This window comes from Triplophysa dalaica, chromosome 4 (assembly GCF_015846415.1).
Source record: "Triplophysa dalaica isolate WHDGS20190420 chromosome 4, ASM1584641v1, whole genome shotgun sequence".
NCBI lineage: Eukaryota > Metazoa > Chordata > Actinopteri > Cypriniformes > Nemacheilidae > Triplophysa > Triplophysa dalaica.
In genome coordinates, this window is record NC_079545.1 from 2,038,249 (window position 1) to 2,162,098 (window position 123,850).

Sequence of the window (123,850 nt, forward strand, 5' to 3'; positions counted from 1 at the left end):
CAAATCAGATTTAAGTGCTATTTGAACAAAGATTAGGACTTTGTTGGGGACAAGATTAGGAGAAAAACGTTTCAGAACAGTAAACAGGTATAGACATTATTTGACTCTTCATTTATGAAAAATCATATCAATTTTTTGAGTTCAAGTTAATGCCATCTAAATGTTTGACATGGGTTTTAGATAGAAATTGTCCCGAGACCAGTTTTTTAAGAGATGAAGGTTTAATGGTCAAACTGGGCCACTTTTACAAGGGGTAACATAAATCCCTTTATACTTTACTTGTAATGCCAATTTATCAGTCTGTATTCTCTCTAATGTGTCTTTGTGTTTATATTCCTCGATGACTTATGTAAGTATTGTACCTGAGTTGGTTATGGAAAATTTTTGGCATCTATGTTAGAAAGAAAAGGCTTTTTTTAAAAGACGTGCATAACCATTAGCAAGACTGAACTATCATTAGTTTACAGAACTAATACATTTAGTGCACTCCCTCATATGGTGATTTTGCCTGAATATGTTAAAATTTACTGTCATGCAACAAGAAAAAAAAAACGTGAAAAAGAAAAAACTAACAAGAACAAGCCCTGTACTGAATGTATCTTGCTTGCCTTTAAAATGTGTGGAGAAAACTGTTGTCACAGGTGTCATTTATATCTACGGCTACAGCATTTGCATGGTTAACATACCCCACACACACACACAAACACACACTTGAAAGTCAGCATTGTTTTAAAAAAGACAAGTCTATGTGGCTGTATAGGACTAAACGAGCACATTTGCAGACGTCCTCAGAGTATGGGGTGTGTAGTTGGACTGCATTAAACAGTTGGAAGTTTAACACACCAGTGACCAAAAATAAATGTTACACTAAACTACTTGAACTTCTAACACATTACAAAGATAGCTGAATGTTATTATTCAGATAAGTGTATTTTGTTTGAATGTGATCTTGTGACATCAGCCCTTGGGGGACATGACTGGCCCAGTTCTTTCGCAAAGGCTTGAAAATGACAGAGAGTGGGTGGATAAACGTTTTTGGGGTGTGTTGATCTTCTGTGAGATCTTCTGCACAACACTCACAGACACATTCACACAAACTCACTTTAGAGACAGTGAATCAATTACAGATGAATGTGCTGATATTTACGTCTTAATGTTTTTGTTGATGTGGAGGAAGTTTTTATAAAGTGACATGCGCCTAAATAATGACTAAATAGCCCATCCATTTCATTCATTTATTTATTTTTATTTTAGAATCTTCAAGGGGAGATCTACATACAAATAGTTAATAACAGATGGATTATTTACAAATAAATGTGCCTGACCAAATGAAGTCACGAATGAATGGAATGAGACACGCACATTAAGTTTGTGCTTTCACATTAGTTAAAAAAATTAATTCACAAATACAAAATGTAAAAATGAATATGTATATAGGATAGGCTACTAATACAGTATGTTTATGTCTACAATCGCTGTGGATCACATCCAGTGTATGCCGTCCTTACTGAACTGACCAATCATAACACGTTCTAATTTCAATCAATCAAATGTTACTTTACAATCAAGGTGATTGCATTTTAAAACAATGACGAGGCAAAACTAAAATAAACGCCACAAACGAATACCAAAACAAGTCAAAAGTATTTATATTTACATTGTTCCCTTCAGACAACCAAATAAATCTCTTGCTGTTGCTTTATTCACAAAAACCCCAAATGAAGGATGATTCTTATAGTTTTTCTCGATTGCTTAAACACATTTCTTGAAATTATGCCTTGTATTCTCAAAACAGTAAACACAAATCCATAACGTCTCCCCCAACACCCTATTTTCAGGTCAAAATGAAGCTCTCTTCTCAAAACCATTCAACCAACCTCACTGAAAAAACTAACTTTTTCCCAAGATATAACTCACAAGGCCTCAAAAAACACCCAAACTGCAACATAGTCTTAGACACTGGTGAGATCAATTCACTGTTACTAAAATCTCTTACTGGGATTCAAGAATATTTGACAGGTTAGTGTTTATCAGAATTTACAATATAAAAGTGCATATAGAGCTAAATGCAAGAATGAAACTTTAGAAGAAAAAAGGAAAAATACAGAACAGGTAAAAAGAGTGTGCTTCAGAATAAAACATTTCTCTCATATAAAGTGTGTACTGTAATTGTACTGTATGTTTACAGTAAATAGTGTAAAGCCATGTAGATGATTGCACAATGATGTGCTCCTATTAATATGATCCTGAAATTCAGTGTCATAAGTTTTGCCACTGAATGTTTACTGATGGATAAATGTGTGCTATTTGAGTTTGCATCTTGATGCTCCTGTATATTGTGTTTCCTGAATAAGAACACGGTTAAACCTTTGCAAAATGAGGCTGTTTTTGTGTGGGGTTTGTACAAGTTGGTGTATTGTTTTGAGAATGTGTTGAGAGAAAATTGTGAATTGTTTTATGAACTATGTGTTAGCAGTCCAGAAAACCTGTTATAATCTATCACTATCCATAAAATCCTAAATATATAAACACAGCATAAGATGCGTCACACACGCGTCACTTACGTGCTCGTCCCCGCGAGTGACAGGTTACAGCTTATTGGTCGAAAGGCGTCGCGTCTAACGTGCGCGGCCCCCTCGAGTCACCTTGCTGTACAGATCTGCAGCTGTGTCGCGTCGCAGCGGAACGGGGCGAAGAAGCGAAGGTGTCCTACAGAAAGCCCGACAAACCCCGCAGCCATGGCAGCCGCAGCGGACAAGAGGAAGCCCAAGACTTCACCCAAATCTGTTAAATTCCTCTTCGGCGGTTTGGCGGGGTACGTATGCAGCTGCGCGTTTAGCCATGCAGAGGCTTCTAATGCATTGGTTTGATTTAACGTTAAACGCATTAACTGTTGTTGATAAGGGGTCGTTTATTGTTGTTATTGATGGTTGAACTGTGTTGTTAACGTTGCTTGTCGGATCGTTTTACCTCGCGGTTGATGTAAATGAAGCTACAGGCCCGGAGGAAGCTTCGCGTCCATCTGAACTTCTCCGTTAAATGTCACGGACGCGCGCGGCCGTCCTGAGAAAATCGCTGTCATCGTTTATAACAAACCTTCTTTTTAATTATTAAATCACTAAAACACAAAACAAATACTTAAACCTTTATAACCAGAATCATAGAAATGTTCTTAATATGAGGGTATAATGTCAAAGGTATAATATTACACAAACTGCCATAAGAGCTAAAAACTCAAGAGATTGTTCTTAACTGTAATGTCACAGATGTTCATTTTATACATTTTATGTTGCCCTTTATGAAGGTCACATAAAAAGATTGGATTTTGGCTGGCTGAATCCATTTAACACACCAACATTCTTATAGATATGCACAAAGTTAGACAAAAAAGATAACATATTCGTCACGCTATTACAAAATATTAGTTAAATTGACATTTTTCATGCTACAACCGACATTCTGAAGGGTTTCGATCAAAAATCGATTGATAAATATTGCAAGTCAATGCAAAGACGCGCACATGAAACGTTGAAAATATTTGAAATTTTGTCTCACTATTAATTAAAACTTTAATAAAGATTGCGGTACACGATCATTCACGTGTGGTGTGAAATGAACCCAGCATAAGTCATTTGAGATGGATCGTCATTGCAGGGCGGAAGTGCATTTTCAGATTTTATCTAAAGATTATGAGGGTACATGAATTTGAAAAAAGAAAATGACCCACATTGATACGCTATTTACTATAGACGCTGCAATATTTCATGAAAAAATAAGAAACGTCATTATTAATTTCACTGGGACTTTAAATGTGTTATGGACACAAGTGCTGGTTATGAATGTAGTATAAGTGAGACAAAACAATTTTACTCGTATGACTTGACCTAATAATGTGCACATTCCTTGTAGGTGTTTGGAATAGGATATCCAGATGTATTTGACAGGCTGTATTTACACTTAATTACAGAAAAAATTTAAATGTGAAAGGATTTGGGCATGTTTAGACAAACATGAAACTGCAGACACAAGGCCCTTGAATCACAAGAGTGCAACTCATAACATGAGCTTAAAATGAGCCAAAGTCTAAGCACACAAGAATGAGGCTTCAGTGAAAGGCTTTTATTAAAGAAACAGCCCTCCTATTGGATATTCTGTCAGCTTTATCAGAACTTGGATTGAGATTTTATACTAAAATTGTATCACAAGATTTTGTGTTCTGAACAGTCGGCCACTGTAATGCAGGATTTCAACTTTTATGTACCAATCCACATTGTTTCTGATTCTCAGGATGGGGGCGACCGTGTTTGTGCAGCCTTTAGATCTGGTGAAAAACCGGATGCAGCTCAGCGGTCAGGGCTCCAAGGCCCGCGAGTACAAGACGAGTCTGCATGCCGTGGCCAGCATCCTTCGCAACGAAGGTGTCGGTGGCATCTACACCGGGTAAGAAACCGAGACGTGCTTCAGAGGTGTGATGAGGAAAAACAGATGTCTTGAAGATCTCTAGCCACTAATTAGTAATAAAGAATTAAATGTATACCAACTTTTAACAACAGAAAAGGTCTCTTCATTCCCATCTCGTCCATTGTAGACTTTCTGCCGGTCTGTTGAGACAGGCCACCTACACCACGACACGCTTGGGAATCTACACAGTCCTGTTCGAGCGCATGTCTAAAGCAGATGGAACGCCTCCCAACTTCTTAATGAAGGCTTTGATAGGCATGACCGCTGGGGCGACAGGTGCGTTTGTCGGGACCCCGGCTGAGGTGGCGCTTATCCGAATGACGTCTGATGGACGGTATGGATGAAACTGCCCTATTGAGCAGCTTTTGCAGTTTTTGAGTGAAAGAAAATTCAAGTTTTGGTGAAATGTAGAGATGAAACGTCAGTCATTAATATGAAAAAATCTTCTCCAGGTTGCCTCCAGAACATAAGAGGGGTTATACAAATGTCTTTAATGCCCTCATCAGGATCACAAGGGAAGAAGGAATTACTACACTTTGGAGGGTAAGTGTGTGTTTGTGTTTGAGGGTGTGATTCTAAACAAATGCACTTTTGGGGAACATCCAAAACAGTGTGTATAGTATGCGAAAACATAAACATAGACAATTCAAAGAGTTCTGACGTTACATATACATTATGTTTTGGTTTACGTGTGATGTTTTCTACTTATATATTTGCAGACAGTTTTGTTTGTATACATGCTGTGTGTATTCTGTAGTATTGTGAAACTGTATACTGTAGTATGACGTGTGTGTGTTTGCGATTTAGGGCTGCATACCCACCATGACCAGAGCCGTTGTAGTGAACGCAGCACAACTTGCCTCATACTCTCAATCCAAACAAGCTCTCCTGGACTCTGGTACGAACGTTTTACGTCTTTTATCTTATCAGTTACAGTTTTGTGGTATCAGCCCTGCTGTAAAATCCAACTCACCTGTCCAGTCCTATAGATGTGTATTAATGATTAAATCCGTCAAGTTTCACTTTATATTGTATTTTTATTTGCTATCTGCGGTTTATCTACATTCAGTGTATGTACATTTTGTTCTGATTGAACTCTGTTTCTCCGCAGGATATTTAAAAGATAATATTCTGTGTCATTTCTGTGCCAGTATGATCAGTGGACTGGTCACCACAGCAGCCTCCATGCCAGTCGACATTGTGAAGACCAGGTACCATCAACATCCTTGTTCCAAATCCTGCCTTTTATCTAAAGTGATTGGCAGTTTATCCAAGGCCTAGAAAAGAATAGTAACACTAAAGAATAAATATGAATACATCACCTAAATGTATAATCAAGTGTATAAATGGTAACGTATTGCTTTCTGTTTTGAAAAGAATTCAGAATATGAGAATGATTGACGGCAAACCCGAGTACAAGAATGGATTGGTATGTTCTTTTTATCCCTCTCGTCATTCCCGTTACTGACTGTTTAAGAAACTGATCTCAGACAGCTGGAGTTGTGACCTTTCAGTAACTTCGCGCTAACGTAGAGAGACTGAGAAATTAATAGGGTTCGAGTTTCAGGAGAACCAAAGACATAAGTATTTAATTTGTAGGTTTTGTAACAAAAGGGACATTTATACTAAAAGTGTTCAGTTAAAAAATACTTGTAAATATGCTAATACAATAGTTTTATGAAAGATTATTTTTATTATGCAAACATAACTATTCATGTTGCTCTTACTGACATTGGGGGATGTGGCTTTGCTTTTTTCCAAGTAGATAAGACAAGTTAGTTCTACAAAAGTTTGAAGAAAGTCCCTTAGCTCTCGTACACTTATAATGACTTGAGTCATAATAATGGGGCCAGAATAACAAAGAATCACATTTTAATCTAGACAAGCCCCACTTTCTATAAGCAAAGTTATTGCTGTAACTCTTTGGTGTTTTTCCTTGTCTTTCTCTGTAGGATGTGTTGGCGAAGGTCATTAGGAACGAGGGATTCTTTAGTCTGTGGAAGGGTTTTACTCCGTATTATGCTCGCCTGGGGCCACACACAGTCCTGACCTTCATCTTCCTGGAGCAGATGAACAAGTTTTACAAGATCTATTTTCTTGATTCATAGATGGAACATTTGAGCCAGCAATGGACAGCACGAGTGCAAACCATTTCTAATGGGCCAGTGTGTATGATCGTCTGCAAACGCCATTTCTCAACATGCTGTTTTTCCCTCACATCTCTAGAATAGTTGTTGGTTTTGAAGGCTGGTGATACACACTGGCTCAAGGGCGCTGCTGTAGTGGTAACTGCGATGGACTCCTATTTTACAGACTGTAGCTGACCAACTTAAATCCTAAACTGGCCCTTTCTGTCTTCATGGTGTGAGGGGGGAACATTCACACCAGTTGTAAACCTCATTTTCTTTTTAAAGAATTATATTTATATAATTCCACTCCACAACCTTCACTCTTAAAGTTTTACAGTTCTCTAGCTTTACTGATGTGTTAACAGCCGCTGCACAACAATTTATAAAACATCTCTTTAATTCCTTGAATTTTTTTTCATAATGTGTTTTTATTCATTTTCAGATGAACATTTGGTAAAATATTCACAAATAACGCGGTAGTACAACAATGGTGGTCTACCATAAAATACATTGTCATATAGCGGTGACCGCCTGTGAACACTCGTTAAGACCCACCAAAACTCCTTCCAAATAAGACAAAGGCTTCCTTAATAATTGTTATTTTTTTCTAATGTTGAGCATAATTAACTGGTCATTGCGGTATGATGAAGAACACAAAGTATGAAAAGGCCAAGGCCTTACCCAATCTATTAAAGACTGAGTCTAAGAACTTTGATCTCTGGTGCTTATGATAAGAACTGGACATGAGAATATTATTACTACACATTGATACACCTTAGTTTAGTATTACGGATTCATTTTAAAATCGTGAAAACATTAAAGAGTTTACAGCTATAAGACTTATTAACTAGACAGTGTGTAGGGAAGATGAAAGATTTCACAATATTTTTACTCTTAGATTAATTATTGTATTGATGAGTTCTCTTTTTAAGTTTTAATGGTTTACTTAGCTATTTATGAATTAGAAATGTCTCTAAAGTGGCTAAATTTCAGTGATATTTGGAAATATTGTGTTGTTAATATAAACATTTACATTCATGCCTATTGAGCTTTTCAAAAGAAACTTGACAGTAATAACATAATAGTAAAAGTTTGATATCACTGCTATTTTTAGTTTGTATTTTTACAGAACACTCTGCTCTAAAATACGATTATGTTAAGGTTATATAATTCTGAGCACAGTAATCAAAAATATTCATTTACATTTGGCGTTTGGCAGACGCTTTTAACCAAAGCGACTTGCATTGCTTTATCCTATAGATTTTACAAAGGTATTTGCAATCCCCTGGAATCGAACCCACAACCTTGCTATTACAACTGAGCTACAGGAAATATTCATAGTAAAGAATCATTTTATAAGCCACAATGCTTCAATTGGGGAAGGATAGTTTATTATGGAAAAAACAAAACCTGTTAAGTGAACATTTACGAATCTATTCAAAGAGGTTTTATGTAGTAGTTAAAGTTATATTCCTCCATATCTATAAAACAAACCCTTCACATTAACCCTACTAACTTCACAACACATTTAGAATGGAACCAGATACTTTATTCGTCTTTTGCTTTTATATATATTTTCTTTACTAATGCTCAAACAAAATTACAAACTACATTTTTAATTACAGACAATAGCATATCTGCATTCATGAATGTAACTTTTTTTACACAAATCAGACTAGCGTGGAAGCGCTGACGTCATTTTGAAAGCTAGCGATCTGACGACATTACCCACAATGCATTTTTAGGAGCGAGTTTCCGGTCAGATTTACACAGTCCAAAGATGGCGGACCTCTTGGGCTCGATCTTGAGCTCGATGGAGAAACCTCCAACCGTTCACAACCAGGAAAGCCGGCGGAAAGCTAGAGGTAGAGAAATTCTAACTTTAAACCCAACAAGTACAACGCATCGTGGCTTAGAAGACGAAACCGAGCAGGCGTGTTGGTTTACGAGTAAAACTTGACAATTATCCGGACGCCCTCTGCGGCACGATCAGTAATAAAAACAACCAATCGCCGTGTCGGAAGTTAAATGTGCACGCTCATTCGTCATCTCTGAGTCCATTTACTGTTGTTTAAAATCCCCATGACGTCACAGCTGGTTTGTTGATAGCTGAAAACGAAATAAAAATCAGGGATGTTTTAGATACATGTGTAGACTGTATTTTATTAGCTTTTTATTCTCAGAATGATAATTATACAGCTATTTTGAATAGTACATTAACCCTTTGAAACCAACAAAAAAGTGCCGAAATGTATGTTGTAGGATAATGCAATTCTGTATTTTTTTGGAGGAGATGTTAATCATGTAAATAAACTAATTATAGCAACTGAAAACGCAGTTCAATGTTTCTTTTGAAGAGAACATATTAATTTATTACATATTAATATTAATTAATTTAGAACAAATGTTATTCTTATCCAATTACAAAATGAACATTAACACCAAATGTATAAACATAAGCTATATAACCTTAATATAGAACTCATAAATCATATGTAGCATATTTTTACAGAGGCTATTAACATCCAGTCAGATTTAAGATTTTTAAGAACTTTTGAGTTGGATAGTGTTTATTGTGATCATTTATTCTCAACCGTACCTTTACAATACAGAACAAGAAGCCAGGCTGAAGAAGATGGAGGAGGATGAGAAGAGGAAAAAAGCAGAGTTTCGAAAAAAGGTTTGTCTGCCGTTCTCCTTTTGTCTAACACTCTTGAATGGTGGTTTAAATCTGAAAGAATATTTTTTTTATTTCACTCATGTTTGCATGTGATAATGATAGAACACACCATACCATACATGTAGTGTCATTCTGACATCATGTGCGGGATAATGTACAGGCAGCCGGTTGTTATCGCAGAAATAAGGCCGATCAGGACCAGATACTGAAGGGGCTTGCTGGCTGCTGTTTGTACATTATCCTTCTTATAACACGATTGCTAGTCATATGAGAAAAAAACTGGACAGGAAATGTAAATTTTTTATATTTTATTATTTCATTTGACCAAAAGCAGACCTTAGGCGTGGAATTTCTTTTTACTTTGGGTTTTATGGTAAGAACAATGTTCAAATGTCACGAACAGGCAATTTGGTTTAATCATTTGTAAATATAATGTCGTATATGTTATTAAAATGCATATTTATATTTCATTATCAAAAAAACCTGTCAAAATGATTTGCTGCATCCGGGTCACAATGTGTTATTAGTGTTTGATTCCAACAAGCGGTGTTATAATAAAGGATAAAATATTATAGCCTGTCCTATTTTTTTTTCAGATGGAGAAGGAGGTGTCACACTTCATTCAGGACAGCACGCAAAAGAAGAAGAAGTATAAGCCAATGGGCAAGATTGAGCGAAGCATATTGTGAGTTTCAAATTTCATCTCTATCTATTCCCCAAACCCCTCCTCTTAAAGACTTTTGTTAGGCTCAGTTTTCCAGGTTCTGCATTTTATCACCTTCATCTGTTCTAGGCATGACGTGGCAGAGGTGGCAGGCCTGACCTCTTTTTCCTTTGGCGAGGATGAAGAAAGCAGATATGTCATGCTGTTTAAAAAGGTAAGCAGGTCTAGCAGTCAATTGTTTTTTTTACAAACATTTAAGCATGCTGTATTTCCCCTCTGTATTGCTGTTTATTGTTCTTTTGATTGGTTGGCTGTGAAGGAATTTGCACCGTTAGATGAGGAACTGGAGGCGTATCGTAATGGTGAGGAATGGGATCCACAGAAAGCCGAGGAGAGACGCAAGCTAAAGGTAAGAGGACATCTATACTTTCTTAGAAAAGAGACAGACGGACAGACAGACACTCGACTACTGTAATTATCCAGAAACAAAATATAAACAGATCTATGAAAACATGTATTTTACAATCGGATGTCATCTATTGTTTTCAATTGCCTTCCTGAGCATGTTGTTTTTGGCACCTTCCACAGGAGCAAGCCGCATTGGAGATGGAAGCGTCCAGTCATGCTCAGAAGAGGCCTGTTTCACCCAATTCAAACTACAGAGACAAATACAGCCATCTGATTGGGACATCTGCAGCTAAAGACGCTGCCCACACTCTAGAAGCCAACCAGTCATACGGCTGTGGTGAGTATTCAAACAACTGGCCTTCACTTCTGCTGGTGTGCGATGTATGTTTACCCACCTTCGGATCGCATCTCCTTTTCCTACAGTCCCTGTGGCCAATAAGAGGGACACGCGCTCCATCGAGGAAGCTATGAATGAGATAAGAGCCAAAAAACGGCTGAAGAAGGGTGAAGAAGAGGCAGCTAGCAGTGGAAGTAATGTGTGAGAAAGATGTGTGTGTGTGTACATGAACAAGAATTGTTATGCATAGTAGAAGGGTTACTGGATGGTGTTTTACTCTATAACAATGTTTTACATAAACTAAACTTTACCTGTCAGATTTAGTAAAGGTGAAATATTATGCACATAATGGCAGTCCAGAACTGCAACTGTACCGTTCAAGGCTTTTGACTCTGTACCCTTCCCAAATTATGTGTTTTAGAGCTTAAAATGAGCATTGTTAGAAATATTTGGTGTTTAAATGTATGAATTCCTTTTTCATTTTGGCCTGGTCATTTCTACTTGCTCTATGTAAAAGAAACTTCTTTAGAATGTTTTAAGTTTCATTGGTAGTTGTGTTTCAGTGGCACAGTCAGGATATTTATTGCCTTTTTGTATCTGTGATAGTCATAATCTAACCCCATTGCCATTTTAATCATTTTGTCTTGCGCATTTTAAATCATGAGATGTTTTTTCAATAAAGAAGCTGTTGTTTCTCTTAACTTTTGTTTATATTATTTTTACTTATTTTGTTTCCCTTATTTAGATCTTTAGAATTTTTCAGATTTTGCAGAAGGCTTATAAAAGGCTTATAATACTATATTGCTTGATAGTTTTCTCTGCTGTTAATTTAGGTCACAGAATTATTGATGAATTAAGCCATAGATCCGAATCGTTTTAGATGCTTTTAAAAAACAACCTTTTCATTGCAAATTAAATATATTTCGATTTTTTATTATATTAAGCATGTATAAATATCGTTTTCATCACATGAATACTTGTTTACATTTGTCCATCCCCGGCAGTTTCACCGTAGGCCACCAGGTGGCCCACGAGCCTCAGTTTTAGCAGCTCTCGCGAGATTCGCAACTTCGCATTTCTCATTGGCCTAACAGAACCGTAAACAAACCGGCGGTCATTATTCCAGGAAGGGACGAATCGCCGAGAACTGTCCCATCGGATCGATGAGTTACAGGGTTCGAGAAGGAACATTTTGAGAAAACAATCGCCGTGTAACAACGAGTCCGTGTATAATAAAGGAAGGAGGCGGGCGCGAGACGTTAGCATTACGAGTGCTAATCCAGCTACCCGACATACAGTAAGTGAAGACAATCACAACACATGACAACGAACTCTACGTTACATAACAGACGACACTTTGGTGTTTAAAACTACTCGTATTAAATTTCAGAAACATTGTGGTGTAGTTGAGAACGGAAGGTAGTTGTCTTCATGTGGAAATGGACGCTTTTCGCTCTTTAAATGTTTGACTTTCCGTGTGTCAGGTGACGTACGAAATCGCGATGACATCTGAACATAATCAATAATCATGAAAATGCAGTGAATGTTGAATGTGCAGTTTTTGTACTGTTGATAACGTGACACAGATTGCTAGATAACACTCGTTTAGCTGGTTTATGAGGTGATATGCATTTGCTTAACAGAACGCATGTGTCAGCACGAGAACACACATGTAAAGCACGAGAGTGCCATAAACAATGCTTTTATTTTCAATAAAGTTATAAAAGTACTCAGAGTTAATAATGAAAATTTCAACTAGAAATCTTCACGTTTTTTACAAAAACATTGCACATCATCAATGCACTCATAGATCATAAATGAATTTGCTTTATGTTGTCAACGTTTGCTGGCTGATGTTTATTGTTGCGAAACAAATGTAGGTCGGAAATGTTATGACCTTTTGAAAAGCATATTCTAGGTTTTGATCGATAGCCATCATTGTTAGACAGTTTGACATGATAATAACATCAGACATGTTCGGTGGATGAAAATCTCTTACTTGCCCTCCACCCACAATACTCTTAATGGAATACAGGTCACCCAATAATGAATCATTTACTCATCCTTATGTTGTTCAAAACCTGTATGAAGTTCCTCTGCTGAGCACAAAAGAAGATATTTTGTACAACGTTGACCATCAAGTAACGTTGACCTTAATTTTATGGACACAAAACCACAGTGACACAATATCTTCTTTTGTGTTCGTATGCGGAATTCGTATTTCTGGGTAAACAGTCCCTTTAAAACATGTCGGATCATCAGACACACCCAACAGGCATGGGCATGTCTTATGTATTGCCATTTTGACGTAGATCATTGACCAAATCATTGAATTGAATGAACATACATTAAGTTTCACATCCCACATTTGTTAGGCGACATTTTTGGAGTTACACCCGTTTGGTTGAACAAGATGGGAATGGGGACAAACAATCTTTTGCTTTTGAAAGGGACTTGATCACTCTGTGAATGTGCCAATTCTTCGTCTGTTTGGTTTCACTTCCTTGAGGGTTAATGACTCATCAAAATACCAGTTTCCTCTCAGTTTAACAACAGCTAAAATCAGTTAAGTGCTTTTAAGAGTCCCGGTTGGTTAATTATTTCTTGGTAAGATGAGCTTGATGACCTTCTTAAATCAGCACTTGGATTTGACGCATTTATTAGGACAGGGTTTGTGTTTTAGAAATGCTTTGAGATATGAAATTAACCAGGATGTAAACTAAACGCCCCTTTTTTTTATTAAAGGTAAATCAAGGGATTATTAAAAGATTCTACATTTAGACCATTACAGCCACTCAAAATGTGTATTTTAAGTTTACGTGTTACAATAGAAATATTTAAAAATGAAAATGAATAAACTAAAACTGCTATTTGAGGGATCAACAATAGGGTTTCTTCTTACCTATTGCCTTGTATATATTCTCACAAATTTTAGATTTATGTATGTCAGAGGAAATATTTTTGTATTTAACAAGCCCATTGGTCTTGATCCTCAGCTGTGCAGCTACTCAAACTAAATCTTGTGAGCCATCTCGAATAATTTTTTATCCATTAAATTGTGTTTATATGAGATAATGAGATAGACAGTGGTGACTTTACTAGTATGAATTCCCTCATGCTTTCTGTTTTCATGCTATTGATGTTCCAGTTATATAGACAGTTATAACTCAGTTATCACGGATCAGTTCTTAAAGTGTTGTTTGTCTCTGTAGGTCTTCAGTATAATTCAGGATGGTGTATGTGGGGACTGGACTGGGCGTATTAGGCATTTTGGTCTTTTGCTGCACTTTGGCTCCCTCTCCTGGACATGCTTACATCTACGCTGTGAGTGCTTGCTTTATAGGACACTAGTGTTGCTTTTTTTAAATAATGTTTAGCTTTTTATTGTGGCAAAAGTTTGTTTATTAGATTGAGATTTCCATGCATTTATGTCTGAGGATATGTTATTAAACCAGGCGAATTCTAAGCCCGTGGGTGATGTTTGTGGTTTTGCGATGAATGCATATTGTCAGCGTCGCTGATGGCTTTTTTTGTTCAATGCAGCATTATAGTAACATGACCTCCATGCTGTTTGAAGATCTTCCTGCTCTCTTTGGCTCTTCTCTGCCAAAAGATGGACTCACGGTAATGATCACTTTTCAGGTCAAATGATCAAATATCGTGCAATGTGTCTGACTGCATTTGAGTGACTCTTTCTCTGTCTCTCTCTGCCTCAGGGCATCCTTGTTGAAGCTCGTCCTCAGAACGCATGCATGCCGATAGATCCTGCCCCTGTGTCACCCACACCCTCAGATCCCAACAGCACTACCAAATACATCGTCCTCATTCGGCGCTATGACTGTAACTTTGATATCAAGGTTGACGTTGTATTTAATTCAATAAATATAACTTGAAGAAAGAAAAATTAAACTTTATACATCTTTCCTCCATTTGAAATGGAAAAAATGAAGACAAAAAAGGCCAGCATTTCTAAATTATGGCCAATACTATGTTTGTTCATTGTGTAATGATTTTTAGAAGTGAATGATGTTAGTATTTGTGTCGTAGGTACTACATGCACAGCAGGCCGGTTTCAGTGCAGCTATAGTACACAACATGTACTCAAATTCACTCCTCAGTATGGGCTACAGCAACGGTAAGAGACACACGGAGAGAGATCCTGTTGAGCACCGATATTGTTTCATTAATGTTGCTCATAGTAAAATCATACTTTGAGGTGTTAATTATAAGAAACTGATGTTGAGACTGTCTGTTTGATGGGCTGTCTTTATGTTTAGACACACTTGCTAATGAGATCGAGATTCCCTCTGTGTTCACAAGTTTCTACGCCTCTCAAATACTGCGCACCTTTATCATACCAGAGAAAGGGTGAGAGTATCATGCATAGCCTACATTTGTTTTGTACAAAAACGTATATTATTTGATTAGTTTGTGTAAACACCTGTCAAAACATTCCTTAGAAAATCATCATTAGCATCTTCAGGAATGTTTGTGTGAGTAACTTGAATTCTCTCTGCTACAGGGCTTTTGTGATTCTCAAACCAGAGTTCTCCTTCCCTCTCTCATATTATCTCATCCCTTTCACTGGAGTGGTGGCCATAATCATCCTCGTCATGGTCATCATAATGGTCAGTACATGTCTTATATGCTTTGAATATTATTTTGCATTAATATTCGAACAATAAAATAATATATTGTCTTTATGTGTGTAAATGAGTAAGTTTAAATCTGTATGACCTGTGTAGGCTGTTCTTTCTTATTTCACTGAAGCGTGTTGTGGATGTTTGTGTCCACGGAACATTGCTGGAAACTTGGAGCCCTCACTAGAATTGCTGAGTTGACCAGAATCATCTGTCATTGTCTGTAAATTCAGAGCGGCTGATGATGTTTTTATTTGTGTCGTTCAGATCGTCCGGTGCGTTCAGCACAGGAAGAGACTCCGGAAAAACCGACTGTCCAAAGAACAGCTGAAAAAGATCCCCACGCACAAGTTTGTCAAAGGTGAGCCACATGCGACAGCTTGAAGTTTTACTTTTTGGTCAAACATTGGTGTATCATAAAACTGAGGTGCATTTGTGTGGTTAGACCTAGAAACCAATGTAGATTTTAAAAAAGGTGAGTCAATTCAGTTCTTCTGTTTTTTTATTATTTTAGGCGATAAGTATGACGTCTGTGCCATTTGCCTGGATGAATATGAAGAAGGAGATAAATTGAGAGTTCTGCCATGTTCGCACGGTAATTGAGCCGCTCGACCTTCTGTGTGTTTGCATGTATTTGCATTTAATGATGAAAAGTACAGCAGCAAAAAGTATGTGGAGGTTTGGTGTGTTCAAAGAAACTTCTGACAAGCGAGTGACCTTTGAATTGGAAATGTCATTAATTAGAATTTATAACACTTACAACTGATTTGAAATGCACAAGGAACTTGTCAAATCATTTTCCACAATTATTGAATGTCATCGGCTCTTATGCTTCGGACCCTTTTCTCTTGCCGTATCTTTTTATAGTGTTGTGTTCTTTTGCCATGTTAAAGTGAAGTTCCGCATGCTTTGGGACACTAACCTAATGAATCAATAATGACAATTTTATGTTTAATTTCTAAAGTATCATTCATTTGTACTCTACTTTGTACTTTGGTCCCATCCTTTAGCCTACCACTGCAGGTGCGTGGACCCCTGGCTCACCAAAACCAAGAAAACCTGTCCCGTGTGTAAGCAAAGGGTTACCCGTTCCAACCCGGAAAATTCAGAATCTTCCGATTCCGACGAAGAGGCGGCGCCACGTGAAGCCAATGAGGAAGAGGGAGGAACAAGCGATGCGGACTCCGAGCGCACCCCTCTGCTTCGTCCCTCCAACCCTGCATCCCCCTTATCCTCCAGCCCGTCTACAACTTACTCCGCCACGGTGACAACCTCAGCTCAGTGCCTGCAGCATGACGTCCCCCTCCTGGGCTGCGAGGAATACTACTCGCCTGTAGAGGACATAGACGAAGGTGATGAGAATGAGGAGGGTCAGGCCTCAGATAATGACACCACAGAGCTGATTGGAAGTGGCACTGTAGGAGTCTGAGAGGTGTTTAGTAAAAGCAACCCTTGTCGTTTAGGGTGTTACTAGGTTGTGTTTTCTCAAAACAACAAATCTTTACTTTCACAGCGGTGGGAGCTGAATGGGTGAAAATAACACCCTTTACTCATTTTGACACTCAGCTCCAGTCTCACTGTGACACACACCCGCACCACTTTTAGGTAGCTAGTGTGATCGACACTACACTTCAGATGTGCGACAAATTTATAGATTCTCACACAAAGTTGTTTCCACCTTTTCACTTCGGTGTGGTTTAATAAAGTTTTCCAAATTTGGGCCCATGTTCTGATTTAGGGTAATGTAAAACTACTTGGGTTAGTTTCGTTTGCTCACTCTTGTGTCGTTCCAAAGCTGTATCATTTTGCTATCTTCTGTGGAACACGAAGGGAGTTTATTTTGCCAAAGCTCTCAAATCTCATTGACACTTTTGTTTTTCAAACGTACATCATCTCCATCCATTATGGTTACATGTTTGTAAAATATGCAGAAGTGCTGCTGTCATTTTGAGAGCTGTAGCGAATGGGAAGATAATCACAGAGTCTATTTCATGTTCCACCACTGAAAAACAAGTCATACAGGTTCAGAACAATATGAGGGTAAGGATCTTTTTTTTTTTGGTGAGCCATTCCTTTAAGTTGGTGGATCGTTCCTAGCCACCATTAATGTGCAATACGGACAGGCTGCCAGTTTGTAAATTAAGAGTTGTATTTTCTTCACGTATTCAGAGGCCACACAAACACCAATGCAGGCTTCTGAGTTTGCGTCTTTAATAACCAACTTATTTTAATGATCTTTTTTTATTGAGAAAACTTCAGACCGACAGACTGTCACTCTATGTTTAATACTGACATATTTACCATACTAGCTGCTTTTTCAGTTTGCTCTCTTTGTGGCTGACAGTAAATAGACTTCATGGCGATGTGTATACTTGTTTTCATCCTTTAACTGTCTTGTTAGATTTTATGTTTCATCATTAATGAATAAGAAATGTTTTGTAAACTAAAGGAACCTGTGCCTGTTTTCCCCCAATCATCATTTAGATCATAGTGTATGTAAACATTGAGTCCTTTATTCTAAATGGCTTTGTTGATGATTGATTTAAGACTGTACTATTGCTGCCATAAAGTCAATTTTCGCTCTATACAGTGTCGAGTTGTCATATTTTAGCCGGTTTCAATGCTCTCTTTGCATTTGGAAAAACATTTAAACTTTTGTATATTACAAAGGTATAAACAGGAACAAACTTTGTGCATGTATCAAAGCTGCCCTACATCTGAATGACATTGAGATATTGATCTGAGCTTCTGTGTTTAAGGGGAACACATTAGTTACGGTTAAACGGTTATGAACAGTGGGAATCAAACATGCAGTAGAGAAAATATACTGGGTAGATTAACAATTTTATTTTTATAGTATCTGTAATAAAACATTTGTGTATTCCATGATATTTAGGAAAGAAGTAAAGAAACTTTTATATCCACCACTTTTAAACTCCATAAAATTCTTGTATTCATAGTAGCTTATTAAAGACAAAAATATTTGGATAAACAGATAATGTAACGTATATGTAACATATTGTAACAAATCGAACATACTCTGACCTGGCATGAATGAACAAAAGCACAGTTTTGTTTAAAGTTTATATAATAGTTGCCTTTGCAATTTTAGTAACTTCCATTTTTTAGGTTTAGTTTGGTGGACCGAATAGTTTGAAACTATTATACAAAAATACATCCAGAGAAACCATATTGTTTGGGATTTATAACCGTTTGTAGTTATATGAAGAGTTAATTTGCATAAACAAACTTATTGCGCATTCCAAATAATATCCATCAAACTGCAGTTGGTTTGCTGTGGTTAATATGAATAAAAAAAATACAGTTTACAAACACAATAAAAACATGCTTTTTAAGCAGTTTATCTGCTTTTGCGAAGAAACTCTTCATATAGGCTACTTTTCATTTTATAATATTTTTATTAATGTTAATGTGCCATTAAAACCCTGGATATCTTCTTTTAAAGCCACACATGCATTTCAAATACACAAATCTCATTGGTTCTCACTGTTAAATCCCAAAATAAAACCTCGGCTCCTGCAATCTGATTGGTGCACTGGTCTGTCCATTAAACCTCTAATCCCGCCCAAACACACAGCAAGAAGATCAGCAGAACAGTCCCGACGCTCCGTTTCATCTGCTTAAAAGCGACTTTTGGTAAGCGAAAGTTTTGTTTAACTCTACGAAAGCTGTTTTTCTAAGATAAATATTTATTTCCAATGTTTTCATGTCTGTTTAAATAGTTTAAATCCGAGGTCGCGAGATTAACAGTGCTTTATAATAAACTCTCGTGCAGTTGCGTGCGTCACTCCTACGTTACAGCTCGTCATTAATGCAAAATTGATTTCTGTAGATTTTAAATAGCATATGTTTTCCTTTGTCCCCCAACAAAAAAAAATGATGTTGGTACTTAAAGATGGAGATTACATATTAATTTACATTAGTACTAACTGTTAGTAATATGTATGGTCCAAGTTATTTGCATCATACTGTGATGTACTTAAAATATTATAGTATCACAGGAATGACTATGTAGGTGTGTAGTGAAATAAAACGTTGTGAACGTCATTGATTTCTATTTGCATTAATGGACCATTCCACAGCCCTTCCTGTCTCCTGATTCGTTGCTGATGAGAGATGCTGACTTGCTCTCATCTTCTCTTGAAACTTGAAACGCATCCTAACCGTTCTGAGACAGAAAGCCTGACCTCAACACTGCGTTACATATCCAATAACTGTAACCACAGCCTAAAAAAGCTTACATTCCTCCACTGAACATTACAGTAGGTCATATGTAGCAGTGTAGGGAGGTCATGTGACAGAGTGCAGTGCTCTGTGTGTCTAAGAACTTAATCCTAAAAGAAACTCCGCCCCCTCTATAATCTTCTGATGACAGATAGTTACAGAGCTGCGTAGTAAAGGATTAATCCATCATAACATGTGGAAGCTCTGACATTATCACAGAAAGTGCCAGTGCTCGAATTGAAGGGGGCCTGGGGGGATCTGGGACCCCCCATAAGGCATTAGGGACCCCTTTAAGAAGTAAAAAATGGACTTTGGGGGTCCCTCAGATATTTTTATTTGAGTAAAAACTATAATGACAAATGTGATTAAATTCATGCAATGGATGTGGTAAATTTTGTGAATTAATGGGCTAGTTGTCATGTCTCTTTAAATTTGAAACGCCCTGCCCCACGTCTAAAGACCGCTAAGCGCAGGACAGTGAAAGAAGCCTGCTCTTCTATGTAAGCCTGTTTTAAATATAATAGTATATAGTTATGCATATTATAATTTAAATATATTGTGTATTTTGCATCAATTGTATTTTGCGAGACTAACCCCCTCCAAAAGAAGAAAGTGCTATTTTTCTATAAAACCTCAGTGATGACCTCAACATGTCTTCAGCACTCCCTCTGACTCCAGATGAATGAATGTACAATGTTGGGTGCACTGTAAACCCAAATGTTCAAAATAATCAAACAGATTAAGTAATGTCAACTTAATTTTATAAAAAAGTTCTATTTACTCTCTTACTTCTTTACTTTTGAGTAAAGTATAATGATTTGTTTTTGATTAACTTGAAGTTTTGACTAAAACTCAACAAATTTATTTGCTCCTTGTTCAATTGACTTAATTTAAACATGTTAATTCGACACAATTGGTCAAGAAGGATTTCCAATTCCCAGCATGCTTTGCTTCAGACTGCATTAGGAGAGTAAATAAAACATATGAATCTTTTATTAAGTGAAAAACTTTTTGGTGTTTATTGTTCACTTCTATTAGATATTTAGAAGAGTTTGACATATTTTTCAGTTTTGTGGTTACCATTGTTTGGAAGACTGGTGCATGTGCTTAGTGTCTGCGAAGCTGTATTTCCCCCTGTAACATGTGTTATGATAACAGTGAGCAATAACAGTGAGCCAGTTCTGAGATTAGTCTCTTCTTGCTCATTTTTGATTGCATGAGGCCAGGTGTTTGATTTATATATATTAAGATTAAGAAATATCTATATAATATCTAATATCTCATATCTATAATATCTAATAAGTACATAACATAGTATATATAAAGATTTTAGTTTAGTTATCTTAAAAATGCAATTTTGGTCTACTTATTTAAGTTCTGTCTACTTAATTTCATAATATGGATCAATTAAATATTTAAGTCGCACTTACTAAGATTTGGTAAGAACTTTAACTTACCGGTAATCAAAATTTGAAAGTTCTGCTTGCTTAAACCAAGAGTTATTTCTTACTGTAATTTAATTGCTTTCTCCTTGAAAAAGTAAAGAATTAGTCTTATTGTTTCTGTAATTAAACTACATAATATATTACGAAATATATTAACTCGTAGACATGACATCAAAATGATAAGTCTAACTTTAAAATGTATGCTTTAATGTATCCTTCTCACATTTGTATACTTTGGTCAGTTGATAAGAATAATTTATATAGTTATAATAATTATTTAGTAAATAAACTATTACATGTCTATCCTTGAATCAATTCTAATCATGGTTGATGTAGGATATAGAAAGTAATTACTAATAAGCAATTAAATACTTACTGCAGGGAGTCATTTGTGCAGTAATCTAATTACATCATTGAATATGTAATTAGTAATTAATTCATCACTTTTTCAGAGTAACTTGCCCAAAACTGGTATGGAACATGTATAATTGTAACGCACAATTCTGGGTTCACAATATGATAGCCAACACAACAATCACTAAATAAAAAATTTTAGACTGAATTTCAAATAACACGGTTGTTTCCAAAACATTAACCATTTTCAATTACATTTTTCTTGCACACACAGCTTGTTATACAATCTACGAGATTCAAGATTTAATTGACGTTTTGTGTAAATAAAAATAATACACTGGATTTTTACATTTAAAAAAGGAAAAAACGTAAGTTAAATATCTGTTAATGTAGGCGAGCCAGTAGAATTAAAAGTCGTATTGCAAAAAATTGTCACGACCCCTCATTATACATAACCCCTAGCTGTCAAACATGCCTTGGGCTCATTTATTTACAACAAAAAATAATCTGATTGAGTTCTAATGATTAGGTCAGGCCTACAATTGAACTAGACATAAGTCAACAAAACCACCCGCTGTCAACTAAAGAGGTACAGTCAAGTCATGGATTGTTTTACATTCTGCATCTTTCTGGTTTTCCGGTTACAATTTTGGGGAATATTAGTAGTTAATTTTGTTTATACATTAGTAAAAAGAGAAAGAATATGCAACAAAAAGAAAAGAAGAAAAGACAATCTAAAAATGAGATTTTACCCTCATTCTATAGTTTTCCAAATAGTTCAGTTCATTTACAAAGTGTTTAAAGCTATTGATGTCACCACACAAACAAAAGTAACATCATACACATACACAAAAACAACAGGCAAAAGCCAAGTGTAATGACTTCAGACTTTCAGAAAAGAGTGATGACCATTAAACATGTGCTGGTGTGTGTGTTTACAGGTGCTCGTGAGTGTTGAGGTGGAGACATGCCGATGATAAAGAGAAACATCGAACCGCGGCATCTGTGCAGAGGAGCTTTACCTGAAAACATCAGCAATGAGCTGGAGTGTGTGAACAACAACACTCTCTCTGCAATAATACGCCAACTCAGCAGCCTCAGTAATACCTCTTTTCTATTCTGTTATTCTATTGTTTAATATTGTTTATTGTCATAATAAAATCCTAATAACAAATCTCATACAGAAACCAGATATGGCCATTTTAACAACATATATATATATATCCACTGGAAATCTGACTTTTATGGGTAGTTCGCTCTCATGTGGTGGTAAACCTGTATGTGACTCGTTCCTCAGTGGAGCACAAAAGAAGATATTTTGAGAAACGTCGCAGTTGTTTTGTGTTCATACAATGGAAGTCAATGGGGTTCAGTGTTGATCAAAGTTCTTTCAATATATCTTCTTTTGTGTTTTTTACAGATTTGAAACAACATAATAGGGAATAAATTATGTCAGAATTTCACTTAACATTTAGCCTTCTCTTCCTGCTCAAAGCTGCCTTTATAATACAGGTGCACCTGTGCATCTTGTCAGTAGTTGGTTCTACATCAGATTTAATAAGATGTGACAACAATGCTTTTCTGTTCACTGCCTTCCCAGCAAAAGCTTTAAAGCTTAATCCTGCGACGAGCACAGAGAGACAGACAGATGTGCGTGTGAGTGTGTGAGTGAATGTGTGTCTGTGTGAGTGTGTGTGTGCGTCTGTGCGTGCGTGCGTGTGTGTGTCTGTGTGTGTGTGTATGTGTGTGTACGTCTGTGTTGTTGTGTGAGTGTGTGTGAGTGATTTTTTGTGAATATTTTGAACATTCCTGTATGTATGTGTGTTTGTTGAAGTCACAGGGGATCGGAGGCTGTACTGGGCTTAGTGTCTCTAAAGAAGATAGAAGCATGAATGTGTAATAGCTGAAGATTTCACAAGAAAAGTCTGGTGAATGAACCTAACCTTACCCTACAAGTTAATGTGTTAAAGGGTTAGTTCACCCAAAATTACATTTCTTTCATCATTTATTCATGCTCATGCCATCCCAAACCTGTATGACTTTGTATCTCCTGTAGAACACAAAAGAAGCTATTTTGAAGAATGTTGACTACCAAACAAAACAAATTGACCTCTGTTGACTTCCATGATATGAACACAAAACCACTAAAACATTTCCCAAAATATATTCTGTTCTGTTCCACAGGTGTTCCATCATATACAAGTTTATGATGACATGAGGGTGAAAAAATGATGAAAGTATTTGTATTTTGGGTGAACCATCCCTTTAATATGACAAGCAAAGACACTAAAACAAGTCTTTGGCAATTAAGATAAATAAGTATTCCAAAAAATCAAAAATCTGTTTTTTTTATGGTAAATTCCAAATAATATCAATCAAACTGCAGATGGTTTGTTTTTATTTAAGCCACAATAACAAAAAAAGAAGCTAACTAACGTTTTTGATTAAAAAAAACCTGATTTTTGAAAATTATTAGAAACGCAGTTTTCTCATTTTGGAACCAAACTCCTCAAATGTTATTTATTGAGTTTATAGCCAAAACATCCCAAAGGAATTTTTGCCATTTTCTTACATGTAACCATTCAACACAATCATCTAAAAACTTTTCACATGTTTTTTTTTTGTGGCAGATGTTTCATAGTTACAATCAGCAATGTTTTCATTGCGGCATGTTTCCCTACACACACACGTTACAAAACAGCTACAAAAGAATACTTTGTGTTCCACAAAGTCATTTGGTGATTGAATCGCAAATTTCAGTGAGTGACCTCACCTCTTGAAAACATGATATCTATTGTCAAGTATAGGGGTTGAGGCCTGTGAGGATGCTGAGCTTCTGACACTTTACTTCAAGGTGTTATCTCTGTAATAAAATTACTGTCAGACACTTTGAACAGAAGTATTTGCTTCATCTTTTTCTCACATAAGGTAAACATGCAGAGGACGTGTTCAGCGAGCTTTTTAATGAAGCCAACACCTTCTACCTGCGAGCAAACTCTCTACAGGACCGCATAGATCGCCTTGCAATCAAGGTCACCCAACTGGACTCTAATGTGGAGGAAGGTCAGTCAAAGGTCAAACGTTATGTAACAGTATGTATGGGATAAAAGAAACACGCATCATGCTCTGTTGAATAAAACACTATCACTTTTAACTGAACTGTTTCTATAAACTCTCAATCTCTGGCATGCCCCACATTTTCAGATTGAATAAAACATTTTAACAGAAGTTTTCACGAATGTGTTTATAAGTAATTGATAGTTACATGGAATATTGTAGGTAGGGCCACAGGGGTCAGTTTTAGGCCCTTTCCTTTTCTCGCTGTACATACACTTAGTATTGCTATAGATTTTTCCTATAAATTTGATACACGTATTTGCTTAAAAGCACCATAAGAATAACTGTCTGAACACAAACATGCTGTTATTTTACCAGTTAGAAATATCAGTAGTTCAGATAGTTCACCAAACCACAGTATCCTTCAATACCACTAAATATTCTTTCTGTAAAATGTTACTTCCTGAGAGATGTGTACTGATCTTTGTGTGTTCTTCACTGCCACAGTTTCACTCCATGACATTAACATGTGTAAAGCGTTCAAGAGCTCTACTGTTCAGGACCAACAGGTGGTGACAAAGAGCAGCTTTCAACAGCCCATGGCTGAGATGTACAATACCTGTGACAGACCACCACCCCTCAGCATACTCTCTGCCTACAGGTGTGTGCTTCTCTGTTTTCATGACATTGACATTTTATTATAAAGCTACAGAACTGAACATTAGGGTGCGATTTGTTCTGTGCAGGGATGACCATGTCGATGGGATGAAGTTCTACACAGATCCCTCGTATTTCTTTGACTTGTGGAAGGAAAAAATGCTTCAGGACACAGAGGACAAGAGAAAGGAGAAGCGAAAACAGAGGGTATGTGCTGTGAAGGTACATTTAGAGTATATGGTCATTTTGAGATAAAAGCGCGTGGGCTAAACGTTAGATTTTTTTCTTTGTGGGCGAAAAAACACTAACAGCATGTCAAGAATAGCCTATGTCATATTTCACCGAAAACGTATTTTTGTCTTTGCCATAAGAAAAGTTTCTGTAAGATCAGTTATTTCTCAGAAGAGATGTCGACAATGTGTCAAACTGAGCTCAAATTTGTCAAATCTGCAATCAAAAGTCAATATTATTGAAGATCTCAATAAGAACATCAAATTTACCCAAATCAAGATTTTTGTACCTCTACAATCTACGCTCATTCGACAGTTTACACTGACCCTGTATGTCTCTTGCTGTCTTTTATTGATATACACACACAGGAGCAGAAGCGTTGTGTTGATGGTACGCTGCCACGTGAGGTTAAAAAAGTGCGTAAAGCTCATAACCGCAGACAGGAGTGGAATGTGATGGCGTTTGATAAGGAGCTGCGCCCGGACCACCGTCATCATCATCATCATCCACTACACAGGGGTCTATCCTCTGATTGTGTGCTGTCTATGGAGGGCAGGTTTGTTAACTGCACTTAAAGGGACAGTTCAGCCAAAATAAAAATTTGCATTCCTTTATGAAACTCCAGTATTTAGACCACTTATAAACCTGTTTAATTTTGTAAAGTTAGTGTTTACAAATACAATTGCATATATTTTTATATATATTTTATAATGCTTAGCATTAAGGGAACAGTTAATCCAAATACCTGTCTGAAAATTTCTCTCCTAACTTTATGCCATCCCAGATAACTTTTTTTCTTTAGGTGAACACAACAATTTGTATATATGAATTGTATATATACTGTGTATTCAGTAATATATCACTGCTGTCCTTCTCTAACCTCGTATCTACATATTCCGTGATTTTTATTTTTTGCAATAAATCATTATTATTTGCGAATTTGTACGTCCCAGGTTTTGGAAGGACAGCAAATTTATATGAAATAATTTATTAATATCAATAACTTTAATATAGTGTAGTGTAGTGTTGTGTTGTATTTTTTATATTTTATTTTATTTTATTTTATTATTAAATGACATTGTGTTCACACATTCCTTTGCTTTTTTTATTTTATTTTATTTATTTATAAATATATAATATTTGTGTTTCACATTTTCATTTCAATTTTCATTTTTGGTTGAACTATTCTTTTAATCTCCTTCTTAATAGGCAGCACGGTCCAAACATATCTGACCATCCAGTTCCATCATGTCACGCTGGGGCACGGGCCGGCCAGGCAAACACACTGGTGGACGCATCATCTGGCGCAAACGGAGGGATGGAGCACGAGTACCACAGCATCGGAGGACCTGTAGGAGTGGGTGTAGGTGCTGCTGTGGGTTACAGAGTAACACATCCAAATCCTCAACAATATCTGCCTCCCGAAGGTGGAGTCAATGGAAACATCACTCTCCCACCGGCGGATTACAGGTCACTGTGTGTCTCTGCTAGAGAATCATTTCCTTTTTTAATCCCTGTTTCTCACTGTCTCTCTCTCTTTCTCTGCTTTAGTCTGATGGAGTATTACGCCAGTTCAGGGCCACTGTCTCCTTCTGTCGGTCCCATCATTCCATCTCCACCTCCAGCAGGTCCAGCCCCTCTTCCTCCTGGACCAATCGCCTCATCCGCACGGTATCCTCTTCCGCCTGTTCCGCCCCCAGGATCAGTTTTAGCCCCTACTACTGATGGTCCGCCTCCGGCTCCTCCTGTACCTTCACATCCAAAAGCATCTGTTGAAGGACTGAGACCAAACCTGCAGCCTGTTACAGACGTCCGCAGCGACCTGCTGTCCGCGATACGAATGGGTGAGGGGTCGAAATAGCCTTAAAAAGACATCAGTCTGTGAGATAGAGGTGTGTGCTGGTGTTCATCAGTGTTGTTTTGTGTTTAGGTATCCAGCTGAAGAAAGTTCAGGAACAGCAGAAACATCATGCAGAAAGAGAGCCGGTGGGGAACGACGTGGCCATGATTTTGTCTCGCCGCATCGCCGTGGACTACAGCGACTCTGAAGACGACTCGGACATCGATGTGAACGACTGGTCTGACTGATAACATCAAACTGAACACACAAAGAACTCACTAGTGCAAACTGTGCATAGCTGACTGAAATGCTTTATCAATAGAATTAAAGGGGCTTTGAATAAACTAAAGGGCCAAACATCTGTTTTGTGGGAAGCTAATCTCTAAAAGATCTTCAAAGGTACTTAACTGAAGTCTCCAAACCAAAAATACATTATTCAAGATGATCGTTCAAGAGCTGCTGTCCTTTCTCCTTTAATCCCTGATAGCACTATCATTATGTAATAATCTGTTCAAGTCATTTATATTACCTTTAGTTTCATCTATTTTTGCCCTTCATCTTGCCACAAGAAAATGTGTTTTCGTATTTCCTGAGCCCAAGAACCTTGTGGTGTTTGACTTTTTGTTAAATTGTAGCTTCAGTCTAATAAATTCCTGAAAACAACGGAAATTTATGGAGTAATATTTTCAATAGGATCAGGCTGATATCAGACTGGCAGTCTTGAATATTGCGATGTGTTTTGAAAACAATACAACAAGACAAATTATGATACCCGTTTATTGAAATAAAACAGGTAAGAAGAGAAGGGATATCCTTTGAATTATCAGAATTGTACAATATGAACAAGCCTAAATACATGATAAAAATGTATTCAAAGGATTTAATGTACGGTCTAAATTTATATAAGCGAGTTATCGAACATTGTAGAGCATTAAGCGCTCTTAAAACATATAGATGGAATGTTCTGAAAGACGTCAAGGATGAGAACATCTGACCAATGCATGAACGTAAATAGAACGTTTATTTTTAATTAGTCTTCTTCCTACGAGTCAATGAACTTTGAACTTTACATTTTTTCAAACATGTGCTAAATAAGTAGGCAGCGATTTAGAAGTCAGATTTTAAATTGATTCATTGATGGACCATTCCAGAAGCCATTACTTCTTATTATTTGCCATATGCTTTCACAGGAAAATGATTCCTCACCTATAATGGAGATTTCTGATGGAGTCCTCTCTGGGGTAAACGCATCAATTAAATAAAGAGCACAGGGGTAAATGTAACAGCTAGTTTTTGGTTTGTACTCGGAAACCTGTGACTGTCACATCTGTGTGTCAATGAAATGCATGACATTTATAGCATTAAAATGCAAAAGATACAAAGATGGTAATCATTTGTGACACTCTGTGTCAAGCACAATGCACATGGACAGGTTAATACACAACACGCAAGAGAAACAAGTGACAAATATATTTTAATGTTGCTCTCGGGAGGAAAACAATGATTAAGAATGTGCTGTTAAAGCTGATGTCATTTTTACTTCCCCAATAAGAGATATGACTACATTTATGCATTTGGCAGATGTTTTTCTCCAACTTACATTGCTTTGTACAATACGTTTGTTTCTGACTATGGACAATCCCCTGGGATCAAACACATGAGCATGAGCGTTTATCACTCCTGCTCTTACCACTGAGACACAGGAAAGCTAAAGTTAGGTCATTAAACAACATAAAAACATGAGCACTTTATACATTATATAAATATTGAAGTACATAATACTATAATATCGTATTGTTGTGTTATGTTCCATAAATCAAACTTACGAACTTTATCATTGTCTCTATAACATTGATGTTTTTAGGACTGTTGTTTGTGTTGTTCTTCGTGATACAATGAGACAAAACATAGGCCTACGTGGGTCAAATAAATGTTAACATCTCCCGATCAAAATAAATTGACAAAGGTGATTTTATGTCCATAGAAAGCACATTAAATGTTAGTAAAATGTCTGCTTTAGTTTTTGAAGATCAAAATCTGTTTGAAATAATGTTACATTATCATTCAGTGTAACACAACATGTACAAGTTCAAGCATCATGCTTATTCTGACTTGTACATATTAAAGTATATAAAATAATAAGGGAGCATATTACATTTTATTGTTTAAATGAGTAAAAAAAATCTTATTGACAAATGGGCACAACCTAGGATTGTGGCAAATTTTTGAGTGTAAAATTACAACTACATTTTGGGGTGAAAGTTATTAGTATTTTAATGTCATAATTAGATTTTTATTGTAAATATGTCTGACAAGATTGTTCCACCAAATTACATTTTAGTGGGCGTCTCCTGTAAAATCAAGGAAATTGTATGATATGTATTGCACGAAAACACAAAAATGCAATTTAATCAGTATTATACTTATTGTTTTATGCTTTAACCCTTTTTCGTCTTTGACCTAAATACAGTGCATACATTATTTTACCAAATACAAAGACATTTTTGCTGAAGTTGATTTGTCAAATGCGATTTTACATGTGCATACAATTTAGTTTCTCATTAGATTCTTTATTTGTTTATTGTGGTCATTTCACATGAACAACAGAAAAGTATTTGTTCTTTAGGCTCAAAGGAAAGTATGTTAATCCTTCAGTATAGCTAGAGAATTAAATCTAAATTGAAAACAACAAACACTAACACAAACCATTCAAACCAAGTTTAGTGGTTTAGATGCAGTTGTCTGAAATATAATGAACGAAAAGTTATCGCACACATTTAAGGCGCTGTTGTGATGAAAGCAGCCTCATACACAAATAATAAAAAAGGTCCTGTGAGCGGATGCATTTCTTTCTTGTGTTGTTTTGTTTACTGTCTGTCACATGTTGGCAGCACCTGGTGGTCCATCTGTTTTTCCTGAATTTTTTTCTCACACTCCGACTTGTTTTTTTAGTGGAATTAAGAACCCATAACCCGTTTCCACACGGCTCAGAAACGTTCCCAGAGATCTCCCACCGTCCCGGCTTGTTTGCAATAGCGGTTTAAGTGTGACATGCTGCACCGCAAAGTTCATTAAATCACTGTTTTACCACTCGGCTTAATCCCCATACTACACTCCAGAAAGACAAGAGACATGCAATTAACTAAAGGGCTTAAAGACTTGACTGATCAGATCTGACATTCTGTTTTCCCACCGTTGCCAGGGAGAGCCAGGAATCTTGATCCCAGCCACTTGAGGTGCTCGTGAGGACAACATCTCACCCCGCCGACCCTTGAAATGCCGCCTCAATGTTGAACTGTCCCTGATGGTGGCCATCTTCCAGTATGTACAGAAAGACATTGGTTTATAAAATGCATCCTATTGTCCCGTGCTTACTTTGTTTTTATGTTGAACTCGGGTGCAGAAACAATAAACAGATAAAGCTGGCCCTTTGTTTTTGGCAATTATGCCCTTCCCCTTTCCACATAAAACAGACAGCAGGTCCTCCTGCGGGGGACGTCTTCACCAGCAGGGAGTTAAAGAGGATCTCATGGAATGTCTTTTGTTTTGTTTCGTTGTGTTTTTTCTTTCTGCATCGACAAATGGTGCCCAGCCATGGGGGAGTTGGCGACGGAGGGAGGGTGGCACGATGAGATGTTGCCAAGTGCCAAGTGCCAATTGTCCCCTCGAAACAGGCATCAAAAGACCAACTTTTCTGTGTTACCATACAGGTGAACTCACTCCTGGGAAACTAGAGTTTTTCTCAGCCTCTGCGGAGAACCAGCGTCGCTCTTTTCTCTCCCGGCAGTAACTGGATTAGTCTTGCCATTGCTCTCCCGGCTTTCACGCCACTGTCTATTTCCCATCTTCAGCTAATGTGATTATCCCAGCCCCTGTGGTCCCAGCAGAGCGACGAGGGACTCACAGCCGAGCCCCCAACAATCCCCCCAAATTCTCTAGCACCTTTGTAAACTGGAGCTGATGTCGGGGATCTGGGATGCATGAGGGTGGCAAAGTTAAGGACGGAGACATGCTGGGCATTTTAGTTACCAAGACGTGGTAGTTTGAAAAGAATCCCATAGGATGCCGCTGCATTAAGAGAACCGAGGTGAGAGTTGCTTCTTTTCAACAACAATCTACATTTTCAACACTACTGATGAGGATAACGTTTATAGAAATTATACATTTTCTAATTATTTTTAAAGTATACTGCAATAAAGGGATAATTTAAATGTTGGGGGTGCATCTTGATGTGCGTATTTTTGTGCCAATCCTCAAAGCTGAACTTTAGTTAACACTCCAAAACACAACAACACAACATGCATGAAAAATCTTCAATAATGTATACGTATAAACGCTAATTTCCCAATTTGGACATTACTTTTGTCCACCATTACTTACCACTGAGCTTTCCTGTAGCTCTGGTAAGAGCAAGGTTGTGGGATCTCAGGGGATTGCAAATACCTTCGTATAATGTATAGGATAAAGCAATGCAAGTCGCTTTGGATAAAAGCGTCTGCCAAATGCCTAAATGTAAATGTAGTTTTGTCCGCTTCGTTTAAACGTAGCTTTTGGTCTCGCTGGCGTTCCGTAACTGCATGGATGGAGTGACGTGCGTTTGACGTCACCGGGCATCCATTGCAGTTGCGGCGCACATGTGAGCTTTAGCTGAAATCTTTACATTTGACAATGCCCGAAACTAACAACAAACCTAGCGGAACGTTTATATGTTCGTTTCCCGACTGTCAAGCGTCGTACAACAAGGCGTGGAAACTAGAAGCGCATCTGTGTAAACACACAGGAGAGGTGAGTTACAGGCAAAACCACACGCGGGTGCGTCACAAACTAAAACAAGAGCACATGCAGAAAAACAGAATCGAAAAGTGTTAATGCAGGGACATTATTAAACAAAATACAGTCTTATGTCACATAACTGTTTTGTCAGCTCGTTTGACGCATGACGTGATTATGTTGCAGCTTGACACGTTGTAACATATTTTCCTTTTTAGAGGCCCTTTAAATGCGAGTATGATGACTGCAGCAAATCATTCTGCACGAAGTATCATCTCGCTCGTCATACGCTGACACATACCGGCGACAGACCGTACAGGTAAGAGTCTAAACGTGTAATGTTAAACACGTGAACTATGAGACGAAATAATATTTACGTTCCGTCACCAGATGCACGGAGGACAGGTGCAATGCAGGATTCACCACAAACGCCAACCTGAAGAAACACGTTTCACGTATTCACAGACAGGAGACTAAACAGTACACTGTGAGTTCATGTTAACACGTGCCGCCAATCACAAGACTCATTGTGCCCTACACAAATTCTGCTTTCTAGAATGAGGATGACACGCCCCCAAAACTACCTGTAATTGAGCAACAAGCAGTCAAACATGGGCTGTTTTTTGTTTACCTGTTCACCCGGAAGTAACAATTATTTTATGAATTACCCATTGACTTCTTTTATATGGGCATAAACCACCAACTGGGACATTTCTCGAAATATCTTTCTTTTGTATTCTACAGATGCAAATAATATAAACATGGCTGTGAATAAATGATGACAGAATTGCTATTTTTGGGCGAACTCTCCCTATAAGTAATTCTACTTGCCATATATTATACATCAATCAGTAAGTAACCCAGGTATTAAGATCTGAAAATGATTCTTTCAGTGTACGTTTGAAGGATGCAGCAGGGCGTTCAAGAAAAATAGCCAGCTGAAGACTCACGAGTGTACACACACCCTCCTCCTGCCGTACCTGTGAGACGCTTTTCTGTCGTTTTCGTTCGTTTTTACTCAAATGTAAGCACACTTTAAATAAGAACTGTCTGTTCCCTTTCATCTGATGGACTGTATATACTGAAGATGTTCTTATGAAGGCTGCGAGAGACGATTCTCACAACAGGCTAAACTGAAACGGCATGAGAAAGTACACCAAGGTAAGTCCGTTGCCTGTCGTGTGCTGCTTGAATATCTCAGCTCACAATCTACACTAACTCTCACTTCTGTGTGCAACTTTGCAGGGTATTCCTGTACGGCAGAGGGCTGCACGTTTGTGGCGAAGAACTGGACCGAGATGACGAAGCACAAGAAACTTCATAAGGGTAAATCGGTGGATTTACAAACATGCAAGCAACACACTGTAATTCACTGTAATTGTAACTGTAATTCAGTTCGGAGTATTAATGCGAGTGTTTTGTGTGTTTAGTCAAAGTACAGTGCGACGAGTGTAAGAAAATGTTCAGAGATGCCTGGTTCCTGCGGCACCATCAGCGCGTTCATTCTGAAGAACGTGTGGTGTTCCACTGTCCCAGAGATGGATGTACACGCTCGTACACGACCGCCTTTAACCTACAAAGCCACATTCTGTCCTTCCATGAAGATCAGCGCTTATTCATCTGCTCTCATCCCGTCTGCGGCAAATCCTTTTCCATGAAGGTAAAAGTTAATGCTGCTAACTGAAGAATAAACTTTTATTATAGCTGAATATGAAAATGCTCTTATAATAGACACCTCCTGATGCCACTGCAGATGAACACAAACAAACAATTCATCTGAATTGTGACTAGTTGTAAAGTGAACAAATTAGTTTCGTCTTATTTGATTAAATGAGTTTAGGTCAATGCAGTATTTTATTTTGGTTGAGAAAAAAGTCTCTGTTTTAAACTTCCAACTTTTTTCAACTCAGCAAAGTTTAGAACGCCATACCGTGGTTCATGACCCTCAAAAGAAGAAACAGGTAAATACTCACAATTACTCACAATTTACCGAGCCTACAATAAGCAATTTTATTAAGTATACTTAAGTTAAGGTGCATTTTTAAGCACACTGTATGTAGTATGTACTGGTACTAGTATACTTAAGAGTATTTCAATACTTCTTGGGACTTAATTGGCCCACTCAGTTTATAAAAGTATACTTGTAGCGTAACGGTAGTAAATGATCATTTTCTCTTAAGTAACCGAAAGTGTACTTTCTTGGGGGTTTTTTGTTTAAAAGAAGGATACTAATACCATATTTCAATACATTTTCAGTGAAAAGGGATCAGAAGCGGAAATTTGTGTATTAATTCAATTGTAATTGGAAGCTTGATGAAATGTTAGAAGATGATTTAAAATTGAAATAAGCTGCGTTTATTGTGTTTCAGAAAAAGCCCTGCCCAAAACGCTCTCTGGCATCTCGTCTGAGCGGCCACAAACCAAACAAGAAGCGTCAAACCCAAACATCATCATCAAATGAAGCATCAGTGCCACAGGTTGGCCAGTCAGAGACCAGTACAAAACTTAAACAAGTTAATGAAACAGATTCCGGAAGTCAGGCGACCGGAAAATCAGACGTCACAGAATCAAAGAGTTTAACAAGTTTACTAACCATTCCATCGAAATCTAACTGTTCTGAACTCACTGTACATCCGGTGGTTCACCTTTTAGAGCCCCTCTTGTTGTAGTCCATTGTTTAATTATCGTATTCCAGTACAAGCGTCACCTTGATAAAATAAACTTTTGCATTGAATAGAATGTCACTGTTACTTCGAGTCTTTTGGTTTCTCTGTGGCTGTGGTAGATGTTGAGGTGTCCGGGTGACCCTGTACAGTCTCATTTAAAGGGTCTGTCGCCTTCTGCCGTAGTTCTTTAGCAGAAGGGAGACGGAGGACACACATGGCACCACGACCCCCACGCACCACTGTGGGTTTTGATACAAACCCAACAGGCATTGTTATCCTCTCCACCATCTGAGTCAAGACTTCATCCTGTTGAAGAAAATAAAAGCCAGGCTGTCTGTTGTATATTATAGTATTAATGTACCGTTGTTCAGCAAATCCATGAAATCTGTATGTGTTTGGTTTCAAAGACCTATTAAAAAGTATTTATTATGTTTCTAAACTTGTGTCATGTTTTGTACACTGGTATTACCAGAAGGGAAGTGCTGAGTTTTAAGATGCAATTTGTTAAAAATAAAAATAGTCATTGAGCAACAATGTAAAAAATAATGTTAAAAACTGTCCTTACCCAAATTTACTATGAAAATCTTAAAATAATGTTATAGTTTGAGCTGTCGGGAACAATGTTAATTTGACATAGTTTGATTTAATCCACATAAATATGTTTTTTAAACTGGCAATAGAGAGACAAAAGTTAAGGATCGTAGATTTAACACACCTTACTCTTACAGCAACTGTGATGCGGATGTAAAAAGTGTGGATTAAGTAAAGCAGATTCATTATAAAGTAAACAAACTCACATTAAAAACACAACCCGTGTGCGCGGACCACAAAATAACCATATGTGTCATACCAACGGTGTGCTTCTGTCCGCTCCAGCTTTGATCGTGAGTCTGACGTGATTTTTCTTCTCCAGCCAGCTGACAATTTGGCGCAGTTTAGTCTCCAAATCATGAAGAGAAATATCAGAAGAGAAATTCAACTCCTTTGACTGCACAGGGCCTGCAAGCACAACAAACACATTAAAATTGCGTTAAGTCTATTATTATTTCTTTAGCAAACCACCGATACTTTCGAAAACTACCAGACAATAGTTTTTTTGTACGCAACACTATTTAACAACCTTGTGTATTAAATCTATGTAAAGATAACACAAATAAAATAAAAATTGCAATAGCATATCAAATGATGTAAACGCACCTGTCTTGGCTTTCTGTGTCTCCCTGAGTCTCATCTGCTCTTCATGTATTTGTTTGCCTTTCATCAGTTTGTATAATGGAGGATCAGAATTTTCATTCATGGCAACAAGCTTTAGTCCCGTTTGGTCCATCATTCGAACCACTTCAGCGCGGTGCACCGTGCCCAACTCCTCACCATCCACACCCAGTAATTGTATGTGCCGCTGGCCGATCTTTCTACCCACGCTGCTAAAAGTGACTCGTCCTCTTGGGTCCAGCTTTTTAGTCTCCTTTGGGTGATCGGCCACATCGACACTCTCAGTGTCTGTGCAGAAGGAAACACGCTGGTAGGGTGAGATGGTGTGGTGACCCCATGCAGGTCTGAGAGCTGATGAAGTTACGCTGATGTGGCTGACGGGTCGACGAGGACACCGGCTCAGTGCCTTACTCAAAACAAACCTCAGGAATGGTAGAGACATCCTAAAAGACAGTGTCAGAAACAGTTGATTTTAAATTACACTTTTATTTTTGAAAACCCCACATGGTTGACATTACAATTAGTTTTAATAAGTGGTGTCTGACAATCACAATTGTATAGCCTACAATTAAATAGTACATTTTTGTTGGAGAAAATTTGATTTTCTATTTATTATAACTATTTTCTGTTTTTTCTTATTTTGGTTACTAATGTGTTTTTAAACAGAAAATGAATTTCACACAAAAAAAACTTTAACACCCCCTGTTTTTTTACAAATATCTGTTTTATTAAATGTTGTTAACATTCTTAAGCAAATGTTATTAAGACAAATAAAAAACAAACCAAACCCTCTTGGGTCCAGAACACAACCGTAAGTAATGTCAAATAGCAAGTTTATTGATGTAGAATTTGCTTATTTCTCTTTTGATCTCTGTGGTTCAGTATAAAGGCACGTGAACCTCCATACAATGTATCAACATAAATAAATAACTTCTAATCATACGATTACAATACTTTTCATTTGCCATCTGGACTTAAATCAAACACTGACGTTACATTTTAGGTCATTCACGTAACAGCAAACTGAGTGCAGTTGTTACTTACACTGGAGAGCTAGAGAAGCGACTTCAAAGACGAAATAAAAGAATCAGATCACTATCAGTGAGGAGAAGATTTCAACTATCACAGTCATGAAAATAAATTAATGTCTCGAAATAAATGAACAATCCTTGAACGTGAAGTGAAAAATGCTTTTCAAAGAACGTCCCTGACGCATGAGAGTGACGTCATTAAACGCGCGACACATTTTAAAAAAAAATGTTTACTTATTTATTTTTCAACGCTCTTACGTGAGTATAAGAGATACAAAGCATCAATATAAAATTTTGTTAAAAATGTGTTTTATGTACGAAATAACATTAACAATATAGACATATCATTTAACTAAATAATTAATAAACACAAATAAATTTCATAGTTAAAATCGATTCATTTAATTGAACCAGGATCTTTGGTGATGTTTTTGCTCTTTCTTATTAGAATTCGATTATAAGTAGAAGTGTGTGTAATTGTGTATTACGTCAATATATTATATTGATAAATGTGTGTTTGTAAAATATTAAAATTAGAAAAATGAAATATGAACATTAATTTCATTTTAGTGGAAAATGTCAATAAATTGGAATCTAACGTAATAGTCCTTTCAAATCGCATGGTATATTTTCAAAAGAGTGATTTCAGAGAGCACGTGGGTCAGTTTCCGTGCAGTCGTCTGTGCTTAACTCGAGTTGACACAATTTGACCCCGACCATAAAGCTCAGTGGATTTCTTTATAGTCTTTCTCTTAGCTATATAAAGCTTGCTGCTTTCACAAACCTCTTTATTGATAAAAAGAACAATTCACAAAGAAATTATATTTTATTTCAAAGTGTTGTTTCTTTTTCACCCTGGAGTTATGCAGCAATTGCATAACATAAAATAATAAAATACAAAAAAACGAAATAAATAAAACAAAACAAAAGTAAAATAAAGTAAAGTAAATTAGATTATATTAAATTAAATTAAAATTGAATGCTCAAGAGAAATAATACAGGAAATATGCATTTTGGAAATGTGTCTTCCTTAAAAACCCACACACTGAAGCTCTTTTTATTTACTTAATCCTAAAAAGCAGACAAAAACTTTGTAAAGGCTTTCTAATATGTGTTTTAGACATTGTGGGAAAGGCAGCGTGGGTCGAGCGGGCCATGGCTTCATAGAAACAGTAAATCTAGAGATTTTACAGTCAGCTGAACAGCAATAGATTAATTTGTTTAACGCTGATGGGTACAAAGAGCCTCTAATCTTTGCTGTTCTCAATGGCTTTAAACTTTGTGTCAGAGTAAAGCTTCTACATTTCTAAGACTCCGTTTCTCCCAGAATTCCTCTGTCACCTGCCCATCCGCAGGTGCATCCCTCCATCAGAGCGCTCGGCACAGGAAGTGTAAAGAAGCTGAGGTCACAGGTCACACCGGAGGCTGTGGGTACGGCATGATCAGCATGGTTTGAGTTTCAAAGAGACTAGAGAGAAAGGATAAATGAGAAAAACTGTTTTAATTTAAAGGAGAACAGTAGAATGAAAGAATCTTTTTTGGTGGGGGCTGGGCTGTTGAAAAGACCGGACGATCTCATTCTTGTTTCATTTCATCCGGTAACCCAGAGGAAAAAGTTATTGCTCAGAGTTTACTCTCTCATCACTCAGGAGATTTGAACTTAGTTTCAGATGTTTCTGCCAAAATTGCTTTATCTCAGAAGAAATATCACAGAAGACCCATGTTTCCATTTGAACTCTATTCAATCACATTGGTGTCACAGACAAATTGAGATTAAAGAAATCTCATCTGTGATTTCTCTTTCTTATGGGAATGTTTCATTCCGGCTACACGTTTGTAGTGTAACTTTCTACTTTCTCTTAAGATGTGCAACTAAATGTCTAATTAAGACTAAAAGAAACGCAAAAGTTGGGAGGCCTATGCTGGGACCGAACTGAACAATGCTGCCCTTAGAACTAAAGTGCATAATGATGAACTTCCAGTCCATTCAGCATGCGAGACCTTAGAGTAAGGAAGCCGCAAGGCCACGAACCGCAAACGTTTGGAGAAAGAACGTCGCCGCAAAGGAGATGGCTGACAAAAAAGCATGCTGTCTGCAAGCAGCAGGTGGATAATTGTATACGGTTGACTGCGCCCGAAGAAAGATGTGTTTGCAGAAAGAGCGTTTATAAACGGCCTCCTAGTTTGCTCATTAGTGTGTGGATACTGTTTCTTCTAATGGACACCCTGCGTGGTGGCACACCTTCTCAAAGAACAAGCTGACTGCTCTGAACACTGTGTCCTTTTCAGTGGTTCTCCTATTTATTTTGAAGTTTATATTTGTGGGTTCCGTGTAAAGAAGTATTTTCATGGAACACGGCTTTGTTGGAGTATTTGTTGGAGTTTTGAGTGACACGTCGAAAGCTTGAGATTCACTTTTAAGCTATAATATTTCCCCGGATAACCAACACTGATAAAAAAATCATATATTTTTAGTTTTTGTCAGCTGGAGCAGCAGATATATACCGTAGTAGGAAATAACTTAACTTTTACTTAATAACTTAACTTAACTTTTTATTTCCTGTACAATTATAGGTTATAAGGCTATATAATAAATGGTTTTCCCCTTTTCTTGTAAATTTGCTGTCTTCCCTTGTAATTTTGAAAAAAATTGTGTATTTCCAAAATTACATGGTTTTCCTGTTTTTAATGTAAATTTGTGCCCTTTGTTCTGTGCTAACAAGGCTCACAATTTTCACAATTAGAAGTGCAAAAACGTTTTGCTAACATTCCCAGTAAGTTATGAAAACGTTATTTATGACTGTTCTTAAAATGTAACAAAGACATTTCTGTAAAGTTTAAGCAAACGTTGAGCAATGCCATACTGTTGATAAAAAGCTCTTTTTACGTTATCGCAAGAACAATTTTTTTACTTTGAGTGAACATTCCCTGTTAACTGCGACGATTACAGTCTGCACACAGGTTTTGATATTTCACAAATTTATGTTCAGATCTATGTTTAGAATTGAGGTTGTTTTTAATCTGACATGATATAGGCTAAATATAAATCACACATCCCTTTGACTCCTTTAGACACCGCTTTCTCTTTTTACAGCTTCGCAACAATGCAAAATTGTGAAAAGCACTATATAAATAAAATTGAAATTAAACTCTCACGGTCGTTTAATAACCTGAAATTCAAAAGAAATGGAAAACTAATTCTTGCTCTGCCCACCGTCGCAGCACTTTCAACACACTACCTCATCTCTTCATTGTGCCTCTAACTGTTTTAATACAAATAAAATCAAAGGTAACATTTCATTAGCTGTTATTTCTACATAATGATACTTGTTCAGTGGGAGGCAATGATTTTTTTTGTATTAACATAATTAGCCGGCTCTCAGCGGCTGTTTGGTCCGCAAGGTCTAATTGGCCCTGTGGCATGATGGGAAATAGCGCCATCGAGGTGTCGCATGGGCAGGTGGTGATGGCGGAGGTGAGTGGCAAACGCGGGGCAACGCAGAGGCGGGTAATTACAGGATGAATTTCACTTTAATAAATGTGGCACTGTGTGTGGAGATGCAGATAGCGGGGCTTTCTATCTAATGGCTCCTGCCTCTGGAGCCACTTTAGACAGAGAATGATCTGAAAGAGCGTTTAATTAACACCCGCTCTCTGATCCAGAGAGAGAGACAGAGAGAGAGTGAGAGGATGCGAGAACATGTGAATCGAGTAAATAGAAAAAAATCATTCTGTGAATAAAACATGAACAGAATGAGTGACAGAAGATGAGATGATATAGAGACGGCGGGTGCTTGTTGTGGGCGGTTGTTTAACTGTTTGGGACCAGCTGGATGCTGCAGTTTAATACTTGAGTTTGTTCAAATCTTAAAGCATGTTTAACAGTAAAAAATATGTTTTTTCTTGTAAGAAACAACTACATGTCTCTATATTCTATAGAACTCCCAAAGGAATTATATAACACTTCATTTTCTTTACTGCACCAATAAAGTGTAACTGTACACAAGGCAACCATATGCATTACATGTTTTTATGTCCATAGTTTATAAACAAGCTTTCTGGTTCTCAATACATGTGACTCAGAGCCTACTTAACATATAAGTATTTCATATAAAATGACCCCATCTCAAAAGCTAATGTTGGTCTGCCATTAAAAATATGTGCTGAATGATGTCATAAAAGAACCATTTGCTATATGGTTCCATGAAGGACCTTAACGCACAAAAGTAAATGGGAAAAGGTTTTTCAGACTAAGGAAGAACAAATTATTTTAAGAACTTTTGACTTAAATGGTTCCAAAAATGGTTCACCAATGACATTGCTGTAATATAACTCCTCTAGAACCCTTTGCGATTTTTATTTAGTGTCTAGAACATACCAGAAATGTTCTTCATGTGACCACATGTAAATGAATCTGTTTGTTTAAGACATAATTTGTATTTCGTATGGCGGAATCAACCTGACTGTGTTATGGTCAGTTGAGTGAAAATTAATTTAATTGTTTTCACAAATATAATTATGTAAATGTTTTCTTTCTTATAAAAAATTCTTTTTATTTAAAGGCCACTTCATCAGGGAGACATAAAGAAGCTGCTTGAGATGGCAAGTGAACATTTGTGCCAATTTGAATGATACAGTATAATATATAGTAATATAGTTTTATTTATTTTAGTTTTATTTAGTCACAACATCATCATTCCCATAGTTACATTTGTGTCATTCCCCAGTTTTAAAGAGTTTACTATCATTCTAAAATCTGAGGGTAATTGACCCTAAACTTTCGTGTATACGTCGAGTAATGTGCTTTCCAACAATACACACGGTTGTTACAAAACAGTGAAAATGAAAAGTTCACTTTGACACGGGTCACAGTGCGTGCGCGTCTGCGTCCCATGCAGAGATTGACGTGGGTGTGCTTATGATGGCGAGTCTTTGGTCTTCGAGCGCGCATCTAACCGCGGGCATCGGTGTGTGCGAGAGTCAGAGCGCTCGTGTGTGTGTTTGTATCCGCGCGCGTGGAGAGCTCCGGGCCCCGCGCTCGCTCTCCCCACTCAGCGCGAGCTAAAAGCCCTGGAACGGGACGGTAATTGGCCAATTAGGCCTCTCCCGCGCCGCGCTCTCCGCGCCTCCGCGCCACCGCGCGCACCGATAATTGAGCTGAAAGCAAACGAGCGGCCGGCAGACAAACAAGCTACTAGAAAATAATTACTTGGAGTGTTTCTTTTCAGCAGCCGTACAGCGGATTTCATTATGGTGAATGGCCACTAAAGCTGCTCGAAACGCAGGTAGTTGTCATTTTCATAGGGACTTGATAATGACATTAATTTGTCTTAATGGCTGCTTCTATTGTTATAAATAGGAAAATGAGGCGAAATTGTCTCGCTGTGGCGAGGCGAAGAGGAGCTCCCGGCGGACATAAGGAGTTAAATTGGTGTGCTTGTCAAATTTCCAATAATTTGTTATATGGAACAGGAGTAATGCCAGTGCCATTACGCTTCATTTTCCCTAAATTCATTACTGCCCTTGTTTCCCTTTCATGTTTCTAATGCCCAATCACATTTCTCTCTTCTTCAAGTGCTTGTGCAAGGATTGGACTGACTGACAGACATAAACACATACACGCGCGAGCGCACATGCGCCTTCTTGTGCAGTTATGCGCTCACATACACACTCGCATACTTACACACACACACACACACACACACACACTCTACTCTCAAAACTATGATGTTCACTCCAGCATCTTTGGTACACGTGGATGAGAATTGTCAAGTGTTTATTTCAGAGCTGTTAGCACTCTGATTCGGGGGATTATGGAACATTTTCCCCCAATAATTTAAAATGACATTAGAGCAAAGGATACCTTATAGTGCATCAGGTACATTAGACCCAATATGGACTTGCTATGAGGCTTTATTGCTGTTGCATTGATGCATCAACAGGGGGCGACGTGGCAACATTCAGCGGTTTTTCAATTCAATCAGGCTTTATACATTCGTTGAAAGCTTGCAGACATTTATGAGAACATAGGCATCAAAATTGTTCTCTTAAATATGCTGCGATCTGTGTGTGTGCGCATTACATAACTTTGATTATGCAGTTTTTCCCCCCCAAAAAATGCTGGATTGTTTTAATCCATGGTTGGGTCAAACATTCATTTAAACTGGCAATTGGTTTTGTCCATTCTTTACTCGAAATTTTACTCAATTAAGGATAGAAACAACCCAGTATTTTAGGGTGGTGTATCAGTTTGTATTGTAATTAACAAGGTATTTTCTGTTTATAGTTAAAAAAAGGTAGATATGAATTGTATCCGATGTAAATTTTCCAATCATTTTTGTCACTTTCTGTGTTTTTTCTTTGACTGCAATTTAAAAAATGTGTTTAATCAAGCACAAAATGCAAAAACATAAGGGCTTAATTAATCCATTTCCCTAATAATTAAATCCGTATGCAATAGTGATAATATTGTTGCTTATTCTGCATTCAAAATATTAATAAAATGCACCATCCAATATTTCTTCACCCATTTTTTATGCATTTAAATGCATTCCCATTCTTTATATTGAATTAAACACGCCACAATTAAAAAATATATATAATATTAGTTCACTTTAATTTGTTAAAAGTTTGATAATATTACAATAATAATGGCAGAGAACATCCTGGACAGGAGGCCAGTCCTTAACAATTTATATAGACTTCTGAAATTAAGAATTATTTAAGTTATCTTTTAATGTTTTCGTTTTATTTATATAATCAACATGTTTCAAATAAACATGATTGTTTTCAATATTATTAATGGATAATATTATTGTTAATTAATATTTGTAATATCCATTTAACAAAAGAAGGATTACAGGGATTACAAATGGATTTAGTTAATTATGTTTTGTGGTTTTGTCACTCTGAAACATTTTATTTACAGATTTGCAGAAACCAGTAACATCAACATAATCATTTTTCATATATAAATAATACGATTAAGTGCCTGATTTGTGAAAATCTGACATATACATCCTTAAAATAAACACACACTAAATAAAACATATTACTTTTGAAACCTGTAGAGTGCTGCAATCTCTTTACAATGCAAATAAATGTAATCTCTCAATACAATGTATAGAAAAAGATTATGTATACTTAAAAGTAACTTTACAGGCTACACTCAAGTATACATCAGAGTTGGATTTACGTCAGACAATATAAAATAAATGTGCTATGTGACATCAAGCGAAAGGAAAGTCATTTCAGTTTCATATCTCATTCTGTGTTCAGATTGTGAAGATGTTGTCTTTAATAGAACATGCCCCAATGATTCCAGGATATCTAATTAAATTTTTTATCCACGCGATGTTTTTCGGATTTTAACAGTGCTGAATTTGTGCAGTATTGTTCTGTCCTGAACATGTCACATTCTGTGTTCGTCTGTCTGTATATTTTCGTGTGTTCTTATGTGAGCGTAGTCACTGTTCATACATTATGACTCACGGATACAAGTGCTTTGTGTTGTGTAACCACTCTCTAATAATACTTTTTAAACAACTCTCTTAAAAACTTCCCAGTGAAACTCTCAGCCAACAGAAGTGACCTGCTACTCAACAAAACAGCTTTTTATAACCAAAGGGCTGCTCCAGTGTCACGTTAAAAGCAGAACAAAGCTGAAACCAGCATATTAATCGCCCACTGGGCCAAAGCATTACATTTCAATGTTATTATGATGATTTTACGTAAACCGTTTCAAATCTAGTGAATTTAACTTTTGACCCTGTTTTTAATCGCATGGAACAATTAGGCTTTAAATGAATCTTGTCAAACCAAGCCAATGATGTCTGATCTGATTTCAGTCATCTGAACCTTTCCATGTTTGTAGAGCTAAAAAATATAGATATAGCTACATTTGAAAACGTTGAATAATTTGGAAATTTTGATTGTAGAGCTCTTCTGAAAATCTTTTACAGACACATTTGTGATATTTTTGGGTACGCTTTACTCAAAGCACTTATGTATAATGCATTATAAAGGGTTCTTAGAGGATGCATTTTAATTGTTCATAATGTGTGTTGTGATACATTAAATGTTGTTGTAAAAAATTATAACCAAATTAAAAATGCAAAGTGTGACAATGGATTGATAAGTATTATAATGTATTACCTATAGTTATAATGATCCAAAATGCATTATAAGGTGCATTAAAAGTCATAATTAATACATTAAAACTACTTTTGTAAAGCATTTAAAAAAGCATTTTTTCTCAAGGGAAATATCTAAGACGCAGATGAGACTCCATTCGATGTTTATTTTTTACAAGATCTTTGGTCTCAAGGGGTGAAGAAATGTTGCGTCATCGGGGAAATGTTGCTCTTTCTGAACAGCAGCTTTGGCTGCTAGCTGTCGTGTGAACCCATTACGTCAGCGTCTGTAGAACAGCTCCAGTTCATCCCGCCGAGCACAATTTAAACACAAGTCTCCGACATGAGAACTAGGACCATTTTGGTGAGAAAGATGGAGCTACCACAGGTCATCCTCATAAATATGGACCACTACAGCAGCTTACATCCGAACGTCTTTCTTCCTTTTGAACGGCATGCAAACTATTTATGTGTGCTAGTCCTATCTCCTGTTTTACATTGAAGTCGATGACATTCATCCATTTTTTGGGTGCCTTTTTCAACGTTTGAGTGTTCGTTTGACTTTCCATGATTGTTTGTATGCACGTGATGACACACTCTCTCATACAGCCCTCATCTCCAAGACACAACACACATTGAAATAGTGAAAAAGTGAAGGATGGGTGACTTTTATTGGTGCCGCCATAAAAGAGTCAAATGAAAGGATGGAGAGTCCAAAAGAGAGAAAGAGGCATTCAGAGGGAGGGGCAGAGGAGTGTGAAACAAGGTCTCATCCATCAGTGGTGTAGAGGAGCGACATTCCAGCACTGTTAAACGGGAGGACACACTCACTCACTGCCACAATGGAGGGGGGGCAGCTGGGCTGCAGCTGGGAGGAGCGAGGAGTCAATACACAACCTCCCTCGCCTCCTTCTTCAGCTTTCTGTTCTCTCACAGCCGATTCAGCTAACTCTATGGCCATGACCAATGTAAATTTCAGACGCTCAAAGCGTGCATACCAGCGACGGGCTCTTTGAAATTTGCCTTTTTGCTGTTTTTGGAGAAGGCTCTCAGTGTCGGTCAATGCTTTTTTGGATGCCAAATCTCCCGTCGGTTGCATCGTTATGACATTTGACAAAAACATCTTTTGGTCTTTCCATCCAAATTTTCTCTTCGTGCCTCTGTTTGCTCGCTACTATATACATCAACTGGTGAACTCAGATAGGCCAATGAGCGATGTCAGTTCTCATCTGATGCTAAAACTGGTCATTGCTTTTGATGAGGAGTTTGTGGTGTCGTGGAATACTGGTTAGATGGGCACAGTTGGAAATCTAACATGTATTTGGCAGACACTTTTATCAAAAGTGACTTCCATTGCATTCTCCAATACATTTATACATAGGTAGGTGCAATCCCATGCTCTAACGACTGAGCTACAGGAAAGCTTAATCTTAAACATGACGTCTTGTAGAGCCACAAAGAAATTTAAGAGACCATTCCGGTTTTGTATTCATTCAGTATTTCTGCATGTACTGTGGTGATTTCAGTCAAGTGTCTGTTGAATTTCAACAAAACAAACCTTAGGAATGACAAAGTCACCCAACAGCAATGCAAACGACTGACAGCATCACGTGACACAAAATCAGGCTTATTCCATCACATATCATTTTTGTGTTATACAAATATAATTAAAATGCATATAAAAATGGGTTAAGAAATGATGAATGGCACTTTTTTTCCATTTTTAATACAGAATTAACAACATTATTGCCGTCTGTATTAGGATTTAATTATTAGGTATATGGATAAATTAAGCCCTTGCATCCGTTTTGTTGCTTTGACTAGTTTGTCCAAAGTTAGCATGTTAACATTGTTAATAACAAGATGCGTCACTCCCGTTACAATGAATGGCGAGGAATGAAACGCTCAATATGGCGGCTCTAGGAAGGAAGTCCCGCCCTCCAGTAAAACGAGCCAATCGCTCGCAGAAAAATCTAACGATTCTCTGGGGCGGGGCTCTTGTAAGGCACGTGCCAGCCCGTGCTCATTCGCTTTAGATGAGGTGACCTCGAAAAGGTTATTTTTAGCGCAATTTAAGATTCACAAACCGAAGCTATGATACAGTTCATATCATGTTTAATTAGTTAATTTTGGCCACCTATTTAAAAATATCTGGTTTCGCCCATTTACGTAGATAATACTAACCGTCTATGACGTAAATAGCTGTCCGGGGCGTCGAAAACATGGCCGCCGAGTGGCGCGACTTCCGTTAATGGACTTGTTTTGTCCCATCTTAATTTTCTAAAAAATACAGAAAATGTAAATAAAAACAATGTTTTAATACGACATTTGGAAGAAAGGTAAAACTTCTGTGAACTACATAAAAATTATTATTTTATAAATGGTAAATTCAGAAAAACTGAGAATCAATTTGTAATGGTCGCTATGGCTGTATTTCAGGCTTTGTTATTTGACATTCTTGATCTTACGGAAACAATTTTACAAGGTGGCAAGTATGATTTGAATCATACAAAAACTAAATAAATAACACGTCCCTTACCATTCCTGTATGAAAGCAGATTGTACGAAAACATCACAAACCAACCACCTTGTAAAATTGCTGTTAAATTGTGTTGGCTACTGTGCTTCGAATGTTACGGAAGCATGTGCGTTTGAGTTATTTATATTAAGACTTGAATACTGGGTTACTGTTCAGGTTCTGTTAGAAAACTAAATCAATTCAACACTCTAATCGAAATAATTTTACAGAGTTTCACGTTTTGTTGCTTCAAGTATTTTATACAACAGTCTTTAAACTACTTCTGAGACCAAGATACCTCTTGTTTGTCTTCGTCCATCACGTGCGGGTCGTCGGTCTGAGGTCCAGAGACTGATGGTTGTTGTTCTGATGGGAGGGAGTGTCTGGACAGACTGGAGCAGGTGATGGCTTTTTGGAGTGCTCCCTTTCACACCCCTCTTATTTTGCGCTTGAGCAGCATGAAGAGGTGGGAGAGGCGAAGGGCCTCCGTTTCTCTCTCGCACAAGCTGCACCTGCCCAAAAAGACAGTGACAGAGAGAGAGAGAGAGAGAGAGAGAGAGAGTTTGGAGTGACGGGAGAGAAATGGTGAACTCTGACCAGCTGACCTCATGGTCACCTGCCCCGCACTCATTATGAAACGTACTACTGCATGAAACTTTAATGACGGCCCTGGTATTGTGATAATTCACCATTGTGCAAAAAATATAACATAAATCACAATAAACCTTTAATTTTGCCGTTTTGTAAAGTCATATAACTTGCTAAAATCTGATATTTTGGCTTATTGTATATTTCTAGGTCATTCACATAGCCGGTGTCCTAAAAAATTTAAGTAATGCCTTTTACGTTTGTACAAGTTCTGCTCGATTTAAACAAACACAATATCTTTGTTTATTTTACCCATCGATTCAATTCCATACTGATCCAATAAGGTTTAGAAGTGGCGATGATATTGTCATTGTGGGCGGGGCTTTGTTTCAGGAAACACCCTGAGCCGCCTACTTATATGTTTTGTTGTTCTCGAAAATCAGTATGCAAAATGAGTATGTCTGAAACCTCAGTATGCGAAACACAATATGTGAAGAATACCCCGATGATCTAGATATTTAAGAATGTGTCAGATTGACACTTTTGTGTCCCATAAGATTTAGTGAGCCGAGGAGCTGCCAGACTACAAAAAGTAACCTATTCCTTGTAGTTTAACTGTACTAGTTTAACAACACCGGAGTTTAATGTTTTCAGTTCTGTTGGTTGCAGGTTTTGGTAAAAAAGGCTGTTGTGTTGCTCAGGGTAACGGTGTGCAGTCAGGCAGTTATGCGTTAGAGAATTGTCTAATATTAAATCTTGACCTGTTTAATTCACCAGCACAATCACATTTAATATAACATGTTTGTGTAGTTTTAAATCGGGTTTCCAACATTTTTTGTTTTACGTAGCCCCACAAAATTCTCTTTTATCCCTTTATCCACACCGAACAACTCTTTTTTTATCCTAGTCAACTCAATTTAATTTACTGTGGTAATCCAAATGATTTGTCCAATCATTTGATTCGAGAAAATGATAAGTTATCTCAAATTTTGGGAGTCAGTATAACTCAAAAATAAAAGCAGTGCGAAAAATTTTGTTGGGATTTTGTACAGTCTAGAAACCTGTCCCCTTTAACTCATATTGTATTAGATGGCAACATATCTTTTTACATTCCTGTAACAAAATGAGAAAATTAAAATAAAAAAGAATTGTTACAGCAACTCAACACTACTCAATATTCAAAATAATGGAAAAATAATGGATTACTCGTGTTTAAGGCAGCAACAGCTTTTTCCACAATGCAGTCTTTTTTAACAATACATTCTTAAATAATAAATGATAACATATTTTTGTCTTTAAAAGCAGTTAACAAAGTAAAACAAATCAAGATAACTTGCTTCATTAAACATGTAAATCATGAATATGTTAAAGCGAAAATTAGGTACATACGCGTGGCATGGGATCGCTATTTGAAATGATATTGTAACCTTTAGACACTTTCAACTTGTCTCACACAGAACATGTCCACAGTCCAACCTTGAAATTCTGTGTTTTCATGGAAGTGTTTATAAATTGAACGTCTCTGTCTGTATATTGTGTCTCTGGTGTGGTCTGTGCATGAGAACGCCAGCCACGGGATACAATGCTCATTTATAATGTCCGTCGCTCTCATGACGGGCTGTCATGCCGATGCCGGCGGCTCTTGTTATGTCAGACAAACTGGGTACAAATGGGGCATTATTTAGAGCATGGAGGTCCGTTCGGGTTTCATCTGGATCCGGGTCTATGTCATAGCACCCCTGGCCTGCTCCGGTCCGCTGAAAGCAGGTTTCCTGGGAGATAGGGAGGGGGCGGGGGTCGTCAGCGGCCCCTCCCGGGACTGCGTCCCGCCGCGTGTCGACCCCTAAATTGAGCGCATCTGCAGAAAGGCAGGGAGCCTCCGCTCCTGCCCACTGACCCGTTCACACTTCAGCCACACAAAAACACACCCAACAAATTTTATACCCTGAGCACAGGCTTTCTCTGCACCCCTCCCCGACGTCATAACTCAACACAGGCAAACACATATATACAAAAACGGCAGAGAGAGAGAGAGAGAGAGAGAGAGAGAGAGAGGGAGACAGGGAGAAAGAGAGAGACAGTGCAAAGAGAGAGACAGAGAGTGAGTAAGAGCGCTGTGTGTGTGTGAGAGAGAGAGAGAAAGAGAGAGCGGTTGCTCTGGTCATTAGTAAAGGGGTAAAAGTCAAATGCAAGAATGAAAGAAAGCAGAGAGAAAAAAATCAAAGGGAAAGGCAAACACAAAGGCGACTCTAAAACACAAAACAGCTCATGGAGGTTTGGGAAGAAAAGGGGATATTGGGTTATGAAAATGAATCAGGGGGCTTTTATTGCACATGCAAATGGGCCTTTCTCATTTATTACCCTGAGAGCGTAACTATGCCGCAGAAGCATCTTTACATCTCCTCTATAAAGCACTATCAGTTTTTCATTATCAGTCTTTAATCCTCATAATTGAATTATAATTCACAGTCAAGCAAAGAACGACAAAGCATGAGCCATCATTGAAGCATTCTCATTGTGAATTTTGGGGATTGACTATATATTGAAAAACTAAATGGTCTCCTTGATGTTTAGCAAAATTTTAACCACTAGGCTGCTAAATACTGGCAGTGACCATATGTGTCATTTTCATCAATGGATAATAAACATTTGAGGAGTTCATTTGAAAAAACATGCAGATCATTTTTGTGCGCTCAAATTATCAAACTGCAGTTTGGTTGTTTTGATTAAGTAATAATAACTTAAAAATACAGCTAGCTACCACAACACAAAAAACATTATTTTTTTAGCAAATTAAAAAAGTGAATTACGAAAAAAAGACCACATATAAGATATCAAATAATTGCTTGACAAAATGTCACTTATAAGAAGCTGTGAAAAAATGTATCTGCTAAAAGCTTAAATGTCATTATAGCACCTCACACAGGCCAATGTTCTCGCAATATACAAAGGAATAAATTTAAAAACAAAATGTTCACCTGGTGGTGAGAGAGAAAAAAATCACAGATGAGGTCTCTGTCATACCACAGTTAATTCTCTTAGACATCACTGAGATGTAAACCTGCTTAGGTCTCATCTGCATCGCAAATGTCCCATTAGAGTTACAGAAGAGATGTCAATGTCTCAAACTGATCTTATAGTAGTCAAATCTGCAATCAAAAGTCAAGATTATTGACCCAAATCCAGATTATTTTCCCTCTGCAATCTACATTCATTTTAAATCTCTGTTACTGTTTCTGTTTTGTTTTCTCCTAAGGAAATTTGAAGTTAATACTTTAATCAAACACAACAGAGAGCTCCATTAAATCTGATTTACGAAAGAGAAATCTCTGCCCAACAGTCTTTTAAAGACTATTTGATCATAGTCATCCTCTTGTCATTCCAAACCTGTATGACTTTCTTTTTTCTACAAAACACACAAGAAGATATTTTGAAGAATGCTGATAATCATGCAATACTGAACCCCATTGACTTCCATTGTATGAAAACAAAAGACATTTCTCAAAATATCTTTCAAAACGTTTGTTCGAAAAACGAAAAATTTACGCAATGAAACGACATGAATCCATTTTAATTCGAGTCAAACGTATTTGTTAATAAGATTAAACAATGGTTCACGTTTAAAAAAACAGCTTATTCTAGTAACAAAGGCACATCTTCACTTGTTTCAGTGCAAGAAGGGTGAAATCAATTGATTTAAGCACGCACAGACAGCAGGTGATTCAATTTAAACTCCTTCCCATCCATCATCCTTTCAGATCCTCTACCTCTCTCTCTGTCTGTCTCCTCTTCCCTTCATCTCCTACCAGAGAAACAAACAAGAGGGGACGAGAAAAGCATAAGTCAGACTTGTGCATGCTACAAGCATCTGAAGATCTTCCCAAACTCATTCTGGAGTTGGAAAATGCAGTTCGCATTCCTGGACTTTTGTTGTGCGGGAGCGCCGTGGCCAGTGAAAGAGGAACTGGCTCAAATCGAGAGAACAATGGAGAAACCTCCGATGACAGGACCATCACTGCAGCCCTCAACACTTTGAACATCTTGTCAATGGGGACACTGAAGAGGTCTGCATTCTAAACATTGTCACATTTGTGTACAAACCTCTTGAAAGAACTTTGCTGACCTGCCTATCCGCCTTTATGGAAGTTCAAATGGCAAAACACTTTCTTTGTGTCGGCCAGTTCATTAAATTCATTGCTTTGACCCACCACTTTTTAAAGACCAAATGTCCACTGAATTGGAAACTAACTTCCATGGATAAAGACAAACCCCTTTTGAAGCACATGTCAGTGCTTTTAACGCAAAACGGGGGAAAAAAGATGACTTCTCAATCGTCGCTGTACCGTAACCAATGGATTTACATCAAAAGACAATTCAGATTCACAAAGAGATATTAAGAATCCTTCGCTTGATCTATCAGTCCGTCAAAGTAATAACCCTGGATCTCAACACTGGTGCGGTTGTCCACACGCACATGAGGACTTTTTCAAAAAAAATTCTCATCATACAGGCTTTCTCATGACAACCACTTTGACTAAACAGCAACAATGATTTCACATATCCACAGTCTCGTTTTCATCAAAACAATAGATGATTCCGAGAAAATCACACACAACTCAAACCTTTTTTTTGTCTTGAAAACTGTATTTTGAAAGAGATACTATTAGTAGTGTAACAATATATTATAAAACACATAATAGACTAAAATCATGATGAATTTGACTAATTGGATTCAAATAAATTAAAAACATTATGATACCGCGAAAATATCGTTACCTTGCAGTATTTTGGCGATGATAATTGAAGTTAAAATCTGAGATTGTGACAGCCCTTGATTCTATCATATGAATATTTTATCAGAGCTGGCTTCATATTTACAAAATATTACAAAGTAGCTGAAAAAATATTTGGCCACTTCTGCCTCACTTTATATGTATGATTGCGTTTGATGCATATAAATATAAACACAAATAAGACACTTTAGCAAAGCTACACTGTAAAAAATTACACAGATATTTACGGTAACAATATTACAGTACTTTTTTAGTAGTTTAGCTTATTTCAACGTAATATATACTAATAATATACTAGCATTGGAGTTGACCCCTTGTTCAGTTCAACATTATTGTTTACCACATATATAATGTACAAGCTGAGAGTCATTTCAGTAATGGCATTAACAGCATTTCTTTTGAACTAACACACATCATAAGCTCTCCCAAAAACTAAGTACAAGCACAGCTCTTCTGAACGATTGTAAGCACGAAACTCAACGTACAAAACAGAATCTCTTCTAAATTTCAAAGACAACTGAACACTATCAAGTCTTTCATTTTATTGTAAAGCCCATAAAATAGCAAAAAATTGCATGAAATGCAAAGCATGCTGGGAATTCAAAATTCAATGTCAGCTAGTGAAAACAACTAAATAATGAATGTAGTCTCACCACAAATAATTAAGTAAAGATCTTTTATTCAAGTTTAAGTGGGTTGAAGCAGAATTCATTCAATAATTTATGCATTTAGAATTCAAATTCGATAATTTTAACACAATTGTATTAGTAATTGTAGTAAGTTTACTCAATTAATTTAATGAAATCTATGACCCTAAATCATTATTTACATTGTAACATTTTTTAGAAATATTACGCAAGTAATTTTAACCAGCTCTTAATCGTGTGTATAAAGTCAGTTCAAGTTCACAGTTGTAGAATCAACAGAGAGGTAGTTATATCCATTGATGTCATTTACTTAATTTAATTAATATACTTAGTTTATATATAAGTCTTTTAAAAAGTAATTTCATTTGGTGTTTCTTCATCGTACAAAATGTTTTAGAGATATTTCAAAGTACCATAATGCAGATGAAAATGTTATTGCTCTTTCATAGCTCAGGAGATTTGAGTTCTCAGTTGTGCTTCATTTAAGCATTGATTTATTTTGTGCTGAGAAATAAAAACAGAAACAAATGAGAGTGTAATTGTTGAAACGCATGAAGAGTATAGTGGTGTTAAAATGAATGGATGAGAAATGTTTGAGTTCATATTGAGATCTTCAATAATGTTGACTTTTGATTGCAGACTTGACAAATCGGAGCTCAGTTTGACACATTGTTGACATCTCTTATCAAATTCTAACGACAGAGATATTTGTGAGATTTCTGACTCTTTTTCTCAGGAGAAATGTCTGAGAAACAGATGAGACTTAGCAACAGTTTCCATTTGCTCTCAATTTCAACTCAATTATGTATAACATAAATAATTGACATTTTACAGAGATCTCATCTGTGATTTTTCTTATGCCCAAACACTTTCTGGGTTCATTGTATGCCTCATATATCACTTAACTGATGAGATAGGATTTCAAAGGCCTGGTTCAGACATCTATATATTATTATTATTATTATTAAGGGGACACTGTATCTAATCATTATTAATTTAATCAATTTAGTTTCATAACAAATAAATTTAATTTAGTTCCACAGCACCTTTCTTAAAGAACACTGCAAAACTGCTTTACAGAGAAAACAATACAATTCATACTCCATATACTTATATACTTTTAGTTATATTTTATCATCAACGCTAGGCAACGTAAATAAAACATCTGCTTGGATAAAAGTGTTTGAGAAAATGAATAAATGTGAATACAGTACAAAAGCTTTCACACAATATTTTGGAAATATTGTTTTATCGTGACTCCTTAACACACACACGCACATCAATGAATTCATCACTAGTCTTTCAGTTTGATATAAAGACCTGCGACTGCGGCTGGTGGCTGAACAGCATGTGAAAGATACTGAGAGCCATTCAGCATCCATCATTTATAAAAGCAGGGGAATCTGCGGTCTGTGTCACATACAGCCCCGGGGCAAATCCAGGAGGGGGACCAGCAGACAGCCACAGCGCCCCGTCCAACTCTGGCAAATCCCAGTGGGACTTTAAATCCCGTTTCACTGTTAGCCCTCCACGCAGACAAGCGGGGGCGACAGGACCAGCACGCACTTCAACCTGTCTCTAACCAATACAGTCTCCGACCATGAATAATTCACACCATACGGAAGCCATTGACCCCCAAACCCAATGAACTTAATGCTCACTTAATTTTATTTTATTACTCACAATTGAGAGCAGGGAAAACAAATGCTGTGAAAGAGGAGCCTGCTGAATATAGCAGCTGCAGGCCAGCAGAACAAAACAACATCCCGGGACATGCCTCAGGCTCGACTCCAACAGCTAAACGGCTTTTATTATTGATTTCTGGACTTTTGTTGAGGATCAGATAAAAATTCATAAGGACCAGATATAAAAAAGCTCCTGCTTTTTCCGTTTAACCTACTCATTTAATATTTATTAGTAGAGCGGAAGCTTCACTTGGGATACTTTTTTTTACTTGGACATTGCTCTTTTATTTATAAATTATTTTTGCTCAGACTTTTATGCTATGTATATACATGACACAATTTGTGAAGCTTTTGTTTAATTTTTTTATTTAAATTCAACAATATATGTTTATAAGGTATAATCAAGCGTGCAATATATCTTAATATTAATATTTTTACAATGAACTTATATTACACAAAGTATCTGTAAATCCTTTAAAAATGTGTATTAATTGTAGGCTCAACTATTTATTCTGTACAACTCTTTTTTATTTTATTCCCATTTTATTCCTAATTTAATTTTTATATCTTTCTATTGTTTTTAAATGTCTGAAGTACTGAAAGCTTCACGCGCTTCTTGCAATAAAGCTCTTTGTAAACAAACATGAACATTGTTTCATAAACAAATGTTGGTTATGTATACATAATTCCAGAATATAAATTCGCAATAATGTTTGAGTTAAATGAATATTTGCAACGATGGAGAGATCAAGCCACCAGTCGCTGTTGACTGCGTTTAAAGGAGACACCTCTGGAGGGCAGTCTGCGCCTCCTGCGCGGAGGTCAAACTTATTTGTCGGTCTCCAGTTGAGTGTACAAATGAGGATGAGCTTCCCTGAGAAGAAGCTCTCACTCTCTGATGAAGAGATCACAGGTGCTTCACCATGGCCACCACAGAGACGATAGTTAAAACAAATATATTCTATTCATAAAAGATTATATATATGTACCCGAATTTGCATAGTGAAAATCCAAAACCATGCGCAGCATACTTATTCAAATGTGAAACGAACGAGACCCCTTTTGCAGTTAAATTTAACTGAGAGGAAACTTAGAAGAACTGTGCGTGTACATGTTTTATTTTCAAATCTTCGTTTGTACTAAATAATTTTAAGAGAAAAATCTGTCCTATTATATCTCATCAAAGCAATAAAAATGTTCTGTGGTGGCTTTAGATGACTAATTCTCAAGGAGACTCTAATGGCTGTTGCCAAAACAAGGGTAAAATGTCTTGATATTAAGTCTGCGTTATATTATAATACCATAATCAAGTAATTTGGTAATTATGGACTTGGAATAAAACCGGGTCTGGTAAGAGAACGGGTGGTACTCTCCGGTTCGTTAATGGCGAGCGCCTGGCATGCGGTGTCGAGGGAAATGAAAGGCTTTATCCACCCTCTCACACCATCCCTCTTTCACTCCCTATCGGATAACAGGCCCTTGTCCGTGTGACTCTGTACCTGCCGCTTGTTTAAGGGTTTAATTGCTCCTAATTTGTCCGGCAAAGACCCACTATTAGGCGCTGCAAAGTTGCGACCAAATTATACCCTTTATGCGCGTCGAGTGGTGATTCCAGTGGAGTGAAATGTGGTGGGAGGGAGAGGGGAATGGACGAGGGTCCCTTGTCATTTTCCAGCAAATAAAACAAATGGCTGGAGTCTATACAGTCCATTACCGACTCAAGGCTCGGTTCTGAGCACAAGAGCTTCCTATTAAACGAGTCTGCTCGCTTCAGGGCATGTACAGTATAAGAGGGTAGGAATAATTGTTACGGTTGTCAAGGACCATCAGTGTTGTACACGGGTGGTTTTTAGATGGACGTATGTGCAGGTCACGCGCAGACCTGCTGATGCGCGTAAACATGGCCGCGTAACGGGCAGACGCACGGGCGCGTTTTCGTCGCCTCCATCATGTACCCACCACCGTAGCTCGCATTTAGCGCAAATCCAAAAAGCTTTCACTGTGTTTTAGAGCTGGAAAAATAAACAATGCATTACGCATAAGAGGATGCCGGTCGGGTGTCCGTGTGAATGTAGTTAAATGCACTAATCTGAACAAACATAACCTGTAACCAAGATGCGTTAATGTGGCTGAACATAAAAATCTCTGCTCGTTCATATCTTACAATGCAGGATGATAAGGATGTCGTTCGTTAATTATATGTTATGTTACGCGCTTCTTCGTGATGAAACAACTGAATTTCCAACTTTAAATGCTTTCAAAATACAACATTAAAGACACATTTTGCTGTTTACTCACACATTAGTAGTCTATTTTCCCTTTGAACGTCTTGTTTAGCAAACGTAAAGTGAAAGAAAATGTTTTCCTATTACTTAATTCAATCAGGGCGCGGCGGGCAGGGCCTTTCACTCGCGCGCATTCGGGCTCTCGCTGACAGAGTCGGCTTTGTGCCACTTTGTCCACCGCTGTCACACACTTTAATTCGAGCCTTTCTCTCTCGCATTGAAAACTCTCCACAATGACATTCAATAAGGGCTGGGAGAGTGAAAACCTGGTTATTTTTATATATTCCTTCCCGGACTCGGCGGGGGCCCGCAAGCAGGAATTAATCACTGTTCTTTAACCTCATCGCTTTGAGGTTGTGACGCGTCTTTTTTCTCAAAATAGACAAGTCCTCATAGAGCTCATTTTAAAGCATCATATTGTTGTAAAAAGCACAAATGTTCAGGTATTTTCTAGACGTTTGTATGCGTTTTTAGATTTAAGGGAAACAAAGTTAAAACATTTAATCCAATTGTCATCGAAACCTTCAAGTTTTGGTTTGTAAAAGAAATATTCATGTGATAAACGTAGGCCTACATCTAATCAAAAACAGAACAAATATAAATGACACATTCCCAAAACGTGTGAATCACGCTATCAGTATGCCTTGTAATAATTAGGATAGTTAATAATATGGGCTGAGCTGCAGGTGGACGGAGTCCCGGTGACATCAGTCAGATGCACTGCATGTCTAATAAGTCTCCATGTCTGGGTAAATATGCGCCTCACTGAATGAAATAATTAAAAGAGTAATAGTCTCCGTGCGATCGGGTGAGAAAGAAAATAAAGTTTAAAACGACACTAAAGAGAAATAGTATAAAAGGAGGGGAAATTTTAAAAGGGAGAAGGGGCAGTACCGCCTCTTGCAGTGTGGGTGGGGCTGACAAGAATAGACTACATTATGCAGTTCATTTAGTTAACAAGTGAAATAATAGGGAAGCGTGCAGAGTGAATGCCAAGAGAAAAGGCACAAAACCCTATTGAGGGCTCTCAGCCGCTAGTAGCGTAACCGTCACATGGACAAACTGGCTCTCCAACTATTTAAGCAGGAACATTTTCTGCCCAGCATCACTCCGCTGTCCAACCTTGGCTACAGAACAGACAAGACTAAGAAACTTTTCGAAGCTCTCAGACTTTTTTGGTGAGGACACGCTGTGCTGTCAACATGCCAAGATCTTTTCTTGTGGATTCCTTGATTTTAAGGGAGAGCGGCGAGAAGGGGAGCGAGAGCAGCCCTCCGTTATTCCCGTACGCCGTGCATCCGTCGCATCCTCTCCACAGCCTCTCCGCTGGCACCTGCCACTCACGGAAAGCGGGTTTGTTGTGCTTTTGCCCGCTGTGCGTCACCGCGTCTCACCTACACCCGTCTCCTCCGGCTCTCCCACTCCTCAAGGCTTCTTTTCCTGCATTCGGTTCTCAGTACTGTCACTCCGCGCTATCCAGACATCACACCACCTCCAGCGGTATAAATCTCAACAGCGCCTCGGGGTTATACCAAGCCACGTATCCGGTGCCAGATCCGCGCCAATTCCACTGCATATCCATAGGTGAGTTGTCTGTCTCTTCCACAACAACGTGTCAATAATCCTAAAATGCATTACGCAAAACTCCTCTGATCTTAGTTATAATATACGTAGCTAAATGTTTCAATTCTCTCCAACAGAAAACAACAACAGCCAACTTCAGAGCAGCAAGCGCATGCGCACCGCCTTCACCAGTACGCAACTCCTGGAGTTGGAAAGGGAATTCACTTCCAACATGTACCTGTCAAGACTTCGACGCATCGAGATCGCAACTTACCTCAACCTGTCCGAGAAGCAAGTCAAGATCTGGTTCCAGAACCGCCGCGTCAAGCACAAAAAAGAAGGCAAAAGCGGTTCCCACAGGACGGGTTCGCATAACTGCAAGTGTTCGTCGTCTCTATCTTCCGTCCGGTGCTCCGAGGAAGAGGATGACCTGCCCATGTCACCACCGACATCGGAGAAAGAGGACGGAGATCTGTCCGTAAGCCCATGAACTCTTATCCACCTCAACAGACTCTGTGCGCCACACACCTGTGGAATCTTGAATGCAGCCAAAAAGCGACGGTACCTGCGCGCTGTCATCTGTAAATAGCGAGAAAGAAGAAACCTTTATATATGTTCGGGGTCTGCGCATCCCTTTAATGTTGTACATTTGTATACATGTTCTATGTTTGTATTTTCTCCCGAAAACGATTTAAAGCCCAGAGTTCAGCATCCATATTCCAACACAATCCGAAATGAACAGAGCTTATTCTTTGGTTTTACTTTGGATATTTCATTTGAGTGCAGGTTAGCTTCAAGCACATCCTTTGGGACGGAATATGGGATGTATACGGAACGGCGAAAATGAAATAGCGTCACTTTAGTGACAGAATTTGTTATTGTACTTTTATTGTAATGAGAATATTTATTTATTTAAAAATCTTAATACTGAAAATAAAGAATATTTCTTAGAGACAAAATGTTGCCTCATAGTTTGTTTTACAAGCACATCACCCAATATAACGCAACGCAAATAACTTTCATTGAAATCTCCAAGGTTGGATTTTGCTGATGTTTTGCTTTCTCTAATATTTTGGTTACACATTTGAAAGCAATATGCAATAATTCACATTCTTAGATGTTATAAATTTCTTGTTTTAACGTCTGAAAGAAAACATTGTTCTGCACCTCTCATTTGGAAAAATATGCGTAATTCTAAAAATGTATCAAACATCAAATACACAGATAAACAGGAGAACATAGCCTAACATATGTTTTAACATGACTGCATGGCACTAGGAATAAGGAATTAGCTGGATTTTTCGATATATATTCCATATAATAAAATACATTCAAAAGGAATTTAAGAGTATTTAAGAGTAAACCTGTCTATAAGGTACCGCAATTGGTAATTGGACGCTTACCAGGACAAGGCTCGCGTGTGGTGCGCACGCCAACTACTTTTATTAAACATTTAGAAGGTCTTTAACCCGGTATAGGGAATCAGTTACCTTCTTGTCCAGGCGGACTAGAAACTTATTTTTTTTAATCATCTAGAGTTTAAATAAAATGTTGACTTTTATAACGCACTCTACTCTAATCTAGTCGTCGTGAGAGTTTGGGTGCGTTGAGAGTATATATGCTTATCTAAATCAAAGCGTCTCCATACTCCTCTATTCACAACTCAAGTACATCGGGATCGATCTCCGTCAAGAAGTCCAAAGAGACCAGTATTCATCTGGTTTCCCTGGCGTTCCCTGGGGACGCAGCTGAAAGCGCCTGGTGTCCCCCATGCATGGGGCCTCCCGTTAAACACTGAACCCTTTAGCTCACGGTTCTTAACAGTCTCGTGAGAGCGGGTTAATAAAATCCCAAGTAGTGTATTAATGCACAGACAATAATACGCAAATGAATAAAATATGCGAATCAACGCGACAGATTCATCGATGTTTGTATTTTAATTTATTTAAAGGGGTCGAGGCGCGCACTTGGCGATTACGGTGATTATTATCTTTTGGCTTTTCCGCTGGTGATCGCCGATATAACGAAAGCTTATGGATTTAAATAACTGGATACATAAAAGGACATGTACGATATGAATACGTCGTTCAAAAATAATTATAACTCCTTAAATGTATCCAAAATAAGTGGTGATGGGAAAGGACTTCGCATCGAAAAAGAAATATTTTTAATATTATGAGAAAACACAGGCGTGTGTTAAATGAAAAAGTACACGTTAAACATAAACATTCATATTTTGTCATGTTTTTCATTTTATTTTTATTCTTTTTTCCAAGCGCACCCGAACTGCACCTCAGGCTGCAACTCATGCTGCGTTGCGCGTCCCCATGCGCCCACATAACCCTCACGACGCTTTAAATGTTAAATGATTAAACATGTTTTTAAATGTTATTTATGTCAATTTATTTTCAAGTTATGGGTTTCAACAAAGGCTCTTGTGATTTACTAAATAGCCATCGAGAATCGGGGACGGGCTGCGCCGCTCGCGCAAACTCTCCTTTAATTGTTCACTTAAACATTTTAACCAAACTCTACTATTTGCATTTGTTAAGATATGGGATCAGACCATTTTGTTAATTGCACCATACAGTCCTATTTTGCACCGTGCGTCCTCTGCAAAGCGTCCTTTATCCATTCAATAGCCCGGGGGTATGCGCCCTGGGGGAGTTCTAAGCCTGCACGGTGCTCAAATTTTTCAATTTATTTATTCTTAATTTTGCGCAGATCAATTCATTGAAGCAAAAAGGGCTACAGTGTCTTTTTAGGGGAAGAAAGGCGAATTGTTGACGTGACCCTGACAAGGGGCTGCTGAGAGGGCTTGCCTGACGCTCGAGGGCCGCTTGAGTCAACAGACCCCCATCTAGCAGACTCGCCCTTGTCTTTCTTCTAACTAATTTTTCATTTACGGCTTTTCTTAGACTTGTCTCTTATCTATCAGATTAAAAGAGCAGCTTGTAACAAATCAGTCTGCCCGATTTACAAGAGCATTAAAAGCGGACAAAAGAGGCAGGCCGTCAGTACCTGAGTCTGGTAGACGGTGAGGCGCTGCAGCTGATTCGATGAGTTGAAAATGCGCACGAAACAAAATACTTGAATCCTGAAAAAGAGCCTTTGTATGTTTCTTTAGAAATCAAGCAATTCTGCATGACAAAGGACAATTAATAAGCCGTCTTTTCACGACCAGCAGCTGGTTTCCCTGTCAAGGAAAGTTGGAAAAAAATTCGGACTGAATGCGCGTAAAAGCCCTTTGCGCGCAGACAGCTACCCAAGGTGACCCATTTGGCACAGTTAAAATAAGCGGGCCGAGGCGAAAGCGAGGGAACTGTCAAAAACATTTAAGCTGGAATATCTTGAAATTGCAAATCCCTTTATGTGGAGGGACGCTGCCGATCTGGGTTAGACGTACAATGGAGGTGGTTAAGTTGGAGAGGCTTTGGAAACGGACACGTGGCCTCTCAATGAGAGCTTCTTGGGAATCGCGTGGCTCGCAGCGCGTCAACAAACTTTAAACGAGGTTTAAACTCGATACGTTCTCCGATAAAACCATAAAAGCACAATTTAGCTACACTTAAAGTTAATGACACTCTGTAACATGTTTTAAAATAAAAATAAAATACCCCGATAAGTGCACACTTTAGGGTTCATGTTCGTGTGGCGGTGGCTCACTGCAGAATTCCCATTTTCGACAAAAAATATATGTGTGTTTACATATATTTTTTTAAATTCAAATCTCACAAAAATCGCTTACGTTAAATATCAAACGGTGATTTTCTTTAAACATATGTTAAATGACCACATAATGCGGAAAAAGATACGCTTGGATGCTTTGCTTATGCAAATACATATAGTCTATCATTGGACAGTTTTTGGATAAGTTTATTGCAACTCGTTTAGAGCCAAAAAAAATACACGAAATTAATTCATTATAACTAAAATAAGATGTAGGTAGTTTGAGGTATAATAAACCATTTTTTTTCTCTTGTTCAGCTTGGTAACTTAACAAAAGTTTTGTGTGTTTTACAAAAACCTTTTTCAAATTGGCACGCAAACAACTCTTTGGATCAGACACTGGAGCAGCAGGAGTGAACTTTAAAGGCACCCCATGGATGTCCACCGACAGAGCAGACATCGACCATGACCTTGTATGAGCATCTCTGTTTATGAAATAGATTTTGCCAATCTGATAATAACGAATCTCAGATATCACCGACAACATCCAAGAAAACACGAGCATTGCAAACTTAAACTTCAGTCGCCTGCCGCGATCTTTTAACTCGGTATCACGCAGTTTGATGTTGTTCACGCAGAATTGAATCACTCCATAAAGAGACAATGAGAAAGGCTGCCAATGGGATCTGCACCTGCAATGTCAAGAGGTCGTGAAATAATGAACAGGGCTGACTCAGAACTGCGCTTTCAAGTGTTAACTCTTGTAAACTGATATAAAGAGACAAGACGCACAATAATGCGCAAAAACGCTCGCGTATCCGCCTGCGTGCTTCCAAACGTTCAGAGCTGGCTACATTCTCTTTTGCATCGAGTTTTGCACAGTTAAACAGTTCCAGCCACCTCCTACCCCCGGTGCTATTGATGTCTTTCTGACCTGATAAAATGCGCTTGGCTGCCGTCAAATGGGCCAGCTTTGCCTGTTCACATTTAAATATGGGAATTAGTCATCAGCTCTGTCGCAAGCAACAGAAACGAAGCAGCTAAACTGTTGGCCTCTTTTCAGCAGCCAGAGGGCCGGGGTCTGCATTCATTACATTGAATTTAGCGCGGAGGTGAGAGACCCCTGTGGCTGCCTTTTACCGGGATGTCATAACAAGGAATCGTTCTGGAAATGAGGGGGCGTGTGCACGAGGGAAAGAAGGGGGGGAGATGCGAACCAGCATCATATCGGTTTAAATCGCATTCTGTCATAAAGTTAAACAAATTAACACACAACCATTTGACGGTGGACATCGTTAAAATATGTCACTTTCGAGAGGTTTTCATAGCAGAAAACATCACTCACTAATTCGTGGAAGTTACATTTTAATGACAAAAAGTATCATCAAAATTATACTTGTCGTGCTTATCCACATTAATTCTCTAGTTTCTGTCTTTCTTTTGACTTATACACCTTTACATATACATATACATGTTTAGTGTCAGAAGACTTAAAAAAACTAAGTTCGGTGGTTTCCATAACCATAGGAATCATCAACTTTAAGTTAACCATCCCTACAATCATTACAGAATTTATTCTTGCAGTTTGCATCATTGGTTGTTTCAACACATTGTTGGGTAAAATGTTGGTTTAAAATAACCAAGAAAATGTATTTTACTGTACCATGAGTTACAACCCATCATTTCTAAAAGTGTAGAATTTTGGTTATCATCCCACCAATAGAACCCAACACAATACCAGTATTACAATTTTATTAAAACAAATAAAATTGCATTAATAACCATTAAATCATTTCAAATGTCTGGGTTGTTTTCTATTATGTTTTTAGTTCAGCAGGATCCTATCTCTTTTTTTTTCATTTGATTTTTTTTTATTGATAACAACAAGTGTCCAATTTCCAAGGTATGACTGTTGTATTGCAGAAACAGCAACCATACCTCCATACCCCAAATGTAACTTAATCTACTGTAAAGCAATTAAAATATATATATAAATATTCAGGTACAAAAAAACGTAAAACTAACTAGACTTGCGTCCTTCACTTCAGTGCTTTGGGTATGTATGTGTTTACGCAATCTGAAACAAAGAAATGAAGACTGAAGTCATTACCTGCAGTAAGTCTGTTAACAGGCTGCTGTCGTTCTCTCAGTCTCCTCCGAGAGCGTTTTCAGGAGATTGTGTAGTGGAGCTGCAGCGCCATCTGATGGAGAAAACCAAAACTACATCTTAGATGTACAACTTGTGCGCATCATATTACAAGCAAGTTCTCATTCTTTTTAACAAAGTGCAAATGGATTTGGCACAATTACACAATTGATTTTGTTATAAACTTGAATATGTAAAAAAAATGTAACTGTGTCTTAATTTGAATAATTGTTCTATGGTGATTCCTGACATTCACTCAATGAAGATGAAAGACTGCAATGTCTCCCCATATAGCCCCACATGTACAGTTCTGTCTAAAGGGCTTTACTTGTTTATGTTCATATTTTTCTTTGTAAAATAGTTTTGAAGTGTTTTGTTTTTGTTGTATTGCAACGAAATTGCACTGGCATCTATCGACAGACTAACACTAAATACGTAAACGTGAATCATGTCCAGCCTCTTTGCAATACTCCACAAACGGTAACAACTTTGTACTGCTGGTATATATCCCATTTGGAGAAAGTGTGAATCATTGACATCAAAACTTTATCCATGACACAAGGGCTTGCCATTATGATGCTTATTATGACATATATACTTTCGAGAGATGGATTTAGGATTGTAAACAAGCTTTTGTTACAGATGTTGGCAAGGAATCGAATTTAATGTGCTATTTGTACTTACTGGTTTGTTAATGTTAAGTTTGATTGAAGACATGTGCCAAAAGGATTGAGAAAACGTGTGTTGTCGTTTGTACTCCACGCCAGCAGGTGGCAGTGATGGCGCTCAGAGCTCTGTTGCCTGCAGGACTTTACTAGGAGTAGAGTGATCTGCAAACCTCTGTTCTCCGCTGATCGCGGGGCAGCACGGCATTAAAATGCTCAGAAATTATTGCAAACTTCTTCAAATACCTGTCCGAAAATGTGCCGTCCCCCATCACGCTGCTGCAGGTAAGCGAATCATTTAAAGACAGCGTTATACAAAGGGGCGTAAATGTGGAGGCGTGGCCAACAAAGCTAGAGTGAACTAGTACGTACTGGCGTAACACAAGGATGTTTGTCTACTAGTTTCAGTTTGTTTGTTGATTATCATTTGATTATTTTCACCGTGAATATTCAAGTCATAGCAATATTATTGCAAATCTGCATTTTCGATTTGGTGACTTCAGTGCGCCGGAGATAAGAAAATCAATCTGTACAGCGAAGATGACGGATGGGGAGAAATCATTTGTGTTTGACCTCCTATCCAAACGCCGTCAACTACAATTAACAAGTTAAATTAGATTACTATTTTCATCATAATCAAACAATGCTATGTGACATTAAGTGTTTTCCATAAATTTGTTTTGTATTTCAAGACATGCAAAGACAATTATTATTTATTAATATTTCAACATTAATAATCATGTCTGTTTACACCATCAGCATAAATTAATTGAGGCCTTTGTAAAGTGACATGCGTTAAAAATCAACAATTGTGGGAATAAATATTGCGCTTATTTGATCTATTGGGAAATTTCCTCCTGAAGAATTTTTAAACCTGTTGAGACAGATCTCCCTGAGTTCATCAATTGCACGTTCGCCCCTTCAAGCAAACATTAAGCATTTTAAATTAAAGTAAAAAAACGTACTTATTAGAGGAAAAACACGAATAACATCAACACACATCCAAATCTAGTGGTTGTGTTCCTAAAGACAGGCAACATCGGTTTCTTTGCTGCTACGTGTATCCCACAATCCTGTGGGTGGCCTTTAGCCAATAAAATTCTGATGGGTGAAGCGGTTTGTTACTGTATGTATATAAATATTCAGTTTTGCTTATACAGATAAGCTGTTAGCTAGCTCTGTTCCAGTTTTCACGTTTAAAACCAGAAAGTAAACAAAACATGAGTGCAAATAGTAAATCTTAAACTCTAAAGGATTCAGACACAAAAAGTGTTAACTCATACAATGCTATGTATGGGATAATGTACAGCCAGCTGGTTGTTATCGCAGAAATAAGGCCGACAGTGTGATATGGGCCCTCACACTGAAGGGCCTTATTGCAGCCAGTGTTGTATCGAATTTTGACTCCCCTACTTCTGATTGGTTCATTCACTTAGGATGTGGCTTTTTGATTGCCTCTAAAGCCCCCCCCCACACCTAATCCTAACCCTATCCTTCGTAGGGGATACAGGGGAGACATAATCTAATGGGGAGTCAGATTTTGATACTGCTGGCTACTAGTACATTATCCTTCTTATTACACGGCTACCTGCCGCATGAGGAAAAAAATGGACATGAAATGTGAATTTGAAATATTTTATTAGCTAATTTTTACCGAATGCTGACCTTCCGCAAGGAAAAAGCGTTTACTTTCGGTTTTAAGGTAAGAAACAACGTTCAAATGTCACGAACAGGCAATTTGATTTAATCCTTTGGAAATATAATGTCGTATATGTTTTTAAAATACATTTATATTTAAATTGTCAAACAACCCTTTCAAAATGATTTGCTGCATCCAGGTTACCGTGTTTTATTAGTTTTGAGAGGTCGTTATGTGGAAATAACGAACCTGCAAATGTCATGTCTGGCCAATCGGACTCAAGCATTCAAACGAGCCGTGTAATAATACAAAATAACAAAGAATAAAGATATCTACAAAAGCAATCCAATTCAAGTTAATTGCAGAATAGTATGAAGAATGGAAAGTTAAATTTTTTGCTGTATTGTGTACAGTGCTGTGTTGCAGATATCCACCACTGAATATGATATCATCACATCATAAATTGTCTTTGCTTTGTTTAGGTGTTCGACACAAGACGACGATACAGTACGCGGCACGGCCTGACATGCCAAAGCTGGCGTACAGAAAGGTGACAGGGAAGAGTCCAGGAGTGGTGTTCCTGCCTGGTTATGCCTCAAACATGGGCGGTCTGAAAGCAGAAGCTTTAGAAGAGTTCTGCAAGTCTTTAGGGCATTCGTATCTCAGGTAAACACCCTGTATATTTGGTCATGCGTTTTATTAGTCTATTCAAGAACAAATGCAATGAGAAAAAAATATGCAGTAATAATATTTTGGTCATATGCTTGGGCATGGAGTTCATTATGTTTATCCACCTTGACATCTGTCTTGTGTTCAATAAACTGTCTTCAGGTTTGACTATTCTGGCTGTGGGTCCTCTGAGGGGGAAATAAAAAACTTCAACATCGGTGCTTGGAAGAAAGATGTCCTCTATGTACTGGATGAACTAGTGGAAGGACCACAGGTTAGTGCATGAACACAATTCTAGACTGAATTTCACTCTTACCAGGTCTCACTCATTTCAATGCAAATGGATTGATGATGTACTCAGAGATGCATGACTCATTTATTTGAACATTTTGGTCAGATTCTGGTAGGTTCCAGTATGGGCGGCTGGCTGATGCTGTTGGCTGCTCTTTCACGGCCGGAGAGGATCGCCGCTTTAGTGGGCATCTCCACAGCTGCCGATCACTTCGTCACAGCCTTCCACACGCTGCCAATAGAGGTGCCATGAGTCCGCTTGTCTGCTTTAAATAACCAGGTTGTTTTGTTGCGGTTTGCTATGCTCGGTTTATTACAGAGAAATCTGCTTATGTAAATGTCATTTTAGAGGGGTCAGGTCACACTTGCGGTTATATTACAGTCATGTAAAAATAAATGACAACATCTGGTTTATCAGTAGGATGATAATTGAGACATCTCCTGTTATCCTCTAGACGAAGAAGGAGGTTGAAGAACAGGGCTTGTGGAAGTTCCCTACCAAGCACAATGAAGAAGGTTTCTATAATCTGAGCGTGGACTTTCTGAAGGAGGCGGAGAATCACTGCATACTCCACAGCCCCATCCCTATGACCTGTCCCGTACGTCTCATCCACGGCCTCAAGGACTCCGACGTCCCCTGGCACGTCTCCATGCAGGTCGCCGAGCGAGTGCTTTCCAACGACATAGACGTTATTCTTCGCAAACACGGGCTCCACCGCATGTCCGAGAAAGATGACATTAAGTTGATGGTGTACACTATAGATGATCTTATCGATAAACTGACCACGCTGGGGTAACAGAGTGATGAGATAATGCAGGGGGAGGGGGGATTCAAACATGCTTGACTTTTAGAAATTTTGAAGAATTTTCATTCTGTGACCAATGACCAGAATGAACATTTTTCTGATTTTTTTTGCTTTCCACCAAACAAACACTTTAGGACATCAAAAGTAAACAGTATATCTTTTTTAGAGTGAAGTGTTCCTTGAAGCTTTCTGAGCGATTCAGTTGTGAAATGTTGCATGTTATTCTTTTTTTTTTTTTCATGACACAGATTGCATCTGTTTAACACTAGTAAATACAATTAAGTCTGAAAAGGACGTATTCGTGCAGGTTTTTTCAACCCAAATCAAAATGCCAAACTGTTGTAGACATGTATCGTATCATGAACCTCATATTATTCTTGTTTATATTTTTTCTTGTTCAACTCTTATGTGATCATTTTTGGAACGCTTAAACCTGTAGCATTATAAACTTTTCATTTTTACGAGTAGCATGGCACAGTGTTTCAGATGTGAAGACACCTTAACGTCTTCAGTTTGTGCACTTCAGATTTCACACTTGAGATACAGTCATGTAAACCCGTGTTAAAGGTTCTCGTGTAAAATGTCTTTTTTGTCTGAAAGGTGTGTAATGAGCTGTTTTCTTGGACAAAGTGTAGAATAAGAAATGACATGTATTCACTTGGTTTAAACTTTACTCTCATTATTTCAGAGCATCACTGTTTTTCGGTGAACTGGAAAAGAAAGATCATGCATATAGAATGGACCCAGAGGTTCCGTTTTAATCGTATGCAAGCTTTCTGTATTTTGGGGACAGATGATGGAAAATAGAAAATGTGTTTTTGTTTTGTTTTTCAATTTAGATATCTTTATATATATATATATATATATTTACTTTACACTATGCAATATTTTTTATCAGTTTTTTTACCACCAGCTGCCTTCTGTGTTACATGTCGTACTTTCCTTTACAGTAGTATCCACAGATTTAAAAAGCCATTTTTCCTCCAGTGACAACGTTTTTCTTTTTGCGTAGTGCATGTTTTTTCAGATTGTTAACTGAAAGTATTATCACATTTTCCTTCTTTTTTTTGGTGAACAGTATAAAAGCTTTTTCAAATTTATGTCTTGTTTTATGTCATTATAGACCTTCCATGGACCTTCTTTTTTCGTATTTAATGGATAGTTCACCCAAATCTGAAAATGTATTTACTCCCCCCTCAGATTGTTCCAAACCTGTATACATGTCTTTGTTCTCCTTAACACAAAAGAAGATATTTGGAAGAATGTCGGTAACCAACCAAATCTCTTCTCCATTGACTCCCATAGTATTTATTTTCCCTACTATGGCTGCAAATGGGGGGTGAGATTTGAGTGGTTACCGACATTCTTCCAAATATCTCCCTTTGTTTTTAGCAGAACTAAGAAATTCATACAGGTTTGGAACAACCAGGGGGTGGTAATATAAAGACAGAATATTCATTTTTGGTGAACTATCCCTTTAAACATTTCCAAAAGTATGTTTTAAAATTATGTATGTTCTGTTGTCAAATATGTATAAGTCTATGCTATAAATCTTTCTCTTATTAAAGATCTATGATGGTTAGAGAATGTGGCACTATTTCATTTATATACTGTAGCTTATCCTGCATGTTGTAACGTCTCATTTTAATCTCAGTATGTTTAGCAAATATATCTGGGCAAATATTATTTTGTCTACCAGAAGCAGTGCATTCTGGGTAAGCACCACTTTACGTATGGTATATACATACATACTGTAATCCAATCATGCATTTTTAAATATGGGTCATGCGTGATTCATTTTGGCCCACTTTATACTGTTAATGCATGTTCTGAGATTTATTGAGAAAAGATTTTCAATGGATAACTCAGTTTTGTGGTTATGAAGTATCAGTGCTGTGTGTTCAGGGATGTTGTGAAAGAGTCCTTCAGCGTCTCGCAACACTGCTTCACATTCTGCACACGGACTCTCCTCATCACAGCTCCTTCACATCCAACAGCACAGGTAAACTCACAACTCACATCAACCTGACAAATCAAAACTTTTATAGAGCAATTTGTGTTTATTGCTGTTAATTGATAAATGAGAATGTTATATAAAAGTGTCTTGAATTTTTTGTCTCAGGATCAGTTTTGTCATGCAGTGTTCATAAGGCTTTTCAGTTTGCTTTTTTCTCTTTTCTTATGATTTTATTGTTTAATTCACATATATAAAGTGGCGGCTCATTTGTTCTGTAAAGGTTAAAAATTAAGTTTTGAATGATGCGATGTTGTTATGCAATATGACACTCTTTATGATATTTTCTTTAATGCAACTTGTGTTATGGATATTTTTTATTATTTAATTTCTTAATCTTGATCCTTACTTTTTTATATATATTTGTTTATTTACTTTGTGTTTGATAACAAAACATCTGTTGAATCTGTTTTTAGTCAAAGTCAGACTGAACATTAAAACTCTACTAAGATTATTAAATATACCATTTTTATTTAATTCTTTCCACACTTATTCGCCTGCCTGTCTGATGTTTTCCCCTTTCATTAAAATGTATGCCTTTTTGTGGTATAGTTTGACATTTTTTCATATAGTGCACTTTGTTTTTGGGAACTACTTAACCATGTGGATAAAGATACAGATGGTGACATACTTTAATATAACAGAACTTAGGTTGTGACATTCAGAACACGTTTTCTTCATTTAAAATGACATGTATACAGATAATTATGAAACATATGGAAGTTCTACATAAATAAATGAAAAAGCCGCTATTACATTTAAAATATGGAGTACCATTATTAGTTTATATGTTTAATTCAAAAAATGATTCTTGGCATTAAATGTGCACTCTTGTTTTTTTTTACAGAACATTATCACACTGAAGAGCATGAGGTTATGGCCCTGATAGGTGGCGAGTTCAATTTTGTTTGGGTAATACTTCTCAATAATATTTATAAGGAAACAAGAACAAACACATTCAGATGTAGTAAATAATAACATGATCAACATTAACCGAGACTCAATCATGTCAATGCACAAGTTTTAGTTTGTGAATGACTCATTCTTGGTTTATATTTCTTTGACTGTGAGGTTGGGGCAAGTTGTCACATATTTAAAATTTCAAACATTCATATAAATGTCCTGAACAAAATTTGAGTTTAAAGAGACTCAGGATACTAGTACACCAACCATTCTCACAACCTATGGGGACACACCACCAGAGCAGGTAAACCATTTGTAAAAGTACTCAAACTAAACTTTCACTGTTCATGTAACTTTTTGTAAAGAGTTTTAAATGTTTTCAAGAGAACTAAATATGTTAATATCGTCTGTATTTGACAGGCAAATGAATATTGGACTGCACTGAGCAGATGTTCAGTATAATGGACATGGAAATCCTGCTGTTTGACCCTTATATGGCTAAGTGAGTATTTGTCATTCGCTGCTATGAATCATTATAAACCCTAAACAGCAAATGCAAGTCTTTATTTAGTTTGCCGGTGAGAACAGCAGCTTGTACATGGACATGTTGAGGACTGTGAGAGCACAGCTGAATGCACACACAAGGCCGACAGTGATTGATGTGGACTGAGTGATGGATTGATGGATTGAAGACAATAGAGAATGCTGAGGCAGCTTTGCTGATGTCAGGGCTGAACACAAAGGAACAGCTAATGTTTTCTTTTCTTAAAGATCAGAGATATCTGCTAGAACGTCCAGTTTAAAGTGCTTTATTTACAAAATGCTTTAGATGAATTGGAAAATCAAAAATCAGTTTTTGCTTCACAAGAAACAAAAGCGACTTAAAGATCACAGATTTATGAGCATTTTTAAAGTTGCTTTTTTGACATTTAATGATTATTGAATATGAAGGTGCAATTCGCAACCTTGCCGCTAGATGCCGCTTCATACACTATGTTAACTCTGATCTTCATTATGTTTCAGCAGTAGGCTATCATTTACTATAATATTTTAGTGTGTATAATGTGTCATTCTGCTATAACAAGACAGCTCAATATTTATGTAGTTATATTGCAACAAGACAACAAACTGTTGTGGGCACGTCGTTTTGAAAATGCTCTTTTTTGTAGCAATAACTTGAACGTGCAATACAAAACTGACTTTCGAGAGCTTTGTTTTTTCTGGATAAATGTTAACGTCGCATCCATTCAATATCTTGCAATCTATGTGGAACAAAAAATCATTTATTCTCTTTTATGGTCATTTTTCGCCATAAGCAATATTGTACTTCCCGTGGGAGGTCTTGCCCTGACCAATATGGCGGCGCCGTTGACACACAGCAATGGCTTCAATGAAGCGTTTTTCTATTATAGTTCCGACCTCTTAACCCTCTCCATCAGTGCATTTAGGAAAATGAACCTTAGTTTTATTAATAAATTAAGTATGGAAGCCGATTTTTGGTAGATTCATTATTTCACATTTGCTTTACGAGCTACAAATATGGATATTGTAGTGTAGTGAGTTAATTAGCCTTCTGCATATATTACAAATGGTTAGTGAAGTAAAATCACGATTAATTTCGATATGTGAGAGCCCTCCCCCTCTCCTCTCCATCACTGTACATGCGCGAGGCTTCGGTGTAGATGACGGATGCTGCGCTGCGTCCCACACGCTGGTCCATACTGATGCCCAACAGACGGACATTACACGAGAAAAACAACAAACAGCCTCCATCACTGGTGAGTAGAAAAGATTTGTCTCACTGTCAGTCAAATATAATACGTGTCTAATTTTATGTAAAAATGCGTATTTGTCTCCTGACATTTTTCGTTAGGGAGAGGAGTGCAGTTTGCGTTTTAATGACATCGATAGTGCATTCGTGATAAAATGCAAATGCAGGTCATTAACAGCTTATATCATATGATGGCATCGCACTTTCATGTTTCGATGCGCGTTGCATGCCAACCAAGAGACGAAAAGATGAAACGCGCATTGTTTTTTTTCTCTCTCTCTTTGTAAGGTTATTCAGAACAATGCGATGCATTACAGAAAAAATGTATTATGGACTGTGTTTTTTCCAATACAATATATGATGGAGACATAAACGTGAATGCATTTTCAATTCAATTCTCAATTTGATTCAAATATAATCTTGTGCTGTTTATGTTCTGCATGAGCTCAGATATTCAGCCCTGTTGGTCGGTGTTGATGTCTGAGCACTGCATGGCTAACAGAGGACCGAGCTACGGGCTCAGCCGTGAGGTCCAGGAGAAGATCGACCAGAAGTATGATGCTGAGCTGGAGCCTCGCCTGGTGGACTGGATCCTGTCGCAGTGTGGAGACGACCTGGAGAGACCGGAGCCTGGCAAACAGAACATCCAGAAATGGCTCATGAGTGGAACAGTATGTGCGGATTATATGAGTGCAGAATGATGGATGCGTGGAGAAGGAACATTTAATTATTGAGTGTTTTTCACAAGCCCTTCATGCAGCATTTTGTGATATATAAAGTCATTGGCAGGATGATGTGGCATTATTGAGAATGTGACTGAAATGGGTTCCTGGCCTGTGATGCTTGTTGTGAGTGTGTGTTGTGGATTCACGTTGAGTGGTGTGTCTGTGTTCTGTCTCCGTCACAGATTCTGTGCCGTCTCATCAACAGTCTGTACCCGAGTGGTATGGAGCCCATTAAGAAAATTACAGAAACTAAAATGGTCTTTAAACAAATGGAGAAGATTTCGCAGTTCCTGAAGGCCGCTGAGGAATACGGAGTCAATAGAGGAGACATATTTCAGACAGTTGATCTTTGGGAAGGTAAAAACAAAAAGAGAATTGTGCCAACGTGCTAATTTATTTCATTAGACGGCTAACATTTATTTAATAAAAATATATGATTTGGCTCATTCTCAAAAGTAAAATCAGCCAATTAGAACTTTTTAAATGCTGTTTGAAAAGCATCTCTTGGTATGACTTATAACATATATTTCAACATAATTCCTAAAGTTACATTTGTGTTATGGCATATAATACATAGTATAGAGTAATAATACCATGCACGTAGTGTATGTTCAGACAATGAGAAAATGTTAACGTATAAAAAACAAATATCTCTGGAAACTTATTTTTTTTGTAATATTCATTGGCTCAGTGAAGAGTGTGAAAGATGCTTTGGTGTTTATTTTGGAATCATGTTTAAAGCGTTTGGTTGGGTGTTGAAGGGAAGGACATGGCGGCGGTCCAGAGGACACTTGTGGCACTGGGAAGTGAAGCTGTCACGAAAGACGACGGTCATTTCCATGGAAACAAAGACTGGTTTCATAGGTGAGCTACATAGGAGGGTGTTACTTTGAGAAGGTTCCAGACTGCCCGAATGCTACATTTGATGCATTTCGTATCACAGAATCAGAAGAGATTATCAGAAAGTGCATTTTTAATCCCAACCATGTTGTTTCTCTGTATTGTTGCAGACCTCAAACAGTGCAAAGAAAACACGTTCAGATTTACTTTTCATGCAGTACAAAAGTCATATTTCTACATGTATTTAGGAAAAGTTCAACGATTGGTCATTCACCAATAATTAAAATGGTTTCTACATAAGACAACTCCAAAGTGAATGCCACTATAACAACACAAGGCATCTTTTCTGTTATTTTCACCTGTTTCATTTTATGCAAAAAAATGCAAATAGAAACCATAAGTTTATTTGAAATTTGGTAGAAATATTGATAGTAGTTCACAGAACAAAAGAAGCATGATCATTTTACCGAAACATACCTTGAAATTGTGAAATGGTCTCTTATATTTTCCCCGTGGCTGTGATTTTTGTGTTTAAATCTCTGTTATTGTGTTTCAGGAAAGCTAAAGTACAGAAGAGGGAGTTTTCCGAGGAGCAGTTGCGTCAGGGCAGGCGTTTGATTGGTATGCAGATGGGAAGCAATCGCGGAGCGTCTCAGTCCGGAATGGTGGGTTACGGCACCCCGCGACAGATCATGCGCCACGACTCTCCCCGACACAACGGAACTGAGTCTGACAGCAATCCCTAAACACTCCAGTCTGGTAGGATCGAAAAGCTCTGATGGAGTGTTACAGTCAGAGTCGTGTATGTGTGTACAGTATATATACAGATACAATAGACATCAGATTTGAGTTTACACACATTAGTGTTAGTCCTTTACCCACAATCCACCAGAAACGCTATTAAAATAAAATTCAATCGTGAAACTTTGAATGTGTTGCCCTTTGAGAAGCTGACAGACAGGCTTTTGGGGACGGTCAGATGTTTAGTCGTGCATGCCGCGAAATAGAAACATTCAAAACAGAGAAGTCTTCTTTTGGGGCGTCATAGTATATGTTTGTGGTTGATGTGATGCTGTAATACACAAATACGAACGCATGTGGCTGCAAAAAAATCATTTTCTTACTAAGTACTTTAATCTTGTTTTGCAGTATAAGTAACTCAACATTCTAAATACATTTCTTTGAGAAGTAAAATGATGTAAGAGATGGTAAACCATGTTTTCTTGAAAAAAAAAAATTGCATTTTTGTTTAAAAGGAGACCATATATCTGCCAATTGTATGAATGAATGATTTTTTTTACTTAATATTTTGGCAAATTTGAATTGTGAGCATTACCTCACTAAATTTAGAAACAGGCTTAACATCTTAAATCATTTTACTTCTTTAATAAATGCATCTTTAGGAATGGTACATATTTGTTCTAGAATACATCTACAAAAATGCCAAAGAAAATATTTTTTTGCAGTCTCACAGGTTCTGATAAGATGTGCAGAACTGACAGATTTGTGCTGTTTTCACACACAAAAAAAGAATGTTCACATTGTCCTGCTTATTTTTCAGACGTCACAGAAGCAAAATGAAGCTTGAGGGTGCAGTTTTGTCATCAAAAAGTGTATTTAAGTTGCTCTGTATTCACTGTACAGAATCAATTGTGGTATTTATGAAATATATCTGGTATTTATGAAAATGTCTTCAAAACATTTCATTGGATTTACTAACATGTATGTAAGTCCTTTAAATGTGCTCCTGGTTGTATTATAGATTATAAAACCATTATTTTTTGTGAGGTTTCATGTTTCATACACATATTTTTGACAATCACACACCTTTTTATGACTTGGAGAAGTCAAAATGTTTTGGTACATTTAACAGTTTCAGTATCGTTCATTTCATGTTGTTATTGCTGTGATGGTTTGATTTTAAATGTACCTCATTTATTTATTTGAAAAATACATGATCTGTAACGTAATATATAATCATCTATAACTTGATTTGTTTCAGTCGATTTCTTTTGAGAAGTGTAACGTAAATGTATCCTTTTATTTTGACACTGGTTGCATAAAAACCAATAAGCAAATTTGAACAGAAAGGCAGTCGACAATCCTACAAAGTGGCTTACAGCAAATATAATCAGGTTTATCCATTTAAAGTCGACGGGATCCAGACATTCTTTACACCTTGATTAAAGAATACAAGCTCAAACGTGTTTTGAAAAAAGGATGGGACATTTTACAAAGCCAAAAATGTATTGAAAGGAAATAGGTTCTCATTTTATGTCTATTTTAAAATGATAATCAGTGATATGATGTCACACACACACGCGTCATCTTCACACACAATGACATCAACAGTCTTGCATCACTTCTGATGCTCACATGTTCATATTAATGTGATAAAAGCAAATGTGCACACTGTGATACACAGGTGACAGTAAACATACCTGACCATCACACAAACTGTAGCATTTGTGGTTTTTGTTGTTTTACAAACTAATTTGTTTCAAGAGCTTACTGTAACTGTCATTTAGATACACGGTTTCATCCAGTCACATCCAAACATCATGTTGTTTTATGTCAAGATGCGTCAAAAACAAACATTTGAACAGTAAATCTAGGAAACTAACAAGAATGAAACAAGAAAAAAAAAGAATCCAAGTACATCGTCTTGCTTCTGTTTACATGGTGGTTTGGTCTGGTTGTCCATCACTCTGCTCCACCGCTTCACCACGTTTGACCTGGAAATTAAAACAAGATGTGAGAGATTTTGTGAAGAAAACTGCTGATTTATGACAACTGTTGAAGATAATAATATACTCGGGGTTAAAGCAAAAAAAATCCTGAGCCTTAACTTTCTGCGGGGTTGCAAGAGTAGACACATACACAGGGTTATTTGTCAAACAAAAAAGAACATTATTTCCCTTGAAACGTACTAGTAACATGCCGTTTTTGAGCTTCTCAGACAGAAGTTTCTTAAACTTTGATGGTATGTGTATGGATCACAGAATGACTCGGAAGAAGTGGGGGCATAATTATAACCCACAAAACCATCGTTTTATGCAATTATCGTGTACAAAAACATAGCTTAACATTTTCAACCAATTTCATCATAATAAAAATCCTACTTTATAATAAGAAACAAATGAGACTCACATTTTTGGCCTAATGAGGTTGGCATTTGAGAGCAAAATTAAGTGACGAGATCCATGATGAATTTTACACAGCAGACGCTTTTTATCCAAAGCGACTTATAAAGAGTTTAGGGAGCAATAAGCGATATGTCAGATTTTGTAAACTATTTTGTAGTAATGTAATCATCAGTTTCATAGGTATTAACGGTGATGATTTGGCCCAAGTCACATCCACAACACATAGAAATGAGATTGTGACAGTTGGTCAAAGCAGGTTAGCATAAATGAGCCCTCAAAATAGCAAAAGTGATCTCCTTTTGGAGCTGGTTTTTATATTTTAATTATGATTAGTGGAGGCAGATTTATTTTCCATTTTTAAACTCCTATTTTGCACAAAAAAACTATGAAACAAAAACAATATAAATTCCTATTAAAACTACAAAGGTTACAGAGTCAACAGTGAGTGCTTCTCTTTCCAGTTGGTTGATTCATATCAACCACGTAGAATAGCAGGAATATTAGGCTGCAGTCACTAATGTTTAAGGACCATGTTTATGACTTAACTCTGTGAGATAGGTCCAATGAGCTCCGAAAAAGTTTAAAGAAAACTATTTACCCGCTTTACAAATAGATCCTTGATATCTCAATCGCAGTTAGCGCGCCCGCATAGCTGTGTTCCTCTTATACCATTGGTAGGCGAAGTTATTAAATCGAATTGATATCAATAAATCTTTTTAAATGTAATATTTTTAATATTATATAAAGTAAAACTTTTTTCCGCAGTCAAACAGCGCAAGCCAGAAAATCCGTCAAGGTGCCGGATAACTTTAAGCCCTGTATACGGTAGATGTGTAAAAGTCTTCTTTAAACGGAACAGTTATTGTCATTACTGAAGCAAAACTTCTACCTTGAGGTTGTTGTAATGTTCAAGACTTTTGCAGTGCTCTGCATTTGCTTTCGTCTCATCGCTGTAGAAAACATTACACAGCTTGCAGAAGAAGCCCGTAACTGGAATGATGTAATTCACACCTAAAAAAAGCAAAGGGGTATTTGTCGGGGATGTTTTTTGACACAATTCCATTCCATTGGCAAGACATTTGAAACCATTAAAGAAATAAATCTGGTCACTTGCAATGAAGGATGAAAAGAGCCTGTGCGTCAACGTTAAAGAACCACAAGTGAAGTTTGTCTTACCCACAGCGTGTTCGGGTTCATATGGACCCAGCAGGCTTTTGTCTTGCTCATTCGTGTCTTCCGAAGCTTTTTCTTCACACACGGGATCCCCACACACACCTTCAAAATCTGCTTCAGAGCTGTTGTTGATCTATAAACACAAAATACAAGAATTTAATCTTGTATCTTGATTGTTTTGTTATCATAGACCCCAGAGATTTAAGTAACAGGTGATGCTGTGACTGGTGGAAATGTGGTGTTTACCTTATTTGTGGCGTTCTTGTTTTCCTGCTCTCTTTCTGTCTTGACAGGGTTGACGGGTTTTTGTTTCTTATAAACGAGTGAATAGAGCTCGAGTGTTCTCCTACAACAGCAACAAAAACAACAGGGACCAAACTGAAAATGCCACTACAGTAGGGCTGAAAGAAAAAAGGCTGATAGAGAGAGTTTCAAGTGTTTGTATTATTGATAAAAGAATTGCAAGAAAACGCAGGACTTTTCTTTGTTTTTTTTCGGGGTGGTTGGAGTATCAATATAAATATTCAATAAATCAAAATATTGTGTTAAAGGCGAACAATTTATCGTTTGTTACAACTGATGGTTGGAACAATATCCTCAGCTCATGATCCAAAACAATAAACCACAATGTACGATTATTGTAATATCATAATATTTTGAACAACAACAAAAAAACTAAACTGAATTTCAAATAACAGATTTATTTCCAAAAGAAATTCAAGTACATTTGTTTTTTGGTAATTTGTTGGTTCTGATGTACTCGCTAAAATATGACTTGTCCCGATTCTTATTTTAAAGGGATACTCCAAAATTCTGACATGAATCACTGCCCCAAGTTGTTCCAAACCTGAATAAATGTCTTTGTTCTGTTGAACACAATGAAAGATAGTTAAAAAGAAAGGTTAGGAACTGAGATTTCTGGGACATCGATGACTACCATAGTAGAAAAACATTAAATGGTAGTTAAAGGTGAACTAGAACTCTTTGCTTCCCTAAATTCTTCAAAATATCTCTTTTTGTGTTCAACAGAACAAAACAAATGATACAATAATTTTTCCTACTATTATAGTCAATGACGTCCCAGAAATGTCAGTTGCTAACATCTTTCCAAATATCTTTCTTTCGCTGTTCTTTCACCTGAATACAGGTTTGGAACAACTTGAGGAAATGATGACACAACTTTCATTTTTGGGTGAAGTTTCCCTTTAACGACACCCTTTTTGCAAAGGTTCCTTTCAAGGCTGCACAAAAATAAACGAATGAATCACTCACCAGCGAATCAGTGAGTCTCCTTTCCTGCATATGTCGACTTTAAGCAACGAACCCCAAAATTTGCAAGGCCTGCGCATGTAATACGAAACAATCTTCTCAGCCGATTTTGCCTTTTCGAACTGTATGTAACACTGATGGGAAAATCAGGCCACAGAACAAAAGATTAGCATTAGCGTGGTGCAGGAATGTTAATATGTGTGTGTGTGTATACGTACAGTTCCCACTTTCTTGTTAAGAAAGTAACCGGTCAGCTTTCCGAAGGACTTGACAAGATGAAAGATGTTCATGTGGGTGTATCTCTGCTGCGCTGGTGCCATAGTAGGAAGACAGCTGATGAAAATGGATCTCCCGCTAGGGCTCTGAAAATTGAACGGGTTAAACCAGCACCACTATTTTACTTTTATTACCCTGACTGTGTACATTTAAAACAAGGTTTTAAATGCACGTCATAATTTCCCTTTCTTACTTCTAAATAAATATGTTCACTTTTAAAGAAAGATAGATGTTACTAGACAAGAAATTTTACTTAACAATCACACAGCAAACAATAGCAAAAAGGGCATTGAATGGTGAAGGAGATCTCTGTGTTGTGTTGTAGCACCTCAATTGTCTTCATGGTAAAAGACATGGAAATGGACACAGGTATCCCCCACAGGGTGGCTTTGTGCTCTTTGTAATACCGCACCATTTCTTCAGCTGTCTCCTCTGTTTCTAGTTCGATCATGGCCTACAGAAACACACAGGTATTGGTAAAACTGAAACGATCTGCGGTGGAATCTGATTAAAAAAATGACTTGCTTTTGGATTAAAGATATAAAAAAAAGTGTACACAGACCTCCTGTCTGTACACAGACGCAGTATGCTTGACTATACTCCCAAAGGGTGCACAGAGTCTGTAGAGTTCCATCAAGAGGTCCGGGGTCTTTCTGACGGGCCACACCACCACCACTTTACCTTTCTAGGAGATTCAACACGTACACACACACAAGACTAACCTTAAACCTAACACACAAATCTCTCTGACTTTCCCATAAAGAACATCGCTGGTAAGCATTACTTTGCTTCTACTGTTGTTCTAATACAAAGACATGCAACAACAAGGTGATCAAATGAGAGCTGTGACACTGACCTTTGGCTCTGATGAATCTAAAAAATAAAAAAATAAGGTAAGAAGTTAAAAAATGATTTCATGTTTCTTATCATGCTGTCAGTATTTCATATTTGTTGTAGGATGACTCAAAGGAACACTCCACTTTTTTTGGAAATTTGCTCATTCTCCACATTCTTCACATTTGAAGCATGCGGAAATGTGCTGCTAAAATTGGTCTAAATGGATTCAATGATCTATGCTAAGCTATGCTAAAAGTGACCCAGAGATCGGTTAAATAGATTCCAAAAACGGTCAAAAAAAAAACTCAACTTATGGGGCAACTCTGGGGGAGTTGGAGAATGAGACTATTTCCAAAAAAAGTGGAGTGTTTCTTTAATATTACTCCTGAGGCTTTGACGTACCTAAACCCGCTTCTCCCGCTGTGCTGTCCAGCTCATCTAATGTCACAAAATCCTCTAAGTTTTCTGGGAATTCCGTATCGTCAAAAGCATCCTGAAAATACAAAAAAGCATGCACACTGCATTCAGTCACATCAATATTAATCATTAATAATCATTATTTGCAACTAGGCTGACTCAAACAAAACACATGGTGTCTTTTTGGTGTCAGACGGACCTGTTCATCTGGATGTTCCTCTAGACCTCTTGCTCTGTTCTCCTCTCTCTCTTCCTCAGCACAAGGCTCCTCCTCCTCCGTCTTTATCTTCTCGTCTGCCGTCTGCGTCACGATATCACCCAATGTGTCATCAACCAGTCCAGGTTCATCCTCCATCTCAATGCCCTCTTCGTCCTCCAGCCTCCTCTCTTCTTCGTCTTTTACTGTGACGTCCTGGCTGGAGCCGTCACCTTTCTCCTTGCTGCTGGAGGACTCGTCTCTCGATTTGCTGCTGGTGCTGGAATCCGATTTCTTGGACGGACGATCTGGGCTGCTCTCCCTGCAAAAAGCATTTAAAATGAATGTTCAAGTTACGATACAAGCAGCCCTTTTTTAATACAAATAAATAATACAAAAAAAGTTTTTCTCCCTTTCTGGATTTGAGAAGACAAAATGAGTCTCATACCGCAGACTTGTGATGTGGGTCATGTTGACTTTGACGCTTTTGCCTTGTATCCTCAGTGGGTTGATGTAGTAATACTTCACCATGATGTCTGCATCCCGCCAGTTAACCATCTCGACCAAAGCCTGAACACGCACAAAAACCTTGAGACACTTTAAAAAAAAAAAAAAAAAGCGGAAAAGAAAAACAGACATGACGATTGCTTCACCTTACAATCCGTGAATTTAGACTGCCGCACCCTGCCGAACATCCCTACGAGCTTCAAGACCTCGGCCTCGACGTCTCCAGGAGGCAAATGTGAGAAGCAAACCACAGTAGTCGGGTTCGGACGTTTAGCTCGCTTTGGCAAAGGCTCATCGAACTTGGGTGGTGACTGCCAAACAGAAACATCCAGCAATGCCCCTCAGTGATGCTGAAAAAAGTTAAATGTAACTCTATAGGATGTGATGGGTTCTACTCACGTGGACGCCCTCCACTGTCGGTGATAAATACAGAGTGACTCGGTTCTCTTTGACGAAAGCAGGTTTCATCTGGTAGTGACTGATCATGCTCTGAGCCTCCTTGTGGGAACTAAACTCCAAAAAACCCTACGAACCCGAACGTAATATTAACATTCATGTAATACCAACATGAAAATCATTTTTTAGCATTATGAGCATTATGGATATGCATAGTATGAAACAATGACTTTTGTCATTCCATTCTTTTATTATTCTCTTTTTAGTGTTTTATAACCTTTGCAGGGAACACCAAGTGTTTGATGATTGTGCCAAACGGCCTTCCGAGCACCAAAAGCTCCTCCACGGACACAGCCCCCATAGGAAACTTGGCGACTACAACTCTGGTTTTGGGCTGGGGAAAACACAAAAATACACGACAATTGAGTTCCACTGCACAAAGAATGGACAATTTAAACAGTCTGAATTACCTTTGGAGGGTGAAAATGGTCTAATGTGGTGGACTGCGACGGATCACCTTAAACACACAGATAAAATGAGATATCTCATCAATTATTAGCTGTTTTATCATTATATCAAACTGTGCATTTTCCAGACTTAAAAGTGTGTTGAAAATGTAAATTTACTTAAAAATGCATGATGTTGTGTACCTGGGATGGGGTGTGAGCTGTAGGGTCTTTTAGGAGGCTGAGAAGAGCGAGAACTTTGCCGTGAGGATTCACGTTTTTTGTGACGGACACCTAGAAGATGTTCTTTCCATGTCTGTAAAGTTGAGAAAAACAGGTAACTGACAACAGAAATATGACAGATGAGTTCGAATGCTGGCCTATATTGATCTGCTTGACAGCTACAAACAGAACACGCTTCATAAAATATTCAAAGGCTTTAAATGGTGCATTTAGCATGACCTATTCGTTATGGGACTGTAATAAAATAATATTTAAAGACCAAACAAGGTGAGAGGTTTTTATTTTTGGGTGAATATTGTTGTATTCCTATAAAAAACGCCTATTTTGATAATTCGATGAAATTAATATTAAACATTAATTCATCAGATTTTGTTATCTTCTGTTTTTTTTTTAAAGATGACCATTCATTTTAAGTTATTAACACTCAAATCACACAACACCAGTTTTAAAAACAAGAGACTCCAAAAACAAAAAATTAAATCCGAACCATATCTTGTATATAACTATAACTTGCAACTGGTGGATTGCAATTCAGACGCATTACAATGTTGATGTTATTTAAATGTGTCCAATTAATTCATGCTCACTACCTTTATTGAATTCACCACACACTTGCAGAGGGAGCATTTGTGTGGAAACTCTGTGGGGACGCCGGCCACTTCCGCCTCCACGGCCACATCATCCCCGCTTTGTCTTTCATGGGATGACATCCTGTACCTTGAGTCCCTTTTTTCACCTGTGGAGCGATGCCCCTCTCCTTTCAGATAATGCTCATGGTCGTAGCTGCCAGAGCGTCTTGAGCCAGAAGACGGGGGGCTTCTCCGTCTGTCACCGGTGCGGCCCTCGGGTGTGTCTGGCTTTTCCTGTGAAATTCTGGGTTTGTTTCTGTAGTCAGTGTCAGTGGCAGCCGAAATCTTATTGGCCCGCTTCGCCTTGAGCTGCATAATTAGATAAGGGAGAGTCTCCACGCTGATCTCACTTTCCGGAATCTGAGCGAGGGCGTCCACGTCTTCCGGGGACAGGCCGAGCGTGGCGTACAGGCTTTGCACATTGATTGATTCCGTTTCACCTACATCCTCACCACCGACTGACTCCATTGCATTTGCAGGTCTCCGAGAAAGTCAAGCAACCATCTGAGTCACAGTAAAGTAACAGAGTAATGTAAAGACACACAACAGACAAGGGATTTGATTATTCATACAATGAACGATATCATTTGTTTTTCAAATATTGAGAAATGGCCCAACTCTTTATCAAATCCCCAATGAGAGATCTAGACAGACCTACATGTTATAAAGGAACCAGTAACACTTGCAAAGCAAGACTGTATTAAAGTTAGTATGAAATAATAATACTAACTAAGTTGATATCTGTGAATGTATGAGTTAGTGTGACTGTGATATAAAACCAATACACATTTTATCATCTGTAGTTGATGTTAGTACAAATATTGTATACACAACTTCTAATTCTAATACAATATTCAATAGTATCGCATAAATACATAAGTTAGTGTTTCACTATGAACATCATTCATAATATTAAAAATATCCTAAACAACTGCTAGCAGTTTTTTCTGTTAAGTGTAAACCTATAAGCAAATGCTTTTGTACAGAATTTACGTTTGTAAATGGTTTTCCTATCGGCTGTCGTCTCCATAAGAATGCTTAAATATTCAATTAAAAAAATCAACGGTGCTTCACAAACCTTTGGACATAGTACAGTCAAATCAATAAAAACATCATTCGCCATGACGCATAAATGTCTTACATCAATCAACCATTACGATCTACTGTCTAAAGTGAACCCACAGATCAACCGAACTATGATGTTTTTCATACACGCCCAGTAAACACGCAAATGAAATATGCTAAATTAACGTTTCTCTTCTTTCACTTTCTGCTTCTTTTACTTTCACACGGCAGTCGTTAACACATATAACGCAAAAATTAAAGAGGAACATTGCAAAATAAGTCTCAAATAATGTATTTAAACAAACAGCTTAAATAATTACCCAAATGTCGGTCAATTAATGTTTTTTTATGGTCTGTAAACACGGACAGGAGCTCGAGGATTCTTCTGTGATGTGTCGAACGTAGACGAAGAAGTGAGAACAGCGCCACCTGCAGCACTGGAGTAATAGAGGACAAACAACTGCAGGAAAGTCAACCGCAGCAATTCTTCCCATGAGATTGATTAAAAATGTCTAAATTCAACTTGAATTCAACCAATTTTGATTATTATATCAATGCATTATCAGAACGTAAAATTTGTAAAACTCTTTTTATTTTATTTAAGAGGTTAAGGCCATCAACAGAATGAAGCTTGACATCAATGGGCATCAGAGTTGGGTAAGTTACTCTGAAAAAGTAATTAATTACTAGTTACTCATTACACATTCAATAGTGTAATTAGATTACTGTCCAAATTACTCTGTCGAAAAAGTATTTAGTTACTCATTACTTATTAGTTTCTATATCCTACATCGACCTTGATTAGTTAAGTGATTCAAGGAAAGACATGAAACGGCTTATTAAATTCATTCAAATAAATAATATTATTAACTGACCAAAGTATTACAAATGTGAGCACAGATTTTAAAGTAAGACTTTGAATTTTGATGTCAATTACACTACTGCACATGCATATATTTCACAAACTATTTAGTTTAAGTACATCAAAAGTAACTGTAATTAAATTACACAAAACATACGAGTAATCCCTTTCTTTACTTTTTCAAGGGAAAAGTAATTAAAATACAGTAACTAATTACTTAGTAACTAGTTACACCCAACACTGATGGGCATCAATGATGTGGATTTTAAAGCAGGTGTTATGGTGATTTTAATTCAGTTTTAAATCCACAAGTTAAAGCACTTACATCAAATACATTTGTTTATAACTTACAATATATACTTTGTGGAACAAAAATAAAACATAAAATGTTGTGATATGATAATATCGGCAACTAACATGTACTGTAGATTTTAGAAATATGATTAATAAAGTGATAGTTCATCCAAAAATTTGAATTCTGTCATCATTTACTCACCCTCAGATAGTTCCAAACCTGTATACATTTCTTTGTTCTACTAAACACAATGGAAGATATTTGGAAGAATGTCAGTAACCGAGCAGATCGCCCCCTATTTACTGCCGTAGGGAAAATAAATACTGTTGGAGTCAATGAGGGGGCGAGACCTGCTCGCTTACATTCTTCCAAAAATCTTCCCTTGTGTTTAGCAGAACAAATAAACGTTTACAGGTTTGGAACAACCTGAGGGTTAATAAATGATGACAGAATTTTCTTTTTTGGGTGAACTATCCCTTTAAGTCTTTAATGCTTACATTTTACATCTTGGTAGAAAATATACAAAGCTGTAATTGAAAATACAAACGTATTATTTGAGCTTACTATATAACAACACATAAAATAAAGCATATTTATAATATTTATATTTTCAAAGTATCTTTGAAAGAGTGTATCACTTTGTTTGTACATATTCACAGACATTCTAAATCAAAATCAGATAATGATAAAGCCCTGTTTCTGGTGCCGAGATATTCGTGTTGTCTTTACAGCTTTGTTTGTAGATCACTTGAGGTGAATCCATTTGACTTTTCCGTCTTCAGTTTGCCATCGATGGTGTCAACATGGACAGGGTGTTGAGAAGACCGGCTCCGTTTCTTCTGTACGCTAAAGTGCACTCCATAGCAGAAGTAGATGGCCAAGCCTGTGTGTTCATCAGGAAAAATAACTGTTCTTAAGATCTTTCTGTATTCATTATTGTGGGTTATGGGTGTTTCTTTAATGCTGTGCCTTTTAATATGGTGATTGTTTTTCATAAAAATTTCCAAAATGCCCAACTGACTATAAAATAAAATAATGGTCATGTTGTCTTACCAATTGCCATCCACACTGCATACCGGATCCACGTTTCACCTCCCAGCTGGACCATTAAATAGATATTGATGAACGTACTAAAGATTGGAAGTATTGGCAGCAAAGGGACCTTGAAGAAAACAGTTTGCAGTGTATAAATCCTTCGCTGTTAATGATTACGAGAAGCCTAGCTAAATTTTTATACATTATATCAATTATAGACAATTTCAATGGCAACAGCTCAAACCAATAATGTGTCGTTTTCATCTTTCAGCATTTTCTGTGCCGTCAGCAAAAACTTACCATGAATGCGGCTTTTGTTTTATTCTGTGGCTGCCGCCAAATGATGATGGCCGTCACGACAAGACCCAGAGAAACCAAAGTGATGATCAGAATCATCCACCATTCACCTATCAGATTAGCTTTTATACCTTGAGATATGGTCACGCACAGGATGATCGCAAGCACAACTGGAAAACACAAAAGACAATGCTTTGAACATGCAGCTATTTCAGTATAATTTTATAAATCTAAGAAGCTACATTTCAAAACAAGAAACAAATTTTACCATGAAACAAATAATAAACCTCAAACTCACTGCACAGTATGGTCAGCAGAGACACGCCTTTAGAACTTGCAGCAGAAGGGGATTCGGGAGGACGAAAGGGATTCCATTTCTGATTCTTAAGTTCTTCCTTTTCGATGATTTCATTTGGGTCTGGCTGGTATCTTCACAGACACAAAAAAAGAAATTTTTACGCTTACTTTGGCTGGACAACTTTGTTATAATTGTTACAATTAAAGCATGTCAAACTCTTGTTTTCTTATATATTAATTTAACACATTACCATTTTTTAAATAATAAAACATCTACTAACTTCTCATTTAATAAAGTTTTTTGTGAATTGCCATAATCCTGTTATCTACTTTTTTACTCAGAAATCTTACACTTAGCCCATTGTTTTTCAGCGATGGTTCACACAAAAATTTACCATTTACTAAGTTGTTCCAAGCAATGTTAAAATTTCTTTCTTTGTTTGAACAAATAGTATATATATTTGGAATTTTTTTGTAACCAAACAGATCCATGGCATCATTGACTATCTTGGTAGGAAACAATCTACCAGGTGACTCATTTTTTCTTTTGTGTTATGCATAAAAAAGTTCATACAGGTTTGGAACAACTTGGGGGTGAGTTAATAAACAAAATTTTCATTTTGGATTAACTACTAATTTATTGTGAATATTAGTCTTTTAACACTGGGACTGCAAGCATACAGTATATTATTTTAAGGTGACGGCATACGTTTTGTGTGAATGTGCCTTCGATTATATGTGATTATTTTTGTGTGGGGATATCTCAGTAAACAAAAACGATGGTGATATTGAGCATCTCTTAGCCATTGTTTCTCCTTACCTTAGAATTAGGATGCAAATGGCCACAAGCGTGTAGGCAAAGAGAGTTCCAATAGACATCATGTCTACTAGAGCCTTCAGGTCAAACACCAAGGCCATGATTGCTGAAAATCACAAAGAGTTCATATCAGGCAAAATAAACAAAACATAATCAAATTTAAATGTGCTGTGGTAACAAAAGGAAGAAAAGATTTGTCTGACCTCAAGGGTTAAAAACAGGGAACTTTCAGAATGATCTTATTCAAATATGTTGGTATTTTTACATGAAGTTTATAAAGTGCACTTCTAGCAGATATTACAAACTGCTACAAATATTAATGAGACCAGCTTGATCGCGTCAAACTAAATTGGTTTTGAGTTGTGCCACACGGGTTAGTTCACATTATCATAGTGTATTATTGAGCTTTGCTACCTGCTATCACTCCAGAAACGAGTGTGGCGACGACCGGGCTCTGTCGGGCGCTCATGTTACTCAAAGGTTTGAAAAGCAGCCCGTCTCTGGCCATGGCAAACAACACACGGGGCATCGGAAACATGGAGCCTAGCAGACTGTTTGGTAAACAACATTAAAATGACATTAATTTAAACATAAATCACCTTTTAGTATTTGATTAATATTCAGTCAAAACAAATATAACAAAAAAATTAAATCCACAAAACCACTATAACTTTAGTTTAGCATGCTTGCTTTGAAAAATGAGGAAGTTTTTCACCTTGTCGGACAAAATGAATGTGAATAATTTTCAGAGCACCAAAAGCCCCACAAAATAATACATATTTTTGACAAAGTGTTTAACCATGACCGGTGAATAATTAACTTCTGAGATTGTTCATCCCAGATTCTCACAGATCATCAGATATCAAGCCTTAACAACTTAATGACAGTCAACTATAGTGTCCAACATTATTCATCCTACATTAGACTTTATGATCCGTCATCTTCACTGATCTGATGGACATGCTCTTATTCTTATCTGCCAGCACACGATCACGCAGTGCTTTAAAAGTCATTATGAGTCATTTCACCTGGTTGAGAGAGCACACAGAGATCCGACCGCTACAGCGTACTTCGCCGGATCCCAACCCACATAGGTGAAGGCCACAGGTAGGGGACTCTGAAGACTTAGTTTGTAGTAGGGCATCAAGAGTGTTAGAGAGGCAGACACCCCGAAATAAGCCACGAAACAGATGAGAAGAGAAGCCACGATTCCGACTGGGATAGACTTCTGAGGGTTTTTCACCTCCTCACCTGGACACAGAGGGAAAGACCAGAATCATTCAAGATGTAAAACTTACTGTATAGCTATGCTACTACGGACTATAGAATAGAGTATAACTCAAGCTGATGCCAACCATTTAATAATAATAGTTTTTATTTATTTTTATGTAAAAAAAAATTGAATTTGGAAATAAAAAGCAATTGATCAAATTATTGAATTGTGGATGAGGCACCTGTGGTCGCAATGCAGTCAAACCCCACGAAGGCATAAAAACAGGTAGCTGCACCGGCGAACGTTCCCTCGAAACCAAAGGGAAAGAATCCGCCCGACCCAAAACTGGATAAAGTTTCGTTAGAACTGGAAAGATTTCTAAAAAGGAAAGCAGTATTAAATTTGATGGTAGATTTAATGGTTCAAATGTAGAGTACAAAGTCTGACAAAATCCTTTGGCTTATTTAAATTTTAAACAAATCTTAGACTTTAACACATAAACATTGTTATGTTATGTTTTAAACAATCTATATATATATATTTTAAGGCTGTCAAACGATTAATCGTTATTAATCGCATCCAGAATAAAAGTTTGTGTTTACATAATTTATGTCTGTGTACTATATTAATTTTGAATATATAAACATACACATACTTGTATATATATTTAGGAAATAATTAAATGTATTTATTTATACTTAACAATAATTGAAACACTAAACCAACGTTTATTAATTGTTATATTTAACATTTTCTTAAATACATGCATTTATGTGTGTGTGTTCATAAATACAAAATTAATATGCAATGTACACAGACATATACTACGTTAACACAAACGTTTATTCTGGATTCGATTAATCACAATTAATCGCTGGACAGCCCTACTATTATAAAAGTTTGTATTACAAATTTTTGTAAAATATTCTAACAGACTATTTATGTAATACAACATACGCGGTAATCGTGTAGTTAAAGATTTCCTCCTCTGTTATCTGCCAATTTCCGATGTCACCTTTGATAAATCCAGCAATGATGACGAAAATAAGCACGGCTATATTTACAACTGTGAAGATTTTATTGACAATGGCCGACTCCTTCACCCCAAATGCAAGAACACCTAAGATCAACAAAATTACAATACAAAATAAATTACAAATTATTTATTCATATCCAACAAATGTACAGTATGTTAAACATACATAGAACAGCCACTTCAAAGGAAAAGTTTATAAAAATTCTGTCATGAATTTCTCAACCTCAAATTGTTCCAAACCTGTATAAATTTGTAGAAAGATATTTAGAAGAATGTTACCAACTGCGATTTCTGGGGTAGTCAGAAAATGCTAGTCAAAGGTTCCCCAGAACTGATTGTTTACAATTCTTCAAAATATCCTCAGTTGTGTATAAATATATAATATTTTTTTCTTCTATGACAGTCAATAGTGCCCCAAAAAATTTGAGTTGCTGAAGTTCATCCAAATATCTTTCTTTGTGTACAACCAAACAAGAAATCTTTACAGGTTTGAAACTATTTGGGCATGAGTAATTCACGACAGAATTGTCAACAATCCTTTTAAGTATACTTGCCTGCTAACAGCATGATAAGGCCCGCGGCGAAGAAGTCCGGATAGGGGGCGAGGCCAGGTAAATCCATTGGTGTTTTTTCGAGGAAAAAATTTGCAATCTGGTTTCCAATCAGATCATCAAAAGTGCCGCTCCACGCTCTAGCCACACTGGATGTGCCTGTTGTAAAATCATTCAGATGAAGCAATTCAGGTTTACAATCTGATACTGATTCTCAAAACACTTGCGATAAGACATAATAATGGGCATAATACCTCAATGACTCACGCTTAATGTTGTGGAATTGATATTTACGACGAGCTTTTTAGTGACTGTATTCAGGTATGGTGATATATTTGTGTGCTCATATTGGTTTGACATAAAGGGAAGGAAAACCTTGTACAAAAATAACCATCGCAAATAAAATATACTATATCACACAATGGGATATAGTGTTGATGTTGAAAATATGATGTTAGCTCTTACCTATGATGTAGGACAGCAGTAAGTTCCAACCGGTGATAAAGGCCCACACCTCTCCCACTGTAACATAACTGTACAGATACGCCGAGCCCGTCTTCGGCACCCGGGCGCCGAACTCTGCATAGCATAAGCCGGCGAACACAGATGCCACCGCGGCGATAAAGAATGAGATGATGATGCTGGGACCTGCTACCGTTCGGGCAACCTCTCCGGAAAGGACATAGACCCCTGCACCGAGCGTACTTCCCACCCCGAGGGCGACTAGGTCGAGGGTGGTCAAGCAACGCTTGAAGTTGGACTCTTCACCATCGGGCTCCAGTGGTTTCCGTCTGGATAGACTCTTCACAAAGGACAGCACCTTGTTACAACCCATCCTGAGAGAAACAAAGTTTAGTGATTAGGTAATAAATTATTTGTTAAAATCAAATCCACAAAATAGCAGTCTATCATTCTCCGTCTGAGTTTCTATGAATAACAGATGTGTGGTGAATAAAAACAATGTTTGTATGCTCAAGGGCACCTCAGTTTTTACCTACCGGCCATGAGAATCAAACCAGCAACGTTCTGGTCACGAGTAAGACTCCATAACCATTAGACCACGACTATATTATTTATATACATATAGTTATGGAATATTCATTATGTAAGGTTTAATGTCTCCAAGAATTAAACTGTTCAATTCTCAGATGCTGTTTAAACCTTCAGATTACAGAGAATACAAGTAAAAAAATCCTCAAGCACCATACAATAAATAAATAAATAAAACAAACAAATCTAGCTTGCTAAAAAAATGTCCAAAAGTCATATGACGTATCTTAAGGATTTTCCTCTTAATCACAGAATATCTGCTGTGTGTCTCTTATCTTATTTTTATGACGTGCACTTGAACTTGTACATTCCCTAATGAGAACTCATGAACCTTAATCGCATTTCTGTCTTGCTGAAAACTGACCAACAGATTCCATTTCCATCAAACGAAATGACATAAATGACAGTATATGAAAAATGTTTACTTTTACCGTACCTTTAATACAAAATAAAAATGTTTTTATCCATTAAAACACTTATTTGGTGAATGTGCTTGAAATATTCACTTCTGTCATCTAAACTAATAAAAAAGTTTTGACATCACACAAATATTAGCATCTGTAAAAAATAAATGAAGTCACGTACCTGCGTTTATGGAATCCAGGCTGTGTGTCAAGATGTGCGAGTGAGCGATTGTGTGTGTGTCATGAGCTCCTGAGCACAGTTCATATCACACAGCTCCTCCTGTCGACTTTCACCTGTCCAAAACATTCACGTGTCCTTTTGGGCATACTCTGTTACATTTAGAAGAAATGTGTGATTTCTGGAGAAGAGATAGATGTTTGGTGAGGAATTTTGTCCTTGTGTGCCTGACACGTACTGTACAAGAATCACACAATGGTTCTTATTTTGACTGTGAAATAAAAGATGATTAAAATGATTTCAGAACCAAAAAAGTGCCTAGAGTATTTTTGTTTGAACTGAATAAGCGACAACACAACATACAGAAAAGGGGAGAAAACACTTCAATAGAAACTACGATAAGAACCATAAGAACCATTTTAGGTTCCACAAAGAAACATTCAGTCAGAGGTTCTTTAAAGAACCATCTCTTTCTCACCTTTGTATAATCTGAAGAACCTTTTTCGCCACAAAGAACCTTTTGTGAAACAGAAAGATTCTTCAGATGTTAAATGTTCTTTATGGAACCATTTAGACAAATAAAATGTGTACTGTTTATGGCAAGGTGCTTTAAAGGTTCTTAACAGCGATGCCATAGATTAGAAGAACCATTCAGTCAAAGGTTCTTACAGAACCATCTTTTTCTTACCTTCTTATAATCTGAAGAACCTTTATTCATCACAGAGAGCCTTTTGTGAAACAGAAGGGTTCTTCTGATGTTAAAGGTCCATTATGCAACAATATAGAAAAAAAAGATTCTTATGTGGCATCATGAAGCCCCTTTATTTTTAAAGGTGTACACTCTGAAAAATAAAGGTGCTTAAAAGGTTCTTCACAGCGATGCCATAGATTAGTAGAACCATCTTTGGTTCAAAAATAACCAGTCGAAGGTTCTTTAAAGAACCATCTCTTTCTTACCTTCTTATAATCTGAAGAACCTTTTTATGCCTCAAAAAGAAGGAACCTTTTGTGAAATGGTTCTTTATGGAACCATTTAGACATAAAAGGTTCTTACATGGCATTGTGAAGCACCTTATTTTTCTTACTTTTAAGCTTATAGGAAATGGCACGACTGAATGCGTTTTCTCAACAAACATAACTTGCATGATTTTTTTTATACATACACGTATGTAATCGTTATTATTAAACATTTGTATGTCAATACAAAAATACTACGGCTGATGCTTCAAGGATATACTAATGTTGCAGAACTTGTCAGTTCTAATATTACAGCAGTTTAAAGTCTGATAAACCTTCCATTTATTGTTACGCTATCAGTTCTGCCCTGCTGAAGTCCACTCACCACAGTATTGCTGTAGTATACATATATTCTTTTCATACTGAAAAGTGAGCCAAGAACATCCATTACCTCACACTGTACATTTACTATATTGAATATTCAACAGATCACGTGGATTGTCAGCTTGGATTTCCAGTGTGATCAAGGAACCGGAAGAAATGCTGTATATCAGATGTGATCACTGAATTGATTGAAAATTAATTTCTAACTGAATGCCTACAACAATGAAATGTACTATAGTTATGTTTGGAGTTCATGTAATACTATATATTTATTAAATAGAAGACTGTAAGCGGCATGAAGTGTTCATCAATGGACTAAACGTCCATTAGTTCATAATGTCTAAAACACAACAGCGCCTCTAAACTAGACATTTAAAACATAGGAAACGGTAGCTGCAAACATGTCAGCTGAAGGATTTGTCAGGTTCAGGAAGGCAAAGGTATAAGACAATCCCAAATGACAAGATAACAACTGACATTTATCACAGGTTAGGTGAATCTCTAATCTGTTTCTTGAAATAACAGTGTTGCCTGTACAAAGCTGACTCTCAGTCAGTGACTCTCAGTATCATAAGGTGAGCAGATCATGTGAAGAGATGCAGTTATTTGCTGAAGGAGGCGATTACGGGGCGAACGCTCTGGAGGAACAGATCAAAGTTCTTATTCTCAACTGCAAAGGAAGTTTAAAAGCCTAATCATTAATTTTGTCTTAATAAACTTTAATAATGCGTCTCCTGATGCTGTTTTTCTGTCACGTTCTTCTCAGCATATTTAAAGCCACCATGCAATCAAACAGGATATTTTTAAGTGTTTTACACATTGTTGCGGTGAATATCACAAATGATTTATCCGTGCACACCATTATTTGTTTTAAATTAATTTGCACTTGTAATCTTTAATCAAAAACGTTAAGCTCCTCCCCTCTCTGAACAACAACTCTTCACCACGTGATGCGAACAACAAAAAAAGAGGTAGGACTACACTGACTGTCCAATGGCCAGGCATTTTCAGCCCTCTCCTCCAGACCTAATTTACAACAAACCAACAAAAATGGGAAGGGCAAAATAAAGCCCCTAATTTCTAATTTTCAGAAGCCGTTTCACTCGCAACTTCAGAAGTCAATCACAACTTCCGTTTGGGGTGACTTTAAACCAACAAGTAAGGTGGATCGCATACAGATAAATTGACTTTAAAACACGACTTTGCTCTTAAAGAAAAACTAGTGATTCAACCAATTTGTGATAATTGCTGTTCAAGATAATTTAGTGGGGAGTCAAAATTATGTCATCGTGTATTCACCCTCATGTGCCAATGGGCATGGTATACCAACCACCTCTTTGCCAGTCAACAAAGTAGAGATAACTCATCAACATGTCGCCTGCTGTCACCATTATGCCATCACCACCAGTCACTCTCAAACAAAGCCAGAACGCTCAGAATCTGTTCAAAAGAGAAAACAACTATCTCAACTGTGCAACTTTGTCTCTCAAGAATGATTCAGTAATGTCAATCATAAATATTATTCTCTTAAGAAGCATCTATGCAATTTAAGAAATAATATATTATTCTAGTTAATTTGGAGATGACGTCATAATGCGCCACATTATCAGTGTCTGAAATTTTTCTAAGTTTCATGATGACTAGAAAGTAGCCTACTAAGACCAGTTTGAGATTGGTACACATGTCAATTCCTTGCAGATTTTGAAAAACAAGAAATACTTTTTGTTCAGAAAAATACACAATTCTTAGAATTCTAAAGTCACCCACCCAAGCCCTGAAGTCCGTGATGGGGCCGTATTCAAACATCATCTTCATGTGAAAGATAGTGTTCCAGTGTTTGGCTGCAGAGCTGAAGATCAAGGACATGTTACATCAGAACTGGTGATACAGTAACGACATGCCTGATCCAGTTTGTATATAAACTAAAACGATATCACATCACTTCATCTGATAACAAATATCTAAGTTGTGTAGCCCACCACACAATACTATCCATTTAAGACAATTCATGAATCAATCCCTGGATGTTCCACTCCATGTTTTCGACTAAACAGTGCCCTCTGCGGGCCCAACTCTAGATTACATCGAAGCCTTCATATTTATAGACAATGAATCGTTTTAAAAACAATATGTTGGAGTTGGTTGGAATAGAAAATATTCGCGGTGAAAAGATGAGGCACACTAAAACTACAAATCACGCACGTGCTGCTCACAGAACTACAATACATGTTGCACGCAACAACAACACAAACTGTATACAAACACAAACAATATTCAATATAATAAAAATAATCAGATCAGTTTAATCTGAAAAAAAGCATATGCTATTGAACAGTTTCAATATCCCAGAAACGTTACACATTCTCCCCCAAATATTTCGTTCATTTGTCTATTAATAAACCTAGCACGCCAAAAAAACATACATAATGCACAAAGGGTTAAGAAAATGCCTTAAAACTGATTGGTTGTATATGTATGTTGTTTAAAATGTATAAAAATGTGTTAATTTAGGATACAATGTTTCTATGTTAAATAAATAATCATTTTAAAATCTTAAACGTGAAGCAATAAATGCTGTGGAGAGCGCGCACACGTAACGTATCTCCTCGCGCGCGTGAGCGACATGGCGTCGTGTGCTGTACAGCTGGTGAGCGTGAAGTTATCGAAAAAACAGCGAACTCTTACTTTATCGAACACAAACCCGTAAAAATAGTCATATTCATGTTGTTATATGTGTTGTTCTTTAAAAACTTGATTTATATAGTGATGCAGATTCACATCAGAGGTGCGACGGTGCAGTGTTGGCGTTTCGGTGATGCGCTTCTGATTGTTTTGTTAACAGATCGATAAAGTATCGAAAAAGAAGTTCGAGAAAAAGAAAGTTGTGACATCCATTCTGAAAGAGCCCTATATGAAGCACCCATTACAAAACAGGTGTGTTTAGTTGAATCCGTTATATTATGCAACATTAATACACGCATTAAAGTTAATTGTTTTTAATGGTTTGTTGTCTATGTCTGTAGATGGGGTCTTTGGTTCTACAAGAATGATAAGAGCAAAATGTGGCAAGACAATTTAAGACTGATCACGAAGTTCGACACGGTTGAAGACTTCTGGGCGTGAGTTCAAGATAAATTTAAAGAGTTTGGTTCCAAAATGAGACAAATCAACTGCAGTTTGATTGATATTAAACATGATTTAAGATTAATGTTTTAAACAGAGTTATCTCATTTTGAAACCAAACACTTAATTTGATGTTTTGCCCATCCACTCAAAGTAATGCAAAAGCTCTCTGGGTCATGTTGCACCATAATTCATTTTAAATTTAGTACTTGAAAATGAAATCCATATACTGTAAATAAGGAATGCACTGATACTTTTTTGGCTGATATGATTTATTTTTACACGCCACGTAATATAATTATATATTTGTATCATTCAAAGTAATTCTAAAGGTCTGCTGGCTTTAAGTTGTAAGGAATTTTCTGAACGGCTCAAAGTGATAGTTCTCCCAAAAATAAAAATTCTGTCATCATTTAGTCACCCTCTTGTCATTCCAAACCTGTATACAATTCTTTCCAAAGAACCCAAGAAGATATTTTGAAAAATGTTATTAATCGGCACCCATTCAATTGAAGTGTGCCGGCACTGTTCGGTTACCAACTTTCTTGAAAACGATCTTCTTTGTGTTCTGCAGAAAAAAGTCATAAAGGTTTGAAATGATGAGAGATGACAGAATTATCTTTTTTTTTTTGGGTGAACTATCACTTTTAACATTCCTCTAAATGTAACATTTCATCTGGTTCCACTGTTATAGAATACACAACAACATACAGCCGCCAAGCAAACTCTCCTCCGGGTGCGACTACTCCATGTTCAAGGTGAGCAGGTGTTACTTATTTGTTGTTATTATGCGTATTGATGCAGTGTAAAAGTATTGTTCGCGGTCTCAAACAGATGTGCTGAAATCATTCTGTTTATTGTATAACAGAGTGCTCTGAACCAATATCCCACATGTGTGTGTTGTTTTCATTGTGCAGGACGGCATAGAGCCCATGTGGGAGGACAGGAGTAATAAATGTGGCGGCCGCTGGCTGATCACTCTCGCCAAGCAGCATAGACACACTGAACTTGACCGTTTCTGGCTGGAGACGGTCTGAGAAACACACATTCTGCTTTAATAGAATTAAAATTAACTATATTCTTGCATTTAATATTTGCGGTGTTCTCATACAGTGCTTTAAGACTAGTCCCAGACGAACTTAAATGTTAGAGGCGTCTTGATGGAAAACAACTTAAAATATGATTGTTTTGTGAAATAAGTTTTTAACACCCTAATTTAACTAAGGCCTTTGTTTAAGCTAATTCCTGTCTGGGAAACTGCCCTTTTATTGGTTTTTAATCTATTGAAAAAAAGAGTCGAAATTTAACAATCTTTTAGATTATAATAAATGTTTGAAGTAAAAAATAGACTCAAAAAGGAATGCTAAATGTCCCTGATTATTTGTTCTCGTGACAGCTCTTGTGTCTCATCGGAGAGAGCTTTGGCTCTTTCAGCCGGGATATCTGTGGAAGTGTTATAAACATCCGTGCCAAAGGGGACAAAATTGCCATCTGGACCTCTAATGCGGAGAATTGTGAGACCGTAACATACATTGGGTAAGCATAAGTTTGTCCTTGAACGTTAGCTCTGACCGGAACTAAACCGTCGAAAGATAATCCATTACTTTGCACGTGTATCACTTGGTTTAGCTGCAGATTAAATGTCTAAACATCTTTTAAATGTAGTCACATGTATGCACCCTTGTGCCGTTGTGAACGGTAGCCATGACGGAAAAGGAATTTGTGCTTAGCAACCTAATGAAGTTAATTATGCATCATATCAGTAGGATGGTGCAGTCCAGTGCTGCTAGGAGATACTGTATAACTGTGTGATTCTCTGTGGACCCAATCCCCACAGCAAACACCAGATTTGTTCTAAAACGTTTTCTAGTGCTTATAAAGTTGTGTCCTAGTGTTTGAAGTATGAAGCATTACTTTCTGTTGTGTGAAGTCAAGAGGACCCAGATAAGACAACAGAATGCAGCTGTAGGATTTAAAAAATCCTGTTTTTTGTTCTTCTTTGCAGTCAGAAGTATAAAGAGAGTCTGGGCCTTCCACAGAAGCTTGTCATTGGATATCAAGCCCACGCAGACACGGCAACTAAGAGCAACTCTATAACCAAGAACAAGTTTGTTGTTTGAAAATATGTATTGTTGTGGGACTGTTCGAGACGTAGAGGTTATCTTTGTATATTTTCTTCATTAGTGAGAGCACTTAAATGTGTTATATGCGATGAACTTGAGTTGCACTTGTTTTGACGGGATTTGTCTAGAATGCCTTTTTTTTTTGTTGACAATTTAAACTTGAACTTCTTTTGCAAAAGTGTGCTGAAAAAATGCACTGGCTTTCCTCGTGTGAACGCTGTACCCTGTCGATACGGATTGCGTTGTATTTGAAGAATTAAGATATGCTTCTCTTACAAATGAGTGATGAAAAATAAAAACTTAAAGTCGGCATGAAACGAAAAATGTCAATTCCAATTTATTCACAATGTTGCAGTGTTCACTATAAGTTATTTATCCATGCACATCATTATTTAAAAAAAAAAAGATTTGAATTTATAATCTTAAAAATGTTAACCTCCTCCCTCCCTTGAAACGACCTCTCTTCGCTTCTGGTCACGAGGAATGGCGTGAGGGCGGGGCTTCAATAAATTGCAAACTGGAATATAAATCTACACCCAACGTTAAACGACCCAATCTGTACTCGATAAACAAAATCAAGTCCCGCCCTACTTGTTTTTTCTCGTTTCAGAAGTTGTTTCACTCGGATACATGTCACGATACTGAAGAAAAAACGCTACTAGCTACTTTCGTTCCAACATTAAAGAGAAATGTTTACAAAAGATTTTGGACCACAATCATTACTCATTCCATAGATCATTTTGCATCAAATATGAGCAGTACATAAAGACCTGCTGAAGTGCTTTTGAAGTGCAGCTGTGTTCGATGTGCTTATTTAATTTTCACTGAAATAGGAAATTGGGGTGGGGTAATAATGAGTGGCCCCTCCCCCCCAGAAGGGCCTATAGTGATTAGTTTACCTGACAGCCTGGAATCTGACAAGAAGCTAAATGATGTCATAAAAGTCCCTGATCCGTGATTGTGAAATTAAGTAACTAAACTAAATTAGAACTTCTAAATGCACATTTTGTCAATGGTTTAGAAGACGCTAGTTTGTAGATATTCTTAAGCCTAACGTATTCATTACATTGATTTCATGGGAGGTTTAAGCATGCATATCTCAGTTTGTACTCAGAATAAACTTTATCTTGAATAGAAAATAATTATATATAAAAAGATACAGCAGAGGTTCTTATAAGATCTTCAGTGATGATTTTATCTTTGGTTTTAGTCGTGTTGATGGGTTTGAAATAGGAGTGACCAGAGGAAGTGGACCTGCCTCTCTGGTTAATGTTTCACACTTCTCATAGAACAACACACACAGTCACAGCGCTTGGAATGAATGGAGGAACTTGATCAAATTTAATAGAGTACGAAAATTATAACACTAAAGCAAAAATTTATTTTTTTGCATTTTAAATTTGATGGTCGTCTTGATATTTTGTGAAAGTTCTGGCTTTTGTCTCTTTGATGGCTTGATGCCTTTCCTAATGAGGTAAGACCCTTTCTTTTACTTTTTGCATCTTGTCAGGTTTTGAAATTTGTCCCATTGTCTGGTACCTTAACAACATTTTTTTGTCTGTTGCTATAAAATCTGCTTTGTGAGGGTGTGTATAAAAGATATAATTTAGTTTTTTTACTACCACTTTAAAACAGAGTGCTTACATTTATATCTACATTGAGATACTTTGTCTCAATTCTTTACATTATAAAAAAAACAGAAACATTCAAGGAAAAGTTGATTTCAGTTTTCAGAACATGACGCTCATGTACCCTGTTCTCTTACGTAAAGCACCCTTTACTTTTTTCCAGGGACTTGCTCAGTATTTGGTGTGGAATAGCTGAGTCCTGCTGAAGCATATTTCCAGAGCTAATGAGTAGTAGATGCTGAACCGTTTCACCTGGGAAGTGACTAAACTGACCACAGAATAACACGCAGATCCTGCAGGGGGAAGGTTAGTGATGTGGAACAAACCCTTTAGTGCCAACCAGATATCATTCCCTAAACCATCAGAGAAACCATGATGTTTCATATCTTTTAACATGATCGACCACTTTGAATTAAAGTTATTGCCCAATTATCACCTCTGAAATGTAAAGTACTGTATACATTTTTTTTTTTTTATTTTATGAAGAATAGAACAGAATAATAAAAGTGAATTCATCGTAACTGTGACAGATGAAACTGTGGGAATTAAGTTAAATGCAAAAATATATTTTAATGTTATAATAATATTTGTTATAAGAAATATTCTCTTGTCATTTTATCAAGCAGCTTCTTGAGGTCTCGGATGGAGTTCATATCTATTCCTAGCTTTTATTGGCTGCATTTGCTTCGTTATTTACTAAAATGTTATTGTTTTCAAATAATGGAATGAATTGAATTGTTACCCAAAATAAGATTCAAAATGAAAATGAATTGTGTTTTTTATTTCCATAATGATAACAGATGGTAGTTGCTAAATTTCACATGCAACTTCATGCGGTCATGTCACAACAAGTTTTTCACCAAAAATACTTCGGTCTAAAGAGCCTTTTTTTCTTTTTGTGTAGTCGTATAACATTTTTCCACCACATAGGTTATTCAAGGTCCTTTATGGAACCATACATCCTGACACAAAACATTTGTTCATGTTTACTGCTACACAATGCGTTCCCTTTTTCTCATTTTATATGATCCGTTTTACTGTCGATAATAGACATTCTACACAGGACATTTTAGAAAATTAAGTATTGTTTATATGTATGGTAAAATGTAAATAGTGTGCATTTCATGAAAATCGTTTTTCACACCGTGGTGTGGTAGTAATGGTAGTGAATGTACACATGCTTTGTTTTGACTATACATCTATTAAGTATCCTGTATTTCTTTAGGAATATTAAGCATTCAACCAAACAGTGTATGGTGAATCAAAAAATCAATCACTGTCATCTCTAAAATATTTTCATGGGCCGTATTTTCTTCGATCCATCACAACCTCGTAATGAACAGGAGAGGCATTTACTGGAGGACAGACAGGAACGATCGACGCCTCCATCAACAGACCTTCGTATGATCCAAACCGTGAGTAAACACCCTTGTTTTGTTTTGTTTTGATTTGATACCATCAACGGTCGACGGAGTTACATTGTAAATGATCTTTTGACTGTAGACGGAATATAAGAAGTCCAAAAATCTGCCTCGCTTCATGAAGACCACATCAGAAACCAACTGAAACGATGAAGTGTTATCTGAGGTTTTACCTGCACTGTCTGGTTTTAATGGGCTTCAGCTGTGTAATTTCTACTTATGGGCCATATCAGAGAGCTCAGAAGACTGGTGACATACTGCTGGGCGGGCTTTTCCCTATACACTTTGGGGTGGCTTCCAAAGATCAGGATCTGGCAGCGAGGCCGGAGTCAACGGAGTGTGTGAGGTACTCCAAATGCTCAGTGTTGGTGTTTAACAGACAACTCTTGCACGTAGATCTCGTTTTTGTTTTTATAGTCAATATTTCGATTCACGTGTGACGTCTAATACGATACGTGTTTTGCAGATATAACTTTCGTGGGTTCCGTTGGCTTCAAGCCATGATTTTCGCTATAGAGGAGATCAACAACAGCTCCACTCTTCTTCCCAACATCACGCTCGGTTACCGTATATTTGACACGTGTAACACCGTCTCTAAAGCTTTGGAGGCGTCGCTGAGCTTTGTCGCGCAGAATAAGATCGATTCGCTCAACTTGGATGAGTTCTGTAACTGCACGGGAAACATCCCATCGACCATCGCGGTGGTTGGGGCGTCCGGATCCGCCGTCTCCACAGCAGTGGCTGACCTTGTTGGGCTCTTCTACATTCCTCAGGTTGTTTTTTGCACTGGATTGATGAATAATTAATGGATATTGTTTATAGTTTTGTGATGAATTAGTAGGAAGTATGCAAATTCCATTTAATGCATTGGATATTTTAACAGACATCCGTTATTCCTAATGTCTCCCTTCTCAATGGAAAACGTTGTTGCTTAGATGTTGCTCTTTCACTGCTCGGGAGATTTGACGGAGTTCTGTGTTGCGTTTCATTCAAGTATCCGATGTTTCTCCGAAAATTGCTCAAATACAAACGAGAATTTGATAAGAAATGTTTGAGACTTGACATCTGAGCTCAGTTTAAGACATCGTTGAGATCTCTCCTGAAACTCCAAAGGAGACATCTGTGTTTCAATTGTCTTTCTCGTGTGTCATTTTTCAGATCAGCTACGCCTCGTCCAGTCGCCTTTTGAGCAACAAGAATCAGTACAAATCCTTCATGAGAACCATCCCTACAGATGAGTACCAAGCAATCGCCATGGCGGCCATCATCGACCACTTCCAGTGGAACTGGGTCATCGCCATCGGCTCTGACGACGAATACGGCCGTCCGGGGATCGAAAAGTTCGAGAACGAAATGTTTCATCGGGACATCTGCATCGACCTCAACGTTTTGATTTCGCAGTATTTCGATGAAGCTGAGATTCACCGGCTGGCGGACCGCATCGAAAACTCAACGGCCAAGGTCATCGCTGTGTTCGCCAGCGGCCCGGACATCGAGCCGTTGGTTAAAGAGATGGTGAGGCGAAACGTCACAGACCGGGTGTGGTTGGCGAGCGAAGCTTGGGCGAGCTCCAGTCTGGTGGCAAAGCCGGAGTATCTGGATGTCATGGGAGGAACCATCGGCTTTGTGCTGAGGTCTGGGAAGATTCCTGGCTTTAAAGAATTCCTACAGCAAGTGCATCCAAAGCAGTCCAGTCATATTGAATTTGTGCGAGAGTTTTGGGAGGAGACTTTCAACTGTTACCTGGAAGATAGCCTGAGGAACGAGGATAGCGAGAATGGCAGTACGAGTTTCAGACCCTTGTGCACTGGAGAAGAGGACATCGCGAGCGTAGAGACGCCATATCTGGACTACACGCATCTGAGAATTTCTTATAACGTGTATGTGGCTGTTTATGCCATAGCGCAGGCCCTTCAAGACATCCTCAACTGTACTCCGGGGAAAGGATTGTTCGCTAACGGCTCATGTGCAGACATTAGAAAAGTGGAGGCGTGGCAGGTAAGATGCTTGCTAGACGTTTATATTTGTAATAAGCTTCTAAAAAAAAAAAAGACGCTGCACGAGGGTTTCTACTGCAACATGCATCATTTTAACATGAATTATATTTTAATCCTGCTGATATTTACTTGCATGCCTTTTGTATTTGTTGAAATCCTCGAGGTTCTGAAACAACTGAGACACCTTAACTTCGTAAACAGCATGGGCGAGAGGGTGCGTTTCGACAATGCCAGTGAGGTGTCAGCAAACTATACCATCGTAAACTGGCATCGCTCGTCTGAGGACGGATCTGTTGTGTTTGAAGAAGTTGGTTATTACAGCATACATAACAAGAACGGGGCCAAACTCTCCATAGACAAGACAAAAATACTGTGGAACGGCCGTCTAACTGAGGTGAGTCTGGACTTCTCTTTAGACTTTTACCAAACACCAACAAACCCTCACAGTATTCCTTACTAGTGTCCACACTTTGGTAACGCAATGCGACATAGACTGTCAGGAAGAAGTTTGATTGTGCAAATAGCATTCTTATACAGGTATTGTCTATTTTACTATCGTATTAACGGTGGTAAAGCTGAGATTTTGGTGGAGGTACACCATCGGCCTGTGTGCATGTATAGTCTATTTACTGCAATATTTCAAGTATTAGACAAAATTGTTTCTTTCTTCTCTACCAGGTGCCGTTTTCTAACTGTAGTGAGGAATGTGAACCTGGGACCAGGAAAGGAATTATTGACGGCAAACCCACGTGCTGCTTTGAGTGTACTGAATGCTCAGATGGAGAGTACAGTGATCATAAAGGTTAGACTGATAAATGCCGGGACAACTTGATGACTTTTGTAGACTTGTTTTTAGCATGGAAATAATACTTGAAATGTGATATGGTTTTAATAATTATTTAAATCTACTTAATAGGACAAAGTATTAATATAATATTAATATGATTAATTGTTTAAATTATAGTCTTATTATTTAAACACTATTTTTAATGATTGTTAAATAATAAAATGCATATTAGAGTTGATTTTCATGCATTTTATACATTTAATGGCAGAGAGTGGGGACATATAGCAAAAAATAATGTTATTTTAAATTGTTTAAATATTATTACATATCATTTTTAAATATTATTAATATGAATAATTCATTGAATATTTTATTTTTTAATAATGTTTAAATAAAATATTATTATAACATTCATTTAAATTATAATTAAATAATAAAATGCATATAAGAGTTGATTTTCATTCATTTTATACATATAATGGCCTGGGAGCAGTAAAATTGCCTTTATAGTGTGAATTCAGCTTGATTGGGATACTTCTGTGTTCACATAAAGAATATCTCAATTTGTCTTTGCACTAAATTATCAATTTAAAATAAGGGTTTCATGTGAATTATGTGCGCTACCGTAACAAATGCAAATCGTTTTCTAATTAGAGTAAGATGGTGCAAAGTTTTAAATACATTTTAATTCCATAACACTGCATACAATTCACAAATGATGTTTTTATATTAATAAATCTAAATTTTGACTAGACCTTACCTTCCTTCAGTACTGATATTCTCCACCGGGGGGCCGTATCGGGGATTATGCTTTGTTTCCCATCTTTTAACGGTAAGACTTTTAATGTTTTATTTCTTTTCTCAGATGCCAGCATTTGTTCGAAGTGTCCCAACAACTCCTGGTCGAACGGCAATCACACTTCCTGCTTTCTAAAGGAGATTGAGTTTCTCTCCTGGACCGAACCTTTTGGGATCGCCTTGGCCTTGTTCGCAGTTCTCGGCGTGCTGTTAACGGCTTTTGTTCTGGGTGTTTTTGTGCAATTCCGTGACACTCCGATCGTGAAAGCCTCGAACCGGGAGCTCTCGTACCTTTTGCTTTTCTCGCTCATTTGTTGTTTCTCCAGCTCCCTCATTTTCATCGGCGAACCTCAGCATTGGACATGCCGTGTACGCCAACCGGCTTTCGGCATCAGCTTCGTGCTGTGCATCTCTTGCATCCTAGTCAAAACCAACCGGGTCCTGCTGGTGTTCGAAGCCAAAATCCCTACCAGCCTCCACAGGAAGTGGTGGGGCCTGAACCTGCAGTTTTTATTGGTGTTCCTGTTCACATTCGTGCAGGTCATGATCTGCGTGGTGTGGCTGTACAACGCTCCGCCAGGGAGTTACAGAAACTATGACATCGACGAGATTATCTTCATCACCTGCAACGAGGGCTCAATGATGGCACTGGGGTTCCTCATCGGCTACACCTGCGTGCTGGCGGCCGTCTGTTTTTTCTTCGCCTTCAAGTCTCGGAAACTCCCTGAAAACTTCACGGAGGCCAAGTTCATCACGTTCAGTATGCTGATCTTCTTCATCGTCTGGATCTCCTTCATCCCTGCGTACTTCAGCACGTATGGAAAATTCGTCTCGGCGGTGGAGGTCATCGCCATCCTGGCCTCCAGCTTCAGTTTGCTGGCCTGTATCTTCTTCAACAAGGTCTACATCATCCTCTTCAAGCCGTCCAGGAACACCATCGAGGAGGTTCGCTGCAGCACGGCGGCTCACGCCTTCAAAGCGGCGGCCAAGGCGACGCTTCGGCACAACTCCGCCTCCAGGAAGAGGTCGAGCAGTGTTGGCGGCTCCTCCGCCTCGTCGCCCTCCTCGTCAATCATCCTGAAGACCAATGGGAATGAAGCCGAGTCTCCGTCCGTACGCAGGCAAAGTAATAAACCGAGGGTGAGCTTCGGAAGCGGAACGGTCAGTTTTTCTTTAAGCTTTGAGGAATCTAGAAAGAACTCTGTGAAATAAACAAGAACTGCTGTGCGAGTAGACATTGTGAGCGTTCCGTTTTATACTGGATTTTTTTCCAAATCTCGTTTTCTGGTAAGTGTTTGAGAACCGCTGTGAGAACGTGAGAACAGACTTTTTAGGCATGGACGAGAGTTAACCATACTTCAACCCACCGTAACTCAACACACACAGTAAAGTCTTTTCTCTGTTCACATTCAAGCCTTTTATTGACCACACACATCTTGCGTAGACCCTTCTTGAGTCACTCTAAGACTGTCAGCTCAATGTATTAAATGTAAGCCAGATGCAGAGTAATAAATCCAAACATTGATTGATGCCTACTGTGATTTCACTCATATCTGTTTAGATTCAAGTTTTTTAGTTGTCACACACACACATAGTTATATACACAACCTGTAGTGAAATGTTAGTCCTGTTAAGACCCAAATTTACAAATGCAAAATGTACCAGCGGTAGGTGTTTTATGTTTTTTCCAAAGGTATTCAAGACCTATGGCATTCACTTTTTCAATTAACTTTCAACTAATTTTTTATTTAATTGAACATTAAACCATCTACATATGTCATACTGCCATGTTGGTCGCAACTACACCCAAGTTTTTCACCTACTGTTGCACTTGTGTATATGGTTGAGTGACAATAAAAGGATTTGATTTGATTTGACATTTTTCATATTTTAATTAAGACAATGTTTTTTTTAAGCGACGGATGAATTGTTCAACACAAAACTACAAATGTGGGCAAAATTAAAATGAAACTGGGTCCATTTTTAATTCATGTGGACAATTAAAAGGCATATTTACATCCTTTACTCTCGTTTTTGTTGTTTATTATGGTATTTCATCCAGCTGGTAACCCAAACACAGAGAAATACATTTTAAAATAAAAAATGTTTAACCAAAAATGAAAATTGAAGCTGTTGGGGATTGACAGTAAAAGACACGTAGACCAGCTATGATGAATGAAGACAAAGAGTAAGGAATGCAATTAATCAAAGAAAATTTACAGAGGAAAATTGTTTTTAGTTTTGCAAGCAGAAGTCCACTTCAGCTGCTCGCCTTACATTCAAAATACATTGATATTTATGCCAACAGAGGTTTTCTAATTACTTCAGTCCTTATAAATCGCACTCGCATGATTGGTTATCAATAGATAGTTTCTCAAACAAGTACACAAAGCTCTCAAAGAGTTCTGAAGTCATGAGATGGGACATAAAGATTACCAAAGATGACGGGCATTTACTTCAGAAATACAGTATAACGCCATAAAAAGGCCACTAGATCCCTCTTGTGTTATGTCAATTGTGTAACTTTCCTTTTGTTTTCACTTCTCCTGAAACATTTATATTTTTACATTTATTCATTTGACAGAGGCTTTTATCCAAAGCGACTTGCCAGTAGGAGAGCATACAAATATTTTGTCAACACACTAAACAGTACTGTTATTTTACAAAGCCATGCTACTGTGAGGATCAAATGACATTATTTGCATGTCAAATTCAATCAAAATTAGTTACGCAATCATGAATGATGAATTTGCACAAGGTTTAGCATAAGGATCAGGTTCTTTTTTTTAAGAGACCTTATTTTTCAAGAGATTGGAATTTGAATAAACAAATCAGGGCCTGGAACTGTGAAATTTTTGTTTTAACTTGTCATGTGACCATGAGAGCAAATGGCAATACGTAAAAAAGAAAAGTATAGGCAATGTGTCACAAAACCCCTGGTGTCTGTGTAAAGGTTTGAACCTATTTCCTTCATTTACCAATAAATATGTATTTGGTAAAGTCCACATAGCCGTTCGTACGCCCATTCTCTGTCTATTCCAGTACAGCATTCGAGTATGTTTGACAGGAGCACACGCCTTCTTGATGTATGGCGTAGGGAATCGTTTAAATGAGCTTTACGTTGGCTGCGTGCTGACGTCACGGTGGCGCTGGTGTTTGCGGAAGTGGGTGCAGTGTCAAGCTTCACCTCAGCAAGAAGAGCAGCTGTTTCTCAGCGGTGAGTCTTTCTTTCTTTTTCCTTTTCTCTCTTATATTTTTGTACACTTTTTTTAAATGCTTAAAAAGTCACGTGTGCTCGCTTATATCCTCGAATTGTGTGTGAATATCACGCTAATCTTCACTCGACAGTTTATTAGTCCAACATGCGTTCAGGTAACAGTTAAGTTAACGTAACCAAAAAACGACCCCTTGAATAGTCAAGAGAAAACGTCTTAAAACGTCTTAGAAATCAAAGAAAACTCGTCTTCCCTGTACATGTGTTGTTGCTCAAACTGAAGCTAAAAAAACAAACAAACTCATTTGTATAACACAAATTTAAAATATTGTTCCTTATGTCAGGCTTTGTATATTTCATTCAGTCACATCAGAGATATTTAAAGTCGTCTTTTAGTCGTAATGAAGCATTTATATGCACCTTAATAAAATGGCAGATGCTTTAATTGAAGTAAAAGTGTAGAAACCGTGTTTTGTTGGCAGATTGATTAGTATATGTATTACCACAGTTTGCTATAATACCGTGATTAAACCATGGTATATAAGCTATGGTTATGGTGGTGAGACCATAGTACATTTGTGGTTACTATGGTTTAACTGCTAGCACGACACACAAACCAAAGTTACTATAGTGAAATATGCCAGGGCTGAGAATGCTGTCTGGCCAGTATTTCAAGTATTTATCACTGGCAAAATGTTCACTCCCCCAAATTCAATATAAATTCATGTTTTTTTCTGTCTGTATTTTAATAAATGCAGTAGGTATAGTCATTGTGTTTTTTTTGTTTTAAGTGGACCTAGTAGGTCAAATTTATTTTTTAAGAGTCTCATTTAAAGGAACGATTAATTTATACCAGCGAATAAAAATCAACGATTATAAAATATAAAGCATCGCTATCGTGTAGGGGTCATCAACCTCATCAACCATGAGTGGAGCTTAATGTTTTCCTCTGCATTAACCTATATTTATAACAGTAACTGCTACATTATACTTATATATATATATATTTATATAACTGCTACATTATGACCTTATCCATTTTCTCTGTAACCTTAATTGCCATGCACTGGGTTGCCACTCTTGTTATCAGATAAGAAAGTTTCATGTTTATTTAATGAGTGTTTAAACTTAACTGAAGCACCAGATCAACCCGGGACAATATGAAAGCAGTGTCTGTAGAGTAAAGTTTACTATAGCTTGACGTGGCAGGGAATTATGGGGAGAAAAGAAGAAGGTCCTGTTACAGGACTCTTCAGGAAGTAGATGATGAAAAGCAAATAGCAGGTTTAAGCCAGTGTGTCAACATGAAACATGAGACTGGAGGATAGACGGATGGAAAAGGAAATAAAACTGTTGCGTTACATCTGTAAGCCCGAGGGGAGGGTGCTGCGTAACACCAGCCTGGAAGTGCGACAATGGCAGCTCGACAAATAACGTAATAAACAACTTTTAAGGAATAGTTTGCCCAAAAAATATTCACCCTCAAGCTATTCAAAACATGGATGAGTCCCAATCCGCAAACTATCTGTCCTAAACATTTTTCGAAAGTAGAATTAGTTTACCCCAAATCATAGTATGCCGGAAGTACCCGAATGATCTACTGTTTCCGGCGAAAATTAGAAGTGCAGATCCATGAGCTGATATTACCCAGAACTCACCACGAGTAGGCAGAGTTTTGTGACGCTACGCTACATTCTTAAGTGATGCTTCACAGAATGAATAAATGTAAGTATACAGTAACATTATATAAGAAATGAATAATGAATAAATACAAGCTTAAATGCAAAGAAGGGCTGTATTTTGATGGTCGTGACATTAGAGGATAATAGTGCCGTGCGGTGCAGTAAAATGTATAATACAGTAACATACTTTAAGGGCACAGTATAAATAAGCAAAAGGGGACTTAGCATCTTTTTTTGTTAAATACCAAAAAAGCGTATTAGACATTTCTCACAACATCTTTTGGGACATTTTGTGGTCATACAATGGAAGTTAAAACCCTTTCATACTTTAAAAGTATTACCTTGAGTCCTCTAATTCAGTTTTTCTTTTGCACTCTACAGCTATTTACAAAAAAGCTCCTTTTGGCGTCCTCAAACCGAAGCTTTTTTCCTCTCCAAACAAGCGTGGAAAAACCAACCGAGCACCTGCTAGACCGTCGCACCTAACTCCTGACAACATAAAGAGTGACTTATTAACGTGGAGTGGTATTAAGTTGTGTTTGTATGGACTGAGAGGCAGATGTCTCTCTTCAAGACTCACTGTTTTCTCTGCTGCTCTTGTCTGGATCTCGCATCAAACTGATCTGTCGACATGGTTATCTTTCCCACCATATTCAAAGTGATGCGGAGGGGGAAGTTTCTGCTACTTCTGGTGTTGTGTCTGTGCATTTTAGCATGGAAAGCAGCAATTTCCAGCGACGATGTGGTTAAAGAGAGTCCGTTTGAAAACGTAAATACCATCGAGGAGGCTCCGGGACGAGAGCTTGAATCAGAGATGATACCGAGCATAGAGGAGAAAACCCTCAAAAAGAGCTGTCCGGAGCGTTCCCCTCTGCTCCGTGAGTGTCTTTGCTTGAGTATTTTCATCATTTTATCTTTGCTGAATGTTACGCTTGCAATGCCGGGAAAGGTCCGTCTGTTAGTTTTGCTTTTAAATGAAAGTGTTTTTTTAAGCACCATGTTTACGTGTAGGAAAACCAGATGCAAAGTCATTTAGCTTAACATCTTTTTTGTTTTACATAAGAAAGATAAAGGTAATAACGGTGTGGAGTGAAATGAGAAAAAGAAAGTGTTTCTATCTTTGGGCGAAAACATTCCCTTTAACATGAGCTGATAGTAACAGCCAATGTTTTACTCCATGAAACCGCAAGGCCGAGGGAAACATGTGGGAATCTCACGGAACCCCAGTGTGAATGTTACTGTGTGTTTATCCCTTCGCAGCTGTCTGCCAGTTTCAGGCTCGTCTCCAGAGAAGCGGTCCTGTCATTAATGTGGCCCCCACTTGGTGCTGTAGTCAAGGACTGCACCTGGCTTGTGGGCCTTTCACTTACTTGTGGAAGTCTGTTTATTGGTTTTCTGTGTGTTGTTCTCCACAGGAGGCTCTCTCGAGCTGTCATTCAAGCCCTCTGTGACGCTGGAGCAGGTAGAGCACGAGAACCAGGAGGTCGTGGGGGGTCAGTATAACCCTGCCGACTGTGCCGCCCGACAGAGCGTTGCCATCCTTATTCCGTACAGAAACAGAGAAAAGCACCTGCTCTACTTCCTCTATCACCTTCACCCTTTCTTACAGAGACAGCAGCTTCATTATGCCATCTACGTCATTCATCAGGTACTTTTTTAAGTTAGTTTGCATGTTATTTCCTCCATCACAGATCAAAAGCAACACAGTCATTGCTGCTCGATCTCTATTTAAAATTTTACTGCGTGTTTCACACTGATATATACTAGAATTATATTCAACTTTTCATTTAAATGATATAAACATGAATAATATAGAATGAATATAGATTTACATGATGTATAATACAAATAAAGCTTGAACTTGAAATAAATATAGATTTACATTATGTATAATACAAATAATGCATCTCTGCATATAATGCCCATTGAGGTTTCTTAGCTCTCTTTTCTGAGCTGTACATTTTACTTCGCCACAACGACAGCGTGCAAAGCTTTGTAAGATACAGTATGTAAGAATGTGATTGACATGTTAAGATGAATATGGTGTATGAGTTGGAGTATCTGGTGACTGTGGTTCTTGGGAAACAAATAGACAAAGTTCATAATAATGTAAGATGCAGACATGTTAAAATGTATGTTTGTGTTTGTCTCACAGGCTGGAGATGTGACGTTTAACAGAGCAAAGTTGTTAAATGTTGGTTATCTAGAGGCTCTTAAGGATTACAACTGGGACTGTTTTATATTCCACGATGTGGATCTCATCCCTGAGAATGATGAGAACTTATACGTCTGCGAGGAACAGCCCAAACATCTAGTGGTGGGGAGGAATTCCACCGGCTACAGGTGAGTGATAACCTCAACTTCTTTATTCAAACTCTTCAATCATTTGTCTTGTTAAATTTGCCGCTTTCTGCACAGGCTGAAATATAAAGGGTACTTTGGTGGCGTTTCAGCAATGACAAAGGATCAGTTCCACCTGGTGAACGGCTTTTCAAACACATACTGGGGCTGGGGCGGAGAGGACGATGACCTCCGAATAAGGTAAGAGAAAACTGCACAACCATACGTGGAGGACGAGTACTTTGGGGTGACATCAGTGATCATGAAAACATCACAATATGTCACTCCGTCTATAGTCTATTTAACATATTTTACTTTTCCTGTTGGTGAGTTAACAGAAGCATGTTTTTCAGGATACAGCTACAGAGAATGACAATAGTGCGGCCCCCTGCAGAGGTAGCGCGTTATACAATGGTCTTTCACAAGAGAGACAGTGGAAATCAAGTGAATAAAGACAGGTGAGTCGTGTGGAAGGTGACACATTCATGTTTAGAGACGTTTAAAAAAGGAAAGGCAACAAAGCAACACATCACAATAATATACTTTTGATCTTCGCGCAAACGTGATGTTTGTGTATGTTTATATTTGATGTGCAGAAGCACTGATGCCATAGGGGGGTGGTATTGTTTTTCATGCAGATGTATTATATCTTAATATAACATATTTTTTATGTAGTTGAGAAGCAGAGAAGAGAATCTCAGTCAATCCCAGTCAGTAATCTCTTAAATAACCTCTGCATAGCAACTTTGCCAAGACAAGGTTTATTTAAAAAACAGTTTTTCATTGTTTAATAAGTAGCGGATTGGTTGAGTATTGCACTAGATGTTTGTTTTCTCACCAACCCAGGATGCTTCTGTTACGCCGGACTCCTCAGACGTGGAAGAAGGACGGTTTGAATTCCTGTTCATACAACATTCTGTCCGTCAACAGACAACCTCTCTACATCAACATCACCGCAGACATCGGCCAGCTCGAGAATGCTCATTGAGCCGTGCGTGTGCGATAGTCCAGAGACAGTTTGTATTGAAACACACAGGGAGGGAATCTTCCTCTAGCGTTCACAAGTGCCTTTCAGATTCAGATTGTGGCCTGCACCTGATTTTAAAATCTCTCAGAAGTTCAGACTGCTGTCACAGGTCCAGATGATGTGTGTTTATCTCATCTTAGAATGTTATTAAATATCTGCAGATGTGGAAAAAAAAGGCGATTATTTTTTACTGAATGTGACCCGAGTTAAATGTGAAGGGGGTTTGCTCAACCGGTCTGAATTCAGCTCAGTTTGTTACAGGTCTGGTGGACTTGTGCCGGTTGCACCAGCTGTGTATAAACTTCAACTTTGATTAGAATTGCCACAAAGGGAATTAAGTTACAATTTACACTCTGAATTCCACCAGTGAATTTAACGTAACGTCTAAACTAAATATTTGCAGAAGCCTCCTGTCAGGAGTCACAGTTGAAATAAAATAGCAGATTCACTTAACTAAATTGATGAAACACAATCAATAAACTCATCAGTCATAAAAAATCAGTAATTTTTATCAGTGTTTATTTATTTTGCGACTATTATTTACATATATAAATACCGATTGTGTTTATAATGATTAAACTATAACTGATAAACATAACTTCTCATGAATTTATAGGCTTTTAATGGATTATTGAAGGTAAAAATTATATTGTATGACTACGCATTACTTTACTGTGAGCAGACGACCTGCTAGTTGTGTTAAATGATGTTGTTATTAAGCATTATCAATAATGGGGCCACAGAAATAAGTCATTTATAAACTAGGTAAGCCTGGTTTTACGTTCTAATTTAGGAGCTTATATGAATGGCTGGTGCAACCCTCTCCTGATGTCTTGAATCAGTTTCTTTTGAAATTTTATACGGGAATGAATCATATCAGTTGATTTTTGTTTTGGTGAAGTGTATTTGTTGGTGCGGCTTGTGTTGTTTTTTATTGTTCTCTCACAGTATCGGTTGGTGTTACTGTACCGGATCAATATTAGCTTATATTCTTATCCTTTTTTTTAATTAAATTAAACCATTGAAATGTGAAATGGGACCAAGATGACCAGGACTGAGGTAGAAGATGCTTAATATATTATTTCAAGGTTTAGTATGTTTTGACAGTTTTGTGTTTCTAGTTTTTAGAACGATCCATCAAATATAAATGCATCATTCCAAGAGAAATGAAATGTATATAAAATAATTTGATGCAAATGTGATGTTTATTGTGGAGTTCACTCATGTCTGAACTGTGCAACTCTCTTTAAAAAAAACACTGGAACTTGTGTAGCGTGTCTGGTGTCGTTTGTTCTGCTGTTGGAGGCTTTCTATTGGCTGATGGTTTGCATGTTAAATGCGGAAGGTCTGCTGAATGTTTGCGTGCTGTTTTGTGCCATTTATAACAACAATTATGTTTCATGATCAATGCCGGGTAATTATTTGTACAATAAGCAATTTTGTGACACTTAGTGCAGTATTTTGTATTTATTGTTAAAGATACTGTTGACGTGATGACTGTTTCTGTGAATTTATATTGCAGTTGCGCCATTACACCGCAGAGGCGGAGCTGTTCCGTTATGTGAACAGTGAGGCAATGAAGAGTTGCAGTACAAGAGCTTTATTACATTTAGTCATTTAGCAGACGCTTTTATCCAAAGCAACTTACAGAGAGTTCAAGGAGCAATAAGCAATATGTCATACAGGAGCAATAATACAATAGGTTCTAATACAAAGTTACTAGTTTCAACAAAATCTAGACCACTACCTCTGGATAGGAAGAGAGAGGGTAGATTTTTTTTTTTTTAATCTTTTTTTACTGTCAAGTATTCACAGAAGTGATGGGTTTTAAGTAGTTTTTTAATGTTTTTTTAGTCACTGCATTAATGACTTGAATCTGATTCGGGCTTCAACCAGTAGCCAGTGGAGAGAGATGAAAAAAGGAATGTCACATGAGCCCTTTTGGGCTTTTGGAAGATGAGGCGTTTTGCTGTTCTGAACCAAAGGGAGTGTGATTCACGGCTATTCAGGTGATTATTGTTTGTTTTGCACCAATTACGTTCAATTTCTTAAAAGATTTCTTTAAATGAACGTGGCGTGCATCATTTTAATGTATACATTACAAGGTCCTTACTTGATTATTTTTATCATTTTATCTCTGTTGAATGTTACGCTTACAATGCAGTGAAAGGTCCGTCTGTATTCTTTTTAAATAAAAAAAAGATTTTTCCTAAACTTACTGCGTTAATTCTAATTAAATTTAAGTCTGTAATAATTGTATTATTCCGTCACTTTCTACATTTTATTTATTTTTTATAATATTCTTATTATACATGAGGAGACGGATTTTGTTTTCCCCACCAGTGGATGGTGATTTTACTTTTATAATGTTAAAAGAATTCACACAAAACTATTGTATTTGTGGCTTAAGAAGATGTGATCTTCTTTTAATAGAGTCTATAACAGTGATTTTCAAACTTGCGGCCACAATGTGTTGTGTGATAACTTACGTCAGATATATTAAACACGTTGTACAGTATTTCTCTATGAATATGTAATTGCTTTTGTCTCTCAGGAATGTTTATGTTACATACAGGATGAGACACAATGATGATAGAGAGATAGATCAGATAACAGAGGTAATTTATCAATGAATAAACAGGAACACAGTCTCTAAACTGTTGAGACTCAACAGTCTCAACGATCAGAACAACAACAATGCCGTAGCATGGATCTTTTGTCTTCAACTCTACCACTGGTGGCCATCAATCAGACGGGAACGAGAAATCATGTAAGCGGATGAGAGAAAGTTTTATAATTGTTGCAAATAATTGCAGTCCATAAATAAGTGACTGCTCTAAACAAGTTAGTGGTTCCACATTTGTCCACGACTCTGTTGTCATGTGGTTTCTAGATCAGTAAAGGCAGTAACACAGGGGAACGCGGATAGGACGCCAATGACAGGCGATTGCACATCCCTGTGTTACTTTTTAGAATGATGATTTTCTAAGGATTTAAAAGTAGTTGTAAACGTTTAGGATACTGTAAGTACACAGCTGAACAAAATATATAACACTAGTTAAGTGGTTTTTGGGGATTTTACTGCAATATTGTTACAAACTGCACCTTTAATCCTGGAAATGTTCAAACTTTCAAAATTGAATAACCGATTCCCAAAGTTTCTTTAGTTCCGTCATCATTAGTTTATGATCACGATTAATCGTTTGACAGCCCTAGTATTTATTCAAATTTATAACGGCATGCTTCAAGAGTTTTAAATGTTCATTCAACTTGCTGGAGTTGACAAACTGAATAAAAACATGGCTAAATCTTTAAGCTTACTACTGCAATAATAACTGAATGTTGCATTTCATCCTTACAGGAATACGGCTGTCAATTATGGTGAACTGAAAGCGTGTCGATTCACTCATGTCCTGAACTGTGTAGGACATGTAGAGACCTACAGGATTTGTATGATTCAGATGACTATCAAACGCACATGAACCAGAAAATTAAGATCTTGCATGAATTTCAATAAATATCTGAACTTTTAGTTCTGCATCATTTAAAGTCCATCCATCCATCCATTTTCTACCGCTTATCCGGGGCTGGGTCGCGGGGGCAGCAGTCTAAGCATGGATGCCCAGACTTCCCTCTCCCTAGGCACTTCCTCCAGCTCTTCCAGGGGGAAACTGAAGCGTTCCCAGGCCAGCCGGGAGACATAGACCCTCCAGCATGTCCTAGGTCTTCCCCGAGGTCTCCTCCCGGTGGGATATGCCCGGAACACCTTCCCGGGAAGACGACCAGGGGGCATCCGAAAAAGATGCCCGAGCCACCTCAGCTGACCCCTCTCGATGTAGAGGAGCAGCGGATCTACTCTGAGCTCCTCACGAGTGACCGAGCTTCTCACCCTATCTCTAAGGGATCGCCCAGCCACCCTGCGGAGAAAGCTCATTTCGGCCGCCTGTATCCGGGATCTTGTCCTTTCGGTCATGACCCACAGCTCATGACCATAGGTGAGAGTAGGAACGTAGATTGACCGGTAAATCGAGAGCTTCGCCTTGCTGCTCTGCTCCTTCTTTACCACGACAGACCGGTACAGCTACAGCATTACTGCAGAAGCTGCATCGATCCGTCTGTCAATCTCCCGTTCCATCCTTCCCTCACTCGTGAACAAGTCATTTAAAGTCATTTCTTTAATTTCTGCTATCAACAGGAAAAATCTTGGTTCACTGTTGGGCTGGAGTGAGTCGATCAGCAACAATAGTTTTGTTTTATGTAAAGCTGAAGCAGAACATGACCCTGAATCAACACTGTGAAGGAGAAAAGAGGCATCTTACCCTACCGAGGCTTCCTCAGACAACTGCTCGACCTTCAAACCCAATTATATGGCAGCTAGAAGGTGACAGTACAGGTGTTAGTCCCGATCTTAACACACATGTATTCTCAGTTTGACTGCATGCACCGGACTGTGATGGGAAGTCTTTTTTTTAAATGTTGAAATGTTGTGTCGTGTAAAGTAATCAGTTACACTTATATCGCATTCCAAAATAATTTACATATGTTAACATAATGCCAGCATGATAATAACATGTTTTATCTTAATGCTAGTGATTTAGGTGCTTGTAAGGTTTGTTACAGTCTATCTATACCGTGTGTTGACATGATCTTCTAGATTAACAGGTGTTTTGATTGGTAAATTGGTGTTGTTACTATATTATAGCTGGTTGGCTCTATAGGCGGTTTGCTAGGTGTCACTGAGGTATTTTAGCTGGTAACTGGGTGTTTCATTTGGTTGCTATGCGTTTGTTAAGGTCTTTAAGCTGTTTAATGTTTGGTGCTGTTTTTATGGTTATTTATTTATTTATATAGAAAGTAAGCTTAACTTTTGTGTATTTCGTGTTTTCTGTTTTTCTGGCTAATAAATCACCAAAAATCTGAATGTAGGGCAGATGGAGAGATGGAGAGAGAGTTTGTACCATTGAGTCTTAGGCAAAGCTATAAATGAGTGCTGTATTATTTATGATATCATCATATGTGTAGAATGAACTCAATTACGATATCATAGTTTTCATATCATGGTTGTCAGTTCTGATAGATCTGGATAGAAACATACATTGTTTCTTGTTTAATTCGTTTTATTATTCTATTTCATTTATCACATTTATTACAATATTCATCATATGTATTCATTCATTTATTTTATTATTCACTTCTATTCATATTATTTGCTCCTTACTTTCCTGTTGTTTAACCTGGGAGTTGTATTGTGTCTTATGCTGATATGAGTATCCATTGGTCTCCATCTCAAGGTCCATAATAATGTCATGAGACAATGTTTTGATACTGTAATCTTGAATGGTTAAAAACACATATTGAATCTGTTTCTAGTCAGACGCAGTTTGACAGAGCTTGACTGAGCATCAACACACAACTGAGATTATTCAATTAATCATTTGTCTGTCTATTTAACATCACTTCGTCTCCTGCCTGCTGTTCTTCCCTTCAGCTCTATATCTCCCTGTTGTTTGGGTTAAAGGATTGACTCACAACGGAGTTGATATCTCCAGGTGTAATTTGTTCCTGACGGAGAGAGATCTAGTGAAACTGGACTCAAAGTTTGGATCTATAAGATCTACAAGCCATATCTCATAGTTGGATCTATCAGTTCAAACTTTCTATTCAGCCTCTCTATTGTACATTTTACATCCGCCTGATTGTCTGACTGCTTAGAATAGTCATAGTCACCAGTGTTATGTTTATGGGTCATTTATAGTTTCATCAACAACATGTTTATACTGATAAAAACAGGAAAATAATGAAATTAACCTCATACATACCACATACATCCCTAAGTTCTACAGAAACAAGTAAAAGCAATCATTAGTTTCTTACTCTGGTGAACCGATAATCCAAAGCAACATTTATACAAAGCAGATTCACTTTTTACTGCTTTTTCATTTAAAATATATTTGTTCATGTTTGGTTCATTAATAGAAAAACTCATTGGTCCATCAGCTCATTTGCAAATATGATTGATTCTCTCATTTGGTGACTGCTTGTATGCAAGAACCATGCAATGAGATTTATTGTGAATCGTGTTAACTAAAAGTTATTGTCATGTAGACGTGTCTTTAGAAACATCCTCCAGGTACTGCACATCTTCGCTCTTTCAACATCTGCATATTTGACCCCTGTTCACCAGTGACTATGATGTTAAGATTTATGTTTTTACACCGTTACAACCCTTCCTTGGCCAGTTAATAAACCAGGGATTTTAAGAAATGCAACTTCAGGCCAGTCATGTATTGTCACAATAAAATACATGTGTAAGAGAATAAGAGAGACACCGATGAAAAACTGGTAAACTTGAGTTTATTACAATAAGCTTGTCTTTTAAACTCAACAACAACAACAACAAGAAAGGTAAAGATTAATTATAACACGATTATTAGGAAAAGTAATTAACATATATATATGAAAAAAGAAATATGGATAAATAAACTACGGCAACCACAACAGTTACAGAGAAGGACAAAATGGGGAAAATCGGTTTGCGCCAAAAAAAAGAAAGAGATAAACCCAAACGAAACTAAATGAACCCAATGCCTCTAATCCAACTAAAAGGAAACACAGAAAAGAAACCTCTTCAACGCCCAAGACGTCGTACGTCTCAGCACTGTCTATCAAAACAAAAAGTACACAAGTGGCACAAACCTACATGTACACCATGTACATCATGTGACAGAGTTTACCTGCCCCTCTTCATCCGTCCTGTGTAACAAATACAAGCACAATTTTACAACTGGTGAGGAAAAAGGGCGCTCTGTCTACATGGAAAGGAACAAAAACTCTCTTAACAAAAGTTTGTTTCACGAGCACAACAAACAGAACCAGGTCAAGTTCACATGTGACAGCCACCCCCTCTCTCTTCACTTCTTCCTTATATTGGGCAAAGCGAACTCCTGGCAGCACAATGATTGGAGAGGAGCGTCTTGCATGTCACCCACTCGACAGAGGATCGACAGCCCATTGAACCATTCGACACAAAACATAGAAAACATAGAACAACAGAACACAGCAAGAAAAGCACAAAAGAGAAAAGAAAAAAAAAGTGTATTTGTTTGTAGAATACCCTGAATATATACATTAGCTCAGGTTAAATAATTCAATGTTTTTATTGATGTTTAAAGACATTTACAACAAAATTATATTAAAACAAAACACAAAGTCCAAAATCCCACCTGCATTCATAAATATACGTCTGATAAACCCTTCATTTGCACCAACAATATAATACATGCCAGAAAATGGGCAGAGAGCAGATCCACATCCAAACATAAACCATAAACCGTTTGTTTCATTCATCTTGAGCGATCACTTATATCACAGACTATAAGATGAATATAATGCATCAGAATTTAAATTAGTTGTGATTTACATAAAATCTAGTAGGTGGCACCCAAGCAACATTTTTTAATTGGCCCTTCAAATTGGCAATTAATATTCCTGGGCTAGATTATAACGTTATGTGTTTAACATGAAATAAACATCATTCTCTTGTTAACTACACTTTTTCCACGAAATCCACAAAAAAAATTAAAGGAAAGAATTCATTTAGACACAATGAAGTGATTAATTCTTTAAAAATGCTTCGTAAATTTGCATTTCATTGCGATCTCTGCTTGTTTCCATGCATGTACATATAAAAAAAGGTTATGTTAGACTACTGGCTAGACTACATGATCCACTAAGGATCTGGATATGCCGGGATGATCTCCCCCCCTGAGTTGAAAGCCTTTTCCTAAAGGATTATGCTTTCTTCACCACAATGTGCGTTGTTTAATTGACAAAATGTACAATTTAAGGATTTTGGCTGATATTACTGATGCAGATATAATGGTTTTCACAGACACATGGTTGAACCCATCGATTACAAACGATATGATTAAGATCGATACATATAATATCTTTAGACCTGATCGTGTTAAGAAAGAAGGAGTCATCGCGATGTATGTAAAAAAAAACTATTTAAACTGTTCTTGCATACAGTCATTAATCAAACCAAGAGGAATTGAACTATCAGCACTAAAATGAAATCTTTCACCTAGCTCTGACATCATGGTGGTAGGCCCTGACCATCCACCCTATTCTTCTACAAGTGAAATATGTACTTTACTTGAACATTTGTTTCATGAGTGGGATGAATCTGAACTAATTATAATAGGAGATTTTAGTTTTTTTACTGGCTATCCCCTTTATAGGATCCATTTAAAGAGATTAGTGCCTGGAACAAGTGGTAAATTCTGCAACTGAGGCTAGGCTGAATGTTACACATACAATGCAGTGAAAGGTCCATCTGTATTATTTTGAATGAAAGGAATGATTTCTCCTAAACCTACTGGGTTAATTCTAATGATATTTCACGTCTGTAATATTATTTTAATATTCAGTCATTTCAGACAATTTGTTTTAATGATATTTTTATGTACAAGAGGAGACGGCTATTGTTTTCCCAACCAGGAAAGTGGATAGTGATTTTATTAAACATCTAGTACTGATAGTTGAGTAACACAACT

At 37.5% G+C, this 123,850-nt stretch overlaps 15 protein-coding genes and 2 long non-coding RNA genes across 18 annotated transcripts in view; 12 read left to right on the top strand and 5 right to left on the bottom strand.

Moving 5' to 3' along the window:
* The window catches only part of LOC130420066 (voltage-gated potassium channel subunit beta-3), a 19,640-nt gene extending 19,021 nt beyond the window's left edge, over positions 1 to 619 (top strand). Inside the window, exon 14 of the mRNA XM_056747144.1 lies at positions 1 to 619. This exon is cut by the window's left edge and continues 2,586 nt beyond it. The gene's annotated coding sequence lies outside the window, so the exon portion shown is untranslated.
* A 1,997-nt stretch (positions 620 to 2,616) lies between these two features.
* slc25a11 (solute carrier family 25 member 11) lies at positions 2,617 to 7,300 on the top strand. The gene is made up of 8 exons (XM_056747038.1): positions 2,617 to 2,815; positions 4,288 to 4,440; positions 4,589 to 4,795; positions 4,914 to 5,004; positions 5,269 to 5,359; positions 5,573 to 5,672; positions 5,839 to 5,890; positions 6,414 to 7,300. Exons 1-8 carry the CDS (start codon positions 2,739 to 2,741, stop codon positions 6,567 to 6,569), a joined length of 927 nt encoding a protein of 308 aa, XP_056603016.1. The 5' UTR covers positions 2,617 to 2,738; the 3' UTR covers positions 6,570 to 7,300.
* A 987-nt stretch (positions 7,301 to 8,287) lies between these two features.
* spag7 (sperm associated antigen 7) lies at positions 8,288 to 11,380 on the top strand. Its single transcript, XM_056747039.1, has 7 exons — positions 8,288 to 8,455; positions 9,203 to 9,270; positions 9,867 to 9,955; positions 10,064 to 10,148; positions 10,254 to 10,343; positions 10,523 to 10,679; positions 10,766 to 11,380. The coding sequence occupies exons 1-7, from the start codon at positions 8,371 to 8,373 to the stop codon at positions 10,882 to 10,884; spliced, it is 693 nt and encodes a 230-aa protein (XP_056603017.1). The 5' UTR covers positions 8,288 to 8,370; the 3' UTR covers positions 10,885 to 11,380.
* Positions 11,381 to 11,759: 379 nt separating this feature from the next.
* On the top strand, positions 11,760 to 17,904 carry rnf167 (ring finger protein 167). The gene is made up of 10 exons (XM_056745599.1): positions 11,760 to 11,976; positions 13,892 to 14,003; positions 14,223 to 14,303; positions 14,396 to 14,536; positions 14,727 to 14,814; positions 14,957 to 15,047; positions 15,202 to 15,307; positions 15,587 to 15,680; positions 15,834 to 15,914; positions 16,330 to 17,904. Exons 2-10 carry the CDS (start codon positions 13,911 to 13,913, stop codon positions 16,746 to 16,748), a joined length of 1,194 nt encoding a protein of 397 aa, XP_056601577.1. The 5' UTR covers positions 11,760 to 11,976; positions 13,892 to 13,910; the 3' UTR covers positions 16,749 to 17,904.
* Positions 17,905 to 18,906: 1,002 nt separating this feature from the next.
* wasf3a (WASP family member 3a) lies at positions 18,907 to 27,798 on the top strand. The gene is made up of 9 exons (XM_056745598.1): positions 18,907 to 18,976; positions 22,305 to 22,463; positions 24,292 to 24,426; positions 24,928 to 25,081; positions 25,167 to 25,284; positions 25,677 to 25,864; positions 26,518 to 26,778; positions 26,860 to 27,152; positions 27,239 to 27,798. The coding sequence occupies exons 2-9, from the start codon at positions 22,331 to 22,333 to the stop codon at positions 27,394 to 27,396; spliced, it is 1,440 nt and encodes a 479-aa protein (XP_056601576.1). The 5' UTR covers positions 18,907 to 18,976; positions 22,305 to 22,330; the 3' UTR covers positions 27,397 to 27,798.
* Positions 27,799 to 31,734: 3,936 nt separating this feature from the next.
* gtf3aa (general transcription factor IIIAa) lies at positions 31,735 to 34,587 on the top strand. The gene is made up of 9 exons (XM_056745600.1): positions 31,735 to 31,933; positions 32,137 to 32,237; positions 32,309 to 32,405; positions 32,812 to 32,900; positions 33,006 to 33,079; positions 33,164 to 33,244; positions 33,349 to 33,578; positions 33,829 to 33,879; positions 34,288 to 34,587. The coding sequence occupies exons 1-9, from the start codon at positions 31,817 to 31,819 to the stop codon at positions 34,585 to 34,587; spliced, it is 1,140 nt and encodes a 379-aa protein (XP_056601578.1). The 5' UTR covers positions 31,735 to 31,816.
* A 78-nt stretch (positions 34,588 to 34,665) lies between these two features.
* On the bottom strand, positions 34,666 to 37,011 carry mtif3 (mitochondrial translational initiation factor 3). Its single transcript, XM_056745601.1, has 4 exons — positions 36,841 to 37,011; positions 35,782 to 36,239; positions 35,435 to 35,583; positions 34,666 to 34,890 (listed from the first exon to the last, which is right to left on the bottom strand). Exons 2-4 carry the CDS (start codon positions 36,236 to 36,238, stop codon positions 34,666 to 34,668), a joined length of 831 nt encoding a protein of 276 aa, XP_056601579.1. The 5' UTR covers position 36,239; positions 36,841 to 37,011.
* A 957-nt stretch (positions 37,012 to 37,968) lies between these two features.
* LOC130420186 (uncharacterized) lies at positions 37,969 to 59,433 on the bottom strand. Its single transcript, XR_008906588.1, has 4 exons — positions 59,313 to 59,433; positions 47,776 to 47,989; positions 47,144 to 47,239; positions 37,969 to 38,295 (listed from the first exon to the last, which is right to left on the bottom strand). It is a non-coding gene; the product is annotated as an uncharacterized LOC130420186 (long non-coding RNA).
* On the top strand, positions 58,538 to 59,927 carry gsx1 (GS homeobox 1). The gene is made up of 2 exons (XM_056747337.1): positions 58,538 to 59,059; positions 59,176 to 59,927. The coding sequence occupies exons 1-2, from the start codon at positions 58,678 to 58,680 to the stop codon at positions 59,526 to 59,528; spliced, it is 735 nt and encodes a 244-aa protein (XP_056603315.1). The 5' UTR covers positions 58,538 to 58,677; the 3' UTR covers positions 59,529 to 59,927.
* On the bottom strand, positions 59,493 to 65,659 carry LOC130420187 (uncharacterized). The gene is made up of 3 exons (XR_008906589.1): positions 65,538 to 65,659; positions 64,818 to 64,908; positions 59,493 to 59,617 (listed from the first exon to the last, which is right to left on the bottom strand). It is a non-coding gene; the product is annotated as an uncharacterized LOC130420187 (long non-coding RNA).
* On the top strand, positions 65,649 to 70,023 carry abhd10a (abhydrolase domain containing 10, depalmitoylase a). Of its 2 annotated transcripts, none has more exons than XM_056747333.1 (5): positions 65,649 to 65,803; positions 67,640 to 67,823; positions 67,989 to 68,100; positions 68,224 to 68,361; positions 68,573 to 70,023. In XM_056747333.1, exons 1-5 carry the CDS (start codon positions 65,731 to 65,733, stop codon positions 68,912 to 68,914), a joined length of 849 nt encoding a protein of 282 aa, XP_056603311.1. In that variant the 5' UTR covers positions 65,649 to 65,730; the 3' UTR covers positions 68,915 to 70,023. The 2 variants fall into 2 exon arrangements, with proteins under 2 accessions (XP_056603311.1, XP_056603312.1); XM_056747334.1 differs by lacking the exon at positions 65,649 to 65,803 and adding an exon at positions 65,901 to 66,125.
* A 3,488-nt stretch (positions 70,024 to 73,511) lies between these two features.
* Positions 73,512 to 77,168, top strand: tagln3a (transgelin 3a). The gene is made up of 5 exons (XM_056745699.1): positions 73,512 to 73,618; positions 74,062 to 74,282; positions 74,519 to 74,693; positions 75,098 to 75,200; positions 75,733 to 77,168. The coding sequence occupies exons 2-5, from the start codon at positions 74,088 to 74,090 to the stop codon at positions 75,920 to 75,922; spliced, it is 663 nt and encodes a 220-aa protein (XP_056601677.1). The 5' UTR covers positions 73,512 to 73,618; positions 74,062 to 74,087; the 3' UTR covers positions 75,923 to 77,168.
* Positions 77,169 to 77,198: 30 nt separating this feature from the next.
* On the bottom strand, positions 77,199 to 86,181 carry zgc:152816 (uncharacterized protein LOC777712 homolog). The gene is made up of 19 exons (XM_056745698.1): positions 86,097 to 86,181; positions 84,673 to 85,215; positions 84,044 to 84,155; positions 83,864 to 83,910; positions 83,671 to 83,787; positions 83,397 to 83,522; positions 83,144 to 83,308; positions 82,939 to 83,060; positions 82,494 to 82,812; positions 82,280 to 82,370; positions 81,897 to 81,913; positions 81,603 to 81,725; positions 81,369 to 81,494; positions 80,983 to 81,126; positions 80,768 to 80,898; positions 79,742 to 79,841; positions 79,499 to 79,628; positions 79,212 to 79,333; positions 77,199 to 77,911 (listed from the first exon to the last, which is right to left on the bottom strand). The coding sequence occupies exons 2-19, from the start codon at positions 85,177 to 85,179 to the stop codon at positions 77,852 to 77,854; spliced, it is 2,559 nt and encodes an 852-aa protein (XP_056601676.1). The 5' UTR covers positions 85,180 to 85,215; positions 86,097 to 86,181; the 3' UTR covers positions 77,199 to 77,851.
* Positions 86,182 to 86,414: 233 nt separating this feature from the next.
* On the bottom strand, positions 86,415 to 93,928 carry zgc:175280 (cationic amino acid transporter 2 family protein). Its single transcript, XM_056745700.1, has 12 exons — positions 93,815 to 93,928; positions 92,645 to 93,015; positions 92,183 to 92,338; positions 91,550 to 91,712; positions 90,834 to 90,970; positions 90,408 to 90,630; positions 89,794 to 89,930; positions 89,383 to 89,485; positions 88,564 to 88,694; positions 88,269 to 88,435; positions 87,987 to 88,095; positions 86,415 to 87,816 (listed from the first exon to the last, which is right to left on the bottom strand). Exons 2-12 carry the CDS (start codon positions 93,012 to 93,014, stop codon positions 87,659 to 87,661), a joined length of 1,854 nt encoding a protein of 617 aa, XP_056601678.1. The 5' UTR covers position 93,015; positions 93,815 to 93,928; the 3' UTR covers positions 86,415 to 87,658.
* Positions 93,929 to 97,736: 3,808 nt separating this feature from the next.
* On the top strand, positions 97,737 to 100,975 carry eif4e1b (eukaryotic translation initiation factor 4E family member 1B). Its single transcript, XM_056746420.1, has 7 exons — positions 97,737 to 97,799; positions 97,995 to 98,086; positions 98,176 to 98,271; positions 98,970 to 99,033; positions 99,193 to 99,306; positions 99,672 to 99,811; positions 100,281 to 100,975. The coding sequence occupies exons 1-7, from the start codon at positions 97,776 to 97,778 to the stop codon at positions 100,393 to 100,395; spliced, it is 645 nt and encodes a 214-aa protein (XP_056602398.1). The 5' UTR covers positions 97,737 to 97,775; the 3' UTR covers positions 100,396 to 100,975.
* A 630-nt stretch (positions 100,976 to 101,605) lies between these two features.
* casr (calcium-sensing receptor) lies at positions 101,606 to 108,893 on the top strand. Its single transcript, XM_056746496.1, has 9 exons — positions 101,606 to 101,872; positions 102,190 to 102,332; positions 103,252 to 103,441; positions 103,530 to 103,793; positions 103,914 to 104,220; positions 104,606 to 105,445; positions 105,608 to 105,838; positions 106,123 to 106,246; positions 107,097 to 108,893. The coding sequence occupies exons 4-9, from the start codon at positions 103,597 to 103,599 to the stop codon at positions 108,239 to 108,241; spliced, it is 2,844 nt and encodes a 947-aa protein (XP_056602474.1). The 5' UTR covers positions 101,606 to 101,872; positions 102,190 to 102,332; positions 103,252 to 103,441; positions 103,530 to 103,596; the 3' UTR covers positions 108,242 to 108,893.
* A 1,286-nt stretch (positions 108,894 to 110,179) lies between these two features.
* Positions 110,180 to 116,560, top strand: b4galt4 (UDP-Gal:betaGlcNAc beta 1,4- galactosyltransferase, polypeptide 4). Its single transcript, XM_056747237.1, has 7 exons — positions 110,180 to 110,246; positions 112,307 to 112,803; positions 113,341 to 113,573; positions 114,081 to 114,268; positions 114,344 to 114,466; positions 114,619 to 114,723; positions 115,112 to 116,560. The coding sequence occupies exons 2-7, from the start codon at positions 112,557 to 112,559 to the stop codon at positions 115,251 to 115,253; spliced, it is 1,038 nt and encodes a 345-aa protein (XP_056603215.1). The 5' UTR covers positions 110,180 to 110,246; positions 112,307 to 112,556; the 3' UTR covers positions 115,254 to 116,560.
* Positions 116,561 to 123,850: the final 7,290 nt, after the last annotated feature.

Excerpts from the sequence above, each read along its gene's own strand:
- zgc:175280 (XM_056745700.1), bottom strand. The coding sequence starts at position 93,014 with ATGGGTTGTAACAAGGTGCTGTCCTTTGTGAAGAGTCTATCCAGACGG. Across the intron at positions 89,931-90,407 it reads CTGTGTGCTCTCTCAACCAG|TCTGCTAGGCTCCATGTTTC; the intron begins GTGAAATGACTC and ends TTTACCAAACAG. Across the intron at positions 88,096-88,268 it reads AAACAAAAGCCGCATTCATG|GTCCCTTTGCTGCCAATACT; the intron begins GTAAGTTTTTGC and ends GTTTTCTTCAAG.
- abhd10a (XM_056747333.1), top strand. The coding sequence starts at position 65,731 with ATGCTCAGAAATTATTGCAAACTTCTTCAAATACCTGTCCGAAAATGT. Across the intron at positions 65,804-67,639 it reads CCCCCATCACGCTGCTGCAG|GTGTTCGACACAAGACGACG; the intron begins GTAAGCGAATCA and ends TGCTTTGTTTAG. Across the intron at positions 67,824-67,988 it reads TTAGGGCATTCGTATCTCAG|GTTTGACTATTCTGGCTGTG; the intron begins GTAAACACCCTG and ends AACTGTCTTCAG.
- tagln3a (XM_056745699.1), top strand. The coding sequence starts at position 74,088 with ATGTCTGAGCACTGCATGGCTAACAGAGGACCGAGCTACGGGCTCAGC. Across the intron at positions 74,283-74,518 it reads AATGGCTCATGAGTGGAACA|ATTCTGTGCCGTCTCATCAA; the intron begins GTATGTGCGGAT and ends TCTCCGTCACAG. Across the intron at positions 74,694-75,097 it reads GACAGTTGATCTTTGGGAAG|GGAAGGACATGGCGGCGGTC; the intron begins GTAAAAACAAAA and ends TGGGTGTTGAAG.
- slc25a11 (XM_056747038.1), top strand. The coding sequence starts at position 2,739 with ATGGCAGCCGCAGCGGACAAGAGGAAGCCCAAGACTTCACCCAAATCT. Across the intron at positions 4,441-4,588 it reads GTCGGTGGCATCTACACCGG|ACTTTCTGCCGGTCTGTTGA; the intron begins GTAAGAAACCGA and ends CGTCCATTGTAG. Across the intron at positions 5,360-5,572 it reads ACAAGCTCTCCTGGACTCTG|GATATTTAAAAGATAATATT; the intron begins GTACGAACGTTT and ends GTTTCTCCGCAG.
- zgc:152816 (XM_056745698.1), bottom strand. The coding sequence starts at position 85,179 with ATGGAGTCAGTCGGTGGTGAGGATGTAGGTGAAACGGAATCAATCAAT. Across the intron at positions 82,371-82,493 it reads AGGAACATCCAGATGAACAG|GATGCTTTTGACGATACGGA; the intron begins GTCCGTCTGACA and ends TTGTATTTTCAG. Across the intron at positions 80,899-80,982 it reads TTAACAAGAAAGTGGGAACT|TGTTACATACAGTTCGAAAA; the intron begins GTACGTATACAC and ends TTTTCCCATCAG.
- b4galt4 (XM_056747237.1), top strand. The coding sequence starts at position 112,557 with ATGGTTATCTTTCCCACCATATTCAAAGTGATGCGGAGGGGGAAGTTT. Across the intron at positions 114,269-114,343 it reads AGGAATTCCACCGGCTACAG|GCTGAAATATAAAGGGTACT; the intron begins GTGAGTGATAAC and ends CTTTCTGCACAG. Across the intron at positions 114,467-114,618 it reads GACGATGACCTCCGAATAAG|GATACAGCTACAGAGAATGA; the intron begins GTAAGAGAAAAC and ends CATGTTTTTCAG.
- gtf3aa (XM_056745600.1), top strand. The coding sequence starts at position 31,817 with ATGCCCGAAACTAACAACAAACCTAGCGGAACGTTTATATGTTCGTTT. Across the intron at positions 31,934-32,136 it reads TGTGTAAACACACAGGAGAG|AGGCCCTTTAAATGCGAGTA; the intron begins GTGAGTTACAGG and ends TTTCCTTTTTAG. Across the intron at positions 33,245-33,348 it reads GCACAAGAAACTTCATAAGG|TCAAAGTACAGTGCGACGAG; the intron begins GTAAATCGGTGG and ends TTGTGTGTTTAG.
- gsx1 (XM_056747337.1), top strand. The coding sequence starts at position 58,678 with ATGCCAAGATCTTTTCTTGTGGATTCCTTGATTTTAAGGGAGAGCGGC. Across the intron at positions 59,060-59,175 it reads ATTCCACTGCATATCCATAG|AAAACAACAACAGCCAACTT; the intron begins GTGAGTTGTCTG and ends TCTCTCCAACAG.
- spag7 (XM_056747039.1), top strand. The coding sequence starts at position 8,371 with ATGGCGGACCTCTTGGGCTCGATCTTGAGCTCGATGGAGAAACCTCCA. Across the intron at positions 8,456-9,202 it reads AAGCCGGCGGAAAGCTAGAG|AACAAGAAGCCAGGCTGAAG; the intron begins GTAGAGAAATTC and ends TTTACAATACAG. Across the intron at positions 10,680-10,765 it reads CAACCAGTCATACGGCTGTG|TCCCTGTGGCCAATAAGAGG; the intron begins GTGAGTATTCAA and ends CTTTTCCTACAG.
- rnf167 (XM_056745599.1), top strand. The coding sequence starts at position 13,911 with ATGGTGTATGTGGGGACTGGACTGGGCGTATTAGGCATTTTGGTCTTT. Across the intron at positions 14,537-14,726 it reads ACTGTAACTTTGATATCAAG|GTACTACATGCACAGCAGGC; the intron begins GTTGACGTTGTA and ends TTTGTGTCGTAG. Across the intron at positions 15,308-15,586 it reads TCGTCATGGTCATCATAATG|ATCGTCCGGTGCGTTCAGCA; the intron begins GTCAGTACATGT and ends TGTGTCGTTCAG.
- eif4e1b (XM_056746420.1), top strand. The coding sequence starts at position 97,776 with ATGGCGTCGTGTGCTGTACAGCTG. Across the intron at positions 98,087-98,175 it reads AAGCACCCATTACAAAACAG|ATGGGGTCTTTGGTTCTACA; the intron begins GTGTGTTTAGTT and ends CTATGTCTGTAG. Across the intron at positions 99,307-99,671 it reads ACCGTTTCTGGCTGGAGACG|CTCTTGTGTCTCATCGGAGA; the intron begins GTCTGAGAAACA and ends TTCTCGTGACAG.
- casr (XM_056746496.1), top strand. The coding sequence starts at position 103,597 with ATGAAGTGTTATCTGAGGTTTTACCTGCACTGTCTGGTTTTAATGGGC. Across the intron at positions 103,794-103,913 it reads GAGTCAACGGAGTGTGTGAG|ATATAACTTTCGTGGGTTCC; the intron begins GTACTCCAAATG and ends CGTGTTTTGCAG. Across the intron at positions 104,221-104,605 it reads GGCTCTTCTACATTCCTCAG|ATCAGCTACGCCTCGTCCAG; the intron begins GTTGTTTTTTGC and ends GTCATTTTTCAG.
- mtif3 (XM_056745601.1), bottom strand. The coding sequence starts at position 36,238 with ATGTCTCTACCATTCCTGAGGTTTGTTTTGAGTAAGGCACTGAGCCGG. Across the intron at positions 35,584-35,781 it reads GACACAGAAAGCCAAGACAG|GCCCTGTGCAGTCAAAGGAG; the intron begins GTGCGTTTACAT and ends TTGTGCTTGCAG. Across the intron at positions 34,891-35,434 it reads CGGACAGAAGCACACCGTTG|GATGAAGTCTTGACTCAGAT; the intron begins GTATGACACATA and ends TTTCTTCAACAG.
- wasf3a (XM_056745598.1), top strand. The coding sequence starts at position 22,331 with ATGCCGATGATAAAGAGAAACATCGAACCGCGGCATCTGTGCAGAGGA. Across the intron at positions 26,779-26,859 it reads CTCCCACCGGCGGATTACAG|TCTGATGGAGTATTACGCCA; the intron begins GTCACTGTGTGT and ends TCTCTGCTTTAG. Across the intron at positions 27,153-27,238 it reads GCTGTCCGCGATACGAATGG|GTATCCAGCTGAAGAAAGTT; the intron begins GTGAGGGGTCGA and ends TTTTGTGTTTAG.